General features: G+C 36.2%; 1 protein-coding gene and 1 non-coding gene across 2 annotated transcripts; one reads left to right on the plus strand and one right to left on the minus strand.

Annotated features, from left to right (window-relative positions):
* Positions 1-25,331: 25,331 nt before the first annotated feature.
* Positions 25,332-25,434, minus strand: LOC122230802. The gene has a single exon (XR_006207887.1). It is a non-coding gene; the product is annotated as a U6 spliceosomal RNA (small nuclear RNA).
* A 6,867-nt stretch (positions 25,435-32,301) lies between these two features.
* On the plus strand, positions 32,302-81,722 carry SAMSN1 (SAM domain, SH3 domain and nuclear localization signals 1). The gene is made up of 8 exons (XM_007088704.3): positions 32,302-32,445; positions 53,975-54,046; positions 57,497-57,646; positions 62,210-62,339; positions 64,905-65,056; positions 68,172-68,378; positions 70,302-70,452; positions 81,520-81,722. The coding sequence occupies exons 1-8, from the start codon at positions 32,389-32,391 to the stop codon at positions 81,720-81,722; spliced, it is 1,122 nt and encodes a 373-aa protein (XP_007088766.2). The 5' UTR covers positions 32,302-32,388.
* The last annotated feature ends 43,143 nt before the right edge of the window (positions 81,723-124,865 follow it).

Genomic DNA, 124,865 nt, shown 5'->3' on the forward strand with positions numbered 1-124,865 from the left:
CACAACAATCCTGTAAGGTAGGGAATGTTATTTTAATGCTAATTCCCCCATTTTATAATTGAGACAAATGAGACACAAAAAGATAGCAATAGGTACAGTGTCACAGAGCCAACAAAAGTGGAACCAAGATCAATCATACACTGAGGATCCTGCTTTTAGCTAATAACAGTGTTTCCCATCTACTGAACTAGGCCCTAAGGCTATATGGTACAAGAGAAAGAGTGTGGACTCTGGAGTGACAGAAATTTGGGTTTGGATGCAAGCTCTTCTATTTGTTTAGCTTAGGCAAAATATTAAAACATGTTCATCTTAATTGTATCAACTGTAAAATGGAAGTAGTGATATTAAATTCATGAGGTAATTAGGAAACTGAAATTAAATAGTACAAATATTCTAGCACTTAAGAGCAATTTTTTTTCACCTAGGTTATAAGTTACTAAAGGCACGTGTTATATACCTTTATTTCTCTACTGTTCATGGTCATTTGAGCTTGTAGTGAGTGAATGGAACAACTTTGTGAATGCAGGAACCCTACTCTACACCACTTGGCTTTAAGAATCAGTCTCTCATTAGAGGCTATATTTCATGGTGCATTAGCGCTCTCTGAAGAGGCTTGGAGTCTTTTTCCTCTTTTAAGATTTGTGTATTAAGTTAGGTCTTTGCAGACTAGTGCTAAAGTAATCTGTGTTCAAAGTACCACATTAAATATTACAGGTGTCTAATAGCAGACTCAGAACTGATAAAACTGTCCAACATCAATTATTTTTAGGAAGGTCTCTCCCAATTCCTTAGTCTTCATCTTCTCCTGTGGGGCTTCTGGGCTTTGCAAGCTTCCTCCCGGAGCACTTTCTCGGAGAACAGCTGATAATATAATTAGGATCTACTTCTGAAGACTCCCCCTGACAGCTTTAGAATCAGGATCAAGAATAAGGACTACTCGGCAAGTAGCAAAGCTGGTGTATAAAAATCTAAATTCAAATATTCAGAGCTTCTTTCAAGAATAACATCTGGATTCCTTAACTTGGCGTTTCTGGATTTTAGCAGTCTGACCTCAGTCTAACTTCTCAGCTTGATCTAAAGCTTCCTTATGGAAAACTTGTGCTGGACTGCCAAACTGAATGATCTGCTTCTTCCTAATGACTGGCTTGCTCTTTCCTGCCTCTTTATCTTTGTGTTTACATATCAGCCTCTGCCTAGCGTGCTATTCTTGCCGTTAACCATTACCCTATCACTCAGATTACTTTGTCCTTTAGAAATGCTACCTGGGTCGTGCCAGATAAAAATAATTGCTTCTTCCTTTGAACTTTTTAGGGAACTTAAAGGCATTTTTCTTTCATTATATATTTTTAAAACACATATTGGCATCACTTGTATCAGTTCACAATATTAGACACTAGGGAATACAGAGCCAAACAATACATACACTGCCCCTGTCTTCATGGACCTTACTGAGTACTACTCTATGGTCGAATTAGTTGGGCATCTGTTTATTTCCTATAAATACTTGTCTTTGTATGCTCTCTAATCCCTAGAGTATTATGGGAACTCAATAAATACTTGAGTAGCATTTCCTCACTAAATAAATGGAGTTTTAGAAACCAACAGACTTTATTTCCATAGATCTACATGGAACATTTATCCTTATTCTTTTAACTATTCTCATATTAATCCAATCTATATAAACTCAGTTATCATGCGTATGTGTTTGTGAATGTGCGTATAGATCTAAGTATATATACATAGTAGCATTTTTCTTTTCTTTTTGGTAGTTTTGTCTATTATAGTTCATACCTAAATGATTAAGTAAACGAGTCTTATCTGCAGAAGGTCAAACATATCTACAGAATACACACAATTTCAGATGATAACATTCAGCATTTGTGACAGGAAAACCTCTCTGGATTTGGAGAAAGGGTTCAAGAACATGTTAGAGTTAAATTGGTTTGGTAAACTTAATGAAACCACTTACACTCAGGGATTTGAGACATAGAATGAAAGGAGTTGGATGAGTGCAAATTATTATTTTTATATTCTACAATATATTCTATAATAATACCAACTGAAAAATACCCAGTTTCATTTTAGCATAGCTGGTATTTTTTCTGTAGTAATTGCAGGGTTATTACTTGGGTTATACTTTAACTTTCATTCTATAGAAAGTACAGAAGGCAAATAGTGTTGAGGGAAAAGTTTTGCTTCTGAAATGAGTGTTACTTACCATCAATGACAAGTAGTTAGAGGTGACATTTTTGCAATTTTAAAGGGTAAAAATATGACCATATTTAAAAAAAATATGTACCAACATATACAGATATGCTGGAGCTGAGCCAAACCCTCACATTTCAAGGGAAATAAACCAATCCACAAAGACGCTAGTTTCTCCTTAACTTCAAATATTTCAGCAATAGTAGATTCCAGTTCCTTTGATGCCATTATCAAAGTAGAGTTTTCAGGTGGCCTGAAACTGACTTGTCTTGCAGAAAGTTTTTATTGACCCTAGTCTGATTCTCGACTAAGCCCTGCGGGCTCATACTCTCAAAGCTGGTTCTGATAGAATTGGGTTTAACGCCGGTTCTGACATCGCCAGCAGAGTGAGCTTAGGCAAATTCTTTACCCTCTTTAACCCACTAATTCCAGTTCTGTGCATTGCTTTCCAACTCTGCTCATCCCCTTTCTTCTGAGTGAATTTGTGTGTGCTGAAAACACCCATTTGTAAAACAAGATTATTGATGTCTATCATGCAAGGCTGTTGGGGGAGATTAAAGAAGATGGTGCCAGGACTCAGTTGATAGCCGATAATATTTATACCCAAACCAAAGAATCTAGAGGCTTGTGCTAGACTTGGAAAAAAGCAACATTTTATTCAGTTGAGATGCCATAAACAAACTGAAGCCAGACAGGGAAATGTATTATTTGTGAAGGGCTTTTCACAGTAGTCAACAGGAGAGGAACGAGACATACACAGATATTTAACGCACAGTTTAGTTGTTTGCAAGGTCTGTGGGATCTGGGGCGTGGGGAAAGATATGTGATTATGGAATTGATATAAACTGAGAAGGGTAACGCCAGATTTATGAAAGTGTATACTCCACAAGAAAAGTGTGAAGAGAAAAACTACTTAAGGATGCAGAGCTCTTTTTTTCATATCCGAGATGAGTGGTGTAGAGAGGGGGTTTCAGATGGCTTTAAGAAAGGTAATAGTGAAGGTAGCCAAAAATAATATTTGAAGCCAAGTGTTTACAATCAATTTAGAAGAAGAGTGATTGAAGGGTACTTACAGCGTAGCTCTGCATGCTAAGAGCTTGAAAAATCTTAACAAAAGAGGGAAGTGAGTCAGAGAATTGGTCGGGAAGAAGAGCAAGAAAGAAAGAAAATTTGTGTGTTGCAGAGGAGGTGAGGCCTTCCTTGAATACGATGTCATAATAGCAAACGTATTTTTCAAAATCTGGGATAATTTTTCAGATTTATAAGAGAGATAAATTATTTTTATAATATTAAGAAATGGAAGTAATCTTGACATGAAAAGGGGGAGCAGATATGCATTTCTCCCTTGATATTCCAAAATATTTTATAAAAATAGAATGATATATTTAAAAAGTGATAATAACAAAAGCTCTTTCAGGAAGGAGGAAAGTAAAGGCCTGAAGGAACAGAACAGAGACTCAGAGCACAGGATCATTCAAGTGCAGTGTGGATAGAAAAATAATAGTGAGAATTGCATTAAAATCAAAGAAAAAAATGAGTAAAGTTTATATACAGACTCTCAGGGTGAGATAATAAACAGAGTTCTACTTAAAGCATCTTAAGGTACGTAAGAAGAAGACGAGAAGAGTAGAGATCTGAGATCTTCTTGGAGTACTATGAGAACCTGTCAAAACTGTGCCAGAAGAGAAAGTGTGGATAATGGAAAATTTCTTTACGGAACTGTTTCAGCAAGAGGAACAGGATGTCTGCTGATGCTCGCCGAGAAGTAAAGGAACAACATGTCTTACAATTAATTGTTCAAATGGGAAGTAATGTATGCTCTAATTATTGACAAGGGGAAATGATCTTGGGACCCACAGACCCACTGCTAAGTTGGTATAAGAGTTTTTATACTGACCAAGAAAACTGATCTGTGAGAGAAAAGTGACCAGTATACGCTATTTTTGCGTGTCTAATTTCTCTTTTCTCAGCCTTGGCAATCTCTCCCAGTCTCTCTGACCAGAGTCTACTTCCTTCAATCAAAATGACACGTCACTACCAGTTTAATCTACCAGATCAATTTACTTGACTACCTGATTAACGATTCTAAAGCTCAAACCTAATGTTACTGCACCCCTCGCAAACCTTTAAATATCTTCTCAACACCTACAGGATTAAATGCAAACTCATTCACCTAATCTGCCTTAACTAGAACCCCACAAATCTCTTTCACACACATACTCTGCTATCAACAAGGTGATACCACCCTTTTGCCAAAGACTGATTTTTCTCCATCTTCCTAGCTTTATTTATACTGTTTCCCCATTTAGTCCTTCCTTTCTTCTCTACCTATTTGATGAATAGTATGGAAGTTTAGAAGTGTTGATGGATAAGTAAGAATCCATGGTGTACACTTTGAAGAAAAAAAATATGGATATGAAAAGGAATGAAGATTGAGACGACCAGTAAAAAGAGAGTAAGGAAACACACGGTTTAGGGGAAAAAAAGGCAGCATTAATTTCAGAGATTCTATTATTTTCTTTGTATGTTAGTGATGTGAGACTCCTACCAAAAAGTCTCTGTGGTCCCACTGAATAACGCAGGCAAAGAAGACTGCTCACGAATCCACCCAGAGGGAGGCGGGCTATGAACCATCTATGCATAATTTCTCATAGTTTCATGCCCCTGTGTTCAACTGTGACAACAAAAACCATTTAACTTTTATCTGCTAACATTGGAATTACAGTAGTATGGAAAGAGGATATGATTCAATGAGTAGATTTGGACAATTTTGAAAGGGAAGGCAAAGTAAATAATCTGTACTGAGAAAATCAAAAGGAAAAATAGAAAAATGTGATACCAAAATACCAAAAGATATCTATATTTACTACACTCTGCACTGAAATTGATGAACCTGAGCATTGAGATTCTAAAAATAATTTTAAAAGCCTAAATAAACAAGAATAAATTAGTTAATTACAAATATTTTACATGACAAATTTTTAACTGTAGCCAATATGATGTTTGGTGGCAGGAGAATTAACATTTACCCAAGAGAAGAATGTGAAAACTAGGAGATGCTGTAAGAGCTTATTGATTCGTTTTTTCCTTCATTCATCAATTCATTCACTCGTTAGCAAATTCTCGTTAAGTGCCTCGTGAGGCTATGAATGTATGAGCTTAGAAGTGTGTATGTGGGGTAGCCAATCTACTATTTCATATTTATAATGAGAGTTTATGGGTTAAAAGGAAAAGTTAAAAAGGAACAGAATCACACAATCCTTGGTGTGAAAATACACTAGGATGGAAAACACACTGCAGTAATTGTATATAAAACAATCCAGGAAAAGAGCTTGTGAGACATGTAAACAAATTTTCCATTAATAAAAAAAAGAGATTATAGAAGAAACAAATCATGAGACGTTGTAACAGTACAAGGTATCAGGTTAATGGAAATGTTTTAGGCTGAGTTTGAGGAAAGTAAGTTGTAAGTGTGTATAAAATTTTTGAATGTCTTTTCTAATAAAATTATGGATAACAAAAAAATATTAAATGAGAAAATGTAATTTCTCTGTGTGAAGTAATATTCTACAAGTCCAGGGTAACCAGAGATATCACTAAGTTAGACTTTTGAGGCAGAACAAGGTAGAATGAAAACCAGCCTAATTATTTGGGTTGGTGTATGGCTTTTCCCGGTTACACAAACCTCATGCGTATCAGTGAGAATAAGAGACATGTGATCTAGTTCTAAAACTGTTACAGAAGCAAAGAATCCTTCTCCTTCATGTATCACCCTAAGATTTTCCCCCACTTTTCTCTTGGTTTTCGTTTTTGTTTTTGTTTTCACTGTGTGCTTGTTTACTCAAATGCATCAAATTAGGGAGAAAGTTGATTCGTACTCCTCACAAGAAAATCTTTTTAAAGTCATCATAAAATATTTGTCATTTGAAATGGCTCTTGTGATAATGGAAGGGGATCCACGATGGTCAATTATAACTACATTTTTGTTTCCACAAGAAAGTTGAAATTTGTTTCACTGGATCTTCAAATGGAAGGAGGACAAAGAACATCAATCTGAAGAGAGGATCCAATGATGCTCACTGGCCTCGGGAGACCTAAATGTCCTTCTTTTCTTTTCTTTTAAGTTTACTCATTTATTTTGAAACAGAGAGGAGAGGGAGGGGCTGAGAGAGAGAGAGAGAGAGAGAGAGAGAGAGAGAGTATCCCGAGCAGACTTCATGCTGTCAGTGCAGAACCCACTGGGGGGCTTGATCTCATCAACTGTGAGATCATGACCTGAGCCACAATCGAGAGTCAGATGCTTAACCGAGCCACCCAGGCGCCCCTAAATAACATTCTTAATTAGAGCCTGATTATTTTGCATGGTTCAAAAGAACAAAGAAATCACTAAATCTGGACATCAACTTTTGAGAGTAAAGCCTGACTATTAGAACATTGTATATAATATAATGAGCCTTGGAAAGCACTCTAAATGTTGGTAGATTTTCTTTTGTGGAAGAGAAAGAAGTACTTAACTCAAACTTTTGCTAAGCAAGCTAAAGACCAAAGTCATACTCTGAGTGTGTAGCATGGTGTGTTGGAGGCCATGTTACACATCAAAGGAGCACAGGTTGAAGCCAGGAGAGTCACGTGTGAGTTCAACTCTGTCACTTAATAGAATCACTGTGAGTCAGATTGCTTAATCTCCATTTTTGCTTAATCCCTCATCTTTAGAATGAGGGAGGACTAACAATTATTTTTAAGGTCTTATTTAATTTTATGTTCAATGTTTAGGACTATGAGGACACACCGAGGATGATGAATTCTATATACAGAAAGATTAGTGAGTAGATTTTCTCTCAGGTGTTTAATTTTTTTTTACTTTATTTATTTATTTTTATTTATTTTTTCCAATATATGAAATTTATTGTCAAATTGGTTTCCATACAACACCCAGTGCTCATCCCAAAAGGTGCCCTCCTCAATACCCATCACCCACCCTCCCCTCCTTCCCACCCCCCCATCAACCCTCAGTTTGTTCTCAGTTTTTAAGTACTTATTTATTTTTAAAGAGAGAGAGAGAGAGAGAGAGAGAGAGAGCGCAAGGGAGGGGCAGAGAGAGGGGGAGAGAGAGGATCCCAAGCAGGTTCTGAAAGTCAGCAGAGTCCAATGTGGGGCTTGAACTCATGAACTGTGAGATCATGACCTGAGCCAAAACCAAGAGTAGGACACTTAACAGACTGAGCCACCCAGGTGCCCCTCTCTCAGCTTTTTAAAAGCAGCTCTTTTCTCACTCTTCAGATGACCATTATTGACCTTATTTCTACCATTTTTTTTTCTTTTACATAAGCTATTTTAGGTTTGGGTTTTGGTTTATGGTTTTTTATTTTTCCTGACCAACTGCACTTCCTCTGTCCCTGTTACTTCCTTTCTCCCTCATGTTCTGAACCAGCCACTGTGTATATGAATATTGACTTCCCTTGGGATATAGCTATGAAATCTTCTTCATGGACCAAAATGTCTACATTTCCATTCTCAGAAGCCAAGAAGGCTTCTGCCACTCACAAAGAACAGCTTCTAAATATCCTTTTGAATATAATTTCACAGGACTGAATTCTGCTTCGAAAAATGGGTGGGTGATTAAGTAAGATTGTAGAGGGGAGGAGAAAAGCAGGGGCTATGCGGGTTAAAGAGTGCCGGGTTGGAGTGAGACATCCTCTTTTGTCACCATCACCCACCACATACACGCACACACACGCACTAAGTGCCACCTTGAGTACTGTGTGCCTTGAGATCTTGTTCTGACCATGCAGACATGTCAGTATAATGATGATCATGGCTTCCGTTGACTTAGCACTTGAACGTGTTTCAGGAGCTTTTATACAGGCTATCTTGGTGTCATGATTCAGTAAGGTGGTGTTATTACCCTCATGTTTATGATAAAAATCTGAAGCTCAAAGAGGTTAAATAATTTGTGCAATGTAATAGTAGGTGGCAGAGCTGGATTTTAAGCTCAAATCTATAAGAATCAAAAGTTTACTGCAAAGATCATGGCTTTGTAGCATTTGAGACCAGGCTAGCAACTTACCTGTGTCATTTGTAAAAATGAAGACATTAGTTCCTACCTTGCAGTATAAAAATGAAATGATCCATGTGAAAGTGTCAATTCAAGGTAGGGGCTTAATAGCTTAATAAATAGAGTCTCAGCCTTCAAGGTACAATATAACTTTTCCCATATTTTATCTTATACTCGCTCTATGAATTAGGCAAAACTTTATTGCCATTTTACACATGGAGACATTGAGGCACAAGAAAGATTAAGTGAATTACCTGAGGTTCCACAGCAGATGATGGCAGATACTAAACATCAGCCTCCTAAGTCTCAGTCCAGACTTTTCCTACAACTAAGTTGTCTTTAAGTAGTTTTTATTTTTCAGCAGAAAGGGAAATAAATATGCCTGTAAAGGGGAAGGATACAGGGTAGAAATTCCATGAATGTTGGTGCCAAATAAGCTTGGTCTTCAAATTGTAGCCTCACTGCCTACTGTGTGACTAAGCCAGTTGATTTCTCTGAGTTTCAGTTTCTTATCTATTAAATAGACATAACGAAGATTTCTTTGTGAATTGCCCATAAAGTGTTTAACTGTACCTGATACCCAGTTGGAACTTAATGAAGAAAGGCTGCTATTTTTAGTGGAAATTATTACTATTTAATTATAATTTACAATTCTGCATTTATAATTATCCTTCACTCAATGAACACAACATAACGTCTAAGACATCTGGTATTGTGCTGGGTTGTGGGGCCACAAAGATGACTAAGACATGTACTTTGCATTAGCATCTCACCATCAATAATTCCCTGCAACATCATATCCTATGAGATAATGTTGTATTAAATGTACATTACTAGTTTTCACTGATTTTTAAGATTTTTTTTTTTACACAGTTTGCCTGATTTTCTCCCTGGGGATAAGAAAGCCAGAACTGCCTAGTTCAGATATACACAGTATGTGTAGGGTGAGGCTCTGCTTTTAGCTTCCTGGGGCTCCTCTAGTGACTTCATGCCTGTGATTCTCTGAAGCATGCAGACAAAAAGAAGGTGGGGCTGGGGGTGTATGTGCTGGGCTGACCACTGCCCTTTCTGGACTCCTCAAATTATCACTATATTAGCAGCATGTTACTTATGTAAAATTATTTTAGCCTTTCAAGGCTCCTTTCCTGTATTTTTCATAGCCATATCACATACGCATTTTATGATATTTATTTCACAGCCAGACTATAACTCTCAGGCATAACTCACCTTTTTTAAAGAAGAGAATGAAAAATGAAGGCAAGAAATTGATGCTCTCTCTCCTTCCTAGGAAGTTGTAAAGCAACTGGTTGAATTCACTCTAAAAACCCATATGAACATTCAGTGCAAGATCTTTGTGATCAGTGTAAGGTCTCATGGTTCCTAGCTATTAAATATAACTATGCTGATAAATAATTGGATTAGAAATATGGCCTTATTGCAGCTCATCTTAAACCCAACCCAAACTGAAGCCCACATCTCATTCGTAAAAAGGGATTTTCAGCTAGGGCAGAAAATGGATGAAGTTCAAGAAGTCATTAACTCATTCACTGAACAAATTTGTTTTTGGAATATTGACATTGTTTCGGAATATTTACATTAGGGAGGATGAACTGTTGGGCAGAAACAGGCACTATGAACCTCACAGTCCAAGAAGAGACAAACAAAGATATAATCACACAAATAAGGATGAAATGAAACCTTTGATGAGAGCTAGGAGAGCTCTGTGGTTCTGTGGAGGCCTATAAGAAGCAGATTGGATCTAGTCAAGGAGTCAGGAAAAACTTACAGGGATAATGATGACTGAACTCAAACCTGATGAAAACAGTGGAGGTTAATTAGTCAAAGCTAGGGAGAATGAGATAATGGTCAGAACAGCTGGGAGAGAGCGAGGAGATGTGGCACAAGGTAAGTTTGAGGAACGAGTCACTTATGGTTTGATAGGTTATCCTAAGTTTTGTTGTCTGTCCCCTAAAAGCATTGGGAAGCTACACAAGAAGTGTTTTAAACCAATGGCTTAGGGTCTGTTTTTGTTGTTTGTTTGTTCCTTAGCTGTTGAAGGTGTGAGATATGGGCTTAAGTTTATATTTTTAAAAGATCACTCTCCATAGTGACGAGACCTCGATTGAAGGGAAAAATTGACGCAAGATGACGGTGGCTTGAACTCTGGTGGTAGAAAGAAGAAGAGATTAATGAAAAGCTCTCAGGCTTGTAGACTTGCGTTCCTAGTGCACACCTTTCTCCAGAGGAAAGAAACATCGGTTTTGAAAGTCATTTTTTGTGATGCAAACCGAAAAGCCCCATTCATTTTAGGACATATGGTCACAGATGACAGCAGAGAAGTGACACGGTGACATGACTGCACATTCCAAATCTGTGCTTTAATTTTTAAAACTTAGAAGCTCAGAGCCACCACAGTGACTTAATGGAATCATTACCAACGGATAAGGAAATGTCATCCATTTGCTTCCCCCGATTCCACTTGGACATAGGCCATTGTTTCCACAAAGAGTGGCTTGGAGCCATGCAAGGTTTCAAGGGAAATTGGCCTTTCAGAGGGGCATGCGAATAGATAATGCATATTGCCACCATAAAATCTCTAATGAATATTAAGGGTGGCTTTCATTTGTGGTGATTGAAAGGAACTCATAAATTCTCTCTCTAGGATGCGGGAATTTTTTCCTCCCTGTGGAGAGATTTAATGGATTTGCGGCATTCTGAATGATTTGGCAAGAAATCAGAGGTACCTGCGCAGTCACCCACAAAGGGCACTTAGTTTCTTGCATGTGATAGTCACCACCACAAAATATTTTCTGTAAGAACCCAGAATGATTGATGCAACCCACCGTAAGTCATGACAAGGTGTCACCTGAAAAACTGGAAAAAGAAGTGGTTAAAGACACCGCAGCTTTAAAAACAAATTTGACTTTTAGAGAAGGGTTATTTCCTTTTAGAAAAAAAAAAGTTAGACCTGCCACCTGCAAGAAATTTAGATTAGTTGTTTGTGGTGAGAGCCATCATATTTTGAAGCCCCTGAGAGCTCCTACTGCTCTCTGTATGGAGTAGATTAAACTGCTCCCACACAATGATAAATATATCGCAAAAAGCCATAACAGGAATACAGTAAGTTGTAGCAGTTAATGGTACAACTTCCAGTTAAAACAATATTCTTAGGGTTTCTTTGGCCTGTTCCCATTTTATGCGTGCTATTTTTTGATAAGTTAATTTTTTTACATTTGCAGAATCAATATCTTTCAAAGCTTTACAGGATTGAAGAAGAGAATTAGAGGCATGAGTTCCAGGGAGTTTTGCTAGCTGTGTGGCCCTGGGTTAACAGGACACATTTTGAAAAGTGCAGAAATAATCTATAATAACAGCAGATGAGGATTAAGATTAAAAATATCATCAGCTCTAAGTTTTCTGTACATGTGGAAGGAAAATGGGGGCATACTCAAAGCAGCAATTACCCAAAAGGCATTCAGATTTTACTATGGGATGTGGCAGATAGTCTCTTTTCACAAAAAGTAACGTTAATGCTTTTTAATGCTACATTTTCAGTACTTGAAGTCAAAAGAGTTCTGAGTAATTTCGTTTTGTTGGAGTAGTGTATTTCTTTGTGAGATGAATCAATGATCTTGCCTTTTCATTCCACGAATTAAATACTCTGAAGGAAGTTAACCTAAATATCCTGCATCCTATTTATATGAAGAAATTGTTACTATAATTTAAGGCCCTGGGTTCCTTTTTCGACGCTGGCTTGCAAACTGTGACTCAGTGGGGAAATTTTTCTAAGTGTAGACTTAGTTCTCAATTAGGTTTCTCTTAGGTGGGAAACTTCTTCGTTTGCGAAGAACAAAGATTCTGAGTTGGAGGACAAGCCAGATAATATAGGTTATAATTTCCTTAGCTGTAAAATAAATGGATAAGACTAGGTAACCAGTAAGGGATCTTTCAGGGATAAATATTTATGAATCAACTTTGTGAAGGAATGAATAGCAGTTGAAGATTACATTAAGCCATTATCTTGGGGATAGGACTTAATTCCCATGAAAATATTCCTAAACTTAGAGCCTTACATTTTAAAAGTTAAAATGGTGAAAACCTATTACCCAATTTTAAATAATTAGGCAAAGTGTAGCGTTCTAACTTGAGTATCTTGTCATTGCACACTTACTAGAACTCAGTGCTGCTTGGATCTGAAAGGTTGATATAGTTTCACTTTTGAGAGGGACTTAGAGAGCTCATTCTAGATGAGAATCAGAAACTCTTGGAAACCTGAAGGTTTGAAGGAGAGAAATGACATTGGAAGAAAGAATTGCAGCACATCTGATGATTCCAAATAAAATATCTATTTCACAGTTTTGCTAGAATACTGTGTTCTAAAACTGTGTTTCTGGATGTGTGGTTCCATGAACCAAAGGCATCAGAATCACCTAAGGCATTCGTTACTAAGGTCTACCTATGCCAGACTTACTGAATTAGAATATCTAGGATGGACATTCTTTAATAAGCTCCACAGGCGATACTGTTATGCTCACCAAAGTTTGAGAATCACCTCTGAGTAGAAGAAAACAATTCATGATTCCTTGATTTTCCAATTTAATCTTCACTTCTCCAGAAAGTATTTTTGAAAATATATATATATGCATTTATATAAAGTAGATAATTCAATTTTCTGAAAGAGTCAATAGGGCTCTGTGGATTAAGGAACTTCTACCCAAGTTCTGTTCCAGGGCCAAGCTGAACATTCAGTCAAAGTCTTCTGAATCCAATTCCTATAAGATAGTCATATCATCTTGTGGACCTCATGCTCAGAACACAGGAAAATAATGCACCAGGCAGCCCTTGGGAACTCTCAGTACTCAAAGCCCTTATGATCACCCTGCATGAAAGTATACAGAGCCTCTAATGGGTACACCTGATAAATCCCCAGAAGTAGTTTTGTGCTTTCCAAACTGACTTGGTTAAAACCCGTCAGAGAGTGTTTGGGGCTTTTGATAAATCACAGAGCAGAAAAGTCCCCAGATAAAGGATATAACAAACTGCCAGACCACTTACCATACATCTTCCAGATTTTACAAAATGCTTTTGAATATAAATAACTCTTTGATTATGACATAATCATAATTTTCCTTAGTAACTTTGTAAGTAGAATCTGATTTTCTTAATTGGATCATTGCTCTGTTCTTTTGAGCTTAACATCCAAGTTGGATTAAAAACCATTTGCCCAAGTCATTTTTGTGACTTTCTTCAATTTATGGGGTGCCTCTTTTCTATGTAGCCTTTCTCAATCCTCTTTTCTGCCAACTCCTCCTTCGTATGGATGTTTTAGTGAGTTGCCTTCCTATGGTTCTAGTAGTCATGGAACTCTCTCCCAACACTTCTGTATGACCTAAGGCCCCTAACACAAAATTCTACCCAATCACTGAGGAGCAAAAGTCATCTCCTGTCAGAGGATTAAAGAAAATGCCCAGTATTATTATGCAACCCACTTACTTTAGTAAGTATTTCCAATCTCATTTGGTCTTAATCCCTAAGCCCTAAAATGTTTGAACCAAGCTGATGGGTTTGGAAGGGATATCGAGGCAGTGTGTGTATGTAAATGTGATTATGTGTTTCTTTACATCAAATAACATTAACATAACTCAAAAAGAAACATGTGAAAAAAGTTGTCTTTGATTCACCATGGCCAACCTTCTTCTGTCTTTATCTTTATTCCAAACCCGTAAATTGTAAGTGGCATTATATGATGGTAGTCGTATATGATTCAATAGGGTTTTTCTTTTTTTATAATGTTCCTTTAAATGTCAGAATAGGTTGTGGGAAATGAGAATCATTGGTGTTAAATGGTAACAAAACTGATGATTTTGAAATATTTATGTTAAAAGGCTTTTTGAAACTGAGTACTTAGCTTCTGTAATGTGCTTTTCCTGACAGTCTGCACCCCCTGAATATCCATATTCACCACAATTAGTAAATTTGATGGCCGTATTTATTGTGCATTAATTCAGTTCTGATGAAAGTGGAGAAAAGTCTCCTTTGACTAAAATACAATTGAATTTAAAGTCAACCAAAGGAACCACAGTGCAAATGTGGTTGCTGCCAACGAGTTGTCAACCAAAGCAATAGTCTGACCTTTGTATCTGGGAAAATTATTAGAACAGCTAGGTTATATCTTTATCAGTAACAAAAATAAGACTAATTAAAAAGTCAGTCTGCGCATATGTAATTGGAAGTGAATAAATTATGGTATGTCTCCGTTCTTTCCATTGTCTAGACATATGCCTCACTTCCCACCCCACTGACAGGGAGACATGCTACGATGGCTTGCCTTTTGAAATTAAACACATCAGCCAATCATCAGTATTTATTAAACCCCTAGTATCCATAGAAAATTTTTGCATTTTTAGTGTGGCTAGCCTTGTACTTAGAAGTTTTCTAGCATGGGATAAGGGGAAGGCATTAGACATTAATGGAAGGAATCTTGAGGTTAAATTTGGAATCCATGGCATACACAGTCACATTACTGTCTGATCCCCGGTTGCTTCTTCTGCATGGTGGGCAAAATATAGCCCTTCTCCCAGACTTATTGCTAAAATGGTAAGAGATATTTTATGTGAAGGTGCTTATTTAGCTCTCTGCCCCGCATATAGATGGTTACCCCAAGCCCCAAGAACCAATGTTAAAATGGAACAAACGCATATTTTAGAAAGCTGCATCTCAACACCAGTGTGGAAATTATAAATTTAGGGGTAAATGAGACAGTTTGTTGAGCTCTTTACTTGCTTTTGAACTTTAATACTGTCTCTAAATTTCTCAGTATGGCTGCTGGTGTAAATGTCAATATGGTCAATAGAGGGTCAATAGTTGGGGATACTTTGAATACATCTTTGAAGACTTCTGTAGGACACACATAGAGTAAAATGTGTTTTATTGTTAGCTTTCCATGCCTCGTGGTGCATCCCTTCTGTTTTTCTCCCCTCGCTTCTGCTCAATTTCAGTAATGTCTCCAGTTGCATTTAAATCCCTTGGAAGCCTGCGTGCCAAATGATGAGTTTGTGCTTCTTCAACTTCTCCTGGCTCAATTTTGAGCTTATCGTGAGCTGCCTTCAATTTCCTTCTGTAACTGATCCCGAAAAATACTCCACTGGGGTTTTAGGAGGAAGGGATAGTGTAGCAAGGCCCAGGAAAAGAAGAGCAAAATAGAAAGTAGGGAAAGGAAATAGACCAGAAGAAGGGACAGAGGACAAAGGTGAGGGGGTGGCCCATTCTCTAGTTATAAAACCAAGTTTTATATGCACACCTAACTACCAAAGAAATGAGAGGTGTTGCTTTTTGCAGGCAATCTTCTCCCTTAATTTGCTTCGAGTTTTATTTTGCATAAAGTGTTTGGCTCTGTAGTACAGTGGAGTCAGACATGCCTGCGTTCAAATCTCTACTCCTTGTTAGCCTTTTGACTTTAGGTGAGTTAGCTGTTTTGTGCCTCAGGTTCCTGTTTATAAGTGAAGAGATAATAATAGTTTATAATATAATATAATATAATATAATAAATATAATATAATAAATATAATATAATATAATATAATATAATATAATATAATATAATCTTAACAGTTGTTAAGATTAAATGAGATACAGTGGCCTATAGCTGGGTATCAGTAAATATTTGCTCATTTTATTCTTCCAAGACGTCACTCTTCTTGTCTCTTCTGTACTTTAATAACAAATTAGACTGAATATGTGAGTATGGGGCATTGTAGCTTTTTAACTTATAAACAATATTTCTCTGTCTATATATACATATAACTCTTCTTTCAAGCCAGTGTTTTAGAGGCATCTAAATTCTTTTTATATTATCTGATTTAAAAGCAAATGCAGGGGCGCCTGGGTGGCGCAGTCGGTTAAGCGTCCGACTTCAGCCAGGTCACGATCTCACGGTCCGTGAGTTCGAGCCCCGCGTCAGGCTCTGGGCTGATGGCTCGGAGCCTGGAGCCTGTTTCCAATTCTGTGTTTCCCTCTCTCTCTGCCCCTCCCCCGTTCATGCTCTGTCTCTCTCTGTCCCAAAAATAAATAAAAAACGTTGAAAAAAAAATTTTTAAAAGCAAATGCATGGGTTCAGAAATAGTAATTTTCTTCCTCCTGAAGTCCAGGTAACATATGCAAATGAAACATTTTTTTCTTTAATGGAGATATTCTCTAGTGCTAGGTACATAGTAAGCACTAAAAAATGTATTTGGAGAAAGGAATGAAAGAAATGAATGAATACCAGTGGGTAAATGTATCTAACGTGACCACCCCGTATAGATACAGGGTATTTTTTGTTTACTTTCACTTCCATTCTTAATTGTGCCCGTATCACTTGCTCAGCCTTTCCCTATCTAGGTATTTCAACCACTGCTGGTATTGCCTCAAATATTAATTACAGAGAGGATACCACTTTCATCCACAGCCCCTCGCAGCTATTCTAGATCTGTTTTTCCTTGGAGAAAATATGTTTTACAGAATAAGAAACTATCGTGCAATACTGATTAAGGCTTCCAACTTCTCTAAAAAGTCATTTTGTAGGAATCACTAGTTACAGAACCCCCTGTTGTTTGTGTACCCACAGCTTACCACTGAAGAAGAAGTCATGTGGCAACGGCACAGCACTATATTTGTCCCACAAGTGAAAAGACTCAGGCTCTAAATCACTGCTGCCATTAGCTATCTCTGTTTCCTTAACTTAAGGCTCTTCATCTTTCTGAGCCTTAACTTTCCCAAGGGGATATTATAATTTTATATGTCAGTGTTCAAGATATCCAAATACTAAGTTGCATACACAAGTGTTCTATGTTTATTTAGGAAGAGTCTTAATTTAACAATCTCGTGATTTTTAAATTTATCATACTAGGTACTTCGTGTTTAAAACAAAGGGAAGTCATGTTAAATTGCTCCTTCAATATAATATAATCAGAAACATATGTACTTTACATGTTTGGTTATGCTATAAAATTAATATATATATTTTTAAGTAAGCTCCACACCCAATGTGGGGCTTGAACTCAACAACCCCAAGATCAAGAGTCACATGCTATACCAACTAAGCCAGCCATGCACCCCAAAATTAATATTTCTGTGACACCAATTATCATATTCAGTACATGAAAGTTATTGAGACATGTTTTATATTCATCAAATTATTTACTCATATATGCAAGTACAACATGATGTGTCTCAGGAGATTATGATGAAATGGCAGAATGTGAGTCAGAATGCCTTAACAGTGTCTTCTTGCTCTCTAGTGAATTCTATCCCTTTGGTAAAGATGTATCACTTGTAAAGTGTGTGTGTGTGTGCGTGTGCGTGTGTGTGTGTGTGTGTGTGTGCATTTACATTGCTTGAAATACTGAAAACATACTCAAACCTTCTGTATTTATAATAAGATCTATTTAAACCATTTAAGATTAGAAATAGCTAAAGGGTATATAGCCTTAGAAGTGTCAGAGGTTTGGATGCCACCTACTCCAATTGAAAAGTCATTTGTTTGTATCAAATTTGCCAATTATCACTGCAATTCATAATATTTCTAGGAAATACACTTAACAGAAACAACAGGTGTACTCCAGCATCCCTAGTATTGTTCTTAGTGTATGTTTCTTCACAAGTTTTTACTTGCATAGGAATGGACATTTCAAAATATGGATATAAATCAGTTTGTCCAATTAAGATAAAGATCAAAGAAAACCATTCTGGGAACTCAAATGGCTTGCTACTGGAAAATTAATTTTATTCATTTCATGGTTATGAGATTTTCAACTGAATTATATTTTTTATCAATATCAAAATATCAATATCAAAATCACTTAAAGTGTCTGTATCATCATATTAGTACTACTATCATTTTTCATTGTGACCTTCCCATCACTAAACAAGGTAGTCCGGCAGGATGAATTTCAAAGTGTGCCACTTCCTTATCCAGGTAACATACAGAGAGGAGAGCTTCGCTGTAACACTTTGAACCAAACTAAGAGAAGAAGAGTGACCTTTTCTCCATCCTTTTTGTTTGTTTCATAGATGAGGCAATCCTAAGTATAGTGGTCAAGAAGCTTTGGAAATTTTGCAGGTTTTCTCCATTCCTCTTCTCCAGTCTACGCTCCACATTTCAGCCAGAGCTTTCTATCTAACACACATCTGGTTGGGTCACTCTTGTTTCGGCAATAGTTCTTCAGTAATTCCCACCCCATACAAATGTATCCTCTCATTATATTAAAATCTATACTCTTTAGTATGGCACATTAGTTTCCAAGGCTGCCATAATAAAGCAGCACCAACTGGGTGGCTTAAAACATAGATATTTTACTGTCTCACCGTTCTGGAGGTTAGAAGCCACAAATCAAGGTGTTGACACAGCCATGCTGTCTCTGAAGCTTTTAGAAAAGGATTCTTCTGGGGCATCTGGGGGACTCAGCGGGTTAAGCATCCAACTCCTGATTTCAACTCAGGTCATGATCTCACAGTTTGTGAGATTGAGTCCTACGTGGGTCTTTGCACTGACAGAACCAGAGCCTGCTTGGGATTCTCTCTCTCTCCTCCTCTCTCTCTGCCCCTCTCCCACTTTCTCTCTCTCTGTTTCAAAATAAATAAGTAAACTTAAGCATAAAGAAGAAGAAAAGGAGAATTCTTCCTTGACTCTTCTAGCCTCTCGTACCCCATGTGTTCCCTGGCTTGTGGCAGAATAACTCCAATTTCTGCCTTCATTTTCACATGGCCATCCTCTGTGTGTGTGTGTTTCTACTTAGTCTTTGCTCTGTGCATGTGTGTGTCCACATCTCCTTCTTCTTTTAAGGACACTGGCCATATTGGACTAAGAGCTTACCCTATTCCAGTTTTCAGATTAACCAGCTATATCTGCAGCAACCCCATCTCCAAATAAGGTCACATTTTGAGGTACTGGGGGTGTAGATTACAACATAGCTTTTTGGGGGAAGATACAATTCAACCCATAACACATGTCCTCCAAACCATTCATGGTCTGGCTTTAAACCATCTGCCAGCCCCATCATCTCTCTTTCTCTTTGTTTACCATACACACTGGCTGTAAGAAATTACTCCTTACGTCCACTCCAGGATAAACACTCTCATGCCTCTGATCCTATCATATACTCTTATTGTTGCTAGAATGTTTCTTTTTTCTTGTCTGCCCAGAAAATTCCTATTTGGCTCACTATTACCTCAAGCATTGCTTTCTTGGTGAATTTTTTCCCTACTTCTCCACACAAATTAGCAATATTTTTTTCTCAATTTTTTTCTCCACACATTGCAACTTGCACACATACAGAATGTGCTACATTGGATTCTCATTGTCTCTTGGTCTGCCTGTAGTCCCACTAAACTGTAAATTCTTATAAAGCAGTGCCCAGGCCTTCCCATCTGGCAGAATGCCAAGCCCACGGTAGTCATTCAATAAATACTTTTTAAACAAATAAATAGGAGGGGCTGTCCTCAACATCTTAGAATATAAGAATGGTAAGAGAATAACAAAAACAACATCTTATGTCTGTGAGGGATTCAAATCCCACTCAGTCTTCTTTCTGTCTACCTAATAGGTAGAGGGATTATACCAAGTTCTCCTCACCAGTGCAAGAGTCAGTCACAGGAAAGGCCTTAAAGTATATTAAGGTTTTCCAAGAAGGTGGCCAAAGCCGCAATGACTTAAAGACCAGCGACAGATGTCTACAGTTTCCCAACTGGTACCTTCTTGAGGTGGTACTGTGTAGTTTCTGTTCACCTACTGATCTTCAGAAGCGGATAGGACCTTTGCTGGTTGATAGAAAGAAGTTGGCTTTGCACGAACCATATGACATACTGATTGCACTAAGGACTAGAAACAACATCCACATTTTTCCTGTAAATATTTATCATGTAAAGAAAGTTTCTTTTCTCTTTCAAAGGAGAAGTGTTAGTTTTTGAAAGAAGCATCTCCACAGGATGAGTGGATAAGTCAAGCTGTAATATTCAGAGAATTCAAGGGCCAAGATTTTAGTGGAGATGGGACCAATATAATTTCTTTCAACAGCTTGTAAGGAGATATTTCATTTCAATGAATGTTTTTTAGGAAAGCTCATCAACTCAGAATTAGAAGTTCTGGAATCAGAGGCTGAGTTGATAGAAGAGGAAATTCAAATAATCAGTTTCCCATATGCATAAAAACAGGATAAGTACTTCATAGGAAAGCTGTTTAAGTAAGATAATTTATGTTAAAAGGTGCTCAGACTTTAGGAAAGAATGTTATATAAATCAACAATAGATCATTATCATCATTAGGAGGTATGTTGATATATCTATCTCATGTGTTTCTCCATAAAGGAGAAAGTATTTTATAAAGTGGTTTATAGTCTGTATATTTCAAAATTTTTTGCAAGATGTTTTTCTCATAATGTCTAATTAAACAATTATTCTGCCTGCCATAGTCCTTTTAGGGGTATGAATTCTGAGATTTTGATCCTGATACTTGTCAATCCAAGGAGGTGGCCCCTAACCTGTGCAAACCTGTAGAGTTTAGTTTGTTCATTCACCCAACAAACACTTCCTATGCTTCTTTCTGTGCCAGCCTCTGCCTTTGAAGTAACCAACCAACCCACCAAACAAACAAATTCAATGGTGTCCAAACACAGAGAGAAGACAAACATGGCCAGGTCAGAGAAAAGAGGAGAGTGGCATAGATAGGCAAAGGCCATAGATGTTCAGGGTAACACCCCCATGTTCTGGTCATGGTAAAGAGTATGGAATTTGTTTTAAGTGCATTTGCAAATCCACAGTTAAATGTTCATTCCCCAATCTAAGTGAAAGTAGAAGTGAGTTCCCCTGTAGAAATTTCCCCTGGTTGTTGGCAGGGGATAAACAGCATACTCAAATATCATTATAACACGTGACAATGAGAGGACATCATGCGCGGGCTTTGGAAATCAGAGGTTGAACATGTTACCAGGAAGTTGGGACACACTGTGACCACATCAGAATGAGGGTGGGGCTTGAATCCCTAAGAATCTCATGCTTTTCTACCTTTGTACTTGAAGGAGAAAGAATGAAACTAGCCTTTGTTAAGACCTTATTTGTGACGGGAATTGTATACATATTTATATGCATACATGAATACTCTTAAGAGTAAATATTATTTTACCCTTTTACCAGTGAAGAAATTGAAACTTTGAGAGATCAGAGGTTTGGCCCAAGTTTATATAGCTTGTCTGAGTTCAGACCTACATCAGTCCTCTAAAGGGCACATGTTCTCAGGACACCTGAGTGGCTCAGTCGATTAAGTGTCCGACTTTGGCTCAGGTCAAAATCTCGCAGTTTGTGAGTTCAAGCCCCACATCAGGCCCTCTGCTGACAGCTCCAAGCATGTATGGAAACTGCTACAGATTTTGTGTCTCCCTCTACCCCTCGCCTGTTCACACTCTGTTTCTCTCTCTCTCTTAAAAATAAACACTAAAAAAACTTAAATGGCATATGTTCTCATCACACCACAGGGCCCCCAAGGATGGGTGGTATGAGGAAAATCAGACCCCAAGGCAGGCTTGCTCAACAGAGGACTAGTCACCAGAATGTTTACTGTAGGGACCACTTTGGGTGGTTGGAATTCTGTGCCATTGAAAATAAACAGGGAATCCAATTTTCTCTCCAACCAGATATTAGTTTCCAGTTCATCTGTCAGTTTTCTCTGGCTACTGGGCACAGATATTAACTTGGCTCTTTAGCTCACCAAATACTAGTGATCGACAAGGAAACCAGACTTTTCTTTCATTTCTCAAAAGTATAGCCTAAAAGTTGTGGAAAATTTTCTTGATTGAAAGGAAAATAGAATTGAGCTGTGGGTAACATACTTGTAAAATCCTGTAAATGATCACCTGATCTTTCCTTTCCTAGAAATGACAAATTCAGAGGCTTTAAAATTAGAATACAGGGGGGTTTCTGAAGAGCCGTGCCTCACTGCGGCCTCACACTTTACATGGAAACCTTAGTTTATGTGGGTTGGGTCATGGAAAGCAATGTGTATCTATTTACAATGTACTTGATCTCCTAACAAGCTCTCCCATTACCCTTTGTATTAAGAAGAAAAGAAGGAATTTCATCCAAATGAACACACACACACACACACATACACACACACGCTGACACACACATATATACCACGTATATATACACACGTATATACACGTATATGCAAATGTATGTGATGTGTGTATAAGTATATATATGACACTATGAAACTTGGTTTTGCCGTGTAAACATTTTTACATTAAAAACATCCACTGCAATCACATTCTATTTATTTCTTTCATAATGAAACTGATACGCAATTAATGTATTTCATGTTCTACTGTAGCCAAAGTTGAGGGAATGAAGATCACATAAAGGATTTTAATTATTTAAATAGATAAGGTATACAATTACTATCTCCTACAGCTTTACACTTTTAGTGCAGATTCAAATGGTAAGGTCTGAAAAACAGTCTGGTCCCTCTTGAATTGGCTGTAAATTTTTCTGATGAGTGAAGAGAGAAAGGAAATAGAAATGACTTCGTTCTTCCAGTTTAAAAATAGGTTTTCTGAGGAAAGGAACTCATATGTATCTCTTCAGCAATATTTTATTAATTGCATTTTTCTTCAGTAGGTGAAGACAGGAAATCATGGTCTATTGATCAGCACACAGTCTACCTTCCTCTTGTACTTCTGGGGAAAGAAGTACGAATTAAGCAGGGGATTTTAACAGCACATGTGATGTGTACAGTGTTCAGATAAAAGTTCATTAGAAAACACTTTTGTGCAAAGTTAGTTCAATTTGTTTGGTCAGTTTTTGGTCGGAATTTCCTTTCGGCCTAATGAGATATGATTCAGGTGATACTGAATTATAGTCTTAGTTTAAAAATTACTTTGAAGATTTTTTTAATGAAATATAAGTTTTTTTATTATTGTTTTATACTGTCTATAAAGAATTAAAAGGCAAACTATTTCATAAGATACTGTATGTCTGCGCTTATGAAAAGAATCTGAAAATGTCTAGAGAGCACAAATACTTAAATGTGAGAGTGGACTTGACATGGAAAAGCTTCCTGTTTGTGGCCTGGCTTCTTCCTACCATGTCATACCAGTAGCCATGTCCTATGTATACCTTAGAATTCGTAAGGTAGGAGTAGTAGTGACAGGGACTGGTTTTTTGTAATTAGATGTATGTTCCATATAATTAGGATCGTGGCAAATAAGATAAAGAGATTCAAATCTTTCTTTCTTTCTTTCTTTCTTTCTTTCTTTCTTTCTTTCTTTCTTTCTTCTTTCTTTTGAGATGGGTGAGGGGAGAAAGGGAGAGGGAGAGAAAGAATCTTAAGCAGACTCCATGCCCAGCACAGGGCCTGACACGGGGCTCGATGAAGGGCTTAAAGAGAGGATCTCTCAGGATTGTGATATCATGACCTGACTTGAAATCAAGTCAGATGCGTAACCGAATGAGCCACTCAGGTGCCCCAAGATGCAAATGTTTTAAAGGACAGAATGAAAGAAGAGAGTCAGTGGTGATAAAGATGTGAAGAAACAGAGTTGGCACAACTAGACTTTGCCTAAATGTAGTATATTATCTCCATACGTTTATCAGAAAGATGAAAATCCACACCAACAAATACACTCGGTAAAAAGGTGTGAGGAGAGATGCCAGCTAGAGTTTGGGACCATAAGTGAATGGAGGACTGGAGCAAGTGTCAGTCTCAGGACCTGCAGAAAAGGATGCTTCAGCGCAGTGAGGCAGCATACACCAAAGAGCCACGAAAAGCTGCAGTGTTTGAGAACTGCAGGAAAGCTCCTCCCTCTCCCCCACAGCCCTTCCAGGACACAGAATGATTATTACCTGCCAAACCTGAATGCTCTCGGAGAATAGAACTCCAGAAACTGCCATCTGGGGGTCTTCTGCTGAAAACTTCCTCGCTGCCCAGGCACCTCATAAGCCCACCCATTTACAGAGCCAATAAGGATTTTCATGCCATGCTCTTAGTGATGTACTGACAGCCAAAGGTAGCTAGACATTTAAAGAATGCCTCAGAGATGAAAGACAGAGATCAAAGCAGACAGAAGAAAGAAGTCAGAGAGAGACCAAGATAAAGAAAGGGACAGAAGGGAAACAACTAATGACAATTAATGACCTCAGAAAAAGAACATATTTCATGTATGTATTTAGTTCTCAGTGTCTAGTACATGCCAGATGCTTCTTTGTACTAATTTTATAATAATGTCTAACATAATGGTCACAGTATTCTCTCTGAGGTATGCAATACTGCCAAGTCCATTTTATAGAAAGGCCAAGGAACTTTCCAAAGACATCCTACTAAAGGTAGAGCCAGGATTTGAAATGAGGTAGCCTACTGTGTTCAAAGGTGCACCCTCTTACCCAATACGTTTTACTACCTAATCAAGGATTAAAAACAGAATGTTTTTCAAAACCCACTTTCTTTAGTTTTAATAATATATTATTATTAAAATATAACCAGGAAATAAGAGGTGAGACCTCGAAAATAACCTGTATCTGTCTATGCTGCACTCTTCCCCTGAGTGAATCATTATACTCAGGGCTGTGTTCCTTACTCTTTCCTTTTTTTAAAAGTGTGTTTGTGTGTGTGTGTGTGTCTTAAAGACAATCATACTATATGTAATTCCTTTGGGAATGTTTTCTTTTCATTTAATATTATATTTTTAAGATTATCCATATGGTTGAATGACAGTTGATTTCATTAGTTTTTACTGCGATATTAAAAATAAAAAAGAACAGAATGTTATAAAAAGAACAATCAGAATGAACTTTGGCAAAATAAAATATTATAGCTAAAAATATTTATTAGATCATTAGTAGAAAAAATAATGGAATTTCCTAGAAGGTAAAAAAAAACAACAAAAAGAACAAAACAAAGAAAAAGAAGTAGAAACAGAGAAGTACAAAACAATATGCATATCAATTCAGGATGTCTAACATTGGATTAATTAGATTACCAGAAAGAGAGAACAAAGAGAGATGAAGAATTTATTAAACAAACACAGACCAGAAGGTGTGTGTTTCCATTTTGAAACGCTTCATGAGTTTGCATATCACCCTTGTGCAGGGGCCGTGCTAATCTTCTCTGTATCGTTCCAATTTCAGTATACTTGCTGCTGAAGCATGTGTGTTTCCATTTTGAAAGAACCATTGAATGAACAGTACAGGGGATGAAAAAATAACCCATATCAAGGCACACAATATGAGATTTTAGGACATACCAAGCATAAAGGGGAAATACAGTTAGAGACAGGGAGTCCATATGCAATAAACCAGGAATCACAATGGCATTAGACTTTTCAGTAACAACTCTGGGGGCTAGAGGACAATGGAGAGTCCTTCTAAATTCTAAGGAAAAATAAGGGTAGAATTCAATTTTAGGTCAAAATAGCATCCACATGTGAAGGATCTACAAGGACCTAGAACACTGCCATTTGGGAGGTGTGTTTTAGCAAATGAGAAAATAGACAAGTACGATGATGTGAGACTCAGGCCACAGAGTATCCAAATCAAGAGTGAATTGAGAAGTTCCATTTCAGCCTTAGTCATGTATACTTAGAGAATAACCAGATCCCTTTGGAACAGAGAAAAAAATAAACCTGAGATGTTTGAGCATTTGAAATTACAAGTATGACGTCTATATTTAAATATTCAAAACTAATCAGTTGATAGATTTGTTGGGGCATTTATCTGGGATATATTAATAATTATACATAGGGAATCAACTATTGAAAAAAGGAAAGTAATCATGAGCTCTAGAAATGGACAAAAAATTTAAGCATAAAGCACTAAACACAATTTGAGTTAGCCACAGACAATATTTACAAAATAATAATGACTACTGATTTAACTAAATAATTATAAGGGAGTTGGGGAGTGAAAGAGTACAAAATCCTCAAGGATAAAAATAGGAATCAGCAGGTAATGTCTAATACTCAAGAAAGTTTGGGCCTATCACAGAAAAACATGAATGTACACAATGAGAAAAATGCTTTTAATACTAGAGGGAGTCAGGAAAAGAACTACTAGAAATTCTGGAAGTAGACAGGGAAGCTTCTGTTTTTTTGTTTTTTGTTTTTTGAATTTTTACAGAACTTCAAATGGTATTTAGGTGTGTTGAAGGGAAAAGTATTATAGAAATGTGAAAATCGTGACGATAATTTAGATGTGACCTTGAAGCAAGCAGAAACTGGTGAAATGAAGAGTCAAAGATTAAGAGAATAATACATAAATTTTAGAAACATAAATTTGGGAGCTGTTGCTCCAGATCAAGGAGGAAAAAAATGTGCTCCTGGTAGTATCTTCACAGATAGCATGAGTTTATAGATGAAAAGTATCAAAAGTCATCTTTGGGGTACTTCAGAATATAGGTAATTCCATAAAGTGTGGATGAGTCTAATTTGTACTCCTACCTTGATTTTTACACGTGTGAAATTATTAGTAAAGATAGATTGAGGGGCTCTTAACTCTTCTTAGAGTCACAAACAAGGTAGCTTGGGTTGGAGAAGGAAAATGACGTGGTAGCAGGTATCCCTGTGGTGCTGTCTTAATTAAAGAGGGTTCTAGATGGGTTGCACAATTACTGATTTTAAATTATTTTATAAACATGATGATTGAAACACTGTCTCCCACTCAGCCTTACCTTCTTCACATCCTTTACCATTTGGAACCTAATCCCCAAAGAAATCACTCCCATTTTATGGCAGGTCTTTAAATATGCCAATGCATAACTATGATAGAGAATTATGGTTATGAGCTGAGGCTTTGGTTTAAATCCTGATCCCACCACTCCCAGCGAGGCAAACTGGACACCAAACCTAACTTCACCTGGAAGTTGAGGTTGACAACGTTAGAGCAGCTTATGGAGATTTTCTGAGGATTACATGGAAAATATGACTGAAGTACTCAGCATAATGGTAGCCGTATCATCACTCAAAACTGATACTCATTATTTTTAACTGTGAAACTAAGATTACTCTATGAGTATTTATTATAACTTTGAATCATAAAGAGATGAAATTTTATTTTATCATTACTAATGGTGACTACTTAGTCTATATTTATAATCTATTGAATAATCTGAATAGTTTGCACTTATCTCAAACTAAGCTTCCCTAATTATTTTTGTCACTTTGGAACTGGTACACCTCACTTTTTGCTTACTAAGTCTTCTTTTATGTTGTTTTCCAACCTCTTGCCATGCACAGATATGGTCTAAGTTCTTTGTCTCTTTCAAGACAGTTTCTTACTGTATGATTCTTTACGTTCCCCATTCATCTTAGATCATTGGTCCTTTTTGTTTATGTCATTCCTCTATTTCTTCTACAACCGAGATAATGAGATAAGATTCTCAATTATCTTGTGGGAAATTTAAAATATGAAATAATGTTGCAGGCCCAGGCTCTCTCTCAAGAGACTTCCCAGGATCTCTAGGGCCTGACCAGCTGCTCTCCTATCTCAGAAGGATAATGTTTGAGCATACCAAGAGTGGATCCTTTTTTGGGACATACTCTGATCAATCAGCATAGCAATTCATTAACTTCTACTAAGAAATACGATTGCAGTGTCTCAGGTATTTGATGTCCGTATGAACAATACATTTGCCTCCTGTGGTCAGACCTACCCAAGGAATTCACTCATCATTTAAAGTTTACTCTTTGAGCTCAAAATAAAAATAAAATAAAGAGAAGTAGTTAGAAAAAAATATAAAAATAAAAAATAGAAAGTAGTTAGAAAAAATAAAAAAAAATAGTAGTTTCATAAAAAATATGAAATCCAGCTAAAATTGCTTGATGCATCCATCTCCGCATGATGGATTATCTTGTTAGAGAATTCAGATACTCGAGGTTTACTGAAGCTTTCTTGAACCCAGGGGCTTGAGTGGGTACTACCAAATATTTGCCTCTGTTACACTTCTTTCTCTATGTGGGGCGAAATAAATTAAGACTTCCTCCCACCTTCTGAGTGGTTTGGCCATCACCCCCATCACTGTTAATGAAGGTATGAGAACTCTGTAATAAAACTCAGTCAGGGCATCATGTCACAAGGAGAAATTAATAGGTGAAATGTGAATTTCTCATATGGATTTCGTATGGGTTCTTGGAAGAAAATTAATCCTTGGGATACATATGCTTAATTTCAGGCCTCTTTGAGAAAAACAAACCGCTATAGCTTCTTAACACCTGCTGTTAGTAGGATCAGAATTTTCTCTTCTCTCAAGTATCTCCTCAAAAACTCTTCGTCATTCCATAAAGCAAGTCACTGGGAAAAGCAGAAAAGCCACTGTAAGACTTTTCAATTAGAAAGACATTAGAAGGGATTTCAAGAGCTTAGGGAAGGGGGTGGGTCCCTTACAGAAAAGGGTTAGTAAATAGGGACTCCAGAGACCCTGGTAAATGACCTCAGAGAGGTAGAAAATGTAGAAGATTCACAGAAAATCCACCATTCTCCCCAGCCGCCCCTCCCCTTCATCCCCGCTGTAGGTATGAGGGAATATCCATATCACGATTTCTCTATAAACACCCAAGTGTAAACAAGGAGGTGTTTTATCCATCATATTGTAAGAATAAGTCAACCCCAATATGTTGTATATGGCTATATGACTTTGAAACTACCAACCAAATTATTGAGTAAAGATCTGCAAGAACATCATCAGATCGATATGTGCGTTTGCTTCAAGAAATCCTGTGTAGAGTTGGAATTTGTATGATAGTGTAGGATCTCCGCTTCTAGCAAGCCATAAACAGGCAAGAACAGAGCAGCCCCACTGGGCTTCTTTCTATAAACTTTTCTTCCCCATCTGTAAAGAGAAACCTGCTCCAAGGAGCCAGAAAGAAAAGCAGAACTATCACGTTTAATGTGTTTTTATGATTGACTCCTTCTTTTCTTTATCGTAAGTGACTAAAGTCTGTAGATCTACATGGAATACAATCCACTTTTTCTATAAGATAAGGATTCTATCTTACATTAAATATGAACTTCAGAGTTTTACTTCATGATAACAATCTCACTTCTCTTATTTTTCAAGTTCTTAGATGTTTCTCTGTTGTCCCCCTCCAACAATACATTTGAGGTATAGTCAGGAGTATTTTAGGTTATAGTTACTTAAATCGCTTTCGGTCATGGTTGCCCCAGTAACACATGGAAGCTTTAGATTTACTGTGACGGAGTCCACATGTTGGAGGTGTACACATTAAGGGGGTGTGGGGATTATTGTTCCATTTTAAAAGATTTGAAAACCCTCCTTCCATTGAAAAAAATATATGTGTCTTTAAAGTATAGACTAGGATTAATCCAAACATTACAAATTTCAGTCTTCAACCTGATGACAGGGAACAAAGAGACAGAGGCCATCAGGCAATCAAGATATCAGAATGAAAGGCATCAGACCACATTTTCTTTTACCTATTCTTTTCTGATTTGAATTTGATAATTCATGTTGTAGCAATCCACCAATAAATATTTGTTGAACTACTGAAACAACTCTTTATAGTCGCACTTTGTTTTCTCATAACATCTACATCCCAATAACCGTTATTTGATTGCAGTTTCTCTAAAATTTTGACACAACCTATGACGCAGAAATAGTCATATGTATGTCACAAAGTCCCAACCTTGCTTCGCCCTGCCTGGCTTCTAAGACCATTAAGGTAATTTGTAAAAACAAAGCACCCAGACTGCTGTTTTGTAATTTTCCTGCTTCAGAACAAGTCTTAAGCAACATGTGGCTTAGTGGTTTAATCATGATAGGGAGTTAGATGTGCTCAAGACTTACTCTTTACCCCATTCTTATTTCACCTTTGACTTTTGAATTTTCTGGGTCATTCTGGTCACTAATTAAATGTCTTGGTGGCCCCAGAATTCCAAAACATAGTAGATAGTTGATAAAAAAAAAATTTGCTATCTTACCACCTGAGATATTTTGAGGAACAAGTTGTTTAACAGACTATGATAGGACTTGAGATGTTTTTAATCTGCAGAAAACAGTTTTCCTGAGTAGTAGAGGTTAGAAAATTGCTTCTCAGGGCACCTGGGTGACTCAGTTGGTTAGGAGTCTGACTCTAGATTTTAGCTTAGGTCATGATCTCCCAGTTCATGAGTTCAAGCCCCACATCAGGCTCTGTGCTGACAGTGTGGAGCCTGCTTGAGATTCTCTCTCTCTCTCTCTCTCTGCCCTTCCCCAGCTCACTCTCTGACTCTCAAAATAAATCAATAAACTTTTAAAAAAAGAAAGAGAAAATTGCTTCTCCCATTTGTAATTCTGAAAGAAAATATTCCTGTTTTACTTACATTTTAAAATATTTCTGATAGTGTTAATGATGGTAAAGTGCCTAGAGATCATAAATTGAGTTTTTATCAAATTACTTGAGTGTAACACTTTTTAAAACTGCATATAGTCTAGCTCATGTGTGTCACCATGAATGTGAGTGTTCTCTAGTCTTTAGTTATCACTGTAGAAGTATAATTTGAAATCTCATACTTCAAGGTCCACAAACGTTTCTTGACATAAAACAGTATTTAAATGTTAAGTCATATGATAAGTATGCTCTTTATTGGTATTCGCTTTTACTCTCACTAAAACTCTATTACTGTAGTAAGTGAAAATATTATCATTCTCATATTGTTGATTGAACTCCACAACTGAATTAAACTTCTATTCACAGGTAAAGAAAGTGAGGCAAATGTTTCTGTTAAGAAATATATTGTAATGGCTTTCAATTCCTGAAAAGATGAAATGAAAATACACTTAGGTCACTGCCTTCACCTAAGCCATACTTCTAGGGAATTACCCAACCTCAGAGTCCTCACTGTTATTTTGAAAATGCCAGTCTAATAACTCCTAAAGATAGAATTGTGCTCTTAATATCTCATGGAAGAAGCATATTAATCATAATCTTAAGTGTATTTCTTTAATTCTATTATAGGACATAAATAATTTTAAGCTAATCAAGAGGTATGATATACTGTCAAACAGCACACAATGTTTAATTAATATTTGTTAAATGATTAGTGAAATTTGAATACTTAGAATTGGGCCTCAGGGGGGAGGGGCTCAGAGATATGAGGGAAGACTGAGAAATAGAGTCAGCTGATTGTTACCTAGAGAAGCTGCTAATTAAGAATATGGCACCATTGCTTTTCAACCCCGGGGTTTTATAAATGGAAAGCCAGGTTGATTTTAACAAGCCTGTTTTGCTAGAACTGGAATTTTAGACATTCCACAAGGCTCCCTTTGGTAAATCCCTCATCAACAAGAAAGCTTGAACTTCTTGCTTTTACTTTCTGGGTATCTTGGTTTTGACACTATAGTAAAAATATTACACCATTTATTTTGACGAGAAAAGTCTTTCTCAGCCATGTTAGCCCTATTCCAGGTCTATTACATTGAGACACTGGATGCTTCATGTGAATGTACCATTGATCCATTGGACCATCCCTGGAATAGCAGTTATCAGGATATAGCATTATTGTTTGTAGCAGAAAGACATCTGGTTAATTCAGGGTTCTGTTTAACTGATTTTCACATTAATCAGGGCTTTACAACATAGTAATGTGTTTAAAAAGTAACAATATGCATAATCAATTAATTCTGAAGTCATATTCCTATTTATATTAATTTCATCCATGCTCTACTTTTGAGTATATGCATATACACTTTAAGTAGGATTAGTATTTCATAAAGTCTAGTTTATTTCATCTTATAACAAAGTTTACTTAGAAGTATAAAACTATCATGAATATTCTCTATCATATAGTTTTATGGGAGATAAATAAATGAGAGAATATTCTCTATCATATAGTTTTATGCCTAAAGGCATGTGGAAGTGTGAGATTTAGGAATCTACCTCAGACTATAGAAAATACAGAACATTAAAGAGGTACCAAAGAATTACCATTAAAAAAAACCAAAAACCTTTACCCATGTAGTTGTGAGGTCATATCCTGACCAAAAAGGAGGAAGTGGCAGGTCACTGGGCTCAAACTTATCTGCTGTACATCATAGACGCACACTGCTGACAGCCTTCAGTTGTTTCTGTAACAACAGGAAGTGCACTCACTTGGAGTAGTGTGAATTGAAAATGTTGAAGAGAAAACCATCCAATGCTTCAGAGAAGGAGAAACATCAAAAACCAAAGGTAAGGTAACTATACACAGTTAAATAAAACCAAACCATTTAATAGAATACACTAGAATACACACACATACACACACACACACACAAACACACACACGCACATTGTTCTTAGCTGTCAGTTATAAATTAATTCAACCCTAGGGTCAAATGCCTCGTGGCAGGTGTGAAAAACAATGAGTTGAAAACTTAGAGGTTAAATACTACATGACAATTATTGTTTCTGTAATTTTACCTTATAGTGTATATTTGATCATTTACATTTGTAACTGAAGTTGGAGCTCAGATCCAACTTCATGGAAATCAATTGGTGGTCTCTGCTTGAAAGGTGGATATTATGAAATATTCTTGAACATTTTTCATGACTATAAATTTGTCAATGTCTATTTAACTGAATGCAATTTATCCCTTATGGGTTCAGCTCTCATATTACTTTTAATTATGAGAAGATTGTAAATAGAGAGGATTTGGCTGAGCATTTGATTTTTTTCATTTTTTTGTATTAAAATATGATAGCTTGTTGAAAAGATTATGTTTCCCACTCTTGTTTGAACTAACATTATACTAGAGAGTGGATTGGGTTATATTTTAGGAAGCATCAAAACTCCATATATTGATAGATTTGCCTAATTGTTTCTATTTGGAACATTATGCTATCCTTTGTCTTGACAATAATTGCCACTTACAAAAAAGTACAGCATGAGATAACAAAGTTTAGATTCTATTGTAGAACTCTAAATTAGTTTCATTAATCATGTGAAAGAAACCATCAAGTACTGGTGTCAAAGGTTTTCTCCAATACGTTTACATTTCTTGAGTTCCTTAAATAACATTTTTAATCTATCTGTGAATGAGCTATAACTGAGTTCAGATGTCTTTTTAAAGGACTGACCTATTATCTATTATTGGTCTGTATTTGCTTGGCACTTGTTCTGAGAGAAAGGAGTTGGGAATTGATTGCGAACTTCTGGATTGATGAGGCATCGAACAGTGGTCAATATTTTATAAGTCTTTGCAAGTTACTATACAACCTGTCTGAAGGAAACTAATAAATAAATGATTTCCAATCTTTAAAAAATAAGTCAGGGATCTTCAGTTAAAAATACAGCTGGATAATATATCATGATGTCTATCTTTTCCCCTAATATAATAAAAATCCAAAGGCATGTTTCCCAAAGAGTGAAAAAAAATTCTAAAAGCATCACTTACTTTTATATTTAAGATTGATTGTATATAGAATTTACTCAATTAAATGCAACTAATATTGAGTTGACAATAGTAGGTTCTAAGGGGATCATAAAAGTTAATATGAATTGGTACTTTTCCTTTAGGTATTTAAAATCTGAAGTTAAAGTATCTCACAAGGACTGCATTATGTAGTGAGTTACTATCATAATTATGTTAGTGAACTATTTTCAAAATAATAGTTTAGTCTCTCATCATCATTTCCCTTAATTGAAGAAACTATTGAAATATAAGTGGGTATTGTTCATCCTACTGACTTTACTCATTTACAAAAATATATCTGATACTCTCTCTCTATATATATAGGAATAAAACATATCACAGAGAGTAGTCACATTGGAAACATATTAACTTATGTTGTGAATGAAGTCCCATTATCTTTAGACGAGTGGTTTCATTCTATACAAATCTAAAGAGATATATGAGTGTATATGTACAAGTGTGTTTTTCATACATTTTGGGTCAACAAAAGCCTTTCTTTTTATATTGAGGTAATATTTTTCCAATTATTGTAATTATGTCTTAGAAACAACTCCTCTTTAATTCACATTTATTTGTTTTACTGGATAATTGTTGTGTATTTTATGGAAAACCAACAGAATCCCTAAGAGATGGTAGAAATGGATGTCATGATGATCTCTACAAACATATGGCTAATAGAATGAAGAGTGCAATTTCCTTCATCTACCGGAAGGGACCAGAGGATCTGTGTCTAGAAAAATAGAACAGAACCATCAAGAAATCTGTCTGAAATATGGGGAATAACAGTCTAAGCTAATTAAGTACATACCAAACAATAGCTTGCATCTCCTGACCCCTAAAGGCATACTCCTTGTGCGATAGTCTCAGAATGTCTGAGAGAGATTTGCTTGCTTTGTATTGTGAATGTTGAAATAAAGAGCGATAGCATTGAAAATGAGGAAACTATTATTGCAATATCTAGTTCATGTTAACTCCTGTGGGTTATGGTTCAGGTGACCTCGTACACAATTCAAATGGTGAATGCATATTATAACTAAGGTTCCCTCAAATAAAAAATTAGGAAACTGGGGGCGCCTGGGTGGCTCAGTCGGTTAAGTGGCTGACTTCGGCTCAGGTCATGATCTCGCGGTCCGTGAGTTGGAGCCCCGCGTGGGGCTCTGTGCTGACAGCTCAGAGCCTGGAGCCTGTTTCCGATTCTGTGTCTCCCTCTCTCTCTGACCCTCCCCCGTTCATGCTCTGTCTCTCTCTGTCTCCAAAATAAATAAACGTTAAAAAAAAAAATTAGGAAACTGTTTATTTGAAAAGGATATCAATGGAGAAGGACTTTGTTATTAGTATTTTTAAACAGATCTTACAATTGTGAGAAAGTTCCAAGTATTCATGGATATAAAAATGTAGCGATAGATTTTATAAATCTATATATGTAATAATTTATTATTTTCTTAAATTCAGAAGACTTACCAATAGACATGTTCATGACTCAAAAAAAAAAAAAGAAAGCACACATTAAAATTCAGTTTTACCATCTTTAATTTTATCATTAATGTGTCATCATTTTCAGCTTTTATTCCTGTATCTCCATTTTTGGTATGAGATCTTTCCTTGAGATAGCTCATAAATAGGACCAATAGTATTCATAGTGGTTATAAGAGATTCATAGTGGAGGCTAAGAGAGTGAGACCAGAGATACTCCAAGAAGGAAGCTGGAAAACCTTTGGAGAGTTATTACCAAAGAAACCCATTATGTATACTGGAATGTTAATAGATTCCAACAAGTTTAATTTGTGTTTCAGAACTCTATATGGTGTATATAGGCAAATTTCAAATTAACACAGAAATTTGATGAATAGTGCTTAAGTGTTATATATTTAGATTAATCTTTCAAAAATAGCCTTGCTTAACATACATGCAAAGTACTGTACTTTCTTTTTTGAAGTCTGTTTTTGCCTTCTCATCACTACTGCCCACTGCTGCTAGTGATTTTTTAAAATTTTGAGCATATCTAGGATTCGGAGTAGATAAGATACGATCTCATTACACTCTATAAATGCTTAATTTTTAGAACATAACTTTCTGTGATTGTTTCTCTATCTGAAATGTTTTATTTTAGTTTTCCATATTTATTGTGAGTATATTATATACTAGTTGCTGTGGTTCTCAGGTTTTGTACACTAATTTGTTTAATATTTCTAACAAGTCTGTGAGAGAATCACTCTTATTTAGCTGCACGGATAAGAAGGCATAGAGACGGTTAATTAACTTGAGCAGGGACACGTACTCAGATGAAAAATAAAAGTGTGTGATATGTCAATTTCCAGTACTCCTGTTCTTATTATGCTGCCATTATGAGCATAGGGATTGTAGATATTTCTTCTATTTCTGTCTTAATTACCAGCTAAATTTTATGAAAACCAGGGAGAACATATGCTTAAGAGCCTCTGCAAGTTGGAAAGGAAGTTGGAGATCCCCCGTTCCTGTCTCTGATTAGGTACAAGACTTCCACCAATAAAATCCCTCCAGGTGTCCACTCAACTGTCAATGCTTAAAATTGTAAAACCACAATAACTTTTTAAATATTCACATGTTCAAATTGTCAAAAAAAAAAAAAATAACGGCCTAAAACTGTGATAAGTATAACCACGTATCTCCCTCCTGCACCTAGCATAGCACCTTTGATGTAGTAGGCCCTAATAAATATTTGTAAAGTGAATGGAGTCTCTTGAGTCTACTCTATGTATCCTGGTTCAGGAATAAATACTCTTTAGTGCAGTGTACTTTCATTATTCTTGGCACTAAGTCTGCTAGCGTGCACATAAGAAAGTTTATGTGTATGTGTGTAAATGCAAACTGTAACTTATTTTTAAGTTTTATTTTAAGGACTCCAATATAGCAAATGCTGTGCCAGACTCTCTAGAGAGGCCCACCATTACATAACCATAGACCTTTGTTCCAGGTCAGGGAATATGGTAGAAACTTCAAAATCAGGAAAGGAATAGACAAATGAAACTTTGCAACTATAATTAGAATAACTTGGCCTTTATTCATCTGGGATTAATGATCTGTTAATAAATTTTAACTCAGGATTTTTTAAGTAAAGAAGATTCAAATACCACAGTTATTTTAAAGGGAAACACTGGAATAATGGCAGTTCTGGAAATAGCCTTTATTTTTTTTTTTTTACCATATTTTTAAATCTAAAGTACATACTAAATGAGACACCATTAGTGTCACAGAAGCTAATTTTCACTAGCAATGACTGAAGTGGCATTCTTTCCCATTTGCATCTGATCCTAGCAATGATGAGAGGTGATGAGTTGATTATGAGCTGTTTTCACTGCACTGCCCGCTGTGCGAATTTATGCTCCTAGACAAGGATGACACGTAGTTGTGGCATTAAAGAGCTTTCTTCACTGCTTTTCCTATCAAGACTGCTAAAATACATTTTAACTCTTATCTAACCAGGTATAAGAAAAGGGAAGAAATGTTTACATGTACAGGTGTTTACTTGAGGCCAGGCACTTACACAAGGGGCTTATGGCATTCTTCTCCCAATTTACAGGAAAGAAAACAGTTCTGCAGATATGAAATATTTCACTCAAGGTAACATTGCTAGTAAAAAAAAATTTTTTCAAGATTATATGGGACAGTTTCTTCTTCTAAACCCGTGGATTTCCCCCCATTACTTCTTTTTGCTTCTTCATCTGGTGTATAATTTTGGACTTTAATTTAGATGAATTCAGTTGAATGTTTGGATTTTCAAACAACGTGATCCCAAATAAGATATGTGATATACAATGTAGGTAATATTTTAAATTCACTTTTCCCATTTAAAAATGATGGGTGTAAATATATATATATATATATACATTTTTTTGCTTTTGGTTATTATTTCTCTCCACCCCCCCAAATCTCCCAAAAGGTGCTCTTCAATTATATATTTACTTAGTATTTATGTCACATTTGTTTTCCAAGAAATAGTTAACATAGATTATGATCCCAAACTAAAACAAAATAATTCAGGTGAAAATGGAGTAGAAATCCTGTTAGAGGGTTTTACAGGGCCACCAAGGCTGAGTTGAACATGGATCTAAGTGCTTGCTACTCAGTGTGTTCATACAGACTAGCAGCTTTGGCATTCTAGGAGTTTGTTAGAAGTGCTGATTCTCTGGCCTACCCCAAACCTATTACTTCAGAATATATATTGTAACAAGATACCTAGGAGTCCTGTGAACACTTCAGAGTTTAGAAATGATGTTCACATCCATGGTTCTCAACCTAGGTTGCACATTTGAATCACTGAAGAACTTTAAGAAATACTAATGATTGGACTCCACCTTCAAATATTTTGATTACCTAATATAGGATGTGCCTGAGCATCACGAATTTTTAGTTACCCCATCTGGAGACATTTTTTCTACTAACCTTTTCAAAAGACTTAGGTCATTTATTAATCCATTTACCCATTCGTTCATTCATTCATTCTTCAATACAACAAATATCTACTGAGTGCTTACTAGAGACAATATACACCATATGTGCAGAATATAGTGGTGAATAAAACAAAGATCCTTGCCCTCATACTATAAACGAGATAAATATGTTAAATATATAGCATGCTAGGTAATGATGAGTGCTGAAAAGGGAAGGAAGGATACAAGGAAGGCACCAGGAAAGATTTGGTGAGGATGGGAATTTGAAAAAGGACCTGAAGGAAATGAAGGAGCTGACCACGAGTTTGACTGAGGAAGTTGTATTCCAGGCAGAAGAGAGATAGAGTCTAAAGACCGTGAGGCAGGAGCATCCCAAGTGTTTTGAGAAACAGTGGAACAGAGTGCATAAGGGGAAGAGTGTTCACAAACAGCAGGATCACAGAGGGCTTCCAGGTCATGATAAGGATGTGAGCTAGTATTGAAAGATTGTGAGAAAACGTTCTGGATAACATTTTAGTGGGGTTATTCTGTCTTTTGTGTTTCAAATACACTGAAAGATTTGGACATAGTAGGGAGAAGAGACTGGTTAGGAGGCTTTACAGAAACTAGGCAAGAGATGGTGATGGCTCACACGAGGGGAGCAGCAGGCAGGGTAGATGTTGAAGAGATGCTGAATTTGGGATATATTTGTACATATTGCATCCATTGGAATATGCACAGGAAACTTAACCACACCACATGTGACCAAAAGATGATAAACAGAAGGGTTGCCACCGCCCTACACCGTTCTTGCTTCTAATTGGTGCCCACAATTCTAGGAGAAATGCCCATATTTCTCTGTCATAGCCACCAGAAATTCATCCCCAAATTGATGTGCCACTTCCCAAAATTTTCTGCCTCTTTCTTCAAAATACAATTTTCTGTTGACCTTAATTTTCATTTCTAGGGCACTTCAATCAGAAGAGATGAACTAATTTGTTCATTTCGCCATGTTCAATTGAAAGAGTTAAATAATTTTGCCTTGAAAACTTTTCTCCAAAACACTAATTCATTCTAGCCTTCCCATTTTGTAGGCTTTGAATCTATAATCAAATTGTGTTGCAAGCAAGTAGCAAAAAATTAGGGGCCAACTAGGTTGGCTATCCTTGGAGAAAAACAGTGTCCAGACAGTATACAGAAAGTTCAGGAGACAAATGGCTGAGAGAATGACAAAAATGTAGCCTCTCTTTCTTTGGAAATTTGGATATTATATCCTATAGGAAGAGCAACAAGTCACTACTTTGACTACCAAAGCACCGGATTTGTTACAAATCAGTTGAATGAGACACATCTCTTTAATCTTTTCTTGCCTTGCTTTGGAGACAAATGGCTTCATTATCCCTCAAGATTGGGTTTTGTTTTGTTTTTTTCTAATGGAATTAAGTCCATACTCTACATATCTAAGTTTCCAAATTTAGCATTACCGAACTGATCCATTTCTCTTTCTTTCCAGTGTTAAGGATTTAGGTGAACTTTTAGAAACAAGACATTCATAATTAGCTTCTTAGAGAACAAAAATGTCCTACATTAAGAATTGATTAATAAGAATAGAAGAGGTTTTTAAGCTGTCTCTAGTGGTAGACGAAGTGATTCTTCTATACATAGAGAGGGTCATTTGTCAACACAGCTGGCTATGTCTCCTTTCTTGCTTCGCATGATGAGCTTAGAAGTCTTGATCTCGCCTCTAGTGGTTTGGTAGGGTGACCATAACAAAATACCACAGGCTGAGTGACTTCAAAAACAGAAATGTATTGTCTCACAACTCTGGAGGTTGGAAGTCCAAGATCGGGGTGTCTGCAGGTTTGTCTTACTCTGAGAGTCATGAGGGAAGGATCTGCTCCCCAGGCCTCTCTCACTGGCTTGCAGATGGCCACGCTTGCTCCTTTTCACTTGCTCATTCCTCTGTCCATGTATATCCCTGGTGTCTCTATGTGTCCAAATCTCATCTGCCTAAAAGGATGCCAGAGGATTGGATTGTGGCCTACCAGAACAGCCTTATTTTTACTTAATTTCCTTTTTAAAGGTCCTATCTCCAAATGCAGTCACATTCTGAGGTACGAGGGATTAGGTCTGGAATACACGTTCCATTCACAACATAGCCCATAAAGTTCTACTAATTAAAAGTGAAGATTTGATTTTCAGCTGCTTCCTTCTTTCCAATTGCCTTCTACCCCTCTTCACTTCCAGTTGACCAGTACCCTCATTCAGCCAGCCCCCCTGACCTCACTACAGTGGCTCCCTTTTACCCACACACTCTTCAGTCTTTTTCCTTGTTCTTTCTTTCCATCTAAACTCACGTCTGCAACATCCCACTAGGCCCCTATTAAGAAACATTTGAAAACTAATAAAAGTAAAACATCTGCTCTACCCCTTTGGCCAGTGACTTTCTGGCTACATGCTAAATTCATCGGTCTAGCCAGACAGTTAAGCCCTCAACAAAGCCTCTAATTAGCCCATGGCAATGTGTCAGAGGGCATTCTGGCAGAGCAGTAGGGAAGATGAACTAAAGTCACATAAGGGGTGCCTGAGTAGCTCAGTTGGTTAAACGTGAAACTTCGGCTCAGGTCCTGATATCCCAGTTTGTGAGTTCTAGCCCTGCGTCGGGCTCTGTGCTGACAGCTCAGAGCCTGGAATCTACTTCGGATTCTGTGTCTCCCTCTCTCTCTGCCCCTCCCCCGTTCATGCTCTGTCTTTCTCTTTCTCTCAAAAATAAGTAAACATTAAATAGTCATACAGACTTGGTTTTGAGGTTTTGAGGTTCTATTTTTATATTTCCTAACCAGGGGACATTGCACATTTTATTAAACCCCTTTTGAGTCTCGGTGTGCTTATCTGGAGAAGTGTATATTAAAGCAGGTCACATCTGATTGATGTGAGGATTTAATTAATTACCATATGTAAATTTTCTAGCACATAGTACATGTTTCATTAATAACCTCACCTTCTGTTCTGTTTTCTCAGTGCTTGTTCCAACCTCCATTGTTTCTCTTAACTATTATTAAGAGTTTATTCCACTATGCTCTCCCAACCATAGTCACCATCAAGAACAGGGGATGTTTATTATGCATATTTGCATCCCTGGAGTTTTTGTTGGGGAACGAGGAGGACTAAGTCTGTCTGACTTTCAGACTCATGTGCTTCCTATTACACTTGGGCTATGGCCAAGAACACTTATCATATAGAACATAACTGTGATGTCTCAATGTGTGTACAATGAGTGTGAAATGACTAATGGATAATATTAGTCACCTAAAGAAGGATTCTACCCCAGGACATAGTTTACAAATGGGTCATTGAGAAAGATCTGGGTAACACCCACATAAAGCGAAGTAACCATTGTTGGAATCGGAATGTAATGAAACAAAACGATAATCAAACATTGTGATTTAACATGTCTGAAAAGAAAAGCATTAGCAAAGGGGCTTGCTTTGCTGGAAGACTAGAAAGGAGTGGGACAGTAGAAATGTGCCACTGTGTCTGCAGAACAACATCCATCAGCCGAAGCAAATGTTCCATTTGGCTCAGCAGACTTGCTCACTTAGGTAAGAGATGCAATTCAGGCCATGTAGCTTCGTGCGTGCCTCTAGCCCTTTATGCCGCCGAGTTACTGTGGCTTTTACTACACAGATGAAACAAACTGTGAGCAGTGATCTTGTGTCTCATACAGTGTTTCCTCCAGGGGAGAACATTCTTTGCTAAGTCAACAAGAATATGCATTTTTCCTGACAGTTGAATTTCTCATACCTCATCAATACTTGGTATTGCTATTTTTGCTACCTTTTTAGTTTAGCTTATGAGTCAGTCCCTCAGAGATTGTTTATTTCAGAAAGCTTGAAAAATAAAGTTTCTCTACTTGATAAAGTGAGGGTCTGACATTAGACATGGAGACCTGGCCAAGGAACTGGTTTCCTAGCATGGATGAGCCTGAGTTACCACTTTTTCTCTACATACATACAGTGAAGACAACTCAATATAAATAATGACGTTTCCTTTCTATACTTTCCTTAAATTTAATACTTTAAATTCCTGAGATAAGATTTAAAGCAGGTTTACCTTGCAGTAAATTCTATTTTATAGTATATATAGTGACATGGCATTAATCTAGATATTTTTTCTAGAAGTTTTTTTCTGAATATTTCATATGGTTACAGTTGTGCAGCATTGATTTTTTTAATAAGGAAGAGTAATAAAATGAATAATTAAATATATAAATTTTATACTGCTTATGGGTATGTATTCCTTATATTACTAGTTATTATATATAGGCATCATCTTTTCTCAGGCCATCTGTGTTTCAACTTAAGATTGTAAATATCTCACTATAATTATTTATCAATTTTAAAGCAGCCATTACCTATATAAAACAAATAATTACAGCAAATTTGTAATTTTGGAAAGAAAATTCTTTCCAAGGTAAATGTTCTACCGTTGTCAGACATGATATTGTAAGCTTTAGTATTATCATAAACCGAGTTCATTTCTACCACAACTATTACATTCAACATCACTATCGACCCCTCAATACACTGAAATCTTTATATAGCCAAACCCAAATTTGCTGAAAAGAGAATATAATTGATAATAAGGAAGTTATAGAACTCTAACATCTCTTCCAAATATCCTAGCATGAACTTACTACTGTTTTTTTCCCACCCATTCTTTCCCTGTTTGGGATTACATACTGTATATTTGCCCCACATAAACATGTCTGTTCTTACTAAGGAAAAAACGTTTAAATTCCTAACCATAGTGGCAGCGGGTGCTGCCTGAGATGGGAATGTTTATAAGCTTTATGATATTAACTGCAGCACTCAACCTCAGGTGGCATAAAGCATGCAAAAAAGAACTTTCTGTCAGTTTTATTATTTCTAAAAAGGTTCCCCTTGAAGCAGAAGAGTGACCTTGCTCTGCTGAGCTGACATATGCCATTGGATTAATGGTCGAGCTCTGCTGGAGGGAAGCTCACGGAAACATTACAACTCCAGAAGCTGGGCCGGCGGTGACCATTAATCAGGGGGACCAAAATCATGCATCAAACACACTCATTTAAAAGTAGTAAAAATGACTTAAAAAAAAACTTTTTGAGAATTAGCTTATTGTTTGTCATTACTTGTGTTCAAGGAGATCACTGCATGACTAAAATATCCCTTGAGGAGACCTTTAGAAAGGTTATTATGTACCCAGAGGCCACGTGAATGCAGAGGACATTGAGGACGAATGAGAGTAACAGGTTTTGTTCCAGAAAATTTGACGTGGAAGTTTATAATGGATTCTGTTTTCCTGACTTAATTTGCATTCCTTTATTTAACCATTATTTCCAAACAATGAGTATTTGCTTCTTCGTGATGATTTTATTTTTTAAACTGGAGTAACTGAATTTAGTGGTATAAACATTTGATTGGTAAATATGGTAGGAAATTGTTCAGGAACCTAAAGTTTAATCAAAATTTAACTATTAAGTCTGTTAAAAAGTATCATAATAGACTTAAAAGTATATTCTTTCACCATGCTAATGAAGCACTTTCAAGACTTTTTTCCTCTCTCTGATTATCGAAAAGAAAAAAAATAATAAGTCTAGGATCCAGAAAGAGAACGCTCAGTTTAAGTAAGTTACTCTTATTCTTTTTTAAATCCCTTTGATAAAAATGAAGACATAATTTCTCTTTTATATTTTTAATAGTTTGTTTTAGATTAACGAAACTATGCAAAATGCATATGATATAATTTCATTAGAAGCTAAAATAGAAGGGGCACCTGGGTGGCAGAGTCGGTTAAATGGCCCACTCTTGGTTTCAGCTCAGGTCATGGTCTCACAGTTCGTGAATTCAAGCTCTGTGTGGGGCTCTGCACTGACAGTGTGGAGCCTGCTTGGGATTTTCTCTCCCTCTCTGCAAGCCCCTACTCTCTCTCTTTCTCAAAATAAATAAATAAACTTTAAAAAAAAAGGTAGAATAGAAGAATCAGGTATTTTTTAAGAAAACCAGAATTTTGATACTTAAGATTATGGTCAATTTAGGAAGGCCTGTTATGATTAGTACTTGAAAATTATTCTTCTCCTAAATAACTGTTGCCTTCTTTCACCATCATATTCATATTCACTATGATCTTCTCTTGTTAACCAGATCCTACACAGGAAGATTATTTATACAGTTATTTATATATTTTTTGCACAGGTATTTATTTGTTTTTGGAGTTTAGTTATAGGATGAAAATGGCTGATAATTATGTGCAAACAGTTAAAATATTTAATAGTTGGTTGTAAGTAGAAAAAATCTAATATTCATATAATAGAAAACAAATTATAAATTTATGGAAAGATAATACGTATTTTTATAACTGGAAATGTAAATCATCTATCTTTGTTACCACCTTCTCACTTTCAAGGTACTTAGAAAACAAAATTAGTAATAAGAAATGCTCAGGAAAGTTACTGAGAGTAAGGATGGTAAATACATCAAATTTGTTATTACCTATAATTCCTATCCCTCTCCCCACTGTCTTCCCTAAAACACATAGTATCTTCTGTAACCATTGTTGAAACAGTTAATCCTTATCTCTTTAATTCTAAGCCTGAACATGGCTTCAGAACTCCTCTCACTCATCTCAACACAGCTTTTTGTGAAGCTTTAAACAAACTATCTGTGCTGGTGCAAGAATTGAAAACTTATTGCCAATTTTGGTTTTGAGAGAAAGTCCTTCCAGACAACGGAAAAATCCCAGTGAAATATTCTTGTACCGAATACACACTTATAATGACCAAAATTACTATGTTCACTAGAAACAACCCTTGAAGAGTTCAGGAAATAATTATATTAGACACATTTTTGTTATCCAGTACTCCATTCAATATATAGTGTGTGGCCCATCACCTTTTTGTTTCTTTGTCATCATTTTAGCAATCACCATCTTTGGATTTGGAGATTTTTAAAGAGTCCCTCAGTCAGCAACCACATAATCTCTCAGGGTAAATAATTTTTGAGGCAAATTCAAATTGTGTTGATTTCAGCTAATTTAAAAATTTCTCATTTTAATTTGCCTTTCTTTAGACTGACTATAAATAACATAGGTATAGACATATGTATACCAAATGCCTTTCATGCACTAAGTGGTGCCAATTAGTATTCGTTAGTGAATGAATATAAGTTTCCAGGTTGACATCTATTATACATTATTAAGTTCATTTATTTTGTGAATAAATATAATCTGCTTTAAGGAACTGCTTCTATATTTGTATACCATTCGTTTGAATACGATTCTATTTAACTCTTACAGATTGAAGTTATTTGGTTGATGGCACCAATAGAGTGTAAATTCCTCCAGGATAGATTCTTGTCTTATTCCTGCAGACAGCCTGACCCCAACTATAAAGTTTAGCCATAGAAGCCACTTAATTTATTTGTGTTGAACTGCATAATATATTTATGTTGAATTACAGTCTTTAATTAAACATCAGCAAATCATCTTCTGTGACTATGACATGACCAGCTTATAATTTGCTTTTTTTGTGTTAACCATGAAATATATGGTTTTGAGGCATTTACCCTGAAGAGGAATGTAGGATGTTATCTGCTGTGGTTTTCCCACACCTCTCGGCAGTAGGACTTTTCTGCAGAGGTATTATATAGCACTTAAGAGCCATAGCAGAGCAGGAACAACCACTGCGTGCTAAACTGAGGAGGCACTGGCATGTGATCTCATAGGCAAGATGGGCCTGGGTCCTGCCCTTGAAGAATGGACTGGATCAGAGTGGGAGGAAAAAAAAAAGAGGAAGAACATTCCTTGCAAAAATAACAAAAACCAGCATAAGCAACAGCTTAGAAGCAAAAGTGAACGTGTCCACAGTGACCAGCAAGAACTGTCCGAAGTTCTGCCGAATAAGACTGACTACCATTACCTGATACCATGGGGAACCATGGATGTGCATCATGCTGAGTTTGAGCTTTATTTTATCGCCTAAGGAAGAGCTACTTAAACTCTATGAGACTCAGTTTTCCTCATCTGTAAACTGGAGACATCTATACTGAGCTCAGAGGGTGATTGTGTTTATTTAATGAGATAATTGTCGATAAATCTGTCGGCATGGAGCAAATTCTCAGTAACCATCATAACAATATGGAGTAAGCTTTACACTTTGAGAGGAACCAAATGATAAGAACTGGTATTTTTGTAAAATTAGTTCAATGGTGTGGTGTTAGAGGATTGGAAAAGCAAGAGTTTGGGGACTAAGAAGCTGAATGTTAGTGGGTTGGCTCAGGAATGAGGCTATCAGCACATATTTGACCAGCAGTAATGAAAATAAATGCCTAAAACAGAGATTTCAAGAAAGAATTGACCAGATGTGGAGGCTGAAAGACTGCGTGTGTGGTATATTGGCCATTATATGGCCAAAGTTCCCAAAGTGAGCAAATATAGGTTTCCAAGAGCGCAGGGAGATGGCTCAGAAGGCAAAATCAAAGCAGATCCTCAGGGGCAACTGGATACAAGCAGAAAGAGCCCTTGGTTGGTACATCTGCCTTCCAGCACGAAGGCAGGCAGAGAAGCCACTGCGGCCTAGAACAGCTATGAATGTGGGTTCCCTGGAGAAATTCTTGAAGATTTCAAGGAAGCAGTGGTATAATGAAACAATTCCAGGAGGATCAAGAGGGACCGTTTAGTGTATTTGTTAATGGGTTTAGTAGTTGGAGAAAGAGAGAATGAAGGAATAGACAGTGTACTATATATAACAATAGTCTAGGAGTGAGCGAGCCAAGCAGAAGCTGTACAATAGGGAAAACAAGAAGCTGATCAGTTCAGGGTAGTCTGATTATGGTCACATTTTAAAAAGTTTTTCATCTCCTTTTTATTCTACAGGATTTTGTAAGAATTGGTGATATCAGGTGACTGAACTTTTGCCACATTATGCTTTTTACCTGAAAAAAGATATTTAAGGCCTATCGATGTTATTTATTTTAAAAACTCTTTTCAACTAAAATAGACTATCTTAATTTCCATTCAGTTCTTACAACTGCAGCATGACTTACAATCTGTGGATGTAACGTAAATCATAACATACAGTAATAAATCATGCAGAGGTACAATTGACAATTTTAAATATCTGAGTCTTTTTTACTCACAAAACTTGTTTTTTTACATTAAATAGGCTGATATGAAGAACCATTTTACAGGTAATGGGTCATTCTGCATTGATTTTTTTTTTAATTCTAGTTTCTTTCATTTGGGTAATTTTCTTTAAGGCAGTTTCAATTTGCAGAAAACATCTCTAGTGCACATCGACTTTTGAAAGTAAAGCTTCACATGGAAATTTTGACACAACTTTAAAACACTAAAGTGGAGTCAGAATCTGCATTTCCTTTAGATATTTTGCAGTTGACAGAAAAGACACTGAACCAGAAAGATCAAGTAAACTAACTTTTGTTCCAAGAGCCCAGATCTACATTAATAATATTTAGAGCATTGATATATGTTTGAACATTGGGTGGCCTTTACTCAAGGTTAAAATGTTAGTGTTGAAGGTTATGTTTCACAGCTCAGGCAGTCTTTTAGTTTGCAGCCCCCTGACACTCCACACAACCATCTTCCATTGGCACCACATGATAGTGTAATTATTTAACACTGAAGCAATCCTAACAGGTTATTCTAAGTGAGTTAAATTTGTTTCGCACTCCTCAAAAGATCTCAGCACCTTAATTAAGTTAGGACAATCAAATCCTCGAATGCCTTTGGATAAAGGCTGAAAGCTTATTGAGATTTAGCATAGTATTATTGGAAAATATTCACACAAGTGCATGCTGAAACAATTCTGATCTTCAAGAGCACATTACTAACCATTGCTTTATGTGCAGTATTTAGAAGATGTGAGAACGCATTGGCAGAGTGTGTGTAATTTTTAATTTGCCAGTACATTTCAAAATACTGCGGATGTCTGAGTCAGATATGCAAATTTTTTCTTTGAAATAGACTGTGAAAGTTTTCCACCAGTGCCTTACCCAAACGGCTGGAGATAAGATTTTACTTAAATACCCCGAAAGTTGATGGCTGGTTAAGAAATGAAAATAAGGGTCAAGTTCTCTTGGCCTTGGCCAAAAAGTTGATTCACATTTCCAAAAAGAGACCCCCCCCCCCCCGCCGCCGCCAGTTGTCCTTCATGTTGATAAATTTAGGCTCGCCATTGTTCTAAGAATTCTATTTAGTTCCATTTGCTCTATCAAGCTAACTTTCCAAATTTCCACCCTGTTTAGATAGCAAGTTCCTTTGAAAATGGAAGACAATATCAAAACTTTAGAATGGAATGTCATAGTTGAGAGCACATCAGTGTGAAGAATTGAAAAAGAAGGAACTTATTTTTGCAAGTTCTTGTTCCCATAAGTTTCCTCACTGAGAAGGATTAGATCATTTCCAAGAACCCTGTCAGCTGTATATCATGTAATGACATTCTGTAATGATTAGAATTGTTAAACAAAACTAGAGAAAAATTTTGACTAAAAAAAAATGAATCCTCTTAAGTTCTTTTATATTATTCATTGCATGTGTAGGGACACACACACATGTTCAAACACACCAAATGACACTTGCTCAGCCCTTTTAGGTGGAAACCAAGTAGACTAAGTGGAAGAAAGTAATCTGCTTCATGTAACTGCAGATAGTATTCAAAAGTCAATCTAATAACGTGCATCAATGTCAGAAAGTTGGTTGTTCTAAAATAAACTTGGAAAGCAGAACTTTATTTTCTCCTTAAATATGTCTATACTTCCAAACAACTATGAGCTAAGAAATATTGATGATATTTTTACAAATTGTTTCCTTAGAAAGTTATGTGACCATCAACTTTTTTTAAAAGACTATTTTGTAGAGTAATTTTAGATTTTCAGCAAAATTGAGAGGGAAGTACAGTTTCCCATGAACCTCTCTGCCCCCACACGTGATTAACTCTTTGTAAATTATTTTTTAGATATTTTATAGGTGCATCTCTCTCTCTCTTTTTCTTTTAGCCTAACATTTTCCTAGGGAAAGCTTCAAGAATATGTAAAAAGAGGTTACTACAATCTACCTCATGTATCTATCACCTGGTTAATCATTAAGTAATGACCAGTCATATTTTTTCTTTATTCTCATACACTTTATTCTCATATTCTCATAAATTTCATATTCTCACTAGGTTACCTTGAATTACAACTAAAAAATAACAGTATTTGCTCAATATCATCAAATAGCTAGTTATTTAAAAAATGTCCTCAGTTTTGTCCTGGCTGTTTTTGTTATAGTGGTTTATTTAATCTATATCTAAACAAGATCCATGGGCTATATTTGATCATACAATTCTTAGAGGTTATTAATCTATGTGTTCCTTCTTTCTATCGATTAGTTGAAGAAACCAGGCTATTTGTCCTGTAGATTTTCTCATTGTCTAGATTTTTCTGATTCACTGCATCTTTTTGATGTCATTTAAGATGCTCCCTTGTCTCTGTATTTTATGTAATCTGGTAGTTACATACAAAAGTTTGGTGTGATTGCTTTTGTTAATTTATTTACTAGGTTCTTCACTAGTGGGATTAGGTGCTACTATTATGAAACACATACTCTGGTTCTTTCTTTTTGAAATTCTAGGACATATTGAGTATTATCGCTGGGATCCATTATTTCCTCAGGGGTTTCAGTAATTCCATAATTTCACCATTCTTAATTGATTAGCTAGAATACACACACACAAAGATAAATTTTTTTTCATAAACTATTTACTCTGAAATATATTTCATACATGAAAAGCAGATTAAATATTTAAGTATTTCCCTTTATTTGCCAGTTTTCATAATATAACTGTAATGTTTCCAAATGTGGCCACTGTTTTTTTTTTTTCTTTTGGTATCATTATGAACTCATGAACTTTGATATATTTCAATATTCACTTATTATTCCCATTGATACGAAAATGATCCCATCTTTGGATGCAATCTATCGCAGTGAGAATATTTTCAGAATGGCCCCTGTGTTGTTTTGACTTAGCCATAGTAGGCTTTGAAAGCTTATTGTTTTATGCTATGACCACTATGAGAATTTTGACTGAGAATCTTAACTGCAAATGTCATTAACATCATTACTTATTTTCATTGTCCCTCAACATATGTATTTATATATACTGATAGTATTAATAACAATATTATTACTGAAAATGGGTTAACATTTAATTTGTCATTGTTTTCTTTTCTTTGGACAGTCAAATTACTGTTCTTAAAAATCACTTAAAAGAATTCTTCTCTCTAAGCCACCAATTCAACATACAATTAGGTTCATTTGTTTCATTTTTATTTGAAATTTTTAGGGATTGCTTTTATTTTTTATTTATCTTTTTAAAGTTTACTTATTTTGTGTGAGAGAGAGAGAGAGAGAGTGAGTGAGGGAGCATGAGCGTGAGCAGAAGGGCAGAGAGAGAAGGAGAGAGAGAATCCTAAGCAGTTTCCACATTGTTAGCGGGGAGCCCATTCGTGACATCATGACCTGAGCCAAAATCGAGTCAGATGGTCAAAGGACTGAGTCACCCAGGCAGTATTTTGTTTTTGTTTTTGCTTTTATGTTTATTCACTTATTTTTGAAAGAGAGAGAGAGAGAGAGAGAGAGAGAGAGAGAGAACACAAGTAGGGGAGGGGCAGAGAGAGAGAGGGAGACAGAATCCCAAGCAGGCTCCATACCGCCAGTGCAGAGCCTGATGAGGGGCTTGAACTCATAGGAACTATGAGATCACAACCTGACCTAAAATCAAGAGTCGGACACTTAACTGACTGAGTCACCCAGGTGCCCCCCTACCTCAGGATTGTTTTTATTTTATTTTATTTACTTCTGCTAAAAATATGTAAAAGTTACATAGTTTTAAAGTCAAATCTACAAAACAAGGTACATTCATTTTGCCCCATTTCTCTAAGAAAGAAAATATGTATTTGCCTGTATTAAAACTTAAGCATATATTTAAATCCTTAGATAAGTGGCAGCCTGCTACGTACATTTTTCTCTACATACATTTGGCTTTTTTCACTTACACTATATCCTGGAGATCATTCCATAGTAGTATAAAGAGATACATTTTAACTTTCTACAGTTGTATTGTTTTATTGTTTGGATTTACCATAAATCATTCAACCTATCTTGACGAAGATTAGGGTTTACAGCTTTTTTATAATATAGAAATTTTACAATGAATGTGGATGTGTAAATCAGTTTATAGCTAAGAGTATCTCTGGTATACTCTGGTATATGGAATTCCTGGGTCAAAGGGCAAATATATATGTCATTTTGTTAGTTTTGCCAAATTACCCTCCATAAATGTTGTGCCATTTTACAAATGCATATCTAATTGCAGAAGGAAAAATTGCATAAATAGAGAAAGAGTGGAATTAAAACTAAATATTATCTAATGTCAACAGAAACAAAGACTTATCTGAAACATGAATTGCAGTTTTATTTAAGTTACTGTTCCCATTGATAGCTATTCGTTTATATAACGGCTCTGTCTTGATGGGAGCTTCTGTCACAAGATAATATTTGCTAAAGCTAATCCATTATGATTATAATGCAAAATTATTGATATTCAAATACATTCTCATTTATCAAGGACTATTATCTGGGAAGCCAGCTTGCTTCCACATGATTCACCTTTTTGTTAGAAACTTAATAGGACAAATTATAAATTTGTTCGTTGTGCATACCTCATAGTAGGCATTAGCCCTTTCATCATAAGCCGTAACCTATACATTATGAAACCACCTCAGAAAGTCACTAACTTTTAGACTAGAGAATAATGAAATTTTTAAAACAGCATTTTAAATGCTTTGATTCGCTTCTTAACGGTGTCTTATCATGGATTGATATTATACTCCTCTGGCTTAAAGCTGTCGAGTGATTCACAATGAGATGACTGACAAAACCCAAAGTAATAGTCTAGAGACTTCTTAAGCCACTACTTCTAAATCTGCTTCTCTTTATTGATATAATGAGGGGAGAATTAATTTTAAAAGGTGGTGACTATTGATTACTTAATGGCAGAAGATAGTGTTGAGAAATGCTGAAGTGAGCCTATTCTGTGCCCTCCTGGGCAACAGGACCCATTATCCAGTGGTGGAAATCATGCTGTAACCCTCATTAATATTTAATAGGCAGGACACAGGCTGGATGCAGGCTACAAAATTGCCCCAGGCATAGGCTCCAATAGGCCATCAGAATGTTTCAAGTATATAAGAGTAACAGATTTCCCTGTGTTCAGATTGTTTATAAGCAGGACAACAATACATTCAATTCCCTTTCGTGATCTCTGGGCGGTGATAGCCTCATGGAAATGCCTACTAGGCAGGTTGAAGTGATTAATGCTCGGGAAGTCATTCTAGGTTAGTCAGCCCTGCATGAGAAGACTTCGTATTTTCCAGTGTGGTTCTCAGTCTCAGCCCTTGTCTTTCTCTCTTCTCTCCACAAGCCGAAGGGCTGGTTCAGCAGGGGTGGCGAGTCAGCAAAAGGCGTTAATTGTGTCTAACACAGCCAGCATCCTCCGAGCGGTATTATGTATCACACTGTCTATCAAGCTAACCCCTTGTCACACGTCAGGATCTTTTTATTTTCAGCTCATTTAAAAGGGAAACAGGGAGTTTCAAAGATAGCTGGTGGGGAAACATAAGTCTAAGAGTGCGTGGAAGAAGGAAGAGCCTTTGAAACTGACTTGAACTAATCTGGGCTGTGACTTCTGAAAAGACAATACAAGGTTTTATCAATTACAGACGCCCATTGTTAACTTTTCAAATCACCAGGTTGTTTTGCAATACCACCAGCTTGTTTTGAAAATATCATAAGATTGGAATGAAGTTAAGTTCTCTGTATAGAACATATTCTGAGGATTTATGGATACATAAAGGGCATAATATCAGATAGCCACCATTCCAAACAATGGATAAAAGTAAACAGGCGGTAAAGACACATCAGTGTTTTGACTCCATGACCCTAACGATTGTTGAACATGTATTTAGGATAATAATTTACTTTGTAACATATCAGGGATTATTTATAATTACCTGCCTAGAATGAGTTACATACATGAGAATAAAAATTTAGTTTTGTAGGCAAAAAGTATCCAAGGGAACAAGTCTTCCATTAACGTGTTGAGCTTTTTGTCAAAACCAGTGAATGAAATTTCCCCAGAGGTCTCATTTTATTCCATGTTAAATGTGGACAAGTCTGTTTTACTCCCAGCCTTAGACTGTGTACGCCTAAACGCTGCTCTCAATTTATGAACAGGTCTCGGTGTATGCCTTCTCTTTCCGACACCAAGTGGAGAGTCTCAAATGATCAAGTTATCAGTGATAAATGTATTTGTGTTCAGTTTTGGCTTTTTGACAAATATGATCTTTATGAGGCATATTGATGGATCTACTTAGATGTCTGTGTTTGTTTAGCTGTTATATATTTATTAGTCGGTTAGTTCTCAATTCTTGCCATTCCCTCATGGAAATAAGTTTGTGGTTGACTCACTTCAAGAAGGCTCAGCTTAGAATTCTTAGATTCTTCAGCTGCCATTCCCAAGAGCAGAAGTAACACTATCAATTGAAAATAATGTAATAGATTTTCTCCAAGGTGCTTAACACTATAGCATAAAACATATGAAGGCATTTAATCAACCGTAAATATTATAATGTTAATAATAGTTATACCTTCGGTGCCTTTAGATATTCCAGAGAGAAAGTTTTTTTAATCCGATCATTGCACTATACTGACACTTATTGAACCATAATCTAATATATTTAGCAATTTTATCAGCGGAAGTCACAAATCCTAAATGCCCTTTCCTTTCTCTTTCCTATTTTATAGCGCAGCAGCAGTTTTGGGAATTTCGATCGTTTTCGGAATCATTCCATTTCAAAACCAGATGATTCAACTGAGGTTAGTATTTTTGTTACAATTGTAGGCAAACACATTATGAAAAATTATGAAGCCAATATCACTTTTGCAAAGTACAGTAAGAAAAATAAGTGTATTTGAAAATCACAGTCCTGCCAATATTTTTATGATAAATGAACAAACAATTTAGTACCTAATACCATGCTGGGTGTTAAAAGTCAACAGCTATCTAAGAAACCTAACATATTAGGAAAAGCAGAACATGAACTTATGAAGAGAGTTACAATGTAAAGTAATACAGATATTCCCAAATTTTCTGAGCATTTCCACAATAAAACAATGTATATGTTAAATTTTATGTAAGTTGTAATTGCTTTAATTTAATTGCATAATTAAATGGCTTAGTTGTAAGTTTGTCAAGGAGAGCATACAGTTGTTCAGTTGTACTCACATTTCCACCATATGCATTTAAATGTCTCATAGGTGACCATTACATACACGTTTGCAAATCATGAACACTTTAGATGTAGCACGAGAAAAGCTTCCCATAAAATTAAGTGTAAATAATAATAATAGTAATAGTTCTAATAATATCTACATTTAATTGAATACATCATCATATAAGCACAACACTAAACACTTTACCTACCTATAGTGTAGGAACTATTAACATTACTATTTTACCATTGAAGAAAGACATTTCATTGAGGAAAATTACTTCTAAATTACACAGTTAATAAATGACAAAGACAGAAGTCAGTTTCTTGTCTGACTTCAAGTTTGCCATTCTTTTATACTATCTCACAAACGAAAGGTCAACTGTGATAAGTGATTAATGAAAGGTATAACAACTAATAAAATGATAAAAAGGAGGTTATATATTGAGAAAACTAAGAATACATGTTTATCATTGAACGTGATTCAACAACTCCACATGTGATACATTTTAGATCAGTAGGTTTTGGAGCTTACCTATTTCTTAGTTACTCATTGTCATTATTGTATGCTTACTTTTTGTTTTTTGTAAGGAATTTTTCCATTTACCATATCTAATTTCTCAACATACTTTTCAGGTTCTTATGTGTATATATCTATAATATTTTTAAATAATTTTATTTCAGTGGTGGAAATTCTAAACAAAAGAAATTAAAATAGAATGGCATCTATTATTACTTTCTAAATATATCCATTAGTATACATATATGCACGTGGGTATAATATATCCCCTTTTATACATATGTATATTACATATATCGTCTTTTATCCATATATATATATATATATATATATATATATATATATATTTATATACACAGACCTATGTGAGAAAGCGTATATTTCATTTCCAATTATAATCTTATATACACTTTCAATTTTCCATAACCACACATAGATATATTCTATTACTATTTACTTTATAATTCTAGAGTTAACCTGTAAAAGTAGTTTAGGCTCATTCAGGTTCATTGATTAGGAATGGTGACTTAGTAATTTGTGAAAGAATTTAGTGAACCTGAAAAAGTAGTTCACACATTTTTCAGCAATTCAGCATTCATTCATTTAACAAGTGTTTATTAACACCTACTCTATGACAGGGTTTCCAGTAGGCACTCAGAAATTACTACTGCAATAACCGATGAAGATCCCTAATACATGAAGCCTAAAGTCTAGAGGGAGAGACAGATCTTAGAAAAGCAACAACAATTGTAAATAAATACCTAATAAAGTTGTAATCCAGGCTATGAAAGAGAACAGTATAGAAAAATGTGCAAGTTTAAAATATGCTGAGGTAGTTTCTTCGAAACTTCTGTAAAGAATGATAGTAAAACCTAAAATTACAAATATTTGTGATACTTTTTTGATGCTTAGGCAATGGTAATTTAACACTGGTGGTAATAAAAAATATACTTTCTTATTTATTTAATTATTATTATTTTTTAAGTTTGTAGTTTTACAAAGAAGGTAGAGTTTACATAGGGAGAAGAGAGAAGAAAAGGGCTAACTTTAAAATTTTAAAGTGTTTCCAAGTTATATTTTATTCAGGGCTTTTGGATTAAGCAAAAACTCTTTGCCTTTATAACCTTGAATGTAGAAATTAATAAAGTTCAATAAGTACTTAAATTGGCTGTCCATTCATATTTATCACAGGCAATTTGGGGTAAGATACGAAGCAAAACATAATATTTATTAATAATGATGTTAATTTTGTGGTTAAACCTTCATATTAAAATATTCATGTTCACTAAAGAGAAGTTTCCCTGATTTCTGTATATGCAAGAAATATCTGGCTGTCCATCCACTGAGAATGGTGGGCAATGCTTAGATGACCTTAAAGGGTCTTTTCTTGCCAATCTGAGATATTAAGGATATATAACCCAAGTATGTCCTTCAAGAAAAAAAAGTCACTCCAAAGTTCTACATGAGAAGTTTAACTTATTCAAAAAATATTGTCAGTTCCTGGAAGTATTCTAGACATTTAGAATAAGTAAGAAATACAAAATCTCTAGTCTCATGGAGCCTATCTCGTAGTGGGAGATGCAGGCAATAATCAATCAGAGAAACAAATATATTATCAGGTAATGTTAAATACTTAGAAGAATAAATTACATGTTAACTACTTGAAGATTTTTGTACCAATGGCTGGACGAAGTTCATATTTACTATTGCTTGACAATGTGGGAAATATGTATGGGATACTTACCTGAAAGATAAAAAAAAATGCACTTTCTCAGTGGATTTACTTAATTCCATAACTTTTTAAGAAATGGCCATTTCTATTTCTATAAGGATCAAGAGGATATTTTAAGGCCCACTATACCCTTTCTAAAGCCTCCAATAAAGTATCTCCCATCTCTGTAGACTTAGCCACTCATTATTCCTGGCATTTAATTCTATTTTTGGCATCTCAAAATGGGTAAAACTAAAGTGGCTCTACTGTACAGGTATTTAAAGAATAGCTAAATTCTTTAAAAAAATTTAGATGTGAAGCTCAGGTCCTTCGACATCAGAAGTTTGATTTTCTGAATTCATAACACATGTAACCAGGCTTAGACAACTTTAAAAATATGTATTATGTCCAGATTGAAACTTTGGAAGCTGCGGTATACGATGTATATGAAGTTCACAAATTTGGAATCTTCCCTCTAATAATGTTTTCAAATAAATGATTTTTATTGCTTTATTATTTCATCTTTTATTTTTTATTTTTTTAAAATTTACACCCAAATTAGTTAGCATATAGTGCAACAATGATTTCAGGAGTAGATTCCTTAGTGCCCCTTACTCATTTAGCCCATTCCCCCTCCCACAACCCCTCCTATAACCCTCAGTTTGTTCTCCATATTTATGACTCTCTTCTGTTTTGTCCCCCTCTCTGTTTTTATATTATTTTTGTCTCCCTTCCATTATGTTCATCTGTTTAGTCTCTTAAAGTCCTCATATGAGTGAAGTCATATGATTTTTATTCTATCTTTTGTAAACTATCCTAACTAGGTGTATGAAGGGGAATCCATAAATGAAAATGGAGAACAAAATAAAACTTCAAATAATGGAGGAAGTTTAGGGAAAAAAATGAGAGCTATTTCCTGGACAATGAAGAAAAAAGTGGGTAAAAAATACATCAAAGCCCTTTCTGAGGAAAAGGTAAGCACCCTCTGTTAATCATGTGTATTTTTCTGTTAAATTTTTTCTTAAAATAGCCAAAGATTCTTCTTATAGACATAGAATTACTTGATGTTTTAGGGAGGACTTCAAACATCTGTTTTCTCCCTCAATAATTTGTCCCAGAAGTTGGATGGAAAACAACAACAACAACATTATTACTCCTATTTTAATAGAGGAAACAGACACTTGGAAAGATCACACATATAGTACATGAAGAACAGTATGTCATATGTTGTAACAAACATCAGTGCTTCATTTATTTTTATTGCCAACTAAGATTCCATTTTATAGGGAAACTAGATTTTATTTTTCCTTTCATCAGTTGATAGACATTTGGGTTGTTTCCACTTTCTGGCCATTGTAAATAATGCTGCTATAAATATTCGTATGTGAGTTTTCGTGTGGAGATATTCTTTCATTTCTCTTGGGAATATGGTAACTATCTGATATTTTGAGAAATTAGCAACTGCTTACCCAAGCAGTTGATCATTTTACACTCCCACTAGCAATGTGTGAACATCCCAATATCTGCACATGCTTGTCAGCACTTGTTACTGTCTTTTTGTTGCTAGCCATCCTAATGGGTGTGAAGTGAAATCTCAATATGGCTTTGATTTGTACTTCCCTGATGACTAAGGATGTTGGGAATCTTTCATGTTCTTATGAGCCATTTGTATATATCTTCTTTAAAGGAATGTCTATTCAAATATTTTCCCACTTTATAATTGGGTTATTTGGGTTTTTTAAAGTTTATCTATTTTTGAGAGAGAGAGTGAGAGAGAGAGAGAAAGGGAGGGACAGAGACAGAGAGGGAGAGAGAGAATCCCAAGCAGGCTCCATGCTGTCAGGGCAGAGCTTGACGTGGGCCTTGATCTCAGGAACCATGAGATTGTGACCTGAGTCAAAATCAAGTGTCAGATGCTTAACCAGCTGAGCCACCCAGGCACCTTGGGTTATTTATTTATTTATTTTTTACTGTTGACATTAAAGTTTTTAAAAATATGTTCTGGATACAGGTCCTTATCAGATATATGATTTGCAGTATGATATATTTTCTCCCATTCTGTGCATTGTATTTTCATTTTTTTGATGGTAACATTTGCAGCACAAATGTTTATAATTTGATGTAGCCCAACTGATCTTTTTTTTCTCATTTGAACTTTAAGTATTGTATTTAAAAAAAAAAAAAAAAAACTATTGCTTAACCTAAGGTTCCAAAGATTTACTCCTGTGTTTTCTTCTAAGAGTTTATAGTTGTACTTCTTAAATTTTGGTGTATGGTCTACTAATTTTTCTATGGAATATAGTAGGAGTCCAACTTCCTTCTTTTGAATGTGTATATCCAGTTGTCTCAACACTAATTTGGTAAAAAGACAACTATTTTCCTATTGTATTTTCTTGGCACCCTTGTTGAAAATCAGTTGATAATAAATACATGGCCAGGGGCGCCTGGGTGGCGCAGTCGGTTAAGCGTCCGACTTCAGCCAGGTCACGATCTCAACGGTCCATGAGTTCGAGCCCCGCGTCAGGCTCTGGGCTGATGGCTCGGAGCCTGGAGCCTGTTTCCGATTCTGTGTCTCCCTCTCTCTCTGCCCCTCCCCCGTTCATGCTCTGTCTCTCTCTGTCCCAAAAATAAATAAAAAACGTTGAAAAAAAAATTTAAAAAAAAATACATGGCCATAATTATGGGTAATAAATATAGGGGTTAATTTCTGACTCTCAATTCTATTACATTGATATGAATGTCTTATGTCCATTCTCTTTTTAACCCCTTTTAATAGGACTTCTGTCCCCAGTACTCCATTAAAACAGTAGTCACAATCAGTGTTGACCTCTGTGTGGTCAAATTCACTGATAACTTTTCTTTCTTCTTACATTACTTTTCAACTCTATTTGACAAGTGATGATTTCAATACATATTAAACATCATCTTTTCTTGGTTCATCTAACTGAGTGTTCTTCTGGCTTTCTTTCTTTCTCAGAGTTTCCTTTCTTGGCTTTGCTTTTTTTTCCTGTCTCTCTAAATATTGAGTCTTCCTGAGGCTTGTTCCTAGATGCTCTACTCAATGTACTCTCTCCTCCTAAGTGATCTCATCCAATGTCATGACTGCTTTTCATAATTATATCTTTAGCTATGACATCTTATCTGTTGTGTTTAAACAACCACTTGTGAATTTGATATCATCACTTAAATGTACAATAGATACTGGAACCCAATATATCCCAAACTGGATTATTAATTCTCTATGCTCTACCAAAAAAAATGTTTCTTGTCCAGTCTTCCTAGTAGTAATAGACAACACTACCATAACACTACCATAACTCTAGATGCAAGGAAGGAAAGGAAAGGAAAGGAGAGGAGAGGAGAGGAGAGGAGAGGAGAGGAGAGGAGGAGAGGAGAGGAGAGGAGAGGAGAAAGAAGCCTAAGAATCATTCAAAACTCCTTCTTTCTCTCATTTTTCACACTAATTCATCAGCACATCCTCTTGGTTCAAACTTCAAAGCATTATCTAAAACCCCTAATTCCTCCATGTAAACTATTCCTGCTTTAGACAAACAAATAAACAAAAACAATAACAACTTCTCTTGCCTCGAGTACCATAATAATCACCTAATTGGTTGTCTTTCTTCCATTCTTTCCTCCATAAAAACCATTCTCTAATGAAAGCTAGAAAGACCTCTGAAAAGTAGAATTCTGAATACATCACTCCCCTTGATTAAATTTTTTTACAATGCCTTCACAATGCATTCTTTTACTATGGTATGTTCATTCCAGTGCTCTGAGAAACAGAGCCCAGGAAAGGAATAGACACACCAAAGATTATTGGGGAAAATGTGAAGGATAAAGTAGTGAAAGAATAAATGGGTAGGGAAAGCTTTCAGACTACAGTGCAAGTTTGACACCTGTGAAAGGAGAGGAACAAAGCTTTAGCCAGATTGGTAGACAGTCCTTCAACCAAAGTTTTTCACTAGAGGAGACCGATATCCTCCCAGATCGACTCAAATGGTACCCACATTGTTTCAGTGATTTGCAGAGAGCATGGCTTCCATGCAGACACAGTGGTGGATTCGGTAGCTGGGCTGTTGGCAAAGAAGGGTCCTGCAGCAAAAGATCTGAGTGGCACATTTCCATGACCACCACACATGGTCTATAAAGCTCTCCCTTATCTGGTTCCAGTCTCCATCTCACAGCTCATCTCCTAAAACTGTCCCTGCTTTCACTCAGCTCCAGCTACATTGGCTTTGTCTTCCTGTCCATAACCCAAACTAATTCTGAATTTAATTATTTTGTTCTTGCTTTTCCTTTTTCTTAGAAAACTGCCTCCAAATCTTCACATATGTTATATCTTAGCATTCAGGTTAAAACTTCAGAACATAAATTACCTTATAGAGGAAGTCTTTGGAGACTACTCCATCTAAACCAGCTATCCTTCCCCAACCTTAATCTTAGTATCTAATCCTCTGATATCATTGTTTTATTTCCTTCGTAGCACCTATTCTCTGCAATTTTCTTGCCCATTTTGTTTATACACATGTCCCCAAACACAACACACACACACACATACACACACACACACACATACACACACACACACACACACACACACACACACGGCCCATCACACTAAACGTACTTTATTAGAGCAGGGACCCTGTTACCTTGTTTGCTATGGTATCTCTAGTTCCAAAAAACATGAGAGGTACTTACAAGGTATTCTATAAACATATGGGGAATGACTGAACAAGTGAATAAAAGAATGGATAAAAGCAGAGAATCAAACTGAATACATAGCATATATGTATTCTGAAACTTCATCAATGTTTAGAAATGCTCATAAATGAGGAATATTGAATTACATTTTGATGAATATTAAGAAATGTATAGGTTTTGTCCAAAAATCTGAATATGGAAGATATTTGAGATGTTTTCAAGCAGATGTAATTTGTTTTGAAATTGTCTGTCTTTCCTAATTTTATGCGGGATTTGCTTTTCACTTGACTAGGTGTGCAAGCACGGTATGAGATTTGTAAAGCTTCTTAGATAAGCTTTGCTTTAGAATTGCAAAATGTGCATGTTTTATTCATATCTAGTGATCTGGTAGGGTGCAAATAACTGACATGAAACAACTATGCAGAATTTAAACTTGTAATATCAGATCTCAAAGGATTAGTAATGGTGGTAAATAGATGATAAGAACATGAAGAAGAAATAAAAATGCTTTCACGGATAAAGCATAGATGTTAATAAATCTAACATTTCTGATTAAATAGTCTTGATGTGATATTCATCCTAATTTACAAATGAACTATTATAATTTCAGTTGAATTCCATAATGTGGAATGTTTCATCTAAAGAATTTTTCCAAGTATAATATGTTTTGCTAGAAATTGAACTAAAGATTAATGACTCTCATATTTTATGCTGATGTATTCCTAAGCATTTTATTGCTAAAATATGTCTCGTTTGTTAAATCAATGCACACAGTGAATATCTCCAAGGAAATCAGTTCTCTGCACTTAACCTCTGATGTTTTTCTGAAGGATGAGGAGGATGGAGAGGATACCCTCCCATACCGGAACAGTGACCCAATGATTGGATCTCACACAGAGAAGATCTCCCTCGAAGCCAGTGACTCCATGGATAGTCTCTACAGTGGGCGGAGTTCATCAAGTAAGGCTATAGAATAAGGGACAACTGGGAGGTCTGAGTTAATTAAAAACAGATTTTAACTATAGAGAACAAACTGATGGTTACCAGAGGGAAGGTGGGTGGGGAAACGGATGACGTAAGTGATAGGGATTAAAGAGTACATTTATCTTGATGAGTTCTGTGTAATGTACTGAAGTGTTGAATCACTATGTTGTATACCTGAAACTGATATAACATTGGATGTTAATACTACCAGAATTAAAATAAAAAACAATGCAAAAGAAACAAATTGCAAAGGAAAAACAATAGATTTGGGGCTCATCACATTAGCAACAAGGTTCCATCTACTTCATAAGAGAAATAGTGAAAATGTAGGATGTGATGAATCCATAAAATTGCTATTGTTTAAAATGATATACAACATATTAGATAGAATTATGAATTATTTTGAAACTTAATTTTGTAGTTGGCAGGGCTTTCAGGGGTATGTCTCAAAAAGATCACGTTGGGTAACTAAATCCTCATCCTTAAGATAAAAAAATGTATGCTTGGGAGAACTAGGATTATCTTGCGTCATAATTACTAACATGAGTTGAAGAATTCAGAAAAACAAAATCCTGTTTTCTATCTCTTCTTCCCTCCCTCTCCCTTCTTTTCCTTTTCTTTATTCCTCCTTTTATTTTCCTTCCTTTCTTCTTTCCTCTTTCTTTTTTCTTCTCTCCTTCCTCCCACCCTCCCCTTCCCTTTCTTTCTTTCTCTTCCTTCCTTCCCTCTTTTTTCTTTTTTCTTTTCTTTTTGCTTCTTTTTTCTTCTTTCTTCCTTTCTTTGTTTCTTTCTTTGTTTCTTTCTTTGTTTCTTTCTTTGTTTCTTTCTTTCTTCCCTCTCCTGTCCTCTCGCATTTTTTTCCTTCCATTTTACCTGAAGTATTCTGAAAAGAGCAGGACATATGCATCAATTCTGACATTTACTTTTTAGGTCTCCATCCAGCATTATGAGTAAAGAGTGAAATACTATGTAAATACTAAATAGAAGGAATACCACTAATTAGGTGACAGAAATTAATCAGCATGTGTTTCTAAGAAGGAATTCATTCAGGTTTCAGTCACATTTCTACTACAATAATTGGATGAAACTACTGATAACTGAATGATGCCTTATAACTTTTATTATATGTATACTGTTATACATCCTTCTAATTTCTTCTGGGCTTTAAATATTGTTGTTGTTGTTGTTCCACAAGGTTTATTTATCTTGTATTTCCTTTGAAATCAACTTTCTCTTATTTGAAGACAGATCACAAAGACCAGATGTTTCAAACATTGTGAATTATATTTTTATTCTCCTATTGGCTGTACAACAGTTATTTTGTGAAAAAAAAAAAAGCTAATGCAGAAACATTTATTTGAAGGATATATTTTTGCATGCATGAAACTCAGATTTCATTAGTATTCATTTCTGCTGGAAGTTTTAAAATTCTAAACTGTAAAGCTGAATGTGGGTAGAATTTTACTAACTAGAGCATACCGTTTAAAGCCGAGGCCTGAAGTGGTCATGGAAGGGAGGGTGTGAGGAAACGGTGGCCCACTTAGCTGTTGTAATATGCGGCTTAATTTATGTAATTACATGCAGCTCACCTTTCTTTTATACCAGTTCATATACAATATGGAGCATCTCTAAGGTTCTTTACCGTATTGCCATAATTATTTGAATACATAGAGAAACCAGGGCTGTTCCATCATTGAACAGAACACTGAAGGGCCATACTGAAAGAAAAAGTGAGGTGACAACAGAGAGTGGTGGACAAACAGAGTTACTTCCACTGGGAACCATTTTAGCCTCCATCTCGCAAGCATCCAAAATGGAATCCGTTTTCTCTTTTTTCCCTGAGCTTCCAACTCAGAAGGGAAAAGGATCAGAGAACAAGGATTTGGAGCAGTTTTAAAAGCCCAGTTTAGAAAGTTTAGAACCATTTGGGTACAGGTACATATCCTCCTTCCTTCACACTCAAACAACAAGCAAAAGCATTATCTTTTATGCATAGAGATGTTGCTTCAAAATGGCTTGTGGTACATAATATGAAGTTTGGGAGAGTATTCCAGCTGTATTGTGATAAGCATGGGGAAACTTGTGGTCTTATTCTTTGAACATTTATGATCAGTAGCATACAAAGATCAAACTGTTGCTATAGATTTTTGTCTTTGTTTACAGGTACAAAATTAATTGTCTGGCCTGCACAGGGAGTTAAGCCTATACTGTCTGCCTCTTTAGCAAGTGTTCAGTGCTCAAAACACTATGCTACTAGATCAGATCATAAAGACTAAGTGAGAGGGTGTTTTTGGTTAGTGTTTGAGGAAAGAGGAGTCAGATTGGCTGGAGAAAGTTCAGCTATGGCTCAGAGACAGAGGTCATGAATGGAGAGTGACTGGGAGGCAGAAAAAAAAAGATAGGAATCCATCACTTAGAACCCCCTCAAAAGGCTGGCATCTGATGTTTCAGCATTGTCCTTGCTTAGCTGTATCCAGACTATGGTTCAGGATTTTGTGAACCTTCAGGGAGAACCGTTAACTTCTGCTTTGCTTTCATCAGGTGGAGTAACAAGTTGTTCAGATGGTACAAGTAACCGGGACAGTTTTCGACTTGATGATGATGGCCCATACTCTGGACCATTCTGTGGCCGTGCCAGAGTACATACTGATTTTACACCAAGCCCCTATGACACTGACTCCCTCAAAATCAAGGTGTGTGCACATCATATCTGTCTTCTGTATGGTCTGTCTAGTGCTGGTTGTATGATCTGTGTCAGGAAATGCACAGTGGGAACCGGGTGTGTGGGGGGTGGGGTAGTTAAATGTGTTCTTCCCAGCAGTAGAACTGAGCACTGGTTTAATGTAGCAAGAATTTGAACAAAACATGAGAGGTGGGTAAGGGAATCCATCTGTTGAGGCCATAACATATGTCGCTGTTATATAGATACTGCAGAATCAAAGCCTGTCAGGGGAGAAGAAATTGTCTACATTTTTCTGAAAGCCAAAAGCCTCACAGGTTACTGGAGGTGCCCAGCCCTGCCTGATGCTTACTGGAGTAAAAGGAGCTAGAGAAAAGAGTTGGAGATATCTGGCAAGAGCCGTGCAGAGCAACTCCCTTGGGAACCAGACTTGGCTGGGCAAATTTAGTACTTAAGTTGGTTGCTATGAGTGACCATATATCCTTCTCCCAACGATATTATCTCTTGAATTCCCTCTTCTTACTCTTATTATCTGTATTTTCCATTGATGTGTAATAAATTTCCACAAACTCAGAGGCTTTTTAAACAACACAAATGTATTATTACCTCACAGTTCTATGGGCCATCCATTGGTCATGGCTCAATTGGGTTCCCTGCTTAAGGTCTCACTGGGCTGCAATCAAGGTGTTAGCTGGGGCTATGTGTCCTCACCCGGGGCTTAGTGTCCTCCTCCAAGCTCACTGGCTATTGGCAGAATTCAGTTGCTTGTGGTTGTAGGACTGAGGTTCCTGCTTTCTTGTTGGATACTGTCTGGGAGCCATTCTCAGCCCCTTGAGGCTGCCAGCCATGGTCCTCTTTATAACATGGCAGTTTGTTCCTTCAAAGCCTTCAGAAGAAAAACTCACTCATGTTTCAAATCTCTTTATTTTTGGGGGCTTCTACATGATAAAGTTGGAAACATCCAGATAAGCTCTCTTTTAACTACAAAATTAACTAATTTGGGACATTAATTATATCTGCATAGTCCCTTGTGTCCTATAATACAACATAATTGTGGGTATGAGATCTATTATTTTTGTAGTTCTACTCACACTAAAAGGGAGGTGCTGTTGCAATAGTACAAATAGAAGGTTTAGTGCCAAAGCATTTTATACATGTTAAATTTTTCCTTTTAGCAACACAAATAGATATAGCTAAAAGGACAAAGATGATGAATTTTCTATACTACCAACATCAAGCCAGTATTAACCAGTAATTATGATAAGTTATGAAGTGTTGATGTTATTATTTAATATTCAAGACACTCAGCTTTTCTCTTTATCCCTTTTAGGATAATAAATCAGAGTAAGCTCAGCTGGAGAACGAAGAAAACATTATTCTTCATAGTTAGCTCCTCAATCCTTGGAATGAAATAATTCGAAGTCTAAGTTCAAGACTTGGGGGGAAGAATGCTTATAGCCTAGTAACCATAGTTGGGGAAGGACTGTATAAGGGAATAAATTGAACCCATTTGACTCAGGAAAGCTTTTCGCCTTCCTTACAATGCTATACCAGTGCATCACCACTTGTCCTGCCTAAGGTGATATTTGTAGAGCTCTTGTAGGACACAATAAAAATCCCACAGTTACCACTGGGGATTGAATGCTATTGTTTATATCAGGGGTCTTATCCACAATGAAATTGGGTCTTTGCTTGGTGACCTATGGGCTTTCCTGGAATGTATACTTTTTATGAGTTTAAAGGATAATAGGAAGGATGCAGCAGAGAGCTCCCATGCTTAGCAACTTCCCTTAGAGCTTCTGGGGATTTTCTAGGTCTGCTTAGCTGATCCTATCGAGCCCAGGATTTGATTCCCCATAGTTAGAGGCAGGAAGAACGAGATGAAAAGCTGATAGGGTCAAACAAGCAGATGATCACAAATCAGAAATATCAGATCTTTTGATCACATTGAATCCCACTATTAAAAATACAATTTGTGTTTTAGATAGAATACACATTCATAGAGCACCAGTAAAAAAGTATTTTTAGTAGCAGACTTAATGCTTTGCTTGAGGATAGACCCCTAAAATGGTAAAAATATCAAATCTATAATGTCCTCTCTGGGGTAGAAACTTATAAGTCTCAAAGGAGTAGCTATGACTTTTAAATGTAGGCACTGTATTTGCATAGAAATCAATTTTCCTTATAAAGAAGTACCCCTGTGTGTTTTCTACTCTTGCCAATAACTGGCAGCCTATAACCAATTAGAGTCTCAGATGTGAATAAAGAAAAAGACCAATTGGTTTGTCCATGCTTATGTGCTCAGTCATACATCAATCCAACTTTGGTGTGGAACTAAATCTAAGTATTGTCTTCTTTAAAATAATTAAGTAGCATAATTTATCCATAGTGCACACATACTTTTCTTACATAGTTGGTATATACAAAGTTCTTAACAGTTTCCTTATTTTAGATGAATGCTACACTTAGATGGTTTATTTTATACTGTAGGTAAAATTTTCAGATGAACTAGAAGCATGGACTGAGATACAGACTTCTTTTTTTTCCCCTTCCTTATTTGGGAGCTCCTCCAGGAATCATGGCTTGAGCTTTGTTACATGTCTAGTGCTTTGACAAGATGAATGAAAAGAGCATCATTTTTGAGTTCAGACGACTTAGACTTGAGTTCTGGTTCTGTCATTTGAATTCAGACAACTGCCATGATTTTCAAAATTTAATTTAATGTTTGCATTTCTTTTCTCTAATATTTAGAGTAATAATGAAACCTTGTATATGTACCTAAGCAGTGTATCATGGGCATAAAATGACTCAGTATATGCAAAACTATTTCTAAATTCCATTGTGCTGTACAATTTTAAGTTCATAAATTGATATACCAAAAACATAAAGATATCGTCAAATGTATGTAAGAGCTTTTTCAAGTTGGTTGAAATTTTCTTCATTATTACTAGCAAATAGTTCCCTTGAACTTTTAAAAGAATTTTTCTCTTAGATTTATTTCTGTTATCAGTAACCACCCCTTAGCGTATTCCCTCATTATTCTAGTTTTCTATGATTCTATTCTTTCTACCAATTGTTATAGCACCAGAGTTCTCTGAAAACTGATTGGTATATTTCTTTGTCTTTAGAAAGGAGACGTAATAGACATTATCTGCAAAACACCAATGGGGATGTGGACAGGAATGCTGAACAATAAGGTGGGAAACTTCAAATTTATTTATGTGGATGTCATCTCAGAAGAGGAAGCAGCCCCCAAGAAAATAAAGGCACACCGAAGGAGTGGAAAGGAAAAACCCAAGACTCTGCAGGAGTTCTTACAGAGGATTGACCTTCAGGTTAGCAAACTTGTGGCCTGTTTGATTCTGGTGGCATCTGGATGGAATAAATGAGGAGAATGGATCAGTGTTTGTATAGTGTTAAAAAATATATGACTTACAGCAAAGGGAAATCTGTTTTCCAAGAAGAGTTCTTATTTCTCCTTTATTACTTTTATTATGCAAGGACAGGTCTTGATATAACATCCCTTGGACTAAACTCTAATGGTACTTAGCAGTGACAGTAGAGATTAATGTTGAGAAAGTGCAGTGAAAAATGAAAATACCTTGGAGAATAAAAGGCCCAGAGAAAACATGTAAATGAGAATGATGGAGTATGAAGAGTAAAGGTAAAAATCCAGAGAATTGAAAGGAAAAATGAAAAGAAAATTGCATTTTCTATAGGGCAGAGATCAAAAGCAAGTCAAGAGAAGACAAATAAATGTAATTGTTCCAAAAGCAATTTGTTAGGAAATAGTGATCATTAAACCCCCATGATGATTGTGTTAAGGAAACTGTGTTGTTTATATTTATAATCCAATTATTTTCTTGTTATATTAGCAAAATTTCTATGAAATATCTACCTTGTTCAATGGTGTGTACATACAATTTACCTAGCCTCACTCAATTTACTGTTTTGCAATCCATTTCTAAAATTAATGCAGCAGTACTTTGATAATTTTCAAGATTCATCAAGGCAATAGCCAATTAAGCTTTCCTTAATTGTTTCTCTTGAATTATCTAGTTATACTCCTGTCTGTAGACAAACTACCTCGGCCTTCCTACATTACGATGGGTGCCCCTCAAATGGGGCACTGCTTGGATGAAGTACAAGTTTAAACCCTGCTTCTTCTTTTTGTTTGCCCTGTGACCTATGAGAAAACCCAGGTCTGAGGAAGTGAAATAACTTACTCAAGAACCCACAATCAGACATAAGTCAGAATGGGAATTTTGGTTTCTCTGTTCTAACTTAGTACTCCATCTAGGAGACATTATTTTTTAAAAAGAAGTGGTACTTTTTCTTTCTTTCTCTTTCTTTTGTAAAAAGGGGCTGGTAGTTCTTCCCAATTGCTTAAAACTTTTATACCTCCTCTTATTCAGTTTTAGTAACCAAAATAAGGATATTGAAATTATGGTCAAGTAAAATGGAAGGAAGTTTTGAGGAAGTTGTAAAGCAACTTCACTTTGCATTTTTATTCCGTTAGAGAGAACAGAGGTTACATAAATAACATACAGACTCAGAAATCAGAAGCCTATGAATTTTAAACTAATATATATTGATGCAAATGATGGACAAAAATATACATGCTGAGAAAAGGAAACAATACTTTTCCCAACCACAATGCTTTTATGCTTAATAAAAGCTTTTAATTAAATAGAAAGTCTGGAGTTCCTTTGGTTTATATAATGATTTCACAAAATGCTAGGGCTATTTTTTATAAAGAATTGTGCCTGTTTCATATTCACTTTTCAAACTACCCCAAGAAGTTAGTGAGGGCAAATATTTTTGCAAGCAAGCAAACAAGGAGAGATGGAGATTCAGAAATATTACTATAACTACTCTTCCAGAGGCATTTTATTGATAGACATAAGGACACCCTAGCTTTGTCAATTGAGCTATCTGAGAAGTGAAAAAGTGCCAAATGGGATGAATGATCCAGCTATTTAATTGATCCATGATTTAGCGCTGCACAGCTTAAGGTAATTATTTCTTCTTTACATTTGTCCTTCCAGAAGGTGAGAATTATCCAACATACTCTTCTAAATGCCCTAGAGTTCAGATGTGGAAAACTAGTACAAGTTAAATAAAGTTACACAAAAGTCCTATCAGTGCCTTTGGTTTCCATATGCATTTCTACACTTTCCTTAAATCTAAAGAGAACTAAAAATAAAATATTTGAATCTGGCTAGTTTATACTATACATATTTTTTTCTCCCTCATAGGAATATACCTCAACACTGTTACTCAACGGTTATGAGACCCTAGAAGATTTAAAGGATATAAAAGAGAGTCATCTCATTGAATTAAACATTAAAAACCCAGAAGACAGGATGAGGTTACTATCAGCTGCTGAAAATCTCCTTGATGAAGAAAGTAAGTGTACACACCTACTTTTCTCCTTTGCTGAAAATCACATTTCAATGTAAAGAGCAGAATTATTAAAAACAAAGCCCCAGTTTTATTTACTGAGAATCATACAAAGCATCCTTTCCCATAGAACAAGTAATTTCTTATCTATTTGGAAACAACAACTCTGGTCAAGTCTATAATTAGGAAAAGGACTTTTTTTTTTTCCTTATTGGACTCAGCAAATGAAAAGGACTTTTCCGGGCATCTCATTTAGATTCTGCAGAGCTATTAATTTACACACAAGTGGATGTCTGCATTCCCAAAGACTGAGGGAGTTCGAGACAAATATTTAGTGACAGCATGAGCCATTAGTGAGAAATGTCATACGCAACTTCTGCAGAACAGCACAGAACAAGGCTCTAAGCTAATGAGCTTTCGCGCCACACAGGAAAATTCATTTCATTACCATATAGTCACATCTTGTATGTGTTTATAGTATTCCTTCAAAATGTTATAATAGCTTGCAAAAATATTCAGCACTCACTTTTATTATCTGAGATGGTTCTCTGTATTTGTAACGTATAAACTGGAGATGGAGTAATTCATGCACATTCACTTACCGACTGGGTTTGTAAAGATAGGATAGCTTTTGTTTTTACAGTTGCCCAATCTGAACACTCGTCTTTCTAAATCTGCTCAGCCTTCTGAAACCCTGAGCTCAGAACATGCCAAACTCCACAAGGAATATTTTATGAGGAAGAAAAGAGGAAGGTGTCGACTTTTAAAGATGAGAAAGAACTTACACTGTCTAATTCAACTGTTCTCTTTCAAAAATGATATGAACCATGATCATTAGCTACTTTTTTTGAATGTATATTCTGAGGAAAACGTGATCCAAGATCGTTACATTTATTATCTTCTTCCATGCACTCCACATTTCTGTGAGTTCGATAGTACTATCCCTGTATTTATAACGAGAAACTGGGAAGATGAGTAACTTGTCCAAGTTCACACACGTAGCGAATTGGAGAGCCAGGACCAGTGTTTGTGATGCTACTATACTTTCCACAGATAACAGCCCAGATGGAGAGCAAGGAGGAAAGTTGTATTTAGGACCCAGGCCTCCTGAGTGTCTCTCAGTACGTTTGCCTATACTATATCCTAGACCTCATCTGCTCCAAAACGGGCACAGTACGTGTTTCCACACTGGCCTTTTATCTAGCAGGAATAAATGTACTCTTTTGGAAACTGTATTTCAGTTCTCTTGAGTTTGCATAGAGCTTCATTCTTTTCAAAGAGCTTTCACATGTAAGACTAATTTGGCACCTGCAGAATTTATTTAATCTTAGGCCTATGTGTTTACACGCATTCTTTGAAGTTGTGGAGACTAGGAGAGGGAGATGGGGTCCCAGAGGCAGACAAAGGTCAGCCTTAAGAAAGGAGCCAATTTACTCAATAGTACAAGACAAAACAAAACTGATCAGTGTCAACTGATGTAGCAGGATCTTTCAGTAAATGAGGCAGTTTATTTCACCCTTATCATTTCGAAACATGGATTCTCACTAAATAACAGGCTACAAAAGAGATTTTGTAGATTTCTTGTAAATGAGAATGTTCGGTATCGTTGTCAATACCCTCCCAAATAATTTGACGTTGAAGTAGAGCGAGGAAGGAGAGCATTTTTTGAACACTTGTAAATACATTACTTTTCTTCTATAATACTGTCCGTGTGGGTATTTTGTCCATCGTACAGATGAGAAAATATTTCAGAGCTGAGTTGCAAAGAGGCCAAAGAGCTAGATAAGTAACAGAGCTGGAGTTTTAAGCAAAGGCAGTCTGCTGTAAAAATCCAAGTTCTTTCTTCCACACATGCAAACTGGTAAATATAGAAAGAACAATGAATATTTGAAAATTGAAGTTTTCTATGATGCCAGTTTTCTCAAGGGCTTCAGTTAGGTTTTCCGTCTCAGAAAGTAGAAGTTAATATTTCAGTGAGAACAGAAACCTTGCAGCAACATCACTGCCTTAAAGGTGCAAGGCTACTGTGGCTGCATTGCAACAGGACTTGAGAATAGGAGGGGCTTAGACAGCCTGGGTGAGAAGGGTTTTTAGCCATAAAACAGTGGTCAGTCTGGACCCACGGAGGGAAGATTGGTCCAGTGCCAAAGGCTTGGGCCATGGAAGGTGTCTACTTAATTTATTCATCCACCTCCCTATTCCCTATTTACTTTCTATGTTAACAAAAGAACAATAATGTATCAATGACATCGTATTAGAGCTAGGTGTAATTTGAAAAACCATCTGACCCAAATGCTTCCTTTGCAAGATGGAGAAACTAAAACTAGATTAGCTAAATGGCCTTCTCAAGGTCACATATCTAGAACCCAGCCTCCTAAATCTATTATAAACATATTCTACTATGCCCTGATCTCTGAAAATGAAACACAGTATCTCCAAAGCACGATGTGACTTTCAATGTTTAATATAAAAAAGTACAAATCCCCCAAATTATTTCCCCTATAAGACTTTAGAAAATGGTATTTGAAGGTCACTAGAAACTGACCATTTAGCAATAGCCAGTAATGTACAAACCTACACACACTGAGTCAAATTCTGGGGGATGAAAACTAGAGAAAAATCCCGATGCAACCAGTGTTTGTTGTCAACACACAACGCTGAGATTTTTCTTATTTTAATCTTACGGTCTAAAGTAGTGCTAGAATATACATGTCAAAAAGATGCATATTGCATGTTAGGCTATTCTGACTGAAAGCTATTTATCTTATATGAAACTGCTTTGCTCAAGAAATAAAGAAGAATGACTTCTATTTGTTGATAAGATGGTGAGTTCTGATGATTCGGCACCATGCTGCTGCATGCTTATTTTTATCTATTCTCTACTCTGTGAATCATATCTTCTACAACCATGCTAAAGATTAAATGCACAACCTTCATGTACCTTGAATGATAAAGACCTTGAATATATGGTTATATAAAACTAAGATATTATTAAAAACAAATGTATGTCACAGTCACAGGTTAAAAAATAGTTAGCTGTGTGTGTGTGTGTGTGTGTGTGTGTGTGTGTAAGAATAAGGTATGCAAATTGGCCAGGATTTTATGCATGCATTTTATCTTGATCATTGAATAAAGCCAACTTGGGGAATGTCAATAAATTCCTAGTTTAGAGCTTCTTAGGTTGGGAACTGGGAAGTTTTGCTTGCCATTTTTTCAGTATAAAAATTGAGGAGAAGGGGCATCTGTTTCGAGGACGAGTTAAAATTTTGAGATGATGAAGGGAATACTACAAGCCCCATGTGAGCCTTTCATACATCTAGAAGGACCAAGAGGGTGGGACAGTAGAAATCTAATACTTAGAGCAAGAAATTTTCCTTTTCTCTTAGGCCAAAATAGATAGCATTGTACCCACTCTGACCTTGAGAATGTAAAGTGGATTAAAGTGTTTTAGGTCACTGCTTGACAGGAGGTAAAGGGGTTTCTCCTACAAGCTGTTAGAAGGGTTGGTGAGTGGTGTTAGCGCTGATTACAGGATTACCTCTGCATCAGGAGAATGACTTTGGGGTTCTGCAATCCCAGCAAGGCCAGTACCGAGATATTCTGAATTCACTCCCGTGTTGCATTAGAACTGAGCAGAATTAGGTCACTGGCTCCCTCAGCTGGGAATCTAGATGAGGATAGAAGAAGAAAAACTGGGGTGAGACTCAGCTTTTGAAGGAGCAAAAGAGCAGAATCTGTTTATTTTGTGCACATTAGGGTTTCTCTGTTTATCATCTGAATTTTAAAATGCTTTGTTTGCTTTGAATAAATATCCCCAGTAAGAACAGAGAATGTGTGTGTGTGTGTGTGTGTGTTGTTCACAAACACAACCTTCAAGACCCTTTTGCCTAGCTAATAAATGCCTCTTGCAAATAATAAGAAAGTTAACTGCTATTTATAGTAAATATTATCTCTTTATTCTGAACTTGTTCCTCTTTTCCCACATTTAGAGGCACTTTGATGTGTTTTAAAAGTGTGTCTATGAGAATGTGTACATTGTCCTCAGGGAAAATGGGTGATGGAAATATCTTGTCCCTATAGCACAGAAATAATTAACTTTTAAATTGGAGGGAAAAAAAACAACTGAATAACCGCATAAGCACACTGTACGAGAAGCTGTGTATAATATATTTTAGTTAACTGCAACCTTTGTTTGCAGGGCTTGGTGAGGAGGAAAGGGGTGGGGCGGGTTGCGTGCCAGGATGTTGGCACCAGCTGTGGTCACAGCAGCTCCACATTGCTCAGCTATCCCCAGTTGTGCCTTCCTGCCTGCTTACCTGCCCAAAACGACGCAGGGCAAGAGGCGAAGCCCAGCCAGGAGCCTGGAACACGAGCTGCCAGCGGGGAGATTTGTAGTTCTGCCAAGCAGCAGTCCAGCAGTTGACCTGACAGCGTGCCAGGGTAGCTTGGTGCCCTAGCCCCTGACATGCATGCCTGGTGTTTCCAACCCGCTTGCCATATGATTTGAATCTAGATTCAAGAAAGGTACAGCTTTTAAGAAAAGATATGCTAATCATCCACATATACACACTAGAGAAGGCACACAGCCATTTTATTCCCATGTACTTATGTTTATAAATTGTTAAATTAAAAAAATACGTATTTCTAGTCAGAGCTGTCGGGCTTTATGCAATTCAATTTCTTCAGATTACTCTTCAGTTTTACTGCCCCTCCCCCAAAACCAAGATTTAATTTACAATCGATGCCATATTCCATATGATACACAAAACAACAAAATGAAATGTAAACGTGTTTACTCTTCTATCAGAGAACCACTCCCAGAGTAAAAAGCCCGCGGAATTTTAACTTCAGTCACCTAAGGAACTTGTAATGTGCTTGTTTTTACATTGTACTATGTTTGTGTACTAGGGGTGACTTTGTGAGGATGACCCTGGTCAAACAGGACTGAATCCTCTGTTACCAAGTGCCTTCCCAAAGCCCCTAGTTCTGTGCTTTGCATTGAGTGGATGGTTTACAAGTACAATGAATCATCATTGAGTGAGGGGATGAAGAGTTTTACAAATTGTAGGCAAACGCTTTTCTGATTGTAAAGCTTTAAGTCCCTGGTAACCCCACCCCGCACATAAAAGTTTTTTAGTAGGCAGATGGGTGTTTGTGTGTGTGGTCAAAATGTGTGTTAGGTATATGCTAACCACGTGTGCCTGTATATGCACAAGTACATATGAGCACTTTTCTAGAGGGCAATAATGTAAAAGCTATCAAGTTTGAAATGTGCAAACTTCTGTATCCAGAAATTTGATTAACTTCAACATATAAATGTGTAAAAAATACTAGTTAAATTACTAGTACTTTTAATTAAGTGTGAACTTCCAGTAATAATTAATTGTTAAATTAATTAGTATATGAAAACAATAAAGTAGAATGAAGATATTAAGAGAATGTAATGCATACTGATATAAAAATATGTCCAAAACATATTAAAATAGTACAAGCAAATTGTAAATCAGTGACATGCAGGGTAACCCTATTTTTGTCAAATAAGCTTTAAAATAATGAAATTAGGTGTTTTTTTTTTTTTCACTATACCAAGTAATTTAATCTATAAGAAAAATGAAACTCATTTCCCAAGGCCCATAATTAAGCAGTATGTAATGATAGTTTTTGATCTTATTTAAAAGATTCTTATCAAAATTGCCCAGTATGACAACTCAACCAACGGTAAATATTTCTTGGGACCAAAGCCTTCCACAAGGGCGTCTGATTGCCCAGAGTGGCATCTGTGCTGGTTCTGAGTGATTAGCTCTTAGGGGAGTTTGCCTCTGACCTTCTTGAAGCAGCCAGCATGCTGGAAGTGGAAGGTGCTTCAGATGTGAGTGAAAAGATTCACCCCCTGGCCCACATTTCATTACAAGGTGGACTAGGATGTTAAGATGCAAAGAGAGCAGTGCAAAAAGAGGGAGATCATTTCAGCTCCTGTGTTCTCGTGGCCTCCAGAAAACAATAGCAACTGGTTATTCCAGGAAGGGACTCTTGTTTTTAATTTGGGATTTTTCTAACATTGGGTTAGTCTTTAAATGAAATGAATACCAAACATTCATTATAATTATAAAATCAACATGTTCAGATAATTTAAGGATGTGCTTAAAACAAACTCAGAAACAACTACAAGTTGTGCCGTGTTATCTACTGAATGCTCCTCCTTGGACAACACTGCGCATGTACAAATAAATGCAGCTGTTGTTACCTGGAGAATGCCTGAGTTTTATTCTGAATGACTCAAGTGGGGCTCCAACATGAGGGTGAGGTTTTGAGCCATCCTCAAAGGGGATGACATAACTTTGGCTTTTTCTCTTTGGAGACGGCACCAGTAGAGAAAAAGAGGATAGTAATTCAAAAAGCCAAGAGGCATATTCATTTGAATTTCAACAACATTTCTTATTTGATCTCTAGTGCCTATTTCCTTTAATTAATCTGAACATCACGTTCTTTTTATTTAAAAAATATGTTTATTGAGCACTTTCCCTGGCCAGGCATCTTCTATGCCCTCTAGATTGCATTATGTTATAATGAAACAGAAGCCCAAAGGAGGCAGAAGCATCATACCTAAGACACACAAGACAGTAAAGTTAAAATCTGAAATATTTGGGTAAAGAAACCTGAGAAAGAAACCTATGTGAATATAGGACAGATTTCTCTCTTTAGAATATGAGAACTTTTCTCCAGCATTAGGATTTAGTTTGATTTCCTTAAAGCTTTCTTCACTTTTAGTATAATTGAAATTGCCTATATTTAATTAATTAAATGTCACAATTCCAATATAATTATTTTATGAATAATTACATTAGCTGTCTTCTGTTTTAATCACCATGCCACTTTTTATCTTTATTGATGACTATCTTAAAATGTTGAACCATGGGCTTTACACAATTCCATAAACATTTTGGTAAGAAATAAAATATTTTAATATTCAGATTAGCTCTTTATGACAAAATATTTCCTCAATTTTTTCTTAACATAATTATTTTATTTTCATTATATACAGTACAGAACTGTTTGGGGCTGCTTTCTGGCCTTCTGAGTATTCCTGCTGTTAACTGGCAGCAATAAGAGACACCCTTTTTCAAATTATTTAATAATTCCCCAATATACCCAGATTTGAAAATGTATAGTCTTTGGAGTATTTGCAAACCATTCAGGGGCTTATTGAAAAACTGTACCATTTTATTTTTTTGTTTTGTTTTGTTTTTTATTAAAACACAAACATTATGGTGATGTGAGAAATAAAGAGGAAATCTATCTAAAATTTTAACACTTTCATTTGTGAATTATATACATATGCCTATATGCTGTCACATAATGTTGATAATAGAATACTTAATCGTATATACTGATTTTTTTTTTTATATTAAGCAAAGATGCACTCATATCTCATAATGGTAAGTCTATAATTTTGGAGGCAAACTGTCCCTTATTCCAATGTGTTATTTGCCTGGTTAGCTCAGATGATTGGACCATGGGCCAAAACCGAAGAAGGTTATCAGTTAGCATCAGGTCTAGGTAGGTCAGTTAGCTTTACTCTGTTTCACGGGCACATGAAGGGACTAAATGATTTAGAAAGAAAATATGGATATATTAGCATGAATTCATCCCCTGTGCTGGAAAAACTATCCATAGCACTAGACCTAGGTTTGTGCCAATCCCGAAGTCATTAGTGTCAAGATGGAAAGAAACAAAAACAAAACAAAAAAAAGAAGAAAAAGAAAACCCTGACCTCCAAACACAAAAACTGAATACTATATAGCTTTCATTCCCATAATATAACATAATGGCCTGCCTTTTCTTTTTATAGTTACAGTTGAGGGGCTCTAGCTGATCACCTGCCTGAAATTATTGCTAGCCTGGTGGGAAGTGTTTGAGGACGCATAGTCATGTTTTCACTTCACTAGGAAATCATTTAGCAAATTACTGCTGTTCTGGAAATTACTGTGCTGCATAACTTTCATACTGAGAAACTATTTCCTTTTTCCATAGAAATTTCAGATAAAAGGTTTCTACAATAAATAATCTGTATTTAAAACAAACCAATTCCTAGAATTGAGAGAATGTGATATAGCATTTCTCGTGTGAAACTAAAAACAAACAAATACATTTTATTACCAATATTAAAAAATGACATAGTCTCTGTTAAAGTCAGATTTTCATTTATTGTTTGTTTTCTTCGTTACCCTTTGAGGTGAACGGACACAGCCTTCTGAGGAGGAAATAACAAGCTAAGTACTTATCTTTTGAAAGGAAAAGAGCTGGTTTTGGAAATCAGAGTTCTTTAAGTCTAAATGTTATATCTTAAAGAGGACCCACAATCAGTAATCAATCTAAATAGAACACAGTATTGGGAGCAGTTTTTATTATGCCAAGCTCCGTGTAAAATGTCAGTCTGAAGGGAATTAACTCTGTTCTTTTAATTTTGTGTTGAGGTGATAGGCCCAAATACAATCTGGGGAAATATGGCTCAGCTCACACTCCAAATATGGTGAATCACTGCTGATGTAGCAGGAAGCATTACAAAAGGACTAATTTCTCCGGCCTTTTCCAGAAACACTTGGATAATGAAACTCAGAGCTTGTTCTTTCATTTCAGTGGCAATAAGATACAAAAGCAGAGGCAGGGGAGCTAGATTTTCTTCAGAGAATGAGGTCCCATTTCATCGCTGTCTTTTCATAGCAGAAGGGCTTGGAAACAAAACCTAATGACCCTTATTCACAAACACTAATGAAGTTAAGAAGATTCCTCCTAAACTTAAAAAGTTGCTAAGACTAACTAACAAAGAGAAAATGTTTCATAGTAGCTAAAATTTTTAAATAACAATCTCAACTGATACATATTAAAATTAAAGCTCCTTATACCTAGAAGTAGTTAAAACATCACCAGACTTAAATATCTGATTCTTGAATCCACACTTCAATAAAGTTGTGGCATGGGGATCCTGATTTCGGCTCAGGTCATCATCTCACGATCTATCTTGAGATGAAGCTCTGAGTTGGGCTCAGCACTGGATTTGGAGCCTGCTTAAGATTCTCTCTCTCCCTCTCCCTTTGCCCCTCCCCACTAACTCTTTCTCTCCTTCTCTCTCTCTCTCTCAATAAAAAGAATAAATAAAAAAAAAATAAAGTTGTGGCAAATATAGCAAAGGTTCAGAATAATGGCATAAACATTTTATTGTTGCAAATTAAAGCTTTGAGGAAAAGGTTAAAAGAACTGTTATGATTCATTTTGAAGATGAGTAGACTAAAATGATCTTTATCCTTTTCCCCAACCTTTCTCAACCTGTGTTCCTCATCCAAACCACAGAATACAAAAAATGTGACTCTTTTCTCCATTCTTCCATGGATGCTATGTAAAAGAGTACCATTCTAGATACATTGAAGTTAATTCATTACATACAAGGATGCCTCAGCGCACCAGAGCTCAATTCTTTCCCATAAAGGATGTTGATAACAATTGGATACACAGTAGAACATAATGTTGACAAGATATCTGGAGCCTAGAAACTGCATTTAAAAAGCGGGATATTTGTAGAGAAGACAAGGGGTGGATTTCTTAAAGATAAATTACTTAGCATTTTACTTTTTAAAAGTCTATTGAGGAAAATTACAGTTTCCTTCTTCCAGGATTTTGAAGTTGGGATTTATTGTCTCCTCACTAGAATAGGATGAAGTACATAGTCTCTGACAGCAGAGGTCTTGTCCCACCCTGAAATGTATGTGTTTGGTTCTTCCAAAGTGGAGTTACTCACATCGTGCAAAGTGGGGAAGCTCTGGGGTTAGAAGGGGAAAGAGCTAGCCATGCTGATATTGCTGACAGGTGGTGACCTAAGATACATCTCCTCCCTGAGGACCCCATCTCATGATGCAGAGAAACACACATTTACTGGTGTCAGGGAAGTCATAGAAAGAAACTTTGCATTGACAAAGAGAACATTGATGCTGAAGGATTCTTGAGAAGAGTAACACTTTATAGTACTGCTTACTTAGGTTCTTTAAAAATACTTTCTGGGGTACTTGGGTAGCTCAACCAGTTGAGGACACTGGCTCTTGATTTCAGCTCAGGTCATGATCTCACAGTTCATGAATTCGAGCCCCACATCAGGCTCTGCACTGACAGTTTGGAGCCTGCTTGAGATTCTCTCTCTCTCTCTCTCTCTCTCTGGCCCTCCCCTCCTCATGCTCTCTCTCTCTCTCTCTCTCTCTCTCTCTCTCAAAATTTATAAACATGAAAAATATTACAAAAAGTAAATATATATTGTGTTACATCTCTAATATCAATTTTTTTTTCAAAGAAACTGTCTGTGAAATCTAGAATACTGCTGTGATAACAGAGTCACCAATCTGAATATAAATAATTGTTATCCAGAACTACAAAGATGTAGAAGACAAACCAAACAATTCAGATCCAATGAAAATGGTGGTGTTTTACTATCTAAAAGCAACCTGGTTCTTATGCTGATTTTTCTGTTGAATGCAAACATAGGAAAATCTGAGTGCTTTAAGTTTTATTAGTTAAATTCCAAGTAATTGAAGTCTAACTGTACATTGCTGCCCACAGAGATTTTTTTTCATTAATCTACATTATCATGATTCTAGAATTGTTCACAAAGATCACCATTGAGGTGTATTGTACAGTTAAACTACAAAAGACTTTTTCTAATGTTACTTTAAGGAGTATTTGGACAAGGCATCAGTCAAACTGTGGATACAATCTGCTTTCTCTGGCAACTTATCATTAATGTAAAATGAGAGTCCATATTGATCTTTGCTTATGCAAGCAGTTCACATGAATCCCACAAAACTGCAAGTGAGCAAAAAAGAGGGCAAACTTTATCTTCTAGGATATCCAAGCTTGAATATCTGAGTGTAAATATCTCTTTAATAATAAACAAATACATTGTTTACTTATGGAAGTTTCAAATGTAATGAAGTCAAGGTTGGTACAGTTAAAATGGCTCAAAGATGAATGAGTGCATGAATAAAACTTGTCTTGGCTTCTCCTAACTACTGCCCTCTTTTCCATTTACAGCTATTCAAGAGCAAGAAAATGAATCTGTGCCCCTATCCTTAAGCCCAGACATCTCCTTAAATAAGTCACAGTTAGAGGACTGCCCAAGGGACTCTGGTTGTTATATCTCATCAGAAAATTCAGATAATGGCAAAGAAGATGTGGAGTCTGAAAATCTCTCTGACATGGTACAGCAGATTACTATCACAGAGCCAAGTGACTGAATACACATTCTCAACTTTGTATCTACAGACACATTCCACTTTAATTCTATTTGAGCTAAAAGATCAAATAGGAGAGAAAGAGAAGTATTTGCGAATACAACCTGAAGTTAAAATATTTTAATCAGAATGATTTTACACAAAAGTTCATGTCTCCAACATTCCCAATTATTGTAAATAGTATGTATATTTATTATTTTGAATGCTACATGTTAATATTTCATTTGCCTGTATGAGAAGAGGTATGGTGTAAGTCTTTGGTGTGTGTGAGATAAGATTTATTCATCTTTATTTTCTAAGTGCAACATGAAAAATTCTTCAGTGAAAAACTCATTTTTTCATCCCTGCCAGTTTTGAACTTATGTACGTTATTGAACAAATAGTAATGGAGCGAGTATCTGTATAACCAATTGTCCAAGCAGCAGTTACACTCATTTTTATACTTAATAGGAAAGTGTGAGTTGACACTGGAGACATTTTCTCTTGATCCAGAGTGGAGTTTTAGTAATTATTTTTTGTTGATTTCTTCACTGTTATCTGGTATAAAGGAAGAGTTAACAAGATGTTGTCAATTCTTATTTAGTAAAACTAATTTTAGTAATTGTACAGATGTTTCATTTTCAATTATAAATATTTTAAATTTTGAAATAGCCTAATTTTAATAATAAAAAGAACTACGTGCATTTACTCTTTTCCACACAAGTGGTGCTTAAGGTATTTTTTAATGTTTTGACTTCTAGACAAAATATCTCTTGCCATACAAGGTTTTATAGTCTCTCTCTCTCTCTCTCTCTCTCCATATATATATATATATATATATATATATATATATATATGAATCCCACAAAACTGCAAGTGAGCAAAAAAAAGGGCAAACTTTATCTTCTAGGATAGCCAGGCTTGAATATCTGAGTGTAAATATCTCTTTAATAATAAACAAATACATTGTTTACTTATGGAAACAATATATATTGTTACATATATTATTTTAATATGTATAATATTTTATTATATATGTTTTATATATATATATATATATATATATATATATATATATATATATATATATAAAATTTCCAAATCAATCAACACTTCAATCTGTCTCCTCCTGATAGATCTGTGTCATCCAACTTCTTGAATACTTCTATGTCTTAGTCAGCTCAGGCTGTGTAACAAAATACCACAGAATGGGTGGCTTAAACAATAGAAATTTAATTTCTTACAGTTCTGGAGGCCAAAAGTCCAAGATGGGGCTGCAGCATGGGTGGACTTTAATGAGAGCTCTTCCTGGCTTACAGATAGCTACCTTCTCACTGTGTCCTCACACATCAGAAACAGTAAGCTTTCTGGTGTTTTTTCTTAGAAGGGCACTGGTCCAATCATGAAGGCCCCACCCTTACAGCCTTATTTAAACTAATTATCTCCTCAAAACCCCATCTATAAATACCATACACTGGTACCATACACTGGGGGTGAGAGCTTCAACATATGAACTTTGTGGGGAGAGGGGTTCAGTTCAGCCCATAACACTCTAGAAGCTTCAACTCAACATACCTAAATCTTTGATTTTCTCTACAAATTTTCCTCTCCTTTTTTATTCCAAACAAAGCTCTCTCTTTAATGGCACCAATACCCAGTTACCCAAAACAGAAAATCATTTCTCACTTCATCTCACTCATACATTTCTCATACAGATTCAATATGTAATCAAGTCTGACCTCTAGATGTGCTCTGCCATTCATGGCTTTCTATCCATTCCCATGGCTACTGTATTGCTTTGGAATGTCATTATCTCATATATTAAATAGTGCAATGGCTTTCCAACTCACCCCTGTTCTACCTGTGCCCTACCTTTTAATCCATCCTCCCAACAGCTTCCAGAAAGATCTAACCTGTATATCAAATCATGTACTTCCAGCTTGAAATTTTTTTTTAGCTCCTCACTATCTTTAGTATAATATTTAAACTTTCCTCCAAGATACATAAGGTTCTTCACAACCATTTTTTTTTACCTAACCTATGAGTTGTATCTTTCCTCTCCTTTCTCTCATTCTACATTCTGCAGCCATAACAATCTAGTTGCAATTCTACAAATTCACTATTTCTTTTGTGACTTTTCTTATGCTATTTATTTTCCTGGAGTGGCTACTATGAATTTCTACATCTAGGAGCCTCCCTCTGTTTTTCCTCTTAAGACACATCACAAAAGTCACTTACTCTGTGAAGTGTTCCATGATTTCCTTCGGTGTACTTCTCTGTGTTTCCATAGCAACTTGTATCTCTGTTGGTTATGGCACTTAACATATTATACTTTATCTATTTGAAAGGCACTTGCCCTTCCACAACACTGTGATCTTTTTGTGAAAGAGATCCCTGGTGCCTGGTACAATACTGGGTACAGAATGGGAACTTAGGAAATGTTTGCTGAAGTGCATTGAATGGAATTATTCCCATATAACAATTCTATATTTATGTTTAAATCAATGTACTTAGTCTCTAGGTAAATGCCTGCCAAAGTGATCTAAAAGTTTCTTAAATATGTAAAACACAATACTTTAGGAAAAATCAGGAAACACAAAATGTTATTTCAAATGCTGGGAGACAATATTACACTGTTAATCTCTAGTGTATTTTTCCAGATCCATGAGATTTAATCCTATATGCAGCGCCCAGGTCAGGAGTAAATCACATGCCTACTTCTATTCTCCCCTCTCCACAGCAGGAAATAGTGTTTCAGTTTCAACCCTCTAACATGCTTCTTGCATCATGGCCCCACTCCTGGCCATGGTCAGCACTCCAAATAGATTATTCTAGGACCTCCTTGGACACTGCGTAGCCACTGACCATAATTTTTAAATTTTCATCAACCTGCTGCCTCAGGGAGTTCCAGAGAGTACAGCTTCTTTATGAAGATACCAAGAAATTGTAGGTTAGGAACCATCTAAGGAACCGCTTAAATGTAAAATGGTGGAAATTGCCGGTGAAATGTCCTCAGCCATGATTTCTATCCTTTTAAAATGAATATCTGGTATCCGGTCAAGGATTTATGGAAACGCTTATGAGCAGAAATGCCACAAAGGCCATGAGGAGATTCAAGAAGAAGAGAGACTGGATTCCATGAGGTTCAAGTTACCAGAAGGATGACCCCATCACATAGCACAGCACTGAAAAGGATACCTGTAGCCATATACACCACACTAAAGAGAGTACTGCTGCCTTCATTTCACAAACTGGATCCCTGAAGCTCATTTTCCTTAGGTTTTTCTCTCAACTATGGAAGCTGGATAAAGAGGAGTGAAAAGGCAAGACATAGTTCATCCAAGGCTGTGAGGCAGTTGAGAGACTTAGAGCTTCCACTGCCCTTGACTAGAAGATAGACAAGAATCTGAGCCTTTCAAGAGTGGATGTGAAGATGGTTAGAAAGTTGACATTTTAATGGTTACCAGATGATCACACTGGTTCTAGGTTGAAACCTGGTTTCAAGAGAGTTCTAGTCTTATTCATTTATTTGCTCCCCAAGACATATATGCTCCCCAAGACTATGCCAGTAAAGGCCCTTTGGCTCAGATAATCTGCATTAAAATCTTGCCATAGTCTCTCACTGGAACAAGCTGAGTCTTTCAGTACAGAAATGTTGTAAAACTGTTCTGGGATGCAATGATTATTCTGATCCCAGGAATCAGAAATTACAAATTCAAGAATGATGTGAAGTATGCATGGCTAGAGAAATTTTATTCTAAGTATGGATAAAATCCTTATAATAATTTTTTGATAATAAGAACAAAAATGAGATCATTTAAATTCTCCCCCCTCATCCGATTCTTTTCCTGATATAAGTACCAATATATCTTAACCCTGAAATTGTTATCAGAAGCTTTTCTTTTTTATCAGTTACATTTCTAAGATAATGAGTTAAGAAATAAAATAACTTTTAAAACTTCTAAAGTGATAGCTAAAGATTATCAGGTTTTAGACAACATCCAGTTCACTGAGGTTAGTCAAGCGCCTTGCAACTTCCTGTGTGAGGCCAAATTGATGACATTTCATGTTGAGAAACTTCCGTTACAGGCCTAAGTTCTGAGAAAAATAACATGAAGAAATTTTAGATACTCTGTCACGCCACACACACACACACACACATACACATACACATGCTTCCATTCCCCCCCCCCACCACCAAAGAAAACTGTGTAACTAATCAGCATGCACACTTCAAGAACTCCTTCCTAAAGTGGGAAGTCATGCTAAAATTATGTAAAGGTTGAGAGAAAAATGAATAGGGACTAAATATAGGTAAAAGAACAGCAGTTTCTAAATTTGACCAGGTTTTCTGCCTACAGAACTAAGATGGAAGTAACCCTTACTTTAGGCTACCTCCTATCTTACCATTGAATTCATCTGATCACACCCAATGTTGACCCAGAGGTCCTGGTTTGAGGATTATGTGACTTTGGGTGGATCACTTATCCTCCAAGCTTTTTTTTTTTCCCTCCTCTGTGAAATACAAATACTATAATACTAATATTTCATATTTCTGTGATTAAATGAGATAATGTGTGCAAAACACTCAGCACAGTGCATGCACTGCATGCATAAAAACTAATATCTGAACATAAAATAAAAGTAGTGCATATGCTACCATAGGACGGGCTTAGGCTCGTACTAATTGAAATTCTTCAGACCCAGATTGTATGAGGGCTAGGACAACTGTGTCTTCCAGTAGCAATGAGAATCAGCTGATTCACCAGAACTTCACAGATAAATGACTGTTTTGTCCTGACAGAATATTTCTTTGTTGAGTTACGACAGTTTAGGAAGAGACTGTATGGTATTTAGCTTTGACTCCTCACTCTTGACACATAATAGGAATAATCACTTTTGAGGACTGAATGATTGAATATATAACTAAATGCCCACATTAATTAATTAAATAACATAAAACAAGATTTGGGGTTATTACTTTTATTACTGCATCTTGGGCCCAGGTCTTTACAATATGGAGTCACAGCTGACTGTGCAATAGCCCACACAGAAGCCCTTAGAAAGACACCTTAACTGTAGATTTTCACATATTTACAAAGCTTACAGGCATTTAGGCAAATGATCTGCCATGGGAAAATCACAGCACAGAGGAAAATATGAGCTTTTCATTATTCTCCCTTTCTTTCTTCATCATGCAAACTTCTCACATTTGAATTACCAACAGTCTGAGTATTAGGTTGTGTGCGTGATGTAGATTATAAATTAAGAAGCCATGACGGAAAAATCTTAAAAGTGACATTAGTGTGTTCAGAGATCTCCTTTGGCCTTCTGGGGTCCCTGGTGGGCCTGAGGGCAGAGCACTGTCTCCTCTTAAGGAAGGAGTGGAATCCTGATGCAGAAGGCTAACGGGATCGTTTTCCTCTCTGAGTTTTTGGGAACCGTGCCAAGTGAATGGGCAGGAATCATTCCATTTGCAGAGTAAAATGGGGTGAAAAGCACTTCTGGCACACTTTGTCCATATAAATTATACTTGTTTGCAATTCATCAACTCCTTCTCTACTTTATATCCATATGTAATGTAAATGATCATCTTTCTCTGAAGCTCCATAACGATGTGCAGCTCCAAAATGTGATATAATCAGCTAAAAGAGAGCAGATGGAAGTTTTTCCCCCAATATGCATATTCATAAAAAAATAGAGAACTCAACAAAAGGAGATACAAAAGTACTTCTACCCTGGGGGGCTGCTGCATGGACTTCTGTACAAAAGTAAGTTGGTTTTCTGCAACTATTCATTCTTGAAACCTTTACTCATTCATTCCTGCAGCAATCATTGAAAATGCTCCAGAAAAAAATCTTTTTGAAAAGTAACAAATATATTTCCCTTTAGCTTTTTTTTCATTGCACCTTAGAACCCATGATTGAGGAAATGATGGTTAAATATTGTACCAGAGAAATATAATTAGAAGGCAAACCATGTAGAAAAGTGAAGACTTCACCATCCCTTTAGCAATACAGACTACAGACATTAAAATTCACGCTGATATGGGCGCCTGGGTAGCTCAGTCAGTTAAGCATCCAACTTTGGCTTAGGTCATAATCTCACGGTTCATGGGTTCGAACTCCGTATCGGGCTCTGTGCTGACAGCTCGGAGCCTGGAGCCTACTTCTGATTCTGTGTCTCCCTCTCTCTCTGCCCCTCCCCTGCTCACGCTGTCTCTCAAAAATAAATAAATGTAAAAAAAAAATTCACACTGATATACTAAAAAAAGCTATATAGAGAGAATAATAAACTGTCTGGATAGCATTTAGCTATTATATACACACACACACACACACACACACACACATATATATATATACATACATATAAATATACATACATATATTTACTCAGGCTAAAGTTGTTTCTTCTTTGTGTACTGGGTAAGTAGCATTGCTACTAGAAATTTTGTTAATGAAAACAGCCTCAGGAGATATTGTGAAAGAAAATAACCATAAAAGAAAATTTAAGAAATGGGTAAAAAAAAAAGGGGTGGGGGACATAAGAAAATCATTCAAAGTGTAACTATGAATTTTGGTCACAAAACCAAAGAGGTTGTATTCATACCAAAATTAGATGTTTCTGACCCTGCATGTCTCCCTTCAGATCCACTCTCCACATGTGAGGCCCTGATATCCTTTTAGAGAGGCGCATCTGTATGGACAACATCCTTGATCTGTACCCTCGGGTTCCTGTTGGGCTCAATGAATGGGAAGCCCCATCAAGAGACTGGAGGGAGAGAGAGGAATGAGGTCAGGGTATTTGCTCACCCCATGAGATCACCTTATGTTGCCTGTCTCCCTTAAGGAAAGGTCTAAAAGTGTCATTCTGTACATGATTCTCCTTCCTTCAGATTCTGGTAATTGTTCCTTTCCTCTTACTTCTAAAGGCTTAGATTTAATAACTGTTCTGTGGCTGTTAGCTCACTACCTGCACAGCCTTTAATGGTTCCTTTACCCTTCACTGTGCCTATACTGTTGCAATTAGTCCCTTTATAAATCAGCCTTCCTTGAATTATCCTAATTTGATTGTGCCATCTGCTTCCTTTTGGTAGCCGGACTAGTGTACTGATCTATCATTGCTCATGACTTTCAGTTACTTAGATCATGTTCTTGAGTCTAATGAGCATTGCTCCATGACTCCAGCATAACTACATTTACATGGTCTCAGGTCATTTCTATCTGTTTCACTACCAGCCTCCATCCCTACTGACAAATAGCTTTAAGGTAAAGCGTTTCCACTAACACTACCAAAACTCATGCCCTTTACCCCTTTCAATTTCTTATTAATCTGTTTAATGAGGCCCATGCACATATTTCTCCTTTTTCCAAGCAGCTAAGAATCACTGGAATAGGATTGGCAGCATATAAATGAAGGTTTTCATGGTGCAGTTCATACCAACCTAAATGCATGGAACACATGCTCTATCCTTTCCTAATAACAGTCTACTTTGCTGTGAAACATAGGATCATTTCTATTGGGATAATATACAACCTACCAACATTAATATTCATCCATCAACTATGTAATAAAATAGAATGAAGCAAATGCATATTTTAGCTGCTTGCTACCTAATCAAAAATATCTGACATTAATAGCATTTTGGCTTTTTTATAAATGAGATGGCACATTGATACTGGAATTTTACTAGTGACTTTTCATTGCTAAAATTCTTTAATTCTAAGTTATATTTCACCTACAATATCATTTGCTAACATGGGTCTCTCATACACAAAGCCTCAGGACTCTTAATCTCAAAAGAGGTTATCGTAAAATATGGATGCCCAGATAATTTGCATGATTAATGAAAATATGTTTTAGAATATTAAACATTTAAGATGTTAGCATTTAGTAGGCTTTCTGACAGAAGTTAAAAGACTATTAGAATGACTGATGAATTGCTACAGTACATTAGCCCTCAGAACAGGGAATGTGCTAGAGGACATTTATGCAACTTCTTAGCGTTCTTGTTTTTTTCTTCTTCTTCTTCTTCTTTTTCCCTTCCAGCTAAGCTGTCCTTTTGTGACCTTGGATCACTTGTAGATGACCAAGCATAAGACTGCAAAGTTTTGAGAAACTTGAAAATGAAATGGAAGACCACTGACAGAGGGACAAAGAAAGCAATTGTATTAACCAGGGCTTTACACCTAATAGCTGGCGCATAGTAGGAGATGATAAAAACGGGCCAAAAAAATAAAGCATTTTCTCTCCTGGTTCAAATGTCTTACCTCCACACAGTGGAAAAAATGAAACAAAATTCTTCCCTGTTCAGGCACAAGGTCACTGACAGTTTAGCTGTTCACAACTAGGCAATGTAGACAAACTTATTCTTTCCATTTGTTAGGAACTGTATTTCAAAATGAAGCTCCACCTACTGATATCTTCCTGGAGACTTTTGTTTTTTGATTGCTGCAGAGCTTATCGGGACCTATTTGGTCATTTATTTCCTCCTCTTGTTATCCTTAGAGATGAAATATACCAGAAAGGACTGTCATGGAGGTGTTTATATCCCCACTGGGTAAAAAGTAAAATACCATTGGAAAGGTAGGACCACAAGAAATACCAAAATAAATTCTTAAGGTAGGAGCAATAAACTGCTTAATGGCCTTGTTTTGGAAGAGACAATTAACATTACTTTAATTTATGTGAAGTATTATCATGAAGTTATGAGCTCCCTCTCTGAGCCCTACTTGCCAAAGCCTGCTTCTTTAGGCAGCATTTCCTTTATAGAACTATTTAGTTTATAGTTCTCCAGCACTCACTTACTGTATGGCACCCTCATTCCTGTGTCAGTGAGCATAGAGAAAAATATACTATTATACATCATCTAGAATTCCACCTCTTAGTCAATAATGCAAAAATGGGCAGGGTAAAAGTATAGTAGGCTGATTAACCATTCCCAAAGACAGAAGATCCTAGTGCACAGAGCCTCATAAATATTACCTTATTTGGGTAAAGGGTCTTTGCAGATGTGATTAATTAAGGATCTTTATATAGATAGATTCTGCTGGATTATCTTGGTGGGCCCTACATATAATTGCAAGTATCCTTATAATAGAAAAAGATTTCTTACACAAGGAAGAAAATGTAGTGTGAAGACAGAGCAAAGAGATTTGAAGATGCTGGCTTTGATGATTGAGTGATGTGGCCATAAACCAAGGGATTCTGGCAGCTACCAGAAACTGGAACAGTCAGGAAACAGATTCTCTTCTGCAGCCTCTAGAGGAAGTGTAGCTCTCCAGACATGTTTTGAGTTGTGGTGCAGTGATAACTGATTCGGGACTTCTGACTTCCAGAACTAGGGGAAAATAAATTTAAGCCACCAAGTTTGTGATAACTTGTTATAGCAGCCACAAGTAACTAATACCATGGATAAACCATTCCCAGCCTTAAAGAGAAGGATAGTAACCCCTATACATGGGTATTACTAGTAGACAATGGGAAAAAAATTACAGTATTAACAACCAATTTAATACAAAGGAATATTAACATATATATCTGCTGAAACCTGTGTATATTGTTCTTCCTTACTTTTACATGTGTTAGGTGAATGTATTCAAGCAACTCATTTTTTAATAGGAAAAAAAGCTCTTTTATTAAAATACCTAATTTATAAATATGACAGTTAAATACATACTATTCTTACCCTTCAGATGTTTTAAAATTTCACTTAATAGGAGTATGCTTTCTTTCATCCTCCCCTGTAATACAGCTGTTATGAGCTAAAGGATAATGCAAGTTTAAAACATTCTTGTAAAACAAAACAAAACAAAAACTAATTTTGGCTTTATTAAGAGTAGAACCTTCTTTAAGACTTGGAAATATATGTTTTGCTGAAGCAAAAATGTTTTTGTATGACTTATTTCGTCCTTCATTCCTTTGTTCCTTCATTAAATATTGATTGAACATGTTCTGGGTGCCTGGAAACTATACTAGGCTCTGGAAATAGCAAGATGAACAGCAACAACACCTGTTCTCAAGGAGTTAAAGAGTTCAGTTTACTCCTTTGGCAAATGTGTAAATAAGTAAATTCCTATGAAATGTGAAATGCTAAAGTAGTGACCGTAGCAAGTGGTGTGGAAGCAGGATCTAAAGATAAATCATTCACTTTAGATGATTCTATAAGCTTGAGAAGAGTTAAGTTGTGTCTTGGTAGAAAAAGAATTTAACATTACAGTGGAAAAGTTTCTTATTCCTTATTTGAGACATTTATAGACAAAATTGTATTCAAGGTTATAGACAAGATGCAACACCTTCAGATTTTGGATAACGGAATTAGCAAATTATGGTGGTTTTCTCATGGTTTCAAAAACAACTACTTGTACAATAAAGGTTGCTTAATTAAAACTTATCCAACTGAAACATCCATTTATCTGAAACAAATGCTTGTGCTATAGACATCAACCAACTCTTCACATGAGTAACTAACAATAAGCAATGGGATGATGCTCGATGAATATCAATTAAAACAAATTCCTCCCAATAAACTCTTTCTTAAAAAGATACATTCCTGCGTGGGCGTATATTTATATGCATGCACGTATACTTTGCTATTGTAACTTGTCTTCTTTAAAACATTAATTAGCATTAACTATTTATCTTAAAGATTTTAAGCATACGTTTCAGGTGGGACTAGCTACATAATGGGGGATGTCGAGAGCTTAGAATAATGGCCTAGCACAAAATCAAAATGCAGAGCCCCATATTCAAAATTATTAAGACTCTTAAGACAGTAGTAGCAGAACATTAAAAAAATATGGAGCCTTTGTGGGAACAGAGTCCTGTGCAACAACACAGGCTACATGTCTGTAAAACTAGTCCTGGTTTCAGATATTCCTTACCAATTGTCCCCATTTGGATTGTCCCAAGGGCCATATTATAGATTATGAAAATGAGAATAACCTGCCTAAAAGTCACATTATGGTCATATATTTTTTTTCACAGGCCTATGTTAACTATAAAGGCATTGTTGGGGACCCATTAAAATTCTATTATGATCAAAATTTTTCATGCTTGCTTGATTTCTCTTTTCTCTGCTTTATACAAACTTATCTAACCTATGAAGCAGGAAAAAAAATGCTATCGTTTCATTAAACTGTGTCTATCAGCCCTCTTGCACTCGGTTGGGTTTGTGTGACAAGTTCTGGCCAAAGTTAGGACCTAGCTCCTAAGATCTCCTTTGAGGTTCATGTTCTCACCTCACTAGGTTTCCCTTATTCTTTCCTGTACTTTCCCACTCCTTTATTTGTATAGCTGGAAACAATGAACTCTGAATCAAAGAGCCCATTATAGGAAAAGCCTGAACCCCCGGGTCATTTTTGGAGGACAACCATTCAGGCTCTTTATGCGGCTTGACCCATATTAGAGTGCCACACAAAATTAAACTTTAATGTCTTAAGCCACTTATTATTACCCTAATACTCTATGTTTGATAGTATGATGGTCTGAGACAAGGAGCATAGGACCCAGACCGGTATGTAGCTCATTGAGCGATTCTGAAACACCTTTTGAGAACAATGACTAAAGTCATCTTCTCAGTTGACTATAAATCAATGTGCTAGTCAATAGCTATGGTATTATCTCATGGAGTTCTTTACATTCTTATAATAACATGAATTTATAATTTACTTTCTCTTTTATTTGATTTTATAGTTTCCAAAGCACTCTTTCTTATGTATTTTTAGAGGATTCTGGGACATTGTAAAGACTTCAAAATTTATAGCAGTGAATTATCAGGGATGGAATGACCAATAGCAACAATGACACTTTGTCAAACATCCCTTTCAAATCTCACAAATTGTCACCTGTCAGCTTATAGGACTTACAGACCTCAATAATTCAGATTACCCAAGTAAGTATTTGATAGAAACCTTGGAATCTGGGCTGAGTCTAAGCATCTGGGGACACTGCTCTTAGGAAACTCGGTTTGGTGTTACTGGGAGGGACAAGGGGAGATGGCCAGAGTGCTTAGAATAATGGCAAGCGTTCTTTTCCCTTTGGCTGCAGAATGTCAGCATTTATGGGAAAAAGTCGATCAAGTACTTACTGGATCTGCTTAATCAAGCATAATTGTCACCATGTGACTGGCAGTTATTGGAAGCTCCTGTGTGAGACAGTGCCAGAAACAGTATGCAAAAAACTACCTATATTTTAGATAATAAAAGAAAAATAACTTTTCCTCAACACAGGAAATGAACATGATGCAATTTAAAAGCATAGATTTTTGGAATGTGAGAGATTTGGAATAAGACTTGGTTTCAGCACTTATTTGTTTCAAGTTCTTCTAGTTTATTCCAGTGTAAAAGAAACATTAGTGCCTACATTGCAGAGTTGTATCTTAAACAAACTTGAACAAGTAAGGCACCTAGCATGATATCTGCAATGTTTTACCTCTGTCAGGTCCATTGTTTGTATTAGTGATATTATCTTTGGTAATAATACTTTAAGAATTAAGAATGAAGGGGCGCCTGGGTGGCTCAGTTGGCTAAGTGTCCAACTTCAGCTCAGGTCATGATCTCATGGTTGGTGAGTTCGAGCCCTGAATTGGGGTCTGTGCTGACAGCTCAGAGCATGGAGCCTGCTTCAGATTCTGTGTCTCCCTCTGTCTCTCTGCTCCTCCCCCACTTACCATCTGCTCTCTCTCTCTCTCTCTCTCTCTCTCTCAAAAATAAATGAACATTAAAAAAAAAAAATTAAGAATGAAGGCGCACTCCCAGGCACTTTCAAATTTATATAATAAAGAATCTTACCAAACATCCTTCCTGCCCTCTTTAAAATTTAGAAATTATTTTTCCCCAATTTTTTTAAAGACACACAGTGTCAAGCATTTATAATCACCCATTTTTCCACACAGCCAGACATATACGTGTATTTCAAATAATTCTTTCAATTGTCCAAATACTCATAAATTGTAGGAAATAATAATTCATTAAATATTTATGAAATATTGAAGTATCATATTCACACCAAGGGAGTTAAATGAGAGAAATTACTTTTTATCCTGAATCTTAAAAAGGACTCTGGGAACTATGATTTATGTAGATTTTCCTAGAGTGTACCTTTTATACTGCCTTTATAAATGTTTTATTTACTATGCTTTAAGAGGTCTAGGATAGTTTTCCTCTGAATAAAGCCCCAAAACTCTTTAAAATGTAGGCAAAGTATGTAAATTTAAGGATTCTTTACTAGTGCATTTCTGAAACAAGAATCAGATAGCACATAAATTTCTATTAATAAAAATCAACTATCTTTTTTCAATAATTAGCAAGCTGTCTCAAATTTTAATGTGTACTGCATGTTGATAAAAAACTCAGTTATCCAATAAATTGTTATTTTAGATGAATTAAAGGTATTGTAAATGTTGAAATACCCAATTCCCACAAAAGATCCCAGACTAAACTGTGGTAATATCTAAAAGACCTAAATATACCTTTTGATATAAGAGAAACAGAATGACAAAAAGTTAGAGAAGTTAAATTCTATAAGAGAAAAATAGCTGTTTATGCAGTAAGGATGTTTCATGAATTAGGAAGTTCAATAAGTAGATAAACGTTTGTTGATTTTATTGTGAACTTGCAACGGACAATGTGTCTCTTGCCCTATCTATATAATTCCAGCAAATACAAATTGAATATTTTTTAGATAATTAAAACTCTGTTAGACACTTTGGAATATATGATCATAGGATACATGGTGTTTTCTCTCAAAATGTTTGCAGTCTAGCTGAGGAGGCATGACAAATATCAAAAAGTATCATAGCAACAGAATCCTGTAACAAGAGATGCATCATAGTGCCAAGCCAACAGGACAAAGTAATAGCTGTAGAGTTCAAAGAAGGGAGACACCGCTAAATGTTGGGAGATAGGATATTTGCCTTCTAAACTGAGACACTCTGGTCCTCAATATATATATTTTTGGGGGGAATGAGGCGGAAACCAAACAGACACTTACTATATAACCATATACTAGGTAAGCTATTTTTGAAGTACCAACTACTTAGTTGTATACAATATGACTTATGTGAGTTATTGTCAGTTAAAAACTGAATAATCACTAATCACCCCAGAGTGAATTTCAATGTCCCACAGTAGACCAAATTATTCATTTCTACATTCCATTTTCATTTATTTTTGTGGAAAATTGTTTACATTTCAGTGATAAAAGGAAATCTTTAGCCTATATAATTTTTCCATAAGCATTTTTATACACAAAAATATCATGTCATATAACATAATAGGTGATTAGTTGTGGGGCTAAATGTTAAATGGTAGGTGTTAGGGAGATTTATAACCCCTAAACATACTCCCAGACCTTCAGGGACTTATCTTCTGTTTAGGAGGTCAGGTTTTATATATGACACAATAATACAAGGGGGGCATACATTAAAGGCTGAATGAATCTATCAGACACAAGTGTCTCAGTGGTTATAATACTCCTCAAACCAAAAGAAGCCATTCTTATTGTAACCCTGGATCCATGAATGTGGAAATGGTGCAAATAAAGCCTTCTTCTATTTCAAATTCCCCCAAATTTCAAATATCTGCAATAATACAACACAGGTAGGGGTGACATCTTGGGAGAAAGGAGTTCCTATATATTAGTCACTTGAGTGTCATAAAGAATGACTTTTACAAATTATATACTTAATATTTGAATACTAATGGCTATATCCTTAAAAGAAGGGACTCTTGACTTCAAGGAATCATAGATGTCAGACATGGAGGGGACTTGGAGAGGGTCTGTTCCAATGCCATCATGGTGTAGAAGAGATGGAGGCCTAGAGGAATAAAGGTCCATCCATGATAACATCTATTCACAAATGAGAAGAGTTCAGATTTGCATTGAGATCTTCTGGAATTAACTCCAGGTATCTTTCCTTCATAGCATGCTGCTTCACCATAGGAGTAACACAGGGTACCAGGTAAAGTTGAATATTTAACATAATTTCGCTGACTGAAGTTATGTCTTATCAAGAACAAGTAACTTCTCTCACCCATACAAATTCTCTGAAATCGGTGTTATACATACATACACTATACAATAACATATGGTCCCTAAGTAGGAAAAAAGTAGAATCACTAGTTTGGACATCATTGACCCAAAGTAATAACAAAATAGAAATTGTCAGCAATATAATGTTTGCCCATATAGAATCCTGATGAGAATCTATAAGAATCTATGAGGATGCTAATAGAGAATAAGAGAATTTATAAGCCCAAGGAGGCTTTCACAAATCTTTGCCACATCTGCGTGTAAATTATGAAATCTATGCCAGTCAACTGAGAGAAAAGTCATACCTCCTTTAAGAAGTCTTGAACACCGTCAGGACCTTATGAAACACATTTTGATTAGCGAAGTGAAAATGAATCACAATCATTGGCAAAGGGTTGTGCTACAGTTTTCCTCAAACCAGTAACGCTTGGTTGAAAAGAGGTGGAGCATCAAGAAGAAAGATATATTCTATGCATTGCGTTTTGATTAGGCTCCTGGATCTCCATATTTAAGACTTCTACCTTTCCCAGGGCTCGTCATCGCCTGATGATAATTACAAACGTATGGTAATGGCGGGCCTTAAATCAAACATGCATGGTAGATGTGCTGTCACGGCAAGAACCAGCTCGTTGCAAGCTGGCAGGGAAGGATGTGCTTGCCTTTCAACTGGCAGAGCAGGCCCCTTGGCTGGCACAGCGACCAGCTCTGCCTTAAATCTTCCTGAGAAGTGTCCTGTTATAGGACTTTGCCTAATTTAAGATGTCTGTCTTTGGAGAAATCCTTCGTAACGTTAGTTTCATTTGCAGGTTGCTGAGGAAGATCGCTTGGGCTGCAGTGTTGCCCAGCTGCCTACAAAGCCCCTGCTCATCAATAGTCCTATCTAAAGAGTCCACTTTGACAAGGGGCCATCCAATGACCTGCCAGTCATCCTCTTTTGCCAAAAGTTACATGTGAGCAAAGTGTCTTGAACGGATATGAAGCCTCTGGTAAAGTAGACAATATAGATTAATAGTCCACCCTGGATAATTCTAGTCATTTGAAGAAGTAGTGTGAAACTGGGACACTTCTAAAGCAAAATTTGCCAAGTATATTTAATTTTAAAAGTAAAGTTATGGTACAGCCAATTGAGAAGAATCAGCAGAGGAAGAAAAAAAAAAGAACCAAAGTACAATCTTTCATAATTCAGAAAGAAGCTGTATCTGAGACACTGTGGATTCAGTTTCACGGAGAGTGGTTTTAATAAAATTACAATAAATATGGCACCGTGTTTCAGTGTTCTTATTTTATAGGCATTTCATCTTTGAAATCACAGAGCATATTTTCTTAATCTTTAAATCACTAATCTGCTAATAGAAAAGCAAGTTTTCAATGCTTGCCAGAAATGAGAGGCACTCCCCCTATGTCTACCCAAATAAAATTCTACCAAAATATATCAGTGAACTCAACAAAACAAGCTGAGAGCATTGGTAGGAAGAATAAATCAGTCTCTGACGAAGCAAATCATTTTTGTTTCGTTCTTCTTGTTCTAGTCCAGTTCAGCCTCAATTGGCCTCTGGTTTCACTTTTTCCTGTGTCTCTGAGTCCCTTATCTAATCCTACTCTCATTTTGCTCTGTTGGTCTCACAAGCCTCCTATATACATTGACTCATTCTTGCTTCACCTTTTATTTCTTTCCCTGAGCACTTTCTGGCTGGTTTCAAACCTGCCTTTCTTCTTCATGTGGTTTATTGTTTCAAAGTTTCCTCAACCGCCCAAAACTAGCAGTTATAAACATTCACAAACACAAATATTTTAAGTAGAACAATCAATCCAGAACAATCAACCTGTATTCCCAAATACAGATATGGTATCTTTGGGATCTGATATCATGCCAGATGTATATCTCCTCAAAGCTCATTTCTCCAGGATCTAAAATATGCTTTGCTGAGTGCTCTCTCTTATATGTCCTGGGATGAGCTCATCTATTTAAAAGTACACCCCAGCTCAGCAAAGCTATCCTTCAAATTTATTTGTAAGTAAATCCTTTGGAATTCTAAATGTCTTTTCTAATGGAAACTATCTTACACAGAATGGTGTAGGTCATCAACCAATTCCAAATATCTACCTCGTCCAGAATAGAGGTTTCGTTCAGAATAGTACTGAATGAAAAGATATTGGGGGCCCATTTGGTTAGAGCTGAAACACATCATGGAGATTACATAATACAACTCTTTTATGGTATCGGTGAGAAAACTGAGATTAAATGGCTAACTTTTTCTTCCTTATATAACATCCTCTTCTTTACTGTAAAACCTAGGTATTATATAAATTAATCCACACAACAATCTCAAAAGATTGGTATTCCTATCCACATGAGACACGTGAGGCTGAAAGAGCCAAGTAGCTCCACTAAAATCACGCAGCTGGCACCAGTAAAGTGATGGAGCTGGGATTTCAACTCAGTTTTCTCAGACTTTATATATGTCCCAGTCCACTACCCCTCACAATGCCAGTCATACAGTTTCACCGAGAATCTGTTTTGAGGCAAAATTTACCTGTCTAAGGTCACATTTCTTTCCCATACAATGGAAGAAAAGTCACTTTTCTTATCCTCAAATACAAGCCACTAGTGATGGCCCTATGATCTAGGGTCGAGACCAAAAGAAAAAAATTGTGAATAAGGGTAAAGTGGTTAAAATGATCCCTAGGACAAAGCAACTTTTTTGACTTCACAGTCTATTCCAGCTACTGACCTATATTATCTCTCCTTTTGTTCACAGTCCAGGCTCTTCATTCTAAACTTGTTTTCTCTTTTTTACCTCCTATTCATGTTACAAATTACTGTAGTTAAGATTCTGCCTTTCCACCCCACTGCAATTGCTCTAACAAAGATCACAGTGACCTCTTAGTAGATCATTCAAATCCGTAGTTTTCAAACCATTTTCTGAACTATGTGGGCAGCATTCAATAGCTTTGACTATTCTCTTCCCTAAAACTCTTTTCTCTTTTGTTTTTTATAAGCCCCATCCATCTCTGAACCAATCCCTATCTGACTCATTCATAAGCTCCTTGTTTTTGTCCTGGTCTTAAATGCCTTGTGTTTTCTATAATCAGGCCCTTGAACCTTTCTCTAAAAAATAAGTGGGTTTCAACTTTGCCTGAACATGAGAAGCTGTCCATAAGGAGCTTTTAAAATTCTAATAGAAAACACTTTAAAAGGCAGAGTAAAGGCCTCCATGTATCCATTCCTCCATAAAAGAAATGAGAATATTAGCAAAAATAAGCAAAATAAACTTTTTCAGAACTCTGGAAATTAATCAAAGGTTTTCAAAAATATAAGAAGCATTTATTCAAGAAAAATAGCTGAAACTTGGTAAGAACAAAGTTTTGTGGCATTTTGATTCTTCCTATCCCTACCCCTACCCCCAATCTCTGTTGTAGCCTTCAAACCAAAAGCTACATGATTTTATTCATTGTGAAAAACAGCAGCCTAGCAGCCACTGGAACAAACAGAACAGGTTTGGAGTTACTACCCCCCCCAAAAAAAATTGCATCCTTAGAAAATTGTCATTATTTACCTGTTTTTTATCTCCATTCTCAGCACTTATTTTTTGTTAACCTGGGTGACTGCTGAATCAAACTTGACTCAGCTCACTCGGTGTGAACAGACCTGCCCCTACGGCATTTGTCAAAAGAAAATCAATATCAATCGTTTAAAAATTCAGGTGCCTGAGGTAGCAATACCAGTTGGGTTAAGTAAGAAACTTACTAAAATATTATAAAGGAAAAACCAGGGAATGAAATTTTTATGTGGGATGTTGAAAATATTCGACATATTCCTGGAAATCTAAAAGGCCATATGCATGTGCAAGAATGTGCACATGCTCAGGAAAGACGTTGAGGAGGCTCTAATCTCCCATGTGTAGATGCCTGTGAGTCTGCACAAGCAAGAAGTGAAGGCTATTGTAGTGTTTTAAACTGCCTACTGGAGTATTGAAATATTCCTCCCCAACACACACAAATCCCTCAACAAAGTTGGGAAGACTTATTGGTTTAGTACATTCAAGGAGATTTCTGTCCAATCATTAGCTGACCACTACACTAACTGAGAAGAGATGTTGAGTTTTATACAAGACAAAGAATTCAGACTCTACAGAATTTGCTCAGGAAACTGAATAAACAAACCAACATCCATAACAACCAAATCGATACCAAACAACAAAACTACAAGGAATGTGGGAGGGGGAGGAGGGAGCTGGATTTCCAGAGTCAGAAAGATTTATTTTTCAAGGGTGAGGCATGGGGGAACTATAACACATGCAAGGAAACAGGAAGTTATAGACCATAAAAAGGAAAAAAAAATAAGTGAAAAGAAACTGTCTTTGAGGAGCTCAGATACTGGACTTAACTAGACAAAGACATTAAAATAGCTATTATAAATATGTTATAAGAACTAAATAAAACCATGTCTAAAGAATTAAAGGAAAATTTAAGGACTATATCTTACCAAATAGAGAATATCAATAAAAGGAAAAAATTGTTTTTAAAAGGGTCAAATAAAAATTCTGGAAATTAAAAGTATAAAAACTGAAATGAAAAAATTAATTACGGGGATTTAACAGCAGATTTGAAATGGCAGAATCTTAAGACAGAACACCTTAGATTATTCAGGCTGAAGAATAGAAGGACAATTAATGAAGAAAAATTAACAGAGCCTCAGAGACTGTGTGATACCAATAAGCATACCAATATGCACATCATGGTTGTTCCAGAAAAAAAAGGAGAGAGAGAAGGTAAAAAACAAAACAAAACAACAAACAAATAAACAATTTGAAGAAACTGAGGCCAGAAACTTCCCAATTTGATTTAAAAAAAAAAAACATGAACATGCACACCTAGGAAGCAACATAAATTCCAGGTAGGATAAACTCAGACAGATTCATTCCTAGACAAATTAGAGTAAATTGTCAAAGGCCAAGGAAAGGAGATGATCTTGAAAGTAGCAAAATAAACGTATCTTATAATGTACAAAGTTCCTCAAAGATCAACAGGTAGTTTCTCATGAGAAACCATAGGTTCTAGAAGGAAGTAGAATGACAGGTACAGGGCACTAAAAGAAAAACATTGTTGACCAATGTTCTCAAGAATTCTATGTTCAGCAAAACTATCCTGCAAAAAGGAAGGAGAAATGAAGACATTCTCAGTAATTGTAAACTGAAAGAATATATTGCTGGCAGACCTACTTTATAAGTAATACTAAGGGAGTGTTTCAGGCTATGAGAGGCACTAAACAATAACTAAAATGTGCAAGAACAAATAAAGATCACTGGTAAAGATAAGTGCACACATTAATATAAAAAACATTATAAATGTATTTAATTTGTAACTTTTTTCTGCTATTTGATTTAGATTACAGAAAACAATAACTATAAAGTTGTTGAGTGCCTTATAACATGTAAAAATTTAATCTGTATGACAATAATGGCACAAAAAGTGAGAGAGAACAGGGCTATAATGGACTAAGTGTTTACAAACTCTTTGAGTTAAACTTCTATTAATAAGAATTAAATTTTTTAAAATTTACAACTCTGTAATCCTCAGTACAATTATTAAGAATCTTTAAAGTAAAATAAACAAAGAAATTTTAACAGTCTAATTCAAAACATCTATATATCACAAAAGAAGGAAGTAATGGAGAAATAAATGAACACAAAGACACTTACATACAGAAATCCTACCTTACCAGTAATTAAGTTAAATGTAAATAGTTTAAATATTCCAATTAAAAGACAGAATTTGCAGAACCCTCAACAAAGTAGGTTTAGAGGAAAAAGACTTCAACATAATAAAAGCCTTATATGAAAAGCCCACAGTGAGCACTATACTCAATGGAGGAAAAACTGAGAGCTTTCCCCTAAGGCCAGAAACAAGACAAGGATGTCCGCTCTCACCCCTTTTATTCAACATAGCACTAGAAGTCCTAACCACAGCAATCAAACAAAAAATAAATAAATAAATACATAAAAGGCATCCAAATTGGTAAGAAAGAAGTAAAATCTTTATTATTTGCAGACGACATGATACTCTATATAGAAAACCTGAATGAGTCAATCAAAACTACTAGAACTGATAAATGAATTCACTAAAGTTGCAGGATACAAAATTAATGTCAGAAATCTGTTCCATTTCCATACACTAATAATGAAGCAGCAGAAAGAGAAATTAAGAAAACAATCTCATCTATAATTGACCCAAAATTAATAAAATACCTAGGAATAAACTTAACCAAGGAGGTGAAAGACCTGTACTCTGAAAACTGAAAAACAAAACAAAACAAAACAAAAAACACTAGTAAAAGAAACTGAAGATGACACAAAGAAATGGAAATATGTTCCATGCTCATGGATTGAAAGAACAAATATTGTTAAAATGCCTAGAGTCTCAAAGCAATGTAGACATTTAATGCAATCCTTATCAAAATACCAACAGCATTTTTCACAGAACTAGAATAAACAATACTAAACTTTGTACAGAGTGCTCACTTCAGCAGCGCATGTACTAAAATTTGTATAGAACCACAAAAGACCCCAAGTAGCCAAAGTAATCTTGTAAAAGAGAAACAAAGTTGGAAAACTTCAAGTTATATTTAAAAAGTTGTAGTAATCAAAAAGCACGGTACTAACACAAAAATAGACACATAGATCAATGGAATAGAATAAAAAACCTGGAAATAAACACACAATTATATGGTCAATTAATCTTCAACAAAGAAAGAAAGAATACCCAATGAGAAAAAGACAGTCTCTTCAAAAGATGGTGTTGAGAAAACTGGACAGCTACATGCAAAAGAATGAAACTGGACCACTTTCTTTCACCATACACAAAAATAAACTCAAAATGGATTAAAGACCTAAATGTGAAACCTGAACCATAAAACTCTTAGAAGAGAGCACGGGCGGTAATTTCTCTGACATCAGCAGTAGCAACATTTTTCTAGATATGTCTCCTGTGGCAATGGAAACAAAAGCAAATATAAACTATTGGGACTACATGAAAATAAGAAGGTCTGCACAGCAAAGGAAACAATCAACTCTATTAAAAGGCAATCCTACTGAATGAGAGAAGATATCTGCAAAAAAATATTTGATAAAATGTTAGTAATCAAAATATATAAAGAGCTGATACAACTCAACGCACAAAAAACAAATAACCCAACTAAAAATGGGTAGAAGACATGAACAGATGAAGAATACATGCAGACACATGAAAAGATGTTAAACGTCACTCATCATCAGGGAAATGCAAATTAAAACCATAATGAGATATCATTTCACACCTGTCAGAATGGCTAAAATCAGCAACACAAGAAACAAACAATAGGTGTTGACAAGGATGTGGAGAAAAGGGAACCCTCTTACACTGTTGGTGGGAATGCAAACTGTTGCACTTACTCTGGAAAACAGTATGGAGGGTTCTTCAAAAAGTTAAAAATAGAACTACCCTATGATCCAGCAATCTCACTACTGGGTATGTGCCCCCAAAATACAAAAACACTAATTCAAAGGGATACATGCATCCCTATGTTTACTGCAGCATTATTTACAATAGCCAAATTATGTCATCAGCCCAAGTGCTAATCAATAGATGAAAGCATAAAGAAGGAATGGCATACATTCAGTCATAAAAAAAAGAATGAAATCTAGCCATTTGCAACAACATAGATGGAACTAGAGAGTACAATGTTAAGTGAAAAAAGTTACAGAAAGACAAATACCATATGATTGCACTCATATGTGGAATTTAGTAAACAAAACAAATGAGCAAAGAAGAAGAGAGAGAAACAAACCAAGACACAGACTCTTAACTGCAGAGAACAAACTTACAGTTATCAGAAGGGGAGTGGGTAGGGGGATGGGTTAAATAGGTGCTGGGGATTAAGAGTACACTTACGATGAGCACTGAGTAAGGTACAGAATTGTTAAATCACTTTATTTTACAACTGATACTAACATAACGTTGTATGTTAACTATACTGGAATTAAAATAAGAAACTTAGTTAAAAAAATAAAAATAATAAAAAATAAAAAGACCTTTTGGCAGAATGGATTTTTAGAAAACATGATTCAACTGTATACTGTTGACATGAGACACACTTCCAGTTCAAAGACACAAATAGGATGAAAGCAAAAGGACAGGAAAAGATATGCAGAGTTAAGCAAAAGAGAACTAAACTGGCTTTTTAAATTTCAGACCAAATAGATTTTATGTTAAATTTTATTATTAAAAAGATAAAAACAGTGACATTTAAACAACTAGGCAAAAGGTCATTCACTAAATAGAAGATTTCAATAACATAATAGGCCAAGTAGGCTTAACAGAAATCTATACAACACTCCATCTAAACAGAAGAATACACATTTTTCTCAAGGGCAGATGGAACATTCTTGAGTATACAGTTACGTGATAATTCTTTTTAAATTGGAAATTTGCAATAGTACGAAGTGTGCTCTCTGATCATAGTGGAATGAATTAGGAACCAATAGATATTTGGGGAATTCAAAAATACGTGGAAACTAAACAACATACTTCTACATAATCAATGGGTGAAAGATCACCAGGGAAATTAGTAAATACTTTGAGATAAATGAAAATGAAAATACAACATGACAAGTTTTAGTGTATGCAGCAAAAACCATGTTTAGAGTGAAACTGATAGGGTAAATGTCTATACTGAAAAAGAAGAATTATCTCAAATTAATAATTTAGCCTTCTATTTTAAGGAACTAAGAAGAGTAGACTAAACCCAAAGCAGACTGATGGAAGAAAATAATAAAGATTAGAGGAGAAATAAATAAAATAAAGAATAGAAAGTAACAAAAAAACACAACAAACTTAAATTTTTTAAGTTTCTTATTTATTTATTTTTGAGAGACAGAGTGCAAGGAGGGAAGGGGCAGAGAGAGAGGGAGACAGAATTCAAAGTAGGCTCCAGGCTCCTAGTTGTCAGCACAAAGCCTGACACGGGGCTCGAATCCCTGAACTGTGACATCATGACCTGCACTGAAGTTGGACAATTAACGAACCAAGCCACCCATGTGCCCCCAAATCAACAAATTTAAAGCTGGTTCTTTGAAAAAAATCAACAACTAACATAAACAACAAAATTAATAAATCTAATTTTGTTAAACTAAACGAAGTTAAATAGAAAGAATCAATTTAGTAAAATCAAGAATAAGAGGATGTGATTACTGCCTACGCAGAAACAAAAGGAATTATAAAAAATATTATGAAAAATTGCATGCCAACAAACTAGATAACTTAGATGAAATAGAAAAATTCCTACAAAGAAACAAATTATTGAAACTGACTCAAGAGGAAACAAAATTCAACTAGAACTATAGCATGATAAGAAATTGAATTAATATTCAAAACCTTCCCACAAAAAAAAGCCCACAACCAAATAGCTTTACCAGTGAGTTCTATCAAACATTTAAAGAATGTTTAACATCAATATTTTGAAAATCTCCCCCAAAATAAAAGAATGGAAAACTTCCCAAATTATTCTATAAAGCTGGTATTATTCTGATACAAAAGCTTAAAACATACTACAAGGGAAAGAAAACTACAAATAAATATTCTTTATGAATATAGAGGCAGTAACCCTCAACAGAATACTAGCAAGACAGATACAACAACATATAAAAAGGATTATAAATCATGACCAGGTGGGATTTATCACAAGGATGCAAGGGTGTTTTGACATAAAAAAAAAAAAAGCCATTTATGTAATACATCACATTAATAGAATGAAGAAAAATTTATCATCTCTATAATCTCAACAGATGCAGAAAAAGTATTTTACAAAACCCAACACTCTTTCGTGATAAAAACACTTATTAGTATATATATATATAAAACATCCTAGTTAATGGTAAAAGAATGAATGCTTTCTCCCTCTCCACATTTAAAAAATAGAATAAATGAGTTTGGTAATGAAGGAGGATATAAGATCAATATTAAAAAAGCAACTGCATTCCTTTACAATTGTAGTGAATAATCCCAAAAGGAAATCAAGAAAACTATTCAATTGGAAAAATGTATGGAAAATAATACAACGCTTAAGAATTAATCTTTAAAAAGTATAAGATATGTACACTGAAAACAAAACATAACTGAAATAAACTGGAGACCTAAATAAGTGGAAAGATACCAGTGTTCATGGATTAGAAGACAACATGGCTGAGATGGCAAAACTCACCCCAATGATTTCCATATCCAATGCAACTGTATCAATAGTTCCTCTGCCATTTTGCAGAAATGGACCCACTGATCCTAAAAGTCCTATGGAAAGGCAAAGGACACCGAATAGTCAAAACAATCCTGAAAAAGAACAAATCTGAAGTATTCACACTTCTTGATTCCAAATACTCGCATAAGGTTATACATATGGATCACTAGAATAGTATTGAGAATCCAAAAATTAACCTTGACATTTACGGCCACTTGATTTTCAACAAGCATGCCAAGATATTACAGTGAGGAAAAAATAATATTTTTAGCAAATGCTACTGGGACAACTAGATATCTTCATGCAAAAAAATAAACTTAAACAGCATAGAAAAATTAATTCAGGGGCACCTGGGTGGCTCAGTCGGTTAAGCGACCGACTTCGGCTCAGGTCACTATCTTGCAGTCTGTGAGTTCGAGCCCCACGTCGGGCTCTGTGCTGACTGCTCAGAGCCTGGAGCCTGTTTCAGATTCTGTGTCTCCCTCTCTCTCTGCCCCTCCCCCGTTCATGCTCTGTCTCTCTCTGTCTCAAAAATAAATAAACGTTAAAAAAAATTAAAAAAAAGAAAAATTAATTCAAAGTAAATCATAGATTAAAATGCAAAAGCTAAATCTATAAAACTCTTAGAAGAAAACATAAGGTTAAACTTTTCCTGACCTTGTATTAGGCAATATTTTTTAGATGATACAAAAAGCACACGTAAGAAATGAAAAATAGATATACTGGACTCATCAAAATTAAAAATCATTTTTTAGGATACTTTTTTAAAAATACTACCAAAAAAATATAAAGACAATCCACAGATTGGGGGGAATATTTACAAATCATATATCCGATAATAGATTTGTATCCATAAAGTATGAAGAATCCTTACAACACAATAATAGAAAACTAAATAACCCAATTAAAAAATGAGTAAAGGATTTGAACAAACATTTCTCCAAAGGAGATATATGCATGGCCCCAAAGCACATGAGAACACGCTCAATATCATTAGTGATGAGGGAAATGAAAATCAAAACCACACTGAGATATTACTTCACACTGACTGGGATGGTTAGAATCAAAAGGACAGATGATAACGAATGTTAAGAGTGTGGAGAAATTGGAACCCTCAGGCATTGCGGTAAGAATGGGAAATGGCACAACCCCTTCGGAAAACATTTCGGCAGTTCTTCAAATAGAGGTCCCATGGAGTTAAATGTAGACTTACAATATGACTCAGCAATTCCACTCCCAGATCTGTATCCAAAATAACTAAAACAATATTTTCACTTACCTCAGTGATTCTATCCATTCTAGATTTTCAGCCCAGCCCTTCAATTCAATGATTTACTTTCAATGTCTCACATGAATTTCCAACCTAGCCTATTCAAAATTAAATTCACTACCTTCTTTCCAAAACTTTATTCTCTACCAGTGCTCCATCATCCACCCAGATTCCAATTAGAAATATAAAAATGAAAAGAAAAAAAAAATAAAGAAATCCAAATGACCATTGATTCTTTCCTCTCCCATCAATGCCAAAACATTATACTCCAAACTTATTCCTTCCCCTTCCTGCCCACTGCCTCAGCCTCAGGACATGTAATTATCTCCTTTTTCAAAATTATACCATCAAAATTCCAACTAATCTCAGTAACTCCATACTTGATCGTCTCCAATCCATTCCCCAGACTGTATCCTATAATGTAAATCTGATTACACCATTCCCCAACTGAAAATCCTTCCCTGGCTCTCAAGTACTTTATCTAAAAGAAATTCAAACATTTACACTGATTTTTAATTATCTGCTTCTACCTAATTCTCCAGCTTCATCATTCATCACTCCACCACTCCTACCTCATTACCCTATCCTCTTGTGATAGGAGATTGCTTTTATTTTTTCAATGTGCTTTGCTCTCAAACCTTTCAAACTGGTTCACACCCCCTTGCTCCCCATATCTAGGACTGCTCCTTTTACTGAAATTCTTCATCAGCCTTCAAGACTTAGCTCAGATACTAACATTTTCTGAAAGAATGTCCCAGATATCCTCACTATGATTCAATAGCCTGATGTGTGTGCTCCCATATAATTCTGGGCATTCTTCTACTACAGCATTTATCACTCTCAGGAAATTGTGTGTTTACACTCTCTGTTAATTTGATTGCTCTCCAGAGCAAAAATTGTATCCTTAACACTGAGTAGAGACTCAGCATATAGTGAATGGGTAAAACCTAAAATATGCAATGGAGAAATGGTTAGCTTATTTGTTTGCTTTTGGGGACAAAGGATTATATATAATAGCATTGGGATGTATCATTTATTACTAGCTTATTAAAATTATAAAATAAAATGCACAGCTGTATAAATGTATATATGTGTGCATATGGGCATATATATATGAAACACACACATATATATTGTGGTGTTTCTCCTGACTGGATGGGGGCCCCTAAATGTAGGGCAACCCCATCAGCTGGAAGCCAGCGACATAGGCAGGACAAAGGAGATATAAGTATATTAAATACACTGAATATACTGCAAGGGAGCAGCAGGCAAGACAGCAAAGGAGAAGTCTGCAAAGAGGCAGTGGGTGAGGGCTGTATTTAAAGGGGGGGTGAGAAGCTATGGGGACATACGGAATTTTTCCTGCCTGGTTGTAATAGTCCATTGGTCAGCTAGGGTTTATGGATATTTTGAGGTGGGCCGCTTAATGGGCCTGTTTGTATTCAGTCATGAGGTTGGGGTCACTCTGGGCCCTTTTGTGCTGATTAAGTTTCTATTGCTCAAGCCTGTTGCCTAAAAGCGGCTTCTATACATATTATACACTGTATGTATGTACGTATAAGAAAAACCTACACAAAAGTTGAAAAAACATTAATAGGAGTTCTCCAGGTCATGGTGATTGGATATTTTATCCTTTAGAGATTCTTAGAGATACTTAAATTCTTTAAAATTTTTTTCAGTATTTTCTGTGGGAACAGGTATTATTTTTGAAATAAAAATACTTTTTAAAAGATAACTTGTCTATTTTTTCCCACTGATTCTATCTAACACAGTTTATAAGCCAAACAGAACAAAATTCATTCTCCTACCTTTTTTCCTCCGTTCTGTTGTCCCAAATTAAGCACAAGACTTCCCTGGGCCCAGCCAGGGAAATGAAGATTCTGGAGCTGCAGGCATTGGCAGAGGTTGTAGAGGTAGGTATGGCTCACGGGTTCCATCTTTTTCCCCCTCTTCACGTTGTAGTTTCTAAAGATGATGTGAAAATAAAATTGATTTGTGATGGAATCAAAAATGAGTTCAGTGAGTACTTTGAATGTCTCATGTTTTGAATCACTATGATCACCATTCACAAATTGTAATTAACTGCTTTCTTGTAACTTACTAAGGGAGAAGAGTTGAAAGTGGGGGAGGGAAGAAAAGGTGAAGTTACATCTTTATGTCATAACCTAGGACTAAATATGAAAAATTCACATTTAATCAGACTAAAAAGACAATGTTAAGAGTCGAATGCATATCTGAGATTAAACACTGCACTCTGGTGAAATACTGTTTATCCAAAAATTTACAATGGCTTCTTTCAGAGCAGCAAAGACTGATTGGTAAAAGTGTCTCCATTGGGAAAAATGTCCCGCATTAAAGCAGTTAAAATCATGCTGTAAATAGCATAAGCTTCATATTCTATTAAAAAAATAATGTTTATTTATTTTTGAGAGAGAGAGAAAGAGAAAGATAGAGCAAGAGCAGCAGAGGGGCAGAGAGAGAGGGAGACACAGAATCTAAAGCACATTCCAGGCTCTGAGCTGTCAGCACAGAGCCCAATGCAGGGCTTGAACTCACAAACTGTGAGATCATGACCTGAGCTGAAGTCAGATGCCTAATCAACTGAGCCACCCAGACACCCTGGTTCAGATTCTGTTTTAAAGTGGGATGCATTCTTAGTTTGTAGACTATTTTCCTGATTCTGTTATTAATCTGACTGAATCACTTGGGCATTTGGTCTGAATGTTATAAACTATGTTGAATTTCCATTGAAAACTCTTTCATGTTTAAAAAATTTAGAAGGCATTATAAAACTGTTAGTTCACTTTTCTTTTATAAAACCATGATTCCCAAACAGTTTTCGATGAGGGACAGAACAACATAAACAAGGCAAATGAGTGCCTAACTACACATCTCTTTGTTTTAATCATCTTAAGTCATTGCCTAGTTGTCTTTAAACCCCTCTCTTAAGCATCCCTAGTTAAGAAATATGGTTAAATTCAGGTTTCTCTCAAGATTATGGAGCAAATCCAGACAGAGCAGAGATATATCACCTACATGAAGAAGAGAGATTGTGGGAATCAAGGAAAATCTTAAAGGGGAAAATAAAACACAAAAGAACAATCTGGAGCTTGAGCAAAAAAGAACTTGGAACAGAAAGAAAAAGGCAATGGGCCTTGCCTTCTGATATTTATATGAGTTTTTCTTACGAATATAGACTCTAGTTTATTTGCGTGAATATAAACCTAGTTATTTACAGGAGTATAAACCTCAGGTCTTTTAAAGTATTATGTGGTCTCCCTCCCTTCTCATTCCTACCTGCACTCTCTCATCCCACCTCCTAAGCATTCCCAACCTCATCCCAAATTAGGACGGGTATTCTCTATGCTCTCCCTACTACCACCTCCTATCAGGTACTTGAACTTAAATGTAAATTGGAGGATGATGTTTTAAAACCCAAGGATACCTGAAGCAGGATGACTAGAGCAACAGACCTCTATATTTGACCTCTTTCCATATCTCCCCCACTATGTGTACTTTGTGCTTTTAGCACAAGAGAGGTCCGGGAACTTCTAGAATTCTAAGTAATAAATGTACTCATTTGTAGAGGATTGGTTCCCTTCAAACAAACCTGGGTCTACACATAAGCATATTTATTAGGTATTATATAATGTGATACTAAGGCCCTGTATCTAATGGTAACATAGCAAAAAGCAAAGTATTTCCCTGTCTTCTGCCCTAGCCTCCACACCCCAGTAATCAAACTGCCATGGTATGGTGTCTCATCTCACCTGTGGGTGAGAAAATTTCCTAAGAAGGCTCCTTTTAAAACATAGATGACTCAGGGGTGCCTGAGTGGCTCAGCTGGTTAAGCATCCAATCAAGCCCAGTATTGGGTTCTGCACTGACAGCGTGGACCTTGCTTAGTATTCTCTCTCTCCCTCTCTCTGCCCCTCCTCTGCTAGCTGTCTCTTTCTCTCTCAAAATAAATAAATAAACTTAAAAAAAATGAAACATAGTTAGCTCATAATTCACTAGTAAGTTGCCTACACTGGTTCTTTAGGATAGCTATGACCCAAGAAGACTCATTAGGGAATGAAACATAAGAATAAAATCTGTCCAAAGTCTCAAGGTTACAGGCTGTGGATCCAAGTAAGTATAGTGAAAGAAAGCTGTGTGAAGGGTCACTCGCCTGGGGTTCCAGTCCCAACTCTGCCACAAGGAAGGAAACAAGGAACTTTGCTTACCACAAACAAAGGACGGCTCTCTGAGTTATTCTATTTTTTTCAACAAATCTAAAATTACCTGTTAAATACTTCATTATGATGCCCTGAAGGTAAATGAGATAATTTACTTTATAGTTCTCTGAAAATTGCTGGATACCATACAAATAAAGAGCATCAATACTGTTCTTACAGAAATAAAAAATTTAGAGATTGGGTTGGTTCATGTATATTGGACAGAATGGGATTTATTTTAAGCAGGTCAGTTTCTTTTGAAACTTTTTAATTGATGTTTATATTCAGAAAAGTGTACAGGTTCATGTACAACTTGATGAATTAGCAAAAAGTGAACACACCCATGAAATACCCACTCAAGTCAAGACATAGAACACTGACACCACCTGAAGTCTCACTTTGTACTCAATCCAATCATCCACTCCTCTTCTCCTCCCCCAAGGCAATCACTGTCCTGATGTCTAAAGCCATAGATTAATTTTGTCTCCTTGTAAACTTTCTCTAAATGGAATCATACAATCTATATTATTTTCTATTGGACTTTCTTTGTTCACTGTAACTTTTGTGAGGTTGATCTCTGTTGTATGTAGCAACCATTTGTAACTTTCATTGCTGTATAGTAGTTACATGCTGTATATACTAATAAACGAGTATTTACAATATATTTATAAAATTTTTCTGATTATGGACCTTAGGTTGTTTCAGTTTGAGATGACTGAAAATAATATAGATATGAACATTCTTTTCAATGCCTTTTGCTATGCCTGTATATGTATTTCTATTGGATATTTCAAGAAGTGAATTTTCTAAATTATAAGTTTTAGTAGATAATGTCAGATTGCCCCACAGTTTTACCATTGTTTATTCCTACCATTTGGTAAAGGAGTTCTAGTTGCCTGGCACCTGGCATCTGAAATAAAGCATCTGAAATAAGGTAATCCATACTAAAAACAAAGAATCGAAGTAAAGGTTTATACCTTCATACTGAAATCCCCAGTTCTTTATCCCTCCTAACTCTGAGGATGCTGGCAGCAGGCTTTCTCCATCTGAACAAGAAAAGGTTTTATCTGGAGAATCTGAGCCAGTCACAAGAAAAAAGATCCAAACATTTTGACTTAAGATCTCCAATGAGAATAAGCCCAATAAGAATGCTTTAAAATAAAGCCTACCATCAAGTCACAAACACATACACACACATATACATTTACAAACACTCCAGTAAAATTTTTAGTGCCCAACCTGTATATATAAGCATACATCCAAAAATCACCAGACATCTGAAAAAAGTCTCTAATATGAAAGACAAGTGCAAACAAGCCAACATTGGAAAGTAACTTATAGGAAACAATTTATGCCGGGAGAGAGGAAAAAATATTGTTAATAGTTTCAGAGAAGAAAGAGGAACTATTTCATTCATGAAATAAGCATCAATTCTACAAAGGAGATAATCAAAGAACAAGAAAAAAACCTTAAAAATGTTAAATATTGCCATAGAAATTAAAAATTAATAAAAATGTTAAAGGAAAATATTTTTAAAACTAAATATAAAATTTAAAAAAAAAGAAAATTATAGGATCAGAATAGGATGTACAATATCCACCAAAGAGAAACCAAAATCCTAATAGAGAAAAAGAAAAGAACTAAATTTTTAAAAATGTTGTAGGTAAAATGTTCTGAATTGAAAGATCTAAGATTCCACTTAAAGGGATCCACTGAGTGACCCACAGAATGGATGATAGATGCACACATTACCTATCACCGTGAAATTTCAGAATATTAGGAAAGAAGACACGATTCTACAAGAATTCCAGAAGGAAGAAAGATGACATAAAAAATTGGAATAAAAATGGTTTATATCCTTCCCCAGAGAAGCACGAGATATAGTAAAACAAGAAAACAAAAGATCAATGCCTTTAAAATTGTAAGAAGTTATTCATAACTAGGTTTGCATATTTAGCCAAATTATCAATAAAAGGAAGCAAGATAAAGTCATTTTTAGACACGCATGTTATTTAACAATTTATCTCTAATTTACCCTTTCTCAAGTAATCACTGGAAGACATGTTCCACTAGAATGAGGCCATAAACCAAAAAAAAAAAAAAAAAAGAATATTAGGGATCAACTCAAGTGATAGGTGAAAACAACTCCAGGAAAACAATTATAGAACTGATATGCAGAAAACCAGTACCATTTGGAGCTGGTCAAAATGCTAGAAGAGAGATATTGTCAAGAAGGCAGAAGTGGCACATCCTATATATAAGCATACAGAATAACAAAACCAGTATAATAGGAATTTCAGGAAGCTTAAAATAATTTTAAAAAGCAATCACATATGCATTAGACATCACAAATATCCCATTCTCTTCTCTTTCTTGAGAATTCCATATCCCAATATTCTTGCAATTAGACAAGGCCATATGACTGATCTGGGCCAATGAAACGTGAGTAGAAGTAGTATAAATCATTTCTGATCTGAAGCAGTAAAATCCAGGGGATTTTCCACTCCATTCTCCCTCTTTTGCATTAGAGGTTGCTGTTGAGCTGGCACAGCCACAAGATGAGAGCATTCTGGACTGTTAGGTCAATGCATTAAGGGAAAACTGCCCAGGGGAGCCACTGGTCCTTTGCTGGACTTTGTATGAGCAAAAGCCCCTGCGGTTCTGGCATTGCTCATCATTGTGATGTAGATTAGCCCATTCTGTCTAAGGCAGTATTTTACATAGTTCTGTCATAAATAACATTTACATGTTCACGGTAATAAAAACAGTAATTATTGTTTTATCCAGAGTCCTGATATAACTATATGGCAGGCATAGGAAAAGTAGTGTGTGAGAATGCTGTGCGGGGTGAGGGAGCTAGGCATCTATGTTGGGGAGGTGGAGATGCTGGGTATCCAAGAGAACAAAATTCTCTTCTTCCACAGTGGAAGTCAATAAATAGTACCTAAAATTCAAAGAAATAGTAACGGAAATGCGTCTTGGCCTCAGCTTTGAACTGTACTTTCTATTTGGAAAAGCCCCTCTTGACAAGCATATAAAAGGCTGATCAAGTGAAAACAGATATTGGGTTTTACTTTCATAGGAGTGACTACAAAAGCTCAGGTTTTTAATGATGGTAAAAGATGTAACCGCTAATTATACTTGCCTGGCTTCCCTGACTCAGAGTGGTGGGGTAGGTGAATTGGTAGCAGGCCATCCTGGCAGCCAGGGATGTGTTTCATTATCAAACCCTTAGTGGCAGTTAATTCAAGGAAGAGTACTCATCTGACATGAGCGGAGACAGTAAGAGTGGAGGCTAAAAGGCCCTCAGCTCAGTACGGTTTGTTCGTTGTTGTTATTGTTTTGAAATAAGACAGTGTGATCCTAGGAGCTATGAGGGGTCTATCTTCCCCTTAGTGTTAACTGAAAAGCAAAAGCCAGTGTGCAACATGAGAGGAGGAAACAGATGTACAGGGAGATAATGCCCCGTGTCCTTGTAAAACCCAGTTCCCACCCCTGGAAGCAACTCCTACATGTAAACTAACTCAATTCCTTTTCATACTTGGAGCCAGAGAGTTCTGACTATTAAAACTAGTGCTTACCAACTCAGACCTGGAAAGGCAGCTTAATTCTTTCCTCTGCACCTGAAAATACACATTTCTCAGGTAGTTAGAGGGAAGGAGCTCATGTGGACTCTCTCCTGTACCTCCACACTTTCTCTGCCAGCTGTGCATGTCTTAGAATTGGCCTCTGGTCCTTCTTTAAAAAGCACTGAAAAGTTTGTCTAGGGAACAGTGTGGAACCAACAGAAAGATTCAAGTCTTGAACTGGACGATTTCACTACCACTCTCACTATGAGCCACATACAACAAAGTTTTTATAGGATATGAAAAAAAAAACCACTCTCCCCTCTAACGTTTATATCTTTCAGTAGAGGAGACCAACATTAATTATCTCTTTCCCCACCTCTAGAAACTGCTGGAGTCCTTTTGCTGATAGTGTCAGCTCGGGTTTATAGCATCCCACTCTCCTGGAAGGCAAAAAGAGAGTCAAATGCATTATACTACTGAGAGGACGTAAGCTAATGAAGAAAAATGATTAATCGATATTTGTGAGCAACACATTGAAACAAAGAGAGAGTCTGCATTAGCTGCAGAGTGTAAAGCATTTTGTAGAGAGAGCATTTCTGAATCCACTTCGTCATTCTTGATTTAGCAAATGTGAGCTTTTCTTCTTTCTCAGCTAACAGCCAAAATAATTAACACAGAGTTTATGTGAACTTAGAAGGTGCTGCGCTGAGAAAAAGAGAGAGAGAGAGAGAGAGAGAAATTGTGCAAACCCTGTGCCCAAGCCATTTGCTACAAGAAATAGAACTGTGGACATCTGTTTTCTGGGAAGTGCTAGCCTGGAGTGCAAAGGTGACTGAAACTCAGAAATCAGATCAACATTTTCCATCTTCACACCCTATGCAAGTTTCTCTGAGTATCTTGTCAGGAGAAATAAGGAGAACAGGACCAGCTTTAGGTTAAAAATCTCAGAGGAGAGAAATTGATTATTTAAATCAACATTAAAAAGTACATCAAAACGAAAAAGATTTAAAGTGTTTCAATTGCCACTGTCCATTCTAAATTCATACCAAAGCTAAATATTTCAAGCTTGTTATGCGTTTGCCTTTTGAACTGAAAGAGACCCGTAAGATCACACAGTTCTTCATTCTTGCCTTAAATGGCAGAGGAAGAGGACGCCTAAAAGGTTAAGCACAAGTCCAATTTCAGCAGCTGGCAAAGAGCAGAAGAGAATATCAAAGCCCGTCCTCCTGGCTGCTGATTAGTCTCCTTCCACCACGCTGTGCTTTAAGTAAAGTCTGTAAGAGTCCCAGTATGATAATGGGAATAAAGTCACGCATGAGAAGCCTGGTGGTCTCCGAGGAATATCAAACTTCCCACTTGTTAGAAGGCAATTTTTCTTTTCCAAAGAGGGAATGACAGCCTTCTTTTTGAAAGCTATTCAAAGGTACAAATGTGTGAACTTTGAGCAACCCGCTAAGGCAAGTGTATTGCCTAAGCGTAAAAAGAAATGGCGCAGGTAAAATCAGGTGATTTCATGTAGAAATTTTATACCCTGGAGTCTAAATATCTTGATGATCCTTAAAGAACAAAAAAAGCAGGCTCCTTGTCACCACAATTGAACTGCAACTCCATTACTGAATCAATACTCTCGCTAGCAAATATCCCTTATGGAGTAGTGTTGTAACACAAATTACAACAGTTTTGGGAGGGGGGAGTGGTAATGCTGGGAAACTTGGAAAAAATAATGACTTCAAAACAGAATTTATTTAAAAGACAGAACTGAGGCTGGTGGGTGGGGGCATGAATGGCTTACATTTTGATGAATTTTTTAAAAGAAGAGCAGGGTATACACATTTTGTTTTCAAGTTAGAGGATAACATGATGAAATGGATCTTTTCTCCAAATAAATACTGTTATGCTACATTTTCATGGTCAATAGTGCTCCATTCGTAGGTGTCCCTCGTTTCAAAAACCAATTTGGCTTATCTGTTTGCTCCTCCTTACATATATCTCAAAAGCTGTAACAGATTCAGGGAAACAGATGACCCAGTCACAAGTGCTTACTTCTCCAGGGACCTGCCTTTAAATTGACCTTGAGCTTCACAAACCAAAAAGAGCATCTGTGTACCTCAGGACAGTATTAAATCTGGAAAAAAAAAATTAAATAAAAAGGAAAGCAGGATAGGCAGAGTTGGCCAAAGCAAACAAATACTCAATAGGGCAGCCGAACCAATAGATGAGAATGCAGAACCCACATTAAGTTGCTGGTTTGTTAGGGGGTGTAAGTGGTTACAGGAAATGTCTGTTTAGATTAATGCCACACAATCCTTGGTCTTTTACAAGAAATTTTTTAATGTGATCTTGTCCAACTTTTCATATGGCTTTTTATTTCTGTCCTTTTAGTTTAGAAGATTTTGTTGGTGTTGGGGGAAGAAAGAAGAGCCTAGGGTTCCGTCAAGTAGTACCTGTGTCAAGACAAATTTAATTGTTTACTAATAAATTTTGACGTACTGCTCTAAGTCCCTGCCCCCCTGAAGAGGAAACACACACAACCATGTGGTGATATTCGTGGAATTACAGGCTACCAATGGATAAACTGAAACCAAGTTTTGTATGATTTGCGACATAAATAAAAATCACCGCTACCAAGGGAGGGAAATTACCCCAGTTAAAGCTCAATGGCCTGTGTAGGATCTGCCAATTTTTAAATCTCCAACTGCCACCTATTGATGAGGGCTATTTTAAGAAGTATGAAAAGGTTTTAAAAAAAAAAAAAGGTAAAGAAAAAGCAAAGGTAGAGTCTGATTTTTCTCTGACAATCTGAAATAAACACAAAACCAGAATTTTTGAAAGATATAGCAGGATATAAAAACTATAGATTAAATACTTATCTAGTACTTTCCAGGTGCTTTGCTTAGTGTGGCCGGTTAAAGATGGCTACAAATTCTTTAATGTTTCTCCCATGGAAAGGTGGGGTCTATAATTCCGTCTTGAATCTGGGTTGGTTCTGTGATGATTTAGACCAGTTGAATATGGCAAAAGTATCTCTGTGTTAGTTTCTGGACCCAGCCCCTAAGAAGCCATCAGCTACTGTTTCCCCTTTCTTAGAACGCTCTCTCTGGGAGCCCTGAGCTTCTAAATAAGAAATGATTATTCTGAGAAAACCTACTGAATAGGTCACATGAAGGAGCGCTGGTCTACTGTTCCACCCTTCCGGTCATTCCTACCACATGCCGGACATGTGAACGAAGCCACTTGAAACCTCTCTACCTTCCCTGAATAGCTCATCTGCCAGCTAAAAACCACCGAGTGACTTCAGTTGATAAAATGGAAGAATAAGGTAGAAAAACTGCCCCACTGAGAGCTGCCCAGGTTCCTGACCCACAAATTGTGAGAGATCTTAAAATGGTTGTTTTTCAAAGCCACTAAGGACTGGGGTGGGTATCAGAAAATGTAATATGTATGCTCTTTACATTTGTTAGCCTATTTAATCCTCATAATAGTCTAATCATGTAGGTAATACTATTTGCCCCATTTTAGAAATAAGCCTGAAGAAACTGAAGCTTAATGAGATTAGGCAACTCACTCACAGTCACATTGCTAGTAAAACGGCAGAGCAAGAATTCAAGTTCGGGCAGTCTGATGCCAGAATCTATACTTTTAGACATGACATTTTCTCCATCTATCCTGAAAAAAAGTTAAATAAAATCACAATCAATAAATATTCATGGAATGCTATGAAATATTGTAAAATACTCTGATAGGTGTAACATAGCATGGAAAGCATGACCAGTGATAAAAGAGACACGTTCTCTGATGCCCAAGCCAAAACAAACTTCCCTCCTTAATCTATCCCATCTCCTCTCCAGTTGCTTCTATCTCATCCCCCCAATTTCTTTACAACACTTAACCTGATCTGAAATCACCTCATTCGTTAGGCTGTTTATTGTCCTTCTCCCCCTTTAGAACTTAATCTTGGTGGAGCTGGTGTGGTATGGCTTGAACACCCTGTTTTCTCATCCTTTTCAGGATAGGCTCTTAACTCTAAATTTCTCAAGGTTAAATATGGAAGTGTTGAGGAAAAGGGCCCAGAAGAACTCTCCAGTTGTGTGCATTTATTTTGGGAAGGAGACCATAACTCTCAAAAGAATTACTCAATTCAAAAAGTATAAAAAGCTGGGGCACCTGAGTGGCTCAGTTGGCTAAGTGTCTGACTTCAGCTCAGGTCATGATCTCATGATCTCATGGTTCGTGGGTTCGCTGACAGCTCAGAGCCTGGAGCCTGCTTCAGATTCTGTGTCTCCCTGTCTCTCTGCCCCTCCCTTGCTCACACTCTGTCTCTCAAAAATGAATAAACGTTAACATTTCTTTAAAAAGTATACAAAACTATTTTAAAAAAGATTGTTTCTCAACCTTTTTTTCACTGCCATCCATCACAAAATACATTTTTCTTAAGGGTCCAGTATGTGACCTTGCACACAAACAGAGAAAAACATGGAAACAAAAATTTCATGAAATAATATTTCCTCTAATTTCATGCAGTACACTCTGATATTTTTCTATTTTATTTATTGCACTTCATATTCGAAATGATGGCCTTGACCCACAAAATTGATTTCAGAACTCACTAGTGACAAACACTCAGATAGTGACAGTTGAGCCACTTAAAAAAAAACAACAACTAATTCTAGCTCTCCTTCTGGATGAAGTGTTAGAATCAGTTAAGAAGAGTAAGTGTGGCATCTTGGCAGACTGGTAGAAACATCTGAGGGCAGGTGTGAGCTTGTGAACTTCTCAGTCATACTGTGTATCAGGTAGTTGCCCACCGCCCTCTAGGTAAGGTCCACTTTTAGAAAATTTATTTCCATGAAATAAGACTTTCTGCGTGTGGGTATGCATATCTATCTGTGTGCCCATGGGCTTCAGGGGTGGGGCAGAGGGATACAGTGAGGAGTATGATAGTCTGATCTTTCACAAAGGAGGTTCTTTGAGAGCATATCCTGTGGCGAATCTACAGATTACCTACCAGAACTTCACACAGCATCCTGTGGGTACGCTGAATAGGGAGGCAGCTAGTACAAGCAAAAGATCACTGCACCTGGAATCAAAAGAAGTGGGTTGGAGTCCTAGTTCTACCACTTGGGCAAGTTACACAAACTCTTTGAGCTTCAACTCCTTATTCTTTATAATGATAAAAATAAAGAACTCTGTTCACCTAGCAGGGTTATACTGAAGAACAAATAAAACAATGACTAGGTAGACCTGGGAACTTGTTATTCTTTTCTCCTTAAACTAGTTCCCACTCATTGAGAATACTTCCAATTAATGTAGTAATTATTTGCAAATAATTCACATTCATTCAATAAATGTTTTTTTTCAGATAATAATTGTACAACCTCCTTCAACTGTATTTCAAGTATTTCATTTGCTGACTGATGCCTCTTTTCCTCTCAGCTAACCCACTCCATCTTCTGAAGAGAAGGACTTTAATTTGTTCAAAACCTTACTAGCAAGAAGCAGCACCTTGGGATGGTGGGCAGTAGAGCTGACTAATTAGATAGAATAAAGTTAGTAGAGAAGAGAATTAATGATACAGAGGGTATGGTCCAGAAAATTCTGGACTTGGGAGTCAGAAAACCCATTGTTTAAGCCCCAGACTCTTGTTTGTTTGTTTGTTTGTTTGTTTGTTTGTTTGTTTGTTTTTGAGAGAGAGAGAGAGAGAAAGAGAAAGAAAGAGAGAGAGAGGAGCGAGGGAGGGGCAGAGAGAGACACACACAGAATTCGGAGCCAGCTCCAGGCTCTGAGCTGTCAGCACAGACCCTGACGCAGGCTCAAAGTCAAGAGCTGTGAGATCATGACCTGACCCGAAGTCAGATGCTTAACCCACTGAGCCACCCCAGACTTAAACCCCAGTCTCTTAATTCACTACCTATGTGTTATGGGCTGAATTGTGTTCCCTCCCCAAAAATCATGTGTTGAAGTCATATGTGACTGTATTTGGAGGTAGGTTCTTTAAAGGGGTAATTAAGTTAAAGTGAGGGCATTAGGGTGAACCCTAAACTACTATTCCTATATAAGAAGAGATTATAACACAGACATGTACAGAGGAAAGACCAGGTGAAGACACAGAATGAACAAAGCCATCCATAAGCCAAGGAAAAAGGCCTCCGAATAAACGAACCCTGTCAACACCTGAATCTTGCAATTCTAGACTCCAGAACTGTGAGAAAATTAATTTCAGTTATTGAAGCCACACTGTCTGTGGTAGTTTATTATGACTGTCCAAGCAGATAACATATGTAATCTTAGCTATGTCATAAGAATTAAATTTGATAAAATGCGCTTTAAAAATTATTATGGGAATTTCTTGTGTCTTCATTTTATCAAGGTAAAAGAAAGAGGACTTTGTCACAAGCAAACTCTGACAAAGAAATATTTAAAAAATTTTTTTTAACTTTTATTTATTTTTTTGAGACAGAGAGAGACAGAGCATCAACGGGGGAGGGGCAGAGAGAGAGGGAGACATAGAATCCGAAACAGGCTCCGGGCTCTGAGCTGTCCGCACAGAGCCCGACGCGGAGCTCGAACTCACAGACCGTGAGATGATGACCTGAGCCGAAGTCGGACGCTCAACTGACTGAGCCACCCAGGCACCCCGACAAAGAAATTATAGACTTTTGGAAATACAAGCTACATCCTTGCTCTAAGAAAATGAGTAGCATCTTCATACCCCTTGCTTAAATTCCCCTTTGTTTGAAAATCCTTCTTGTTTGTTCTGTTTGGTAAATATATTCAAAGATAATAATCTTTGAATGAATTATAGAGAAACTTGTGACTGCAAAATAACGGCAGAAGTGAATTTTATAACTTGATTTCGTCAATGGGCTCACAATCTTGATCCTGGGGAAAATAACAGAATTGTAACAGCCCCTCTTCTTACTGGACACTAGCCTGGTAGTCCCAATGATATTCAAGGGTAACAAGGGTAAGCAAGACCCCTCTGACCTGTCCTCCACCACCAAGCGGACAGAGCCAGCTTTGGGGAAAAGCACCACTCCACCGATGAAAATTCTACCCATTCAATGAAAGACTGGGAGAGTCCAGGTGATTTCTGCATGCAGACTGAACATCGCACTTCACATGGGATAAAACGCATGTGAAACTTTTTGCCTTATATCCTAAAATTTCCTTCTTTGTTCTATAGAAGAGGATAGCCCCAGTTCTTTTTTCATAAGTTATGGTAGGAATGTACACAAACATTGAAATGCATATGTCCTTAAACCCAAATACATACAAAAATTGTGTTTATTCATGAGTTTGGAGATTTTTAAAAATAATCTTTACCTTTTGTCCAGTACTTTCCAAATATTCTAAATTATATTAAATTTATAACCAAAAAAAGAAACATTAAATTGGCATGCAAGTATAATTTAGAATGGGGATTACTTGTGATTTAGTAAATGATGCCTGGTAATCATCATGAATAAACATATGAATAAATATATGAGTTATCTTTGACAACTTGAGAATAAAAGCTAATTTTAAAAAATGACTCTGCTTTCTCTGTCTGATGATTGGGCCATTCAGAAACCACACAGAGAGCTCTCCTTCTAGGGCACCCTACTTTGCAGTAGGGAGTCCAGGGCATGGCCACCTGTTGTTGTCCTCTTATGGTTCTCTCGCTGATCGTTCTGAGAGTACGATAGCACACAAACCTTAGAGGTCACGTAACAGCTTCCCAAAGAGTTTGCACACATCTGTATCTTTAAATCTTCTCCTGCTATGGCAGGGAATTGCCATTCAATTCTTTGAAAGAGAAACTGTACTGGGAGTTATTATGTCTTATGATGCCTAGATTTCTTTTCACACTCTAGATTGTGAAAATGTGATAAGAGGAGGCAGGTGGTAGAATGATAAATGATCAGTAGTTCCCTGTTAGGAAAAAACACAAGTTAGAACCATATCTACAAGGCCTCATAATGGCCTCTAGTGCTTACATCTCTTAAGCATCAATGCATTTAAAGTCATGTCACAAGATAGAACAACCACAAAAATATATTATGCAAGCCTTGATTGATAAAGACAAATCAGGTGTGTATGAGACCATACATCGATTTGCATACACATTGCACAATTGCATCAATCATGGCTTTTGGAGCACTGTGTGTGTGTGTGTGTGTGTTTTAAACATGGCCTTTGGAATCAGGCACATACCTAGATTCAAATTATGGCTCCACGACTTGCTACCGTGTGATCTCATGTAAGTTATTCAATTCATTGAAGAACTACTTTTTTAGTGATTTTCATGAGCCAGGCACTGTGCTAGGTGCAGGAGGTATTAACTATTATAATAGCCATGGTCTCTGCTATTATGGAACTCAGTATGTGAGGAGACAGGCATTAAAAAAATCATAGAGGGGCGCCTGGGTGATTCAGTTGGTTAAGCCTCCAACTTTCGATTTCAGCTCAGGTCATGATCTCACAGTTCATAAGTTCAAGCCCAGCACTGGGCTTTGCGCTGACAGTGTGGAGCCTGCTTGGGATTCTCTCTCTCCCCCATCTTTCTGCCCCCCTCCCAGTTGTGCTGTCTCCATCTCTAAATAAATAAATAAACTTAAAAAATCACAGAAATTAATGTAACAAAACACCACTAAGTTACATATATCCCCCACAGCTTTTTATTTTTTTATTTTTATTGTTTTTTAGTGTTTATTTGTTTTTGAGAGGGAGAAAGAAAGAAAGTGGGGCAGGGGTAGAGAGACAGGGGCACAAAGTATCCAAAGCGGGCTCTGCACTGACAACAGAGTCCCGCTCGAACTCACAAACCTT

The sequence above is a fragment of the Panthera tigris genome, chromosome C2 (genome assembly GCF_018350195.1).
Source record: "Panthera tigris isolate Pti1 chromosome C2, P.tigris_Pti1_mat1.1, whole genome shotgun sequence".
In the NCBI taxonomy this organism is placed as follows: Eukaryota; Metazoa; Chordata; class Mammalia; order Carnivora; family Felidae; genus Panthera; species Panthera tigris.

Excerpts from the sequence above, each read along its gene's own strand:
- SAMSN1 (XM_007088704.3), top strand. The coding sequence starts at position 32,389 with ATGTTGAAGAGAAAACCATCCAATGCTTCAGAGAAGGAGAAACATCAA. Across the intron at positions 32,446-53,974 it reads AGAAACATCAAAAACCAAAG|CGCAGCAGCAGTTTTGGGAA; the intron begins GTAAGGTAACTA and ends CCTATTTTATAG. Across the intron at positions 54,047-57,496 it reads AACCAGATGATTCAACTGAG|GTGTATGAAGGGGAATCCAT; the intron begins GTTAGTATTTTT and ends TATCCTAACTAG.